The sequence below is a fragment of the Borostomias antarcticus genome, assembly GCF_949987555.1.
Source record: "Borostomias antarcticus genome assembly, chromosome: 23".
Taxonomy (NCBI): Eukaryota; Metazoa; Chordata; class Actinopteri; order Stomiiformes; family Stomiidae; genus Borostomias; species Borostomias antarcticus.
In genome coordinates, this window is record NC_140256.1 from 4135958 (window position 1) to 4256759 (window position 120802).

The following is a 120802-nucleotide window of genomic DNA, read 5'->3' on the forward strand; positions in this document are numbered from 1 at the left end:
TAGTAAGTATTCTAGTAGGTATTCCACTGATTGCCACAAGATGGCATCGTGTCACAAATCCACATGGAGGCTACAGTAGACTTAGCTATTATTACAACTCTGGAGTGAATAACAGCTGTGTTCAATCAGCCCTGTTCCCTTGAGCAATGGAGCCCACAAGATAAAGGTGGATCCAAAGGGATTGTTATAAATCACTTGAACTAAGTTTACACAAATCCTTTGGACCTATGGATCACATCACACAGAACACTTATACTGAAATACCAGGCTAAAGATGCCCTGTTAAGCTCAGTGCTATTTACAGTACACAGTACATCCAGAAAGTACTCACACCCCTTCTCTTTTCCCACATTTTATGTTACAGCTGTATTCCAAAATTGATTACATTTATTTTCCTCATCACTCTACACACAATACCCCATAATGACAATGTGGGAAAAAATTGAAATATTTGCAAATGTATTAAAAAAAATTATACAAATAAAACGGAAATATCACATGTAAATAAGTATTCAGACCCTTTACTCAGTACTTTGTTGAGACACCTTTGGCAGTGATTAGATGAGTGATTAGTTGATTCAGTACACCTGTGGTAAATGCAAATGATTGGATGATTTGGAAAGGCACACACCTGTCTATTTTACTGTATGTAAAGTAGTAATAACCCACAGTTGCATGTCAGAGCCAAAACCAAGCCATGAAGTCGAGGAAAATTGACCTCCGAGACATTTGGGAGAGGGTACAAAAAAGTGCAGCACAGTGGCCATCATTCTTAAACAGAAGAAGTTTGGAACTACCTTTCCTAGAGCTGGCCGCCTGGCCAAACTGAGTTAATCGGGGGAGAAGGGCCTTGATCAGGGAGATCATCAGCGCTCATCACCTGGTTAATACTGTACCATCCCTACGGTGAAGCATGGTGGTGGCAGCATCATGCTCTGGGAATGTTTTTCCATTTCAAACCTTTATTTATACTTGAGAAGCACTGAGGTTTCCCTCATTTACAATGATGACGAGTTCACACAGAGACACAAATCAACAAAACAAATGCAATATACAATAAATAATAATAATAATAATTAAAAACAGTTACAGGTTGAAATACATAGGTCTATGGACATAAACTCTGTGACTGAAGGAAGGACCTCAAGCTTTCAGCGGCAGGAAAAGGGAGACTAGTCAGGATCGAGTGAAAGATGAACGGAGCAAAGTACAAAGACATCCTTGATGAAAACCTGCTCCAGAGCTGCTCTCAGGACCTCAGACTGGGGTGAAGGTTTACAGGACAACGACCCTCAGCACACAGCCAAGACAACAAAGGAGTGGCTTCCGGACAAGTCTGTGAATGTTCTTGAGTGGCCCAGACAGAGCCCAGACTTGAACCTGATTGAACATCTCTGGAAAGACCTGAAAATAGCTGTGCAGCGACGCTCCCCATCTAACCTGACAGAGCTTGAGAGGATCTGCAGAGAAGAATGGGAGAAATACCCCAAATATAGGTGTGCCAAGCTTGTAGCATCATACCCAAGAAGACTTGAGGCTGTAATGGCTGCCAAAGGTGCCTCAACAAAGTACTGAGTAAAGGATGTGAATACCTACAGTATGTACATGTGATATTTCAGTTTTTTATTTTTAATAAATTTGCAAACATTTCTCAGAAACCTTTTTCACTTTGTCATTATGGGGTATTGTGTGTAGATTGATGAGAAAAAATGAATTGAATCAATTTTGGAATAAGGCTGTAACATAAAATGTGGAAAAAGTGAAGGGGTGTCCGTACTTTCTGGATGCACTCTATGTCCTAATGCATATTTTCAGATGACAGATTGTAATAATGCCCTTACCTTTCCTCACAGAGGGCTTTCTCTCCAGGCTCTTGTCTGGGGATTTTTGTGGGGAATCAAAAGCTGCCTTTATTTGTGCCACCTTCACATGCTCTGCGGCCCCATCAGGCTTGGCATCCAATGGCTTGGTCCGATCCGGCTGCTTCAGCTTTTGGTGCAATTCAATGGTCTCCTTTATGAGCTCAGAGACATGCCTGGGTTTGGGAGAGGTTTGGTGTTTGTCCCCCTCAGGGACAGTGTCATCTCTCTCCCCACCGGACTTTTGTTCAGGTTGGCCTGCCGAGGTGTTTTCTGTGCTCACAGTCTTGTGTTGAGACTGATGCTCCTCATCTTTGCTTGGACTCTCCATACGTGTCAGGCTCTCCTCTGATTGAGACGTCCAAGCAACTACTGAAACTGGGCCATCCTTCATTTGAACAGGTGGAATGTCAGATACCTTAGGAGGGTCTTTCATTCTCATAGCCTCATGCCCAGACTCGGTGTGCAAAGTCTCTGAAACGTGTGGGCGAGGCACCGCCCGCTTCTCAGTGGCATTGTCTGGTTTTGGAAGAGGAATTTCAGATATGGTGACATCACTCAAGTCCTCATCAATATGCAGAGGGGCGGCGTTTGTGATTTGATCATCGGCCTCTTTGTCGCACGATGGAGACACTGGGGAAGATGCAGGTTTTGCTGTGATGACATCACCCTGCTTTGTTCCGTCTTCGCGAGGCTTTAACTCCGGGCTCCCCGCTGGGAGGTTTTCAGAGCGGGGTGCATTTTCTATGGCCTTCCCTTCCTGTTGGGATGAGCCACCTGCTGTAGTGGAATCCTTCACCGAATTCTCACGGTCAACCTCGTCCTCCTCCTTCACGTGTGATTCCCCTGACTCCTGCAGTGATATTTCAGTGGCAGCTACTGTCTCCTCAGGATGACGTATAGCATCTGCAGAACCCTTGTCTGTTTCGTCTGTCCGCTCAATCATCGGCTGGCTTTGAGGAGGATCATGGTTCTCCTGGCGGGGCTGTGTTGTGTTGGGGCTTGCCTCAGTGGATATCTGTAATGCACCTACAGAGGATGACAACATACCCCCTTCGGTGTCACAGCGTACCTCAGGTGTTTTTCTATCTGATTGAGGTGTCCTTGCAGCGTCAGTGAGGGGTGACCCTATTGTCACGGCCCCTGAATCCATGTCCTCTGGAGGAGAGTTTGTCTCAGGCTTTGACGCGTCACTGGCATCGTACGCAGCCTTCTCCTTGGAAGTAATCACTTTCAATGTTGAAATTACAGGAGTTGCTTCAATTCTATTTCTTTTCAATAGCTTCTCCAAAATAGAGCTAGGCTCAACAGGCAGAGATGCGTGTCTTATGTCCCTTGAAGGTGCAGGGGGAGTCGGATAGACAGAGTGTGGGTCCCCTTTAATGGCAGACTTTGAGGGGCCATCATAGACTTTCTGGTCCTGGTCACTCTGGGTTCTTCCAGACGTTCGTAATAAGGGCCTTTCTCCTTCACCATCTTTGTTTGCAGTTTTCTTTTCTTTCATTGAGGCATCCGTGTCCTTTCTGAAATGTGACTCACGTTCAGTCTTGTGCTGGTCCTTAATCTCATTCAAACATTTGACATTTCCGTCACAGTGCTTGGAGTGATCATCTCCATCTGTCTCGGTTTGAGAGGTTTCCTGGTCCTTCCCAGCAGACTGCAACAGCTTGCTTCTTCTCATCTGAGTGAGGTCATGATCTGTTCCCGAATGAGCCCCACCCTCGCCGATCTCCATCACAGAAGACTCCTCCTTGTTTTCCAGGGTTCTCTCGTCCACTCCAATTTCGAAAGTTTCCTCAACAGCTGAGTGTGACTCACCAGGAGTATTCAACACAGCAAAAGGGAGACTTTCTTCCTGCTTTTTCAGGTGTTGAGCGGTCGTCTTGTCTTGACGGTCCATCTTGTTGATACCCTCCTCCCTCTTGGATTTGGTGAATTGTCTTTGTGTTCTGGCCTCCTCCTCACTCTGTGCACTACTCTCTTGGCTCTCTTGGTTGTTGTCCGGGTCCTGTGGAGCCAGTGAAGCTGTCCTGCCTCCCTCCTCTCCTCCCTCCTCTCTACCAGCCCCTCCTTCTCTCACCTCCCCTTCGTTGGAAGGACTCTGAGCGCTTAACTTTTTCCCTACTGAAGGTGTTGCTGGCTCAACCCTCGGGCCCTCGTCCAAGCTCTCTACGACCGTTTCCCCTGAATCCTCCCCGGTGTCTGCGGCCTTCTCACGGGGGCTTCCTCCCTCCGCGGTATCACCCGTGTCCCCGCCTGCGTCCCCAGGGTCGGGGCAGGGCCCTCTCTCCTTCGCTCCTTCACCGTCGGCCTGCTGGCCTCCCTTGTCTTGATTCTGTCCCATACTATGTCTGTGGAGAGAGACACGCTGTTAACCTCACAATAAAAGACCAGTCTTCCCAGATGATGCCATGGCTTTGGCATGCCAGTCCGGCAGTGTTTATTCAACCGCAGAACTTGTAATCTCCGCTCCCACACACCACCCCTCCTGCTCTATCTCTCCTCTCCCTCAAGAATCTACATATGATTAAATGTGCAAATATCAACTGGAAACCCGAGATGTAAGGGCAGGAAAAGGACCAGGGTGTAATCAGAGATATCAGGTTTACCACAGAGTTGGGCCTGATAAAGTTACTATGAAGCGGCATAAAGCGGATAGGCTGTAGATACTATTGGCTGCGTAATGCAACGCGAGGAGGCCGTCGCATGAATTGAGAGACAGCAGACAGGCGAGTCACACTGAACAGGAGCCATGTTCATGGACAGCATAGTGCTCAGAGTCTTATGACCTCAACACTCATGACGTCAACACTTATGGGCTAGCTTTAAGAAACAAATTGGAGTCAGAAGACTGAGCAGAAACTTGTAAATTCCTCTTTAATTTGAGGCTGATGTCATCTCTTAGCTACGACTTATTATGATTTATACAAATGGGAGGTGCTGTATGATAACATTTGTAAACCAGGTTCTGTTCTGGTCTGGTACTATTACAATGACAACAGGGGATAAAGTCTGACATCCATAGTGAAAGGTAGAAGTGAGCAGGACTTCTCTGATAATATTGAGCCCATGATTTGGGACTGTGTATCAAACAATCTCCCCAGTTCAATTGATGTAAAAGGGAGGCATCACCCTCCTGCTTGTCTGTCCATCAATCATGTTACTGAGCTCATTGTTTCTCCTCGAATTGCAATGGTAAGCAAAGAGAACAGTGAAGCACAACGAACAAATCTGTTTTCTGTCGGTGCCCTCTCTCTCCCTCCCTCTCTCTCTCTCTCTCTCCACCCTCTCTCTACGCCTCTGGCTGCATCCTTATCATATGACAGCACTGAACATTCACCAGACATGACTTGGCCAGAACATGTTATCTAACAGACATGTTCCCAGAGCTGTGTAGAGGTACAGTATGCAGTACAATTAGACTTTTGACAAATGGACCATTGACCATTGGATCCATGGGTTGTTGTTGTTTTTTTTAAATTAAATGTAAGAGCTGATATGGATATAATGTATGAATGAATGATTTTATTTCACAGATGTTAAAAACACACATTAAAAAAGCCTATTTGGCCACAACCATCACATATTACATTGTAGAGGAATTGAAATAAAGTCTGGGACTTATTTCTATTGTGGCCCTCCTCGTCTGTTAAAGCAATGGTCTGCACAGGCAGCCCTCAAAGAACAAAAACATTAAAACATAGAACTCATACAAATAAATGGCTAATATATAAAATGGCTAATATAAAATATGTATCATCACAGTTCCAAAGTCCAGTGTTGGATTGTTGTAATTTAAATGAAGATGGAGTGTCAGTTTGAAGGTGTTTAGCTGAATGTTTTCTACTGCATCCTTAAAGGTGCAGTAACATTTTTATGTAGACAAATCATTTGAAAGATAACAGCTTTAAGGAGGCTTATAAGCCAATAGTATTACGACTCCTGATCGCGTGATCGTGTGGGACACGGTATCAAACCTCAGACCTCTCAGACAGAGATTAACACAACATTCATTTTGGACCCGTCAACATTTTTTTAAATGATAAATTCATAATCAATACTTTTTTGAGGGGGGAAAGGGCACTACTTTTATTCTGCACCATTCTAAAAGCTCTGTTGATGAATTCTTGTTTTTTCATCTACGTATCTATATCGCCATCTATATCACCTTTCAAACCATCTTCATGCAGTCAAAGCCATGTTTTTCCATATGAATCCTCCTGTTGTTCTCCTACATTGGTCATGTGACAACTTTTTTGTGACAACAAAAATCAAATCCCTGCTCGTCCTAACCACCCTCACCCCAGCCTCCAGTCCAGCAGGCCTCATCAGCCCCCTGGTCACCGTGAGAGATGACCTTCTGGCCTCCAGACATCCCATCCCCGGCCACAACCGTCCCATTATCCACCCTTTTCCTAGAGCGCCTAAGGCAGATCACTTGATCGCCTTGTGCTCTGCCGCTGCCATGCACTCCAATCAACAAGCAAGGAAGCCCTATCAAAAAAAAGTAATCCATGTCTCAGCTTGCTGAAAGACAGCATATCAATCCTCTTATTCATGTTCGTGTGGTTAATATAAGAGGCCGAGGATGGTCAGGCCTACCCTCGAAAAGTTACTGCACAAGTGGTGTGATGGATAGGGTATGGATCTGTCCGAGAGCAGACACTTACCGGTTAGCCGTTGCGGTGCCGATTGCTTTCCCAGGACTGACACTGTGCTCTTGTTGGCTGGTTACGTATGTTGAGTCCTCCCTCAAGTGGACTAGCAATGGGAGCCTTATATTCCAACCATGTGATGCTACTCCCCATTTGACTAATACAATAAGTGACTCCTCTTACTGGTAGGCTTATATCAATTAAAGCAGAGCTCACCGCTTCTCATTTTCATACTGTGCTGAGATACAGTACTCCCTACAGGCCACACCATGATCCGTGACTAGATTTTTTTTAATACAGTTGACAAGAAGGCTACTTTGAATCACTGAATCTTGAATCACTTTGAATCAGTTATTGATTGCTGGTATGGTTTGATACCACCCAATTAAGGCCATGTACAGTACAAGAGTAGACAAGAACCCTTAGGTGGACAACTATTCAGATCATGGATCTTACACGTCTTGACTTGATGTAAAATAAGGGCACAGGCAGAGTTAGTTTGGGTATGATCCCCTACCGCCAGTCACTCAGCAGAGCTGGTGAGATATTTGGCTCCTCAGACGAGGAGGAGGAACATCCAGGTCTTGACACCATGAGCTCCACAACTCATTAACCTCCTCAACGTCCTCTTCCTCGCTCAGCTGTTTACAAACCCCCACCCGTGGTCTGTACACCTGAATAAATGCCAGAAAACGGTTTCTACGAAGAGGGAGGGAGTGAAGGAATGCGAGCGCTTGACTCGAGGGCGAGCTCGCCGCTATGGCTGCCGCAGTAATGGCAGAGCAGCGGGGCCCCCGATTAACCAGGAGAAGCCAACGAGCAGAACAATAGCCGAGACATGTCTCTGTTTTTCCTCTCCGTCTCTATAGTAACATCCAAAACAGGATACTTACTCAGATGATAAAACAAAGGGGGAGGTAATATGGCGGCCAAGAATTTACCGGCAGCATAGGCTGAGGGGTGGGGTTCGTTCTGATGACCGCTGAGTCTTGAGCGCTGCCGTGCAGGCGGCCGGTGGTCCCCCAAAACACACCGCTGGCCAGCTCCGCCTGTTTGTGTTTGAAGAGTGTGATATGACCCTCCAGAGAGGTTGCGTCATGGTGGTACAATGCCAACTCTTCATCCACACAACAGCCTCCCTCCCCATTCTAAAAGAAGTGCACAGTAAACATGTCGTCCCCCACCAATGATGCATCACTCCTTTGTGTCAAGGAAGCAGTGGGACTAAGTGTGAACATTAGGAGTCGTTTGCAGGTTTATTCTGATGGTACATCACCACATAGTACAACTCATGTAAAAATACACAATGTTTTCTCTCAACATCTACAGCTGGAATCTACAGTAGAGGCTCTGATACAGTGTGTCTTTTAACTCCTTTATTACATGTATTCATGCAGGAGTAGCAAGTCGTACCTAAATAACCTCCACAGTGCTTCAAGAATGAAAGAATGGCCCTACAACATTCCTAAATCATAGTGTCTCTGTCAATCATCTCCCTTGTTCTCTGTAAAGCGCATTGAGTTGCTCTGGGTATGAAATGCGCTTTACAAATAAAGCTTTGATTGATTGATTGATTGAGTGTGTTTTTCATCCGATTGCCTCAATACCTTGTTATCCTCCACACTAGGCATTTGAACATAAGAGTTCATCAACAAAAATAAAATGTATTATCACCACTTTAATTGAATTTTGAGTGGTTTCAACTTTGTCACACCTGTGGTGTTCTGGGTCTAAAATAACCACCATAGGAAATGGGTAAGATGGGTAATCCAGCAGATGGAACACACACACACACACACACACACACACACACACACACACACACACACACACACACACACACACACACACACACACACACACTTTCTTGTGGGGGGATGGGCACATAAGCACTACACAATTCAGTGTAACTTATGGGAACCTAACGCTCTCTCATGCTTATGTCCCTTCCCCCCAGGCAAATGTCTGTCAGTCAGACTCAGTGGACTATTTGGGACCAAATGATAATGGAGAGGAGATTGAAATGGTATGAGAGAAAGAGAAGGATGTCTCAGAAATGGAAGACAACATCCAGATGCCCTCCAAAGGCTAACTGCAGTAACTACATTTTTGGTCAAAGGTCAAATCAGCCATCAGGGTTTTTGAGCATATCAATTACCTCATGAACACATGTACAATTAGGGCAGTATCCTTATACTGTACCTATAGCCCATTTGTCTGGCCAGTTTTAAAAATGTCTGCTATTTGTCTGCTATTTTATCAAAGGCCTTTGATACGGAACCCATCAAAGCGATAGGTCAGCAGCAGTGTTTGATTACCTGTCACCTCCACTCGCCTGACCCTACAAGCCCTCCCCCCCACCGCCGCCCCGCCCCCAACAAACCAACACCAACAAAACAGATGCTACAGCCGCGAGGTGACCAGTAGTAGCCTACGCTGCTAGCAGACAGCGCCGAGCGCAGACAGAGAGACAGACGGGCAGCCGGTTGCGGTTAGTCTGAGGATGCGTCACACGTGGGTGAACATGCCTGATGTGGCCTGCAGAGGTGTTCTGGTCCACCTCACCCGATTCTGGTTCTGATCCTCGTGGACGTGCTGCTGCAGCTCATAAAAGCCTGCGAGCTGAGAATCGGTACAACCGGCTCGTTCGCGCCGAGACGGGAGAGCTTGCTGTGTGGCATCACCAGTGGCGGGGATCTGTATCCAACTTTGAGGGGGGGGGGATATTTTGTATTTTTTTGTGGGGGGGGGGGGGATCTTCCTACGTGGCTGTATGGTCATTTGAATGCCACTACCCCAATCTAAATATTGCGGGGGGGACAATTTTAATGATCTCAAATATTGGGGGGGGGGGACGTGTCCCCCGACCCCCCCAGGATCCCCGCCCCTGGGCATCACATACAGGTACATGTGTTTTCATGGGCCTGCTGTGCTCCCCTGCTGCTCCTCCCATATCTCACTCCTCCATATCATCATAATTATTCCTATTGCCACTATTGCTTTCATTTCCCCCAAAGATGTAACGTAGAGAGACAAGCATGCTTTACTTCCTTGTTCCCTCAGCCTCGCTCCACTGACTCAATCTGTCACGTTACTGTACTCAACTCACAGCACAATCTGCACCTCATACCCCCATGCCGGTACACACGTCTGTGATGCACGGACCTGCCTTGCCCGTCCCCTCTCTATGGATGCAGAGGCATTCATCGCATCACTGTCACACAGAGATAAGCACCCTGGTAACATGTGAGTGTATCAGGTTTACATCATAGGACAGGTGAGTGACATAGCCTTCTCAAAGTTGCTACATTACACACATTCACATAAGCAAACTGAGAAACATTGAAGAGGACATCAAAGACAAAATTGAAGAACCTGAATTATCTTCTAATGAGATTCTGCTCCATAGTTTATTTTATTCAAGAGAATACACCTTATTTGGAGCAACTAATGGTAAAGACGACTCAGATCCTCAACTAATTAATTACCCTTTTCCCAGCAGCCATTTTGACATACTGTATAGGCATGTCATCACAAGTGTAAATGTTTAATTAAATGATTAAATTAATGAAGGTCTCATTCCATTTAGTGAGTCACAGCCATTCCAGTGAGCTAGCATGCATATCCAGGGCCCTGGCCCACCTAAATCCTAAATGTAACAAGGCCATAATTAATGTTATTACAGTAATTACACCTGTTTACCTTGCACGACATGTCGAAATAGCTGCTGGGAAAAGGGTCTATTAGCTTTATAGGCAGCTTTCCACAGCAGACATGTCAAAGCACTGTAAACACAGGTGCAATTTGTTAGGGTTTAGTGATAGAAGTATGACTCAAATGCAGGACAGCGGTAGGCAGTGCAGTTTAAGTGGTTTTAATCCAGGATACTCGCAAATAGTAGAAACAGAAGGAGCACGGGTAGCAAACACCAAGAGAGACAACGGACCGACAAAGGATGAGGGCAGACATGAGGGCCTCCTGTCCTCTCCTCCCTTCACTGGCTCCCTGTGAAGCGCAGAGTGAAATTCAAGATCCTCACGTATGTCTTCAAAGCCCTCAATGGTCTCGCCCCAGCTTACATCAAAGATCTCCTGGACCAACCTACCAGCTTCAGGCCTGGTCGCCGGCTCAGATCTGACAACCAGATGACCCTGAAGGTCCCACGGTCAAAACTTGTCACAAAGGGAGACCGTGCATTCTCAGTGACGGCACCTGGGCTATGGAACAAGCTTCCTCTGAACATCAAGTCCGCCACCACCCTGGACTCTTTTAGAGCACAGCTTAAAACTCACCTCTTTGTTACAGATGATCTATAATTTATGTCCTTGTCTTGTGTCTTAAATGTAGTTTCATTTTGTGTCTCTGCAGTCCCTTGTTTTTGTTTGTCTCTTTTTGTACCCGGGCTGCGCCCCGGGCTGATGTAACAGTTGGTTGGGGGGCGCATTATAAATAAAAATAACATAACATAACATAACAGGGCAAATATACATGGGACAACAATCAAGGAATGAGGAGCAGGTGAGCGATAAGACAAAACGAGACAAATGTGCATGTAATCACCAGACAAGGATATGTAGGGATTCCAAACAAGACAACACACGGTAAAGGAGACGAGGACACTAAGGAACAGGGAGAAGGGGTTGAGACTGGGAAATGGAACTGGGTCAGAACTAAAGTGGGAGCTATGGAAACTGAGGCTAAAACTAAGGGCTGGGAACATGGGAAAACTAGAAGTGGGACTAGAACTGGGGAGCTTGAGGGAAGGAGAGGCAGGGGCAAGAGAGGGGGAAAAGGGGCTGGGTTTGAGGGTCCGGGAGCAGGGGCAAGAGAGGGGGAAAAGGGGCTCGGTTTGAGGGGCCGGGCCGGGAGCAGGGGCAAGAGAGGGGGAAAAGGGGCTTGGTTTGAGGGTCCAGGCCGGAAGTAGGGGCAAGCAGGACGGACAGACCAGGACCATAACTAATTGATCATATTAATTATGGCCCGTTTCTATTTAGTGTGTCACAGCCATTCAGATGAGCCAGCATGCACAATATCACGGTCCTGGCACCTAATTCCTAAATGGAACAGAACAAGGCCATAATTAATCTTATTAATTAGGAGAGGATGTTATGTTTTCGGTGCTGTGTGGTAGTGAGCAGGATTATGCAAAAACTACCAGACCAATTTGTATGAAATTCGGTGGAGAGTGTAGCATGGGCCAAAGAAGAACATTACATTTTGGACCGGATCCAAATCACGGGGAGAGATGGGGAGAGATGGGGCGTTTTATGCCTTAAGTGCCATCTGGTGTCTATTTTTGATATTACGAGATGCCATTTGGTGGACCCACAAATGATTTTTCACTTTTGTTAACATCGAGAACAGATCAATAGACCTTCTCTAAACTAGAATAGCCCACTCACACGTTCAACAACATGCTGACGGCATGCATCACGGGTGGAGATCTGTGCTCTCCGAGTCCCATTTTAGTTACACCTGTGTTTACATGCTCTGACATGTCTAAATGGCTGCTGTAAAAAGGTCATATTGATGAATAGCTGGCTGTTGGAGTGCTATTCTATACAGTACAGATCCTATACTATACAGATGGGGTGTATGATGTCTTCCCATGTCAGGTTGCAGGTCATAAAAGTCTATAGCAGAGTCTTGACCCATGCACTCAGAAATATTAGTAAGAGCTTCATCTTTCACTGTCTGTAACAATCAGAGCTCTGTCTTCTCCGTTTCACCGGGGGAGGATTTATTACACGCCGGTGTGTCTCCTTGTGTGACGTTTATGTGCTGTCAAGAGAAATGAAATGTTTGCTGAGACTCTGATTGTGAAACCACATGCATTGTCTGCACAGTAACTGTGTCCATCAACTAGAGGATCCGAGCAAGGATGCATTCGTCTCTGAAAGTCGTCATATACAACCGGAGAAACGGCAAGGAAAACTGTGACTGCATGAAAAACGTTTATTTCCATAATAAACACATACAGTACGTTACTTGAACAAATGTAAAAAAGTGCAATATGCATTCAAACTACAGCAAAAATGTACAGTACAAAAAAAGTTACTGCATACTTAAATATAAAAAAATAAAATGGTAACAAAAGCAGTGGAGCAACCGATACTGCAGGCTAATCATAAAGATCTTTGTCACATCCATTTGACCTTTGACCTTATGCTTAAGCGATCCATTGATGATCTGCGCTCCCGTCTATCGGGTACGAGCCTAGCTGATGGCGACTCCTCCACTTGTCACTTTTGTCCCTCACAAAGGTGCGTTACGATGACAACGGCTCGCGGACATACAAAGCTAAATGATTTGACGTTATGATTCACACGTTGTTTTTAAAACAGCATTAATGGTGACTATCTCTAATTCGTCGGAACACCCACATAACTTTGGTCTTCTCCCACGTTTCAAAAGAGCACAAATGAGTTTGGAATCTTGGCAACCCTGGTGGAATGTGATAAGGGACAGGAGAGAAGATTCAGTTTGATTTCTCTCTCCACATCAAAGAATGTTTCGACAGAACTACCGGGCTTCATTATTACTGTTTCTCTCCTATCAAAAAAGAAAGAATCAATAAACAAGTATATGATGTGTGTGTATGTATGTATGTATGTATATATATATATGAAAGGGAGTGGTGTCCCTTGGATCTATTCAACCCTCCCATCTGAAGCCTCAGCTGCACACACACAGACACACACACGCACGCACACACACACACAGATCTATGCCCCTGGTCTCGTAGGTAAGGCACTTTAGTGTCCGTGAATCCCACCTCAGTAGAGGTGGACTCACACACAGACACACACAGCACTAACACCCTCTGGCCTAGGAGCAGCAGCACCTGGTGGGGGAGAGACCACACTGAAACAGAGGTTGGTATTCACTTTGACAGGCTCCGATCAGACACACTCTGGCACACACTCCTTCTTAACGTGCGCGAGTGCACGCATGCGCACGTGACACCGAGCAGCCCTGCCGGCCGAGTCGTGGCGGTCTGGGGAATCAGCTCCTTCTCTGTTCTCTAGACTTACAGTAGACCTACAGTAGAGTCAGAGTGACGAACAGCAGAGAAACAGAGGTCCTAGAATGGAAGCAATGGGGGCGTAAACCCATGATGAGCGTTGAAGAGACGAGTCTTCATAGACACAGAATGTACATCAACGTTTGTGCATGACCTACACTTCTGTACTATAGGCTATCTGGACTCCTTGATACTGTATATAACAGCTAAAATATGATCATAATACTTTGGGGTGAGGTTTGAGTGCCTGTTTTGAATGGCCAATCGAACCAAAATAAGATTGAAAAAAAAAAAGAAGCATAACAAGCATCTCTGACACGTCGTCTCAATAAAATAGCATATGTACAGTAGCATAGTACATACATACAAACACAATATAACTGATTAAAATTGGTAGGGCACTGCTTGCAATAACAGTGTGTGTTTGCACAGGAACTGGAGTCGACGGGAAGAACTAAGTCTGTGCTCTGCGTTTCCAGCCACACATACATACAGTGATAAACATCAGTATCATCTTCAAATATACAGACAATATTTACATACAGTACAAACTTCATGTGCTCGCATACATGTGGAAGAAATGCATGTGCAATATGAACCTACTCGTGTGTTTAAGTTTCTCTCATAAATAGTTCACAGTAACCGTGTAACCACTTTCATGCACAACAAAAAAAACATACAAATACGGGACTTCAAAATAAAAATTAAAAAAGCTACAAAATGATCGGACTGAAAAAGGATGACGAATCAATGGCAATTAAGCAAAAATGTTGCATAATAAACTTTTCTTTTTCAACTTTATGAAGTGGGTGAAGTGACTGTAGTTTCCTCTAAATTAACTTGAAATAGGGGGACACTATCAGGGTAGCAGAAGTGAGAGGGAGGGAGCGAGAAAAAGAGAGAGAGAGAGAGAGAGAGAGAGAGAGAGAGAGAGAGAGAGAGAGAGAGGTAATGGCATGTCTCCTCTTGTCTTCCCAGACGAGGGAATGGTGTGTCTCTCCATGGAGGAGCTGGAGAGGGAAGATCAGAGGGAGACCAGAACCACAGGGAGTCCCACCATTCCCTACGCATCACAAACCGAATTGAGCAGCGAGACTCAGTTCAAAGACCCGGTCTGAGATGAGATAAAGAGGGATGACGCGGGTGAGTCCGGATCAAACAGCAGTTGGAGGAAGAGGCCTCCAGCCCTGGGAGCCCCAGGCCTCTGCCCGACCCACTCCAGGGACCTAGAACAGCATAAACAAGGTTAGCAGTCTAGCCAGGGGGAGGAGGACAGTGTCGAGACAGAGAGAGATAGAGACAGAGAGAGAGAGAGAGAGAGAGAGACGAGAGACAGAGAGAGACAGAGAGACACCAAGAGAGATAGATAGAGAGAGATAGACAGAGAGAGAGAGATAGAGACACAGAGAGAGAGACAGAGACACCGAGAGAGAGAGAGAGAGAGAGAGACAGAGAGAGATAGACACAGATTGAGAGAGACAGAGAGACACCGAGAGAGATAGACAGAGAGAGATAGACAGAGAGAGAGATAGACAGAGAGAGAGAGATAGAGACAGAGAGATAGACAGAGAGAGAGAGATAGAGACAGAGAGAGAGAGACAGAGAGACACCGAGAGAGAGAGATAGAGACAGGGAGAGATGGAGAGAGACAGAGCGAGAGAGAAGGAGAGAGAGAGAGCACTATACCACCCTAACATCTGAATTGCGTAACCTGTACTGTAGGTCTGCAGTGTGAGCTAGTTCATACTGGGCCTGTTGACAGGCCGTGATCCTGACCAGCATGTAAAACTACCTCACCTCAAACCAAGCGAAACCACACTAAATCACTGTGGTGTCCCAGAGGTAGAATGGCACACGGCAAACTTCTAGGAATGACATCTGAAAGTGTGTCCACAGGGAAGGGGGGAAGGTTGGAGGGCAGGGAGTCATGAGGCATCTAAAATAGAGACTGGGAAGTAGGGATATAGAGGAAGAATTATACTGCAATACCTGGCTGAAATTACGTAGCTGGAAACCACTGAAAACTCATAGTTGATACACAAAGCTCTACATATAAACGGTAGTGTTTGATGGGTTTTCCGAGAGATAAATGCATCAAAAATCAATTAAATCGACAAGGCCGGGTTTCCCGAAACCTTCTTAGCGCTAAGAAGGTTTCGAAACAAGCAAACGGGAGCCTTAAGAAGACTCAAAGAGCTTCTTAGCGCTAAGAAGGTTTCGGGAAACGCGGTCAATAATGTACCTTAAGTGAGGGTGCCGTGCCGTGATCATGAATGGTCGGTTTGTCTCAAACAAAACCACATCTCCAGTCAATGACAGACACAGAAAGAACATAATTATTGCTACTGTAAGTGGGTTTACCCAGCTAAATCTCAGTAGTGTTTATCCTCTAATGTGTATGTTTTGTAGCCCCTCTCCCACACAAATATAATGTATCTAACAGCAAGAGAAAAGAGCGTCTTCACTAGACTAATATACAGTAAATGTCTAAATCTCCAGACAGAGTGAAAGTGAACAAGGCAGTCAGAACTAGGGCTGGGTATCGATTTGAATTTCAAGAATCGATTCGATTCCGATTCACAAGGTTCAGAATCGATTATCACGATTCGATTCGATATCGATTCAGTTAGTGTTACTAAAACCAGGTATTTTTTTTTTTTTTTTAGCTGTAACCTTAATTACATGACTGCCAAGTTATGCAACACATCAACAGGCCTACTATGGCTGGGTATCGATACTGATTTCCAAAAATGAATGAATGAATGAATGAATGAATGAATGAATGAATGAATCATTGAATGAATGAATGAACTATTCATTCCTTCATTTATTCATTCATTAAATAAAAGATCGATTTTGGGACTCATGAATCGACTCTAAATCATTTGATTCAGAATCGATTAATCACATTTTTTTTTTAACCCAGCCCTAGGCAGAACATCTGTCTGCAGTCTGATGGATGAGGTGTTGAAACTACGCCTGGTTGGATTTCAGCACATGGGATGAGGATTCTCCCAACAACAGAGTGGAATCCGTGTCATCGGACCACACGTTCGCCCAAAGACAGCTAGGCCTCGTAAAAACAACGACGACAACAAACATCACAATTCGTACCATAAAGAAACGGTATAGGCCGCGTAGGCAAAGTCTTTGTGATTTAAAACAGTCCAGGTATTTTCATCCAGATCAAGGTGCTCCCGGGGACGAGGTATGCTGCGGACGATGATAACGAAGCAGTTACTCTTGAGCTGGTCTCCAGCGGTAACGAACAGAGGAACAACAACGGGTTTCAGTCGGTTTGACCCCCCAACTGACCGGTCCACTTCGCAAACACATTCATTGAGCTCCATGCAAGAACAGCCTTTCACACCATCAGTAGATCACGATGCCGTCAGAACGTAATATTTGGATCTTCTCTTAAATATAATGTGGATTTATATTAATATATATTCATTTTTTCCCCCAATGTTTATCTCTCTTGTATATTATTTCTCTATATACACCTTTGTTTCCTAAGACCGTCCCCTCTCAGCGATGCATCGCTCCCTCCCCAGCTCGGAGAGAGGGATGGAGGGATGAGAGGAAGAGCGCACCTCCATCCTTCCTGTCAGCTCCTGGGCCCCCCGGGGAGAGCTCTCTCTGGGGTGGCCTGGTCCCTGTGGGCCCGGGGCTGGCAGTAGGAGAAGGAGGAGTTGGAGGCGGGGCTATGCCACTCCAGGCCGCCGTCCGGCTCCGGGGACAGGGACAGGAGGAGCAGGGTGCCCGCGTCCGAGGAGCAGACGGAGCACAGGTCTTCGGAGGAGAGGTCCAGGCTCCCCAGCTTGGCCAGCGAGTTGGAGCGCTTGAGGCGCGACGGCACCGTGAGCCCCGCCAGGCGCATGCGCACCTCGATCTCCTGGGCCCTCTGGCGCACCAGACCCGGGTTCCCCCGCACGCTGCGCAGGCTGTCGCTGCTGGAGCTGCGGGTCAGGGCGGGCCCGTATGGGGAGGAGATGGGCGTCAGCCCGCCGGACCCCGCCGCCGCCCCCGCTAGGGCGTCGTTGGTCAGGGGCGCCGCCGGGGGCTCTAGGCGCGCGGAGCACGGCGTGAAGTGTCCTAGGCAGGCGGGGAGCTCCACGTCCTCCTCCCCTCCTCCTCCTCCGTGACCGGGACCGTCCCTGGCTCCGGGCCGCGGGTCCCCGGGCGGGAGGCCGTCCTGGGACAAGCCCGACAGCCTCTCCAGCCTCTCGGCCCGGCGGCGGACCAGGCCGGACCTCTGCAGCTGCAGCAGGGTCCCCTGAGGGGCCGAGTGGAAGAGAGAGAGAGGCTCGGGGGGCCCCGGAGGCCTCTCCTCCTCCTCCTCGGCCTCGGACCCGGGCGCCTCCTCCCCGTCCTCTGCGGCGGGGGCCGGGTCCCCGGGCTGGCCCCCCCACTGGGCGTCGGGCGCTTCGGGGGACAGGGCACAGTTGGCACAGTCGCACAGGGGGCCGCAGGGGGGCGGGGGGGTGGGAGAGCAGGGACTGTCTGAGGGGGTGGGGGAGAAGGGGAGCGTGACGGAGGAAGAGGAGGAGAGAGGGAGTTGTGCGGGGGAGGTGGAGGAGAGAGGGGGCGTGGCATCGGGGGCCTCCACGCCGACACCGGGGCCGGAGCTGGGCACGTCGGAGAGAGGAACCGGGTTAAGGCAGGGGTCTGTGTCCGGGACCGGGGCGTCGCCTCTCTGCTTGGGCTTGCAGTCCGATCGGGAGAGGGCAGGAGGCTTGACCGCCTGGGGCGGCTTTGGAGGAGCAATAGCCTGGACAGAGGGGAGAGAAGCAGTCAGCACAGAGAACAGTGGACACTCTATAAATAAGAACGTACCTTATGTACCATGTGGTCTAGAATACTACCATTTCTATTACTTCACTGTGACCTTTATTAACTACATTTACATTACATTACATTACATTACAATGTAATGTAATGTAATGTAATGTAATGTAATGTAAATGTAATGTAAATGTAATGTAATGTAATGTAATGTAATGTAAATGTCTTTATTAACTATTATTACATATAACTATAATTACCTCCACACTTACATTGAGGCTGTAAAGGACATGCAGGTGGTTGTTATTGTTGGAGTTCTCATTGCTGAGACGGTTTAATGTCGCCATGTCCATCTCGTTGCCCTCCTTCTCCCCCTCCTCTTCCAGGTCCTGAACCATCTCCTCCTCTCCGTCCCCCTCTCCTCCCCCGCCTCCGCCTCCTCCTCCTCCACCTCCTCCTCCGCCAGGCTGCATCAGGGCCTCCATCTCCGCCTCCTCCTTCTGCACCTCCTCCTCGTCCTCCTCCTCCACCGTGCTGAACTCCAGTCTCAGGCGCAGCTCCTCCAGGGGCTCCGCGCCACGGCAGCAGGTCTGGGCGGCCGTGCCCTCCCCCGGCGGCCCGAAGTGGGGCGGCGGCCCCGAGGCCTCGTCGTCCAGCAGGGCGTCCCGCTCCACGTCCTCGATCTCGATGAAGACGCGCTCCACGTCCAGCAGGGGGGGCCCGCGCACCGGCGTCGACGGCTCGCTGTCCAGCGCCGAGTCCGACAGGCGGCGGAAGTAGTAGTTGTTGTAGGCGGGGTCCACCGCCAGGCTGACGGCCCGGCATGGGGCGAGGCACGCCGCCCCCTGGTCACTCAGCGTCTCGTCGCAGCAGGGAGACATCGCCGGCTCGGGGCTCCGGACGCCCGCCTCCTCCTCGCCCCCGCAGCACTGGGCGCCCTCCTCCTCCCCCTCGGGCAGATCGCAGTCCGGGTCCGGGCGCCACAGCTTGTTGTGGCGCTGCTTACTGCCCCGGGGTAAAAGACAAGACACGTTCAGCAGGATTGAGACAGTGAAGATCGGGGCTACCAGGTGTCTTAATTATGGTTTTGGCGGTGTAGGATTGATAGAGGGCTGTGTGCCCAAGAAAGTGTGAACATTAAGAGTTGCGGCGCTCGTGTAAGAATGTGAGGAGGTTGACGCAGGTGCACGGACACGCCGGAATAACGAGCAGAGAGGCAACGATGGCAGTGCGCCCAGAAACACGCATGGTAAGAGTTTCCAGTATTAAGGGATGTTGTTCTAAATGTTGTTTGTATTTTGACCCTCCGGTTCTCTGGGGATTAGACTATAGGGCTGTGAAAAGTGCCATAAAATTGAATTCGAATATATTCAAATTAATTTAGTAGAGTTCGAACGATATTCAAATTTATACATATTTTTATTTAAAAAAATATATATTTTTCATGAATATAATAGCCTAATAAAATAACCCTCGACTGTAATATTGTACTGTGAACACTGTTACCCCTTGCTGGGGTTCGATAAGGTGCTGGGTCTGGATTATTGGATTATTGCCCGTAAATAAATTGTAGCCTATAAATGTTCTGTTATTAATGTAAATCGCTGCATATTTTTTTAAATAAATAATATTATTTATGAATATTACAATATTGGAACTCTCAAATTTATGTTCGAACTTCTTATTCTTTAAAAAAAAAATATTAGATTTTTTTTTTTTTTTTACTAACAGCACCTGCAAGCGCCTGCACTAGACTGTCGCCCACCGAACCTAGACGGACATCCTGAGGCCCGGAATGATCTTCTTCAACGGCGCTCGCAGTGTCCCCCGAGCTAGAGATCGTAGCGTAGCGTACCTGGCGTCCAGGATGCCCTCGTACTCCCCCAGCTGTCTCATGAAGCTGGAGTTGGGCCGCGTGATGCTCCTCCTCTGCTTCACGAAGCCGTAGGCCTTCTCCAGCGTCCAGCCGTACTCCTTCATGGCGTAGGCGATCACCGTGGAGGCTGACCGGCTGACACCCATCTTACAGTGGACCAGACACTTGGAGTGGTTCTTCCTGTCGGGGGGGGGTGACGCCACACGAGAGCGCGGCGGTGAGGAACGACCCGAAAAACCAGAACGACCCCCCCAAAAAAAAGCTAACGGCAAACTTCGGCTCCGACATGAACCCCCCTCTTCTGTTCTGAACGGCGAGACTTACTTGGCTTTGAGGATGAAGTTGTACGTCTCGTTCCAGTGGGCTAGGAGGTCGGTGGCCTCCTCGTCGTAGACCCGTATGTTGTGATAGGAGAATGTGCCTGGGAAGAAGTTGTCGATCTCCCGGGTGACGTTGAGGATGTAGCCCACCCTGGAATGGGGAACGATTGTTATTGGAGGAAGAAAGAGTGAAATCATACACACACTTCAAATAAGGCTGTCTACGCAAGTACCCCATGACAACGTTTATTCTCCAGCTGTAAAACAACTCACCCCGAGTCCTGAAGCTCCTCCAAATTCGACGCGTTCCACTCAGATCCCTGCGACAAGGGATGGAGAAATGTGAACCTGACCACTCTTAACACAGGGCGATGTTGAAAATGGGTTCGGTAGCAGGTGACCGCTGACTAACCAGGTAGAGGTGGTCAAAGATGAGCGTGGCCTTGTCCATCTGACCCAGGATCAGCAGCATCTCGTTGTCGATGAACTCTTTGTACTCCTTCAGGTTACAGTTCATGTGCTGCTCCAGCTCAGTACGGATCTGACGGGTAAGATTGGATTATTAGACATTAATTCTCCTGCAGTATCATAATAGCAGTGGCATGATCACACATAGCAACCTCATGTAGGTTGTTACCAAACCTTGTTTTTCCATAATAAAGTGGTTTGGTTTGAATCAGAAAGGTGAAATACGTTTTTTTATTTGGGGGGTTTCTGTGCATCTGCTCACCTCTTTGGAGGTGACGTTCTCCAGATCCTGGCACATCATGATGCTTCTGAGTTTGGATTTGATAAGGCACTCTATCCGCTCCCTCTCCGAAGGCCTGCCGAAGACAACCATCCGTCATCGTCCCCGCTCTCAAACCCCAGCGCCCCCCCCCTCCCCCCTCTCACCGGGTCAGTTACTGGGTGATCTGACTCAGCGAATAACTCCCGGATCCAGAGAGATCAAACCGAACGACGCTAAAGAACAGCCTTCGCGTAGCGCTGAGCGCTGAAGCTGTTCTTACTTATTTTTTCTGCTGACTCACTTGTCGACAAACATGGTGGGGGAGTCGGGCCGCAGCGTCTCCAGGTCTCTCATGGCGTTCCACTCGTTGACGCAGCTCTGCTCCGAGGCGATGCAGCTCTCGTAGTAGCCCATCCAGATGAGGGCTATGCCCCCGGGGAAGTAGTTGTACCTCCGGGAAACCTCGCACACCTTGTGGAGGATCTGCAGGGCGGACCTGGGGGAACATCGACGGTACAGAGGCGCAGGTCAACACTGGCTAGTTTCGCTTACAGTTGCGCCCATTGACCTGAAGTCCCATTTGGTGCGCGACTGCCGGACGCAACAAGGGCTCTCCGCATTATACAGCTGACTCAGCAAATCACCTTACTGACAAACAGGTAGGGATGCCCCGATTTCCAATGTTTTTTTAGGCCAATACTGATCACCAATCGTCTGTGAGCCATATCTGCCGATACACTGCCGAGACCAATCATTTTTATTTGTTATAGCAGCTTGTATAGTCCAGTTTCCATTGAAATACATTATTTCATCCATCAAATTGAGTCCAAAGTAGGCCTATCCACATTTTGTTTTTTTCTACCTCAATATTTACTTGATCATCATGTAAACAATATTATGTAAACAATACCATTTGGGTGCGTTCTAGGTCGCACCACATGATTTAGCGAGATAACCGGAGTAGTGACCACATCCTACTACGGTATCCTGAGTCAGAGAAGTGAGTTACATCCCAGTGACTCCGCTACAGCGAACAAATATTTGTGTTGACCGCAAACTATCTTTCAATGTTTGCAAGCGTTGTATCCAGCCTCAGCTTGCATGCGAGAGAACGGAGCAAAATACACACACACACACACACACACACACACACACACACACACACACACACACACACCACACACCACACACACAGGCAGGCTGGGGACAGGATGGGAGAGAGAGAGAAGGGGTGTGTGGGAGAGACAGTGTGCGCGTTGTGTTGAAACGTCTTTACCTTGCTTCCCCCCAAGAGGTAGGCTATTTTGTCCTGGCATACTGTACATTGCAGATGGCATGTATTACATCTGTCTCACACACACCGTAGTAGTTCACACACTGACATGTTTTAGATAAACGCGGATGCGACAATGAATTGGCTCACGTTGTTTGGGTTAACGTGCATTTATTTGACAATAGCTTGGCCGGTAGTTATGATCGGCGACCAGAAAGCATTATCGAAATTCCCCCATCTCATATTTTCACTGAATACTGAATCACTGAATATCCGATTGCTGTCCGATCGATCGGGACAGATAAGATAGGCAAGCTGAGAGGAGAGATGGACTGCATATACTGTAACTGCATGCACCTGCATTTTCTCGCCAGCAGATGGCAGAGTGAGTTAGTGTTGCAAACATAAGACATCTCAGCGTCAAACCTGCCCCTGAGTTAGAAGCTTTACTAGTGTGCGTCTGATTCATGGACAGGTAAGCCGACACGGTGGCGCCTGAGATTGCTCGATACTCACCACATGGCCTGTACAGACACAGGTTTGAAGACGTGAGATCTGCCAGCAGTGTTCACACTGAAACCCCTGAGGACAGAACAGATGATTATTCACCCTGAACCGAGCATGAATCACTCCAAAAATCTACAGATTGTGGATGGAAACAGACGCGAGTAAGGGGGTCTGTCTTTCTACTGAGTGGCCAGCAGGGGGAGCTCACCCGTCTCCGTCCAGATGGATCTTGGTGTCGCTCCACAGTGGCAGCACCATGCCGATCGTACAGCATTTACTACGGGGAGAGAGAGAGAAGATGGAAACTTAACCGGCGTGTCTCAACACTAAACAGCTTTTCCCCAAGTAAGCGAAACATCAAAAAGGAGGCTTTGACGAACAAATCGGACGATGTGCACGTTACGTGTTCACACTGAATAGGCGTCGCTCTATCTGGCGTGGAGAGGCGGGGCCGGCCTCCAGCGCGGGCTGGGAGCGCACAGAGTCCGAGGCGGGACTAAGGGGCCCACCTGTCTTTGTCGGTGAAGTCCATCCCCAGCAGGATGTTCTCCTCTGTGTCCTGTCGACCGCTGGTGTAGACCACGACCATGTAGCGCACGCGGTCCGACCACGCGCTCTCCAGACGGACCGCCTGGGGGGGGGGGGGGGGGAGAGGGGAGGGGAGAACACATACACACTGGTTTCACTGGTTTCTATTTTGTGCGCTTCACTGGCTTCTACTTTCTTTTATAGATGCTCTGCGATCCAAATGAGGTTGTCCATCTTCCACATGTTAAAGTACTTCCCGCACATGGAACTACAAGAACACAACAACAACAACAACAACGACGACAACAACAACAACAGAAGGGAACAAGCTAAACACCCTCGCACCTTTTAAACGCAAGGGAGGCATCATTCCAATGGAGTGTGAGAGAACATGGTGGTCGGTAACATAAACTAGTAAACTCTCCATTTCACAGACACCATGGAAACACTTAGTAATGCTCTCCCGTGCACGTTCAAACATGCTCTCATGAGCTAATAATTACAGTGAGCAAACCAGAGACTTAAACACACAATAAAAACATTCAGGCAGGTTGCCGATGACATGGTGCCAGGTGGTTAGTCACTGGCCAGGGGTATGAGTTATATGTGTGTGTGTGCTTTTGCTTGTGTGTGTGTGTGTGTGTATGTGCGTGTGTGTGTGCTCTTACCAGTTTGATTCTGTCCTCCGAGCGAAGAATGTTTATCATCACCTGCAGGTGCTGAGGTAAGTCGCCTGTTGTGAAAGACCATAAAATAACATAAAGAGATCCATGACAACACCTGTTTGGTAGGCCAGTGTCATCATCACAGAACATAGTTGTATCTGATTATAAACACACCTTTGAATCTGCTCGTATAAAAGAAGCTAGACCTTGCCATGAAACACACGATGTTTTGGTAAATACAGGACATTATGCTCCTGTCCTGGGTTGAATGAAGAAATCCCAGTGATTCCATGTGAAGTAACAGCGCCCCCTAGTGTTGACTCTTATTATAACCTCCTTGGTTGAGGTCAAGAGGATACAATCCATCATACTCATTGTTGCTTCTGAGCAAAGTGTTGTCAGTAAAACAATGGCACCCAATGAGCCAAGAGCTATCCACCCTTCGTGTCATCCGGTAATTGAACATACACAAACACATGTCTCGAGCTCACCATCAAGCCACATCTAAACATCTCTTCTTCCTCGCTGGCATGCGTTAGCGCCGATCATGCCAGGCTTGTCATAACTTAACCCAGCGAAGTGGGATAAGAATCCAGCGATGGACAACACTACCTATTGTGACGATAACCAAAGAGGTGCTGCCAACTATGTGTCACGACTGGCAAACAAATCATATCCTGCTAAGCAACTTTTTAATTCAAGCTTCAGGAGCACGGAAAGAACAAACGGCGTCTTTCTCTCCGCGTTCCTCCTCCGTGGGTTCCGCCGCGCTAGAACCGGTTCATGTTCATACAGCGCCTCATTAGCATGTATAGATAACAGCTGCATCTGTTCTGTATTATAAATCAGCCGCGGGGTAGAGAGGAGTTCTCCCAGACAGCTGGGACGCGCTCTCTCTGTCAACGGGGAAGAGACGTACATCTGCACATGCCGAGGCCGGTCTTGGCATCTGCTCCGGTCGGGCCGAGTCACGACCGACGCGGAGCGGTAACACATTCGCTCTCTTTCTCGATTATGTTAAGGCCCGGCGATCGCTCCTCGAATCCTGGGGGACGGTCTGCTCGATTTGAGTCCTAGGCTAGAGGGCCGTCGGGACAATCCTGCTCATTTTCCATTTTCCTCTATAAGAAAGAAGTGCACGACTGTCTTCCAGGAAGTCCCTACCAATGTGCGGCTAGCAGCCGACCCTCAATGCCCTCAGCTTTAGTCGGTTTACACGCGCAAACTCCAAAGGAACTCACTGGAACAAAGAGTGAGACCAGTTTGACACAAACACACAGGATAGACCTATGGAGTCCGTGAAACCGATGTGAAACCTGCTGTGATAGTGTCCATGAATGCAAAATCATCCTCAGAAGCTGCTCTTCAAGATACCATCCTCTACCTCAGAGTCACATATGAATATGCAGAACACCGACGGCCTCCATTATCATTAATCTATATAACCTAGATGGGGCTGACGTTGTTGATGGACTCTCCTGTGCTTACTGCGTATTGATGGCAGCTGCAGCACAGATGTCATCAGCAGACGACCGAGTCCCTGGGCGTCCGGTCTTGGAACTGAGCAGCAGCCCTGAACACACACTGCTCTACCCCACACAGGACTGACAGCCTGCCAGGCTGTAGTCTAATCTGCCTCCTCTAAACGAGTCTGGAACACGCTTATCAACCTCACAGTATTCCCCTGTCCACCCACCTATATTTAGATGCATCCAGGTACTGTATCTGACGTGCCATCTGGGACAGCAGTTACATTTAGCAGACGTTGACAAAAGAAAAACAGGTCTACGCCCTGATAAGAAAACACCAAATAGAGAAGAGATAACGCTTGTGTAATAATCCTGGAACTTGGAACAGACAGAACAGCACGAGAGTTGAAAAAAGAAGAAGTAATGAACTTCAGATTCTAGTTTGGGAGCTCAGTAAGGTCTTGGAGTTTGACAAATGGGTCTCGGGTCCGGTTTGGCCGTGCCTAGCGATCCTCACCTGCGTGTTTGTGGTAGGGCTGTGCTTTCTGCCCCTGGGGACTGTTGCCCTGCTGTAGGAAGAGGGCGGCACCCTTCACCATGAAGAAGCTCTCGCTCAGGCTGCAAACACATAGAGGATGAGTTAGAAAAACAAATATGACACATCAACGTCGGTCAACAGACTGCCGGTAGACGGGAGAGACACGGGAGAACTCAAGAAGCTTTGTGTCCCGGTTGTCAAATGGAACCCGAGTTCTTTTTCTGGCCTGATGTTACATTGGGAGAGGAGATGATGAGGGGAGAGACAGAGGCGGTGTAGTCTAGCTGTCATACAGGGGGCCCGGTCAGAGGACTCAGCACTCGGATGAAGATAAATAGAAGTTGGCTGCCTTGACTCTGCCACTAAACCCAATTGGAAAACCTCCCATCAGTTAGAAAACTTGGAGAGAAAGTCTCCAGTTCTGCAGCGGTGATGAATCAAGCCCTGAACATTCATCTGGCCTGTTTCTCCCCCCCCTCTCTCTGCATGTGCTGCACTCTGATTCGATTTCTTGAGCCTACGCTCGCCCGGCCAAATGAAACAGACGGACTAATTAGCGTCGGTGTTTCGTAATGTCTACGATTGCTGGTGGCAGAATGCGCCGTCATGCTAACCGCACGCGCTCCCGTCACCCGATCCACTTTCTTCCCCTCGGTTTGAGAGGAACGTACAGGTGACATGACACCTCTGAGCAGGTGGTGAAAGGGAAACTCACGGTCCACCCCGTGTTAGCGCAAATTATTCCCTGTCAGCTCGCTGCCACAATGAGTCTCTCTCCTGTCTCGTAAATCTAACTGACAGGGGGGCGGGACGCGTTCCCAATGTGCAGCCGGTGAGGCGGACTGAGACGTCAATAGAAAGTACAGGTGCGATGAGAGACTGGGACAAAAGTAACACCCAGGAACACAGAGGAGCCAACGGACTGTGGTTATCTATTAACTGCCTGACAGCAGTCTGACGGAGAAGGGGGTTAAATATCTAGGGGTCACATTTTTTTTACCCCAGTGAGGGTCAGGACCCCCCCCCCCCCCTCCCCTCTCTCTCAATGTCCATCTCCGCCTGGACTTCCTGTGTCCAGTCCGGAGGGATAAGTCAGGCATACGACAACGTGGAAACAACAGGGGTCTGCTTTGTGTGTGCGTCACACTGGAATCCCTCCCCTCCCTCCCCCGCCACCGCACAGACAAAGTTCCACAGTGACTGAGCCATGGGGGTGGACGCTCATCACAAGAGCTTTTGTTTCGCTTCGGCGTTTTTGTATCTCGCAGTCTTTTCTCCCCGCTCGGAGATTTACGAGGCTGAGAGGAGGCTCCCGCTGTCGGGGAGGGGGGGGGGGGGGGGGATGATGGATGGAAGGTGGAGCTGCAGCAAATACAGGAGAACTCAGCACCTCCCTCACACCGGGGGCTGGACAGACCGACTCCCCACAGACAAGCCAACCTACCAACTGTCACTTTCGGGCCAGAGCATTTATCATACATAAAAACATCAAAAACATTTTTTTTGTAATGCAATAAAAGTTGGATAAGAACATTCAAACAGGGCTAGAGAGGTACAGTATTGCGGTCCGTTCGTACGTGCTGCCTTTGTGTGAAGCATTGTGGGATGTGGACCGTCTTCCTGGGGGTGTAAATCAAGAGCTGTCCTCCACCGTGGGTCGTACTCAGACAGTCTAATTAACTGGCCTCCGCTCCGGTGTCTCTCGCCCTTGCGGCACCCTGCTATCATCCCCTCCACAAGCGCACGGGCTAAAAATATATCTCTGGTATCAAGGCAAACAATGACAGCGACAGAAAGGCTTGCCAACTAACCTCAAGGATCCCTCATGATTACAAAGTAGGCTACTTATTCCGCCTCGAGACACACAATACCTCTTGTACTGTGCTATCTTCCTACAAGTGTCCAAACGTACAGGCTGTACAGTTGTGCATTGTGCCTATAGTGTATACTTATTACACTATTAACTTGTCACAAAGTTTAGTGTTATTGTTGCAGATTGTTGAGGATCAATAGCTACTATAGAATCTAGTATAATATCTGGATATTATCACAAAACCCATGCATTTGTACTTTGAGCTTTTTATATCCTAAAATAGACTACTGAACATCACCTGTAAAACATTTAGAATTATCTGCACCTTATGGGTCCCACAAAGCCAAACGCACGTTCTATTCTTGTAGCGAACGCATCTATCAGGCGGGCAGTTAAGCGCTAGTACCCGCAGCCCAACTCACATGCGGCATATCTCGCCCTGGGTCAGCACGGCGTTCTCCACAAAGTAAGGCAGCATCTTGAGCACGGCCTCCTGGGAGGACTCCACCACAAGATGCATCGTGTCGGCCAAGCGGAAAACTCGGAAAAACGAACAGGTAACAGGTCCTGGCCCACTCCTCGGATGACGGACGCCACAGTTAGTCCCGACTCATCCGTGTGCTTAAGGAGGCAGGCTGCTGCTCGAGAGTGTCACTCATTCTTCTTTCTTCCACTCATCTGTAATTCTCTCTCTCTCTCTGTCTGTCTGTCTGTCTTTGAGAGGAGTGATGAGGAAAATGTGTTCCCGCCGTGGGTGACTTGCTGCAGTGCACTGAGTCTCCACCCGCAGCTGGAGGCAGAAAGGGCTGTGCTGTCTCCCTCCCTCCCTCTCCACCTCCCTCCCTCCCTCCCTCCCTCCCTCCCTCCCTCTACCCCACCCACCCTCCCTCCCTCTACCCCACCCACCCTTCCTCCCTCCCTCTACCCCACCCTCCCTCCCTCCCTCTACCCCACCCACCCTCCCCTTTTCTCACACACACACACCAGCACACAAAACCCACAAACCCGCTCAAACACGAGCAGAGTTCAACCCTTTCTCCATACCTCACACACAGACACAGTGACACACTCACACGCTCTCTCACACACAAAACCGATAGGCTATGGCGGGGAAGTGTAATTAATCCAATGGAATTTAGATTCTTCTGACTCTTTTTCTAAGCATGCGGTTGTTTTCGGTCCGTATTCCATCGGTTGTGTCTGGCCTACTTTTCCGCTGCTAGGGAGCGAAAGGTTCCCACTTCAGCCTGGGAAAAGAATGTCCACATCCAGAATGTTCCTGGTGCCGACCGGCAGAATCCGGCTCTCCCGAGACGAGAGAATGGCTTTCCTCGCCTTCTCTCCGACACCGCCGCGATTGTTCGATTGTGAAAGAAAAGAGAAGAGAAAACGGAAGGGCTCGGGCCAAAACTTGCGAATGGACGCCTCGACCTCCTTAGCAGAGACTAGAGGCTGCGTGCCCCCCCCCTAACGAGCCAGCTGACGCCCAGGCAGCGCTGCCTGCCAGCGCCTCACATGGGCCAGGCCTGGGCGGGCAGGGAGGCCAGTGGGAGAGCCTTCAGAGGGAAGACAGTTCTCCCCTAAGCTCATTACCCTGGGGGGAGGGATTACCCTCCGTCTCTCCAGGAATGACCCCGGACGGTCTGTCGCTCACTCATCAGCCCGGTCCAGATCAATGGGAGTTACTCCGTGATTGGCTCAGCTTACAAGGCGGCGTACTGTAGTATAAAGGGGTTGGAAGAGGAAACCCAGACGGTAGATGTGGACGTCTTTACAGTGGGAAAAACCAGCAGAAACCATAGATCAATGTGATAATCATCATAGTCATTTAATCTGATTATGATGTGAAGGATACTCTCTCTCCCTCTCTCTCTCTCTCACACACACACACACGCACTGTCGAGTCCCCCCACTAATCTCAAGAGTATTTGCTGACAGACAAAAACCTACACATCACACCTACAGGAGCTTTTATGACATCCCATTCTAAATTCATAGGCCTTAATATGGAGTTGGTCCCCCCTTTGCAGCTATAACAGCTCCCACTCTTCTGGGAAGGCTTTCTACAAGATTTTGGAGTGTCTGTGGGAAATTTTGCCCATTCATACAGAAGAGCATTTGTGAGGTCAGACACTGATGTTGGACGAGAGGGCCTAGCTCGCCATCTCCGTTCTAGTTCATCACAAAGGTGTTCAGTGGGGTTGAGGTCAGGGCTCTGCGCGGGCCAGTCAAGTTCTTCCACACCAACCCCACCCAACCATTCCTTTAAGAACCTTGCTTTGTGCACTGGGGCACAGTCATGCTGGAACAGAAAAGGGCCTTCCCAAAACTGTTCCCACAAAGTTGGAAGCATAGAATAGTCCAAAACACCTGGGTAAGCCGAAGCATTAACATTTCCCTTAAAGGGGCCTAGTCCAACCCCAGAAAAACAAGCTAGGCCATTATCCCTCCTCCACAAAACTTTACAGTTGGCACATTGCAGTTAGGCAGGTAACGTTCTCCAGGCTTTCGCCAAATCCAGACTCGTCCATCAGACTGCCAGATAGAGAAGCATGATTCATCACTCCACAGAACATGTTTCCACTGCTCCAGAGTCCAGTGGTGGCGTGCTTTACACCGCTCCATCCGACGTTTGGCATTGCGCTTGGTGATGTACTGTAAGGCTTGCATACAGCTGCTCGACCATGGAAACCCATGTCATTAAGCTCGCGGCGCACAGTTTTTGTGCTGATGTTAAAGCCAGAGGAGGTTTGGAAGTGTAGTTATTGAGTCAGCAGAGCGTCGGCCATTTTTACACACTACTGTACGTGCCTCAGCACTCAGCGACCTCGCTCTGTAACTTTACGTGGTTTGCCACTTTGTGGCTGTGGTTCCTAAACGCTTCTATTTTCAAATCAAATCAAACTTTATTTGTATAGCGCATTTCATACACAGAAGCAACACAATGCGCTTTACAGAGAGCAGTGGGGGGGTGGGCATAGGTCCCACCCCTACATACTCCAGAGGGAAGCAAAAAAAACAATAGCAATATAATACCACTTACAGCTGATTGTGGAATATCTAGAAGGGAAGAAATTTCACAAACTGACTTACTGCAACAGTGGAACATGCTGGAATTCAGTGAGCTCTTTAGAACGACCCATTCCTTCACAAATGTTTGTAGAGGCAGAGTGCATGGCTAGGTGTTTGATTCTATACACCTGTGGCAATGGGACTGAACCCCCCCCCCCAAAAAAGCAAGCTAATAGCTGGGTTAGGGCTGTCAATTTAAGAAGCATTTTCGCCTCCGTCTCTCCTCCACTCCTGTAGTGCCCCATAAGCGCGCGCATGTTAAAAGTTAAAGTCCCACTGATTGTCACACACCTGAGTGCGTGAAATTTGTTCTCCGCATTTGACCCATCCCCTGGGGGAGCGGTGAGCAGCAGCGGTACCGCGCTCGAATAGTGGAATACTCGAATTACTCAGGCCAGCCCAACTAAATTCAATGATTAAGAGATATGTGTCCCAATACTTTTGTCCATATAGTGTATGTAGCCAGGACTGGTGGAAGGATTAGCTCAAGGTGGAGGCACCTGTAAAGTCTGTTTTGGGAGCAGGAGGCAGAGCTGGTGGCCATGTGACCGTGTAGTTACAGACCTGTAGCAGTCAGATGGGCATGGCCCCTAACTGAACAAAGGCTAGGCTGTCCTCTCATCCTGTTCCCTCTGTCATTATGTTTGCAAGGTTTACTAATGGCTTGCTCTCATCTGCTGAGGGACTCTGCAGCACAAAGAGGCTGCAGAGAAGCAAGAGTCACCAGGCAGGTTTTTCACAGATCGAGCGCTTTCTGTACAAAAAGAAGAAAAGCCTATTCTTGGGGCTAGCTGTTGCATAATGTTGGCACTTTCTCACTGACCAGTTAGTGAGAGATGGATGGGACACAAAACTGCTGACGTCAGCTTGGTCCCGGTGGAACAGGTACAGACCTATAATTCACCTGTACATGCCGAAATGCCGGCCAACCTGAAAACAGATGTAGCGCTGGTTGTATCCAAGCTTCCAAGTCAGCAAAATAACTACGATTTCTGCTTGACCGTTAAAGAGATTTAGGTTTTAAAAAAAAAAAAAGACGTATTATTCCAAGAAAAGTTAAAAGTAAGAATTTCTTAGTATCTGTCCCTCCAGAAAAAACAAGACCTCCCACAATCCTAAATTCCATAACACTTCGTAAATACTTTGCTGGTTAGATTCATGACTTTTATATCAATAACACACACTCTAGGGTGTTTTCATAGGGAAAAGAGTGTGTTGCATCAACGCGAGCCCAGAGAAATGTCATGCAGATGGGAGTTATCCTGATAGACAGCTTTATCTCCTGTTTGTACAAACCATCACTTGAGGACCACACCTTTAACCTTACACAACTGAGTGTACTTAGTAGAGTCCGCACACATTTTTCTGGCCCCCAAGTTGCTGTTGCCTCATTCTGCTACCATGTTGGTATGGTGAAATCATTTGTTGGTACAGTTCCATTGCCACCTGGATGGTGTGTATGTTGGCCAGCTCCAACAAGGGTTGGTCTTGTCATCGTTATCAAGTCCAGCAAGGAGCACAAACCCCATTCTGCTGCAGTCATATAAGTGTAAATCCATCCGCGGGCATGAGGTGCAGTGGAGGAAGCCCTACAGCAATCGTGCCTGAGCTGTGGTCTCTCCACCTGTTGTGTAACAAACTTTGAAACTCTGAACTTATGTAAGGCATGAATTTTATGGCTATTTAATTGTGTAATATAGTTGTGCCAGTCCCTTGGAAACCATGAGGTCTGGAGGCAGGGCAGGCCTTAACGTGCGCTGCGCATACTGTAGAATCTTTCCTGCATACGTTCATAACCGACGTGCACGGCCAAACATTGCATAACTAAAGATAAGACGATTCTCCCAGTTCTGATGCATTTCCAGGCGGTTATTCGCGTGGGATAAAATAAGCCATAATGATGAAGAATATGGACATGTGGAGCCAGCTAGCCAAGTCCCTCCTCCACATATGAGGGCTGACAGCCTCCTTCTCTACTCCGTCCCCTTTCTCCGGAGGCGCAGTAGGGCAGGTCCCAATGGCCTGCTTTCACACATCCTGTTTCCCTGGAACAAAGACTGCATGTCTGACCCCATAGGCTTATGAATGGGCGACACAAAGACGACTATGGAGAGGTGGGATCATGTGGTGAGAAGAACAATCATCATGTCTTTGGTTATGACTGACTTCATTCAGGGCAACTGACATTACACTTTTGAACCCGTAAAGAAATGAAAAACGTCTACTGTATGTTGATGATGCAATTCAGGTTACTAGTGCCTCAGTCTCCACACGCCCAATATCAACAACAAACACCCCTTGACACTACTACCTTTGAAGAGAATCTGTTCCACCTCATTTCCAGATCCTCTGACTACTGTAGGCTGATGTCTATAAATGTAGTTGGGAGTAAATATACCCTAGTGTGTTTTTAACCAGGGTTGATAAGGTGCCAGGTTGTCATGTCAACTAAGCTGAGCGGGTGGTGATTCAAACCCATCTGACAAATCTGTCTGAGCCAGAGATCAAAAGCAGAGCTAGCAGCTTTCTTACCCAGTGTCAACGTTTGGGATGTCAGCTAATAGTCAGTTCACTTCCCCATCGTAAATAGTCTAACATGACCATTGAGGAGGAGATCACAGGTGTTATGAAGACTGCTTCCCGCTGGCATGGCTGTGCTGTAGTCTGACCTTTGGCCTATGTCTTCCTTCATAATGGATAAAGTGCAAGACATCAAAAGAGCTCAGTGTTCTGAATAGTGGAGAAAGGTTTCTGTGCTAGTTGTCAGGTGACCTTATATTTCAAATGGGTACAAGACAGTAGGGCTGCACAATTAATCGTGAATTAATCGGAATCGCGATTATGACTTCCGCGATTAACTAATCGCAAAAGGCCGCAATTAATGTGATTAATAATTTTGCTTTGGATTGAGTGTGCTAGGACTACACGGACGAATCACAGGCGCTTATGCTGTCTGACCAATCACGTTCCTGGCGTTCCCGCTGAGTGCGCTGTGCGTAGCAATTTCACTGAGAAGACAGATAGCAGTAGGTCAAGACAAGTGTCACAAGAGTACCCTTAGCCGTGAGTAGTGAAAAAATGAGTGAGTTAGAAAGGGATCAACGTCCGTGATTTGGGAGCATTTTGGTTATTATATATTAATATTATATATTAAATATTAATCACAATTATTAATCGCAATTACCATTTTGAAGCAAATAATCACAATTATTATCTTTTGTCATAATCGTGCAGCCCTACAAGACAGGTAAGCATGATATTCTACTGGACACCGCTGAACCACCTTGACCGGAGCTCTTTACTGGATCCATATAAATAATGGACTCAAAGGAAGAACATTTAATGTCTTTGGTGCATAAAAATAGCCTAGGGCCTTCATTTCTGCTTTGGTGGTAAAAACCCATGTTCAAAGTTTTAAAGAAATATTTGGGACGCTTTTACGATCTCAAGGTCCCAAGCTCTTTAGTCTGAAATGTGTCTTTTAATAGAATGAAGATGGAAGAGAAATCAAAATATGGAAGTAATAGCATGCCATCCATCATCAGTTCATCGTTGAGCTCTCCTGAATGAAGTGGACTCAGGGCTAATGCCCTCTCCCAGTCCTGAAGGGATTTTTAAAAAACCTTGATACTTCTCAAGCCCCAACGTGATTCAACTAGTCGGTAAGGCTTCTTCCGAAAACGATCTGATTCGTATGACCGCGGCAGTGAGCCGACAGAAACCACAAAGACAAAGCCACCGTCTGTGTTATCACATCTTGTGGTTGAATGTGAATACAGTAAAACCGAACTAGTGACTGACCTATGACTCAGGTTATCAGGTGAACACTGTTTATAGAATGGTGCCAAAACCCAGAGCAAAAGCCCCACACCTGGGCAAATACAGTCAGACAAAGGCATCACCTTATAACTACCTGTTCCACAAGTGAGTACCCATCCAAATGAGAAAACCACCACTGTTTTTAATAACATATTATTATGGATAGGTGACACACACAGCAAGATACGTTTGTTCTTATTCCAGAAATTACATCAATACCAACTCAAACAGCAAGATAAGTTTGTTCTTAATGTATTACACTGGTAATGACCATTCAGAGAAGACAGTCTGATTGACACCACTTGAGAAATTCCAGAAATTACAACCCAAGCACTTCATCAACCTTTCAGTCTGAAGCACGTGTCAAGACAGATCTATTTCACCATAGTCGGCCATGCCCTTATCCCCATGCAATTCAGTGGATGGAAACAAGCAGCTGTGAGCAGTGGACTTACTGTATAAGACCAATCCTAAGATTGATAGGCTAATAGCTGGGGGAACTTACCTCTGATTTAGCCGGCGCTCATCGTCACTCCCGAAATCCTGCAAGAAAAGGCAAGAAAAAAATGACCAATTTGACAGGCTAATTCGGAACACAATACAATCATCTACCTACAGTATAATCAGAGATTTGGTGCATGCGTGTCTATACCCCTGTAATCTGAATATCTCCACAAGTGCCCACTGTATGAAGTTGATATGCAGCAGGTATATTGCTCAGGACCCAAGGTTGTGCATGTTTCACGTGAAGTTGAGAAAATGTACGTTTCGGCTAATTTTAACATAACTGCTCGGAATTCTGCCCCAGTAAACAGAAATACTGCTCCGAATAGTTTCATTTCCTGTATCCCTCAATTGCGCTTATGCTAAGCTAACCAGCTATACTATACAAGCACCGTTATTTGTTGCACTATAGATTCAGACCAGCAGTGGCCGATAGCGGGCACTGTGATTGCTGGGCACAGCTTGCACGGCAGAAACATATTGAGCTCTGTGGCAGAAATGCAGAAGAAAAGACATTTCGTTCAATGCAATAAAAAAAAATAAAAAAAGACTTGTTTTTTTAAGCTAAAGATTAAACATGTTTATTAGCAACGCCAAGCTTTCAAAACAACCCTTGTGCAACTGTGAGTACCTTTGAAATTTCTCTGCAACACTTTATCGTGGAGCTTTGCTTTGTACCAGGCGGACTGACAGGTATACGCAGATAAGGCACTGCTTATACCAGCCAGCTAGTACGCAGTCCCAAAAGGGGCTAGCTACACAGCCAGGGTTAAGCTCCACTATTAGCAATGCTATGGAGACAAAGCAGTATACCACCAACACAGAACCGCATGCTTTTGCTCTGTTTTTGGTGCAATTTATGAATCAATTTCGAATAACACAGGCTCATGTTCAACGGACACGGCAAGCTTGTTAGCTTACTACAGCTGATGTATCTTGTGGACAGAGTTCGAAATGGCCACACCGCCATTTAAGTTAGACAACTAGCTAGCTAGCTACTTTAATTTTAATGCACCAAGGGACGTCTGCTGTCAAGATTCTTTCAAAGTACACACAGGTCTCTTGTACACTACATCATACTATAATAGAAGAACCATTCTCTTTTATGAAGGCATTGCACTACAGTAATGAGCGAAATAGTGACAATAGTGCCGCAGCAGGCATGGCACTTGACAGCAAAGAGAAAGTGGGTCACAGATTGAAAAGTGTTCACGTTATGTCACTGTTGTACTAAACCACTAGCCAACGCCCAAACATGTTCATGACTACAGTACCATAAACTCGAAAATTACCTGTGGGCCTACAGACGTTGACAGTTGTGTAAGATTCCCACAAGGAAGTGTGCCACTGATAAATGTCATCATGAGGAATATGACACCACCTCATAAATGCTGATGGCTAACCTACATTCCTGCCAGAGATGAGAGACAATACATGGAGGGAATTGGGCCACTCTGTGATAAAGTTTCACCACAGAAATGCCCTCAAAATAGGCTAGCTCCTATTGTATAGGGAAACCATAGACTGCAAGTATAAGGTTATAGCCCACATTGGGGGGAAGTTGGAGGCAGCGTGAGGGAAGAGTGAGCCATCCCTTGAAGTTTCACCTAAAGCCCCAGGCTATGAACCTAGCACTAGTCTAGGTTCCTACTAGCAAGTCCATTCAACCATGCCATGGTGCATGGATACCAATGGCAAAGTACCACAGCATGATCAGATGTGCTGAAAATAGTGAAAATACGAATCCCACAATACAGTCATTGTCCTAATTAGGTCTGGTGAGTTGAAGAGGTTATTAGAAGTACAGAACTAAGTATTTTGTTCTCCTCACACAGTAAGTTGAGTAACATAAAGTAAATCTTTTGTCTCCGTCCAAACAAATGGAGCACGTAATCTGATACAGCAAGCCATTCAAGCAGGAGAAGGGCAACAGGGGCCAGCTGAAATTCACACCAGGGTAGTGTCAAACGGTGTGTTTCAGACAGGTTTCAGTTTGCCGGTACAGTAATCCTATAGTCGATCTTAGCCCTACAGCCAATACGGGAGAAATTCCAGCCATAATTACGTGCAGTCAGTGACAAAAGTGGCGTGTTTAGAGAATAGGAATTAAGTGGAGGACCTCACTTCCCTGTGGCACTATTGTAACAGGTCATGTCTTTAATAGCCCTGTATTTCACCAGTGTCAGAACTACTCTGTTTTGTTGTTTTGTGAGAATAACAAGCACTATAAACATCAGCATCTTACATCACATCCTTCCTTATAGCCCACCTTCCATGTTGTTATAAGCCCATGCTGTTTGTCCCCCTTTCTCTCCATGTCTCACTCCTTTCTCCCTCCCCTCGTGTGAGGATGACATCATAGCTGCAGCACCCGTGCCCCCCTACCCCCCCCCCCCCCCCCAAACACACACCATTTCTCCTCCATCAGACATGTGAGACCACACCACTGAGGTGTCTATGTGGAGAGGGACAGCCAGTGAACCCTCTCCAACCTCCTTCCTCAGTCAGTCTGATTCAACAACTGAAGCCTGGTATGTAGCACCCCCAACTGGAGGAGAGGACATATTTCTATGTCCAGGCCTTGATCTACCCAAGTCAGTGATTTTTTTTTTAAATGTATCATGAGCAAATAATACACTTAAATGCCCTGGCATTCTTGATAGTCTGAATTAATTTTAGGCTACTGATCAGTTCATTCAAGTTCTGTGAAGATGTTGAGCAAAAGTGTGCCAGGCTTTTCTTCCATTTCATGAATGGGTGCTATCTGACATCAAGTTGCCAATGATGTTTACTTTACTGACATCATGTAGAGAGCATTGAGCACCTAGCTAGAGTAGATCTTGTTCAACATCAAGGGGGTTTAACGCTGCCCACAGAAGACTCGTTTGTCTAGCTCAAGCAGCAGTCCAGTCAACTCAACATGATGTCTAGCCTGCAGTATAACAAGCTATTGACTAGGTTATTACTAGCTAGCTAGTAATAGTTTGAACTAGCTAGCAAAAATATTTGATGTCATGCTCAAGAAAGGTGCACCTGAGCTAAATGAACATAGCCTAATACCTCAGCCATATATCATTGTAGCCATAATCCATCTACCCCCCAGCAAGCTAGTTCCCCTATCTGCCTTTAGCTAGGTAGCTACAGTAGCTAGCTAGCTGAATAGCATAGTGTAGTTAACACTACCGTTAACCAGCTAACGGTTAGCTACCTACACAAACGAGTCTCTCTCGGGGAGAAGCGTATATTGTAATGCACCGACTGTGTCAGCATGTTAATCCGCAATGATGCTCTCTAGTTTGCTCGCCAATTATAATCCAACCGGGTGGCAATGCAAGCAAAAGGTGGAAATGAAGCCCACTTATCAAGCTAGCTAGCTAGCCGGCTAGCTAAAGAGCTCCATCATGGCCTGTCACTTCATCCAGGGTGTTTCTTCCAGCAAGAGAGCCTTTTTCTTCCCGTTTCCCATCTTACCTCCCCCGCATTCGTGGTGGTTGTGCTGGCCGTGGACGCAGCGCTGGGGGTGGGAGAGCGCTGCAGGGTAACCAACGCCATGGCTGGGAGGACAGGCTGCTCAGGCCAGTGTGGCCTGACTGGCGAGGATAAGGTGCCTGGGGAAGAACCGTGTGGAGGAAGTTCAATTTTCTGGATGTCAGCGTGGAGAGATAGCTGGTGGACGAGACACGGATGATCATCGTCGTGTTGTGTCCATCGCTCTAGATTCTTTCTGGCTGCTTTAGTTCCACTCTTCCGTTAGAGTTGGTCAGTAGGCTACTCAGCCACGACACGATGAGCCTACGGGTAGGGTAGAGCGGACTTCCCCATCATTCCACAATGGTAGAATATAGTTGAAAATATAGTTTATGAATATATGCAAACATAATAAATAAATAATAATTAATAATAAAAATTGGCACCTTAAAATACATGTAAAATAAATGTAGATATGTGTATTTATAAATGTATGTTGTGGTAATATATGCAAATATGAAAAATTGGCACCTTAAAATATACATGTGGCCTATGTATGTATAAGAAATATATTTAAATATGTTTTATATCAATATATAGTAATTGCATTAGCTGCGAAGTTAATAATACAAAGACATATTCAATTGAATTCAGCTGACATTTAATACACACCAACATATTTTTAGCCATAGACCACACAAAAATCAAAATTTGTCAGTCTAACTTGCCTCTAAATTACCATACCTTCTCTTCTCTGTGTGTGCAGTAGGAAGCATTTGAGACCCGATAGAATTTAACTCAATGGAACAATTGCAATGTATATTAAACAAAGCAGTTATTAACAGTTAGTAAGTAACACACACCTTTGCACTGAAATAATGGCTGTGTGTGTGTGTGTGTGTGTGTGTGTGTGTGTGTGTGCATCCGTCAATCCAAAAGGGAGGGGGGTGGAGTATCTCTGGGATGCAGGTATTCCAGGGGGCAGTTCATAGTGTTGGCGGTATTCCAGGGGGGTGGGGTGTGGTGTTCGGGGTATTACAGGGGGCAGGAGGTGTTGGGGGGGGGGGGGGGGGGGGGCGAAGGGAGCCCTTGGCCTGAGAGCATGGTGGCGGTTGTGTATCATTCGTTCAGTATATCATTTGTTCAGTGTATTATTCATTCAGTAAGTCATACTAAAGCACTGCAGTTTTCTATTACCAAGTGTCCTTGAGCAAGACACCTAACCCCAAATTGCTCCCAATGAGCAGGTTAGCACCTTGCATGGCAGCTACCGCCATTGGTGTGTGAATGTGTGTGTGAATGGGTGAATGAGAGGCCATTGTAAAGCGCTTTGAGTGCTGCTAAGGTGGAAAAGCACTTTATAAGTGCAGTCCATTTACCATTTACCATTACCAGTTGCTAGCTGGTCCGGTCCTCAGGGGCCTTCTTTATACCCTTGTTGTTTGAGCCGGTCTCTCAGGCTGTATGGGAGACAAAACATGAAGGTGATCATTACTAATGTTGTGGTTTTTTTCTCTATATGATATGGTCTACTGTATGGGTTTGACCAATAATTCATAGCTACATATTAAAGTATCCATTTAGGCCCATATTGGATATTGCCAGAATTTTATAACTGAATGCTGAATAGACAGCCTTTTGTGTGTGTTTGGTTGTACTTTGGCTGTAACTTGTCATGACAGTTTACTGTGGGCTGCATCTTTGTAACTATTGTGAATACAATACAAGCATGACTCACCTCTGTCAGATGGTATGCTTATGTCACTTATTTTTTTCCCCAAATTCTTCTTCAAAACAGGCCCAGCTGGTCCTCTGTGGCCTACTTTTGATAACCATGTTGTTTGAGCCAGTCTCTCAGGCTCTATGGAAGACAAAAACATGACAGTGAACGTTACTAATTTACATTGTTAACCTCAGCTCAATGTCAACTTGTCACAGGCATCACACCCCTTGCCATAGCATAGGTAGCCTCTCGTCGCCAGCTTCCATTGAAAATGATGACTGCCAGCTCATGACCCTTTTGGTGTGACCACACAGTAATTATGGGTGTTATATCATGGCCAGGAAGTTACATTACCTAAGGAACTACCAACATTCAACAGCACTTTAAGTCTGAATCAAGGCCAGTATTCACTTGATTAATCAAATGCAACAGCAATAGTTGAGCAGGGAAGCAACTCATCTCATCAATCCATCTAGCTCCATTCTTCCACTTGATTTTAAAATTCCATGTTGCAGGCTCGAATGAAAATTGTGCATCATCAATTGCAACATGAACTAAAAATGTATTCATATAAAGGCATCTCAATATTAATAGTAAAGCAAGTTTTTCCTAGTCTGTACAGGTCTGCATAGCACACCAAAACGAATCAATCATAGTTAGCTTAAAATAAGCTATATTGACAGAGAGACTACTGTAAATTCATGAAGTATTTACAGTATGTAGTCTATTATCTAGTAGCTTGCTGACATGCCAATTTTAGTCATCTGTGTATGACAGTGTCAAATTAACATTCATATAATTTAATATTTAATTACAGCCAGTTTGGACATATTACCCCCACAAGTAACACCCTGACATTATACTTACTTGGTTGAGGTTCCACTCAAGATTCAAGATTCCTTTCATTCATCACATGTAATGTACCGTGTACAGTCACAGTGAAATGTCACTGCCCATTCCAACAAGATTATGTTACAGATAAACTGTGATGCTCAATTCCAAATTCCAATGCCCAATTCCAAAAGTTAAAATTAACAAAATTACAATTTTACAAATGAACACAAATTACACAATAAGTACCCATTCTATAAGTAGGAAATTAGCTGGGATAGATAAGGCTCTGGATGGATTATGTACATGCTATATGGATTTGGGTAGAAGAAAATCAATTTAGGACCCAGATGGCTTGTGGGAAGAAGCTCTTCCTGAGCCTCTCTGTGCTCGCCATGTGAGTGTGGTATCTCTTCCTTGACCTTAGCAGAGAGAACAGTTCATTTCCTGGGTGGCTGGGTTCTTTCAGGATCCTGTTGGCCTTGTTCTTGCATCTTCTGGTGTAGATGTCCCATATACTTTTATTGCCTGGAACACCTGTTACATCCTCATTATGAGTTGTTCAAAAGAAGAAAAAGAAAATACACACACACAAACTTTAGATATTCCTGTCAATTCAGCATACCATACATGATACTAATTGGCTAATGCGTTTTGTAATGTTACTTCACAAACAGAGGCATATGAAAAATAGTGATAAGAGAACGTTGCAGCTGCTCTCCCAGGTCTCTATGGGTTTGATGGCCAAAGCCTGTATCCCAGTTCCCACTCTGCCATACCTTGCCTTTTGCTGAAATGACGCCACTGCCTGTCCTCCTCAGCCAATCCGTTGTCATCAACACACTAAACTAATATCGGTAGATGTAATCAATTAGTGTGAGAAATTGAGGTGTGTGCTACGTGCTTGCTAATGAAGGTACAGTATTTAGGTTTTCCGCTACGCTTATCTCTTTATTGATTTATCATCCAGTCCGCGCAGAGTCAAAGTCTGGATCACGTGATCACGTGACTGAGCTGGGAGGTGGTCGATTGTTCGACAATTGAAGACGCAAGAGAAATTTGAAGGTATTCATGTGATTCGTACGGTTTTTATGTTTGATTAACTTGAATCACATTTATGAAATTGCAAAATTATGGCGTGCAATTATCAGTGTTGTTGTTACACTAACAACCGCAACACTAATCATTTTTAAGGTCGCTCGAGACCACTTAGTAAAGTGTTGAATCTAGGGACAACTTTGAATCGAATTGGTAACGGATTGTCTACATGTTGCGGTCAAAGAAGACCAACTGTAATTTGTCAATAAATTATTTGAATGCGCATTGAACTTATGTAACAAACCCGAACCGCATAGTCTACCTTTTGAACTTTGAAACCTAATATCAAACTAGCCAACAACTTTTTTTTTTTTTTTTTTACTTTTTTTTTTTTTTACAATTAACACTAGTACTATGTCTGAGTTTATTATGTCAGAGTTGTTTGACTCTTTTTATTTTCCCCATATACAGTATGCGAGTAGCAGTGATTGGAGCTGGAGTCATTGGCCTGTCCACGGCCCAGAGCATTTATGAGCAGTACCACTCCATTGTCAGTCCTCTGACTATTGAGGTATATGCAGACCGCTTCACCCCACTGACCACCAGCGATGGGGCTGCAGGCTTCTGGCAGCCATACCTCTATGACAAGGGCAATATCCAGGAGACGTAAGGACCCCATCTTTGACTCAGTGACCAAGGCAGATCTTTTCCCCACTGGATATCAACAAATCTGTATCTCTCTTGTTTTCACCTATAGTAAATGGAATAAGGAGACGTTTGACTACTTGCTGAGCTTCCTCAGCTCCCCAGACTCTGTCAAAATGGGTGTTTTCCTCCAGTCTGGTTACAACCTCTGCAGGGAGCCTGCACCAGTTAGTAATTTCTTGTTCATCTACTATAAATAGCTTTAGTGTAACTGCATAGGTCCTGGATTTTTCTGAGGTAGATTTGTGAACATGATCCTAATGCCCGCTCTGCAATCTATAGCCACACTGTATTGCGGTCCTCTGAAGCATTCTCTTTACCCATAGGATATGTTTGTATGATCTGAATGAAGCCTAACGGTTCAACCCGCCTGAATAGAATCTTCTGTTCAGCCGGACAAAGAAAAGATTCACGGCGTAATTAAAAACAACATTTCCACTGATGCTGGGGCCTCAGTCAGAAGGCCCAGTGATTAATGAGGACTCTGCTTCCAACTGTAAACCAGCACACACAAGAGGGGATATAAAAATAACGGGCACCTTTTTATTGCAGGAGCCCTCATTTAAAGACAGTGTGCTGGGATTCCGACAGCTCACGCAGAGAGAGCTGGACATGTTTCCTGGATACAGGTACTGCTTTGGGACATATTGCAATATTCTTATTGTTGCCTTATTCATGTTGTTTTTAACCAAGGCAATAATACAATTTACCGTATACCAGTAGCGATTGAGTGGGGCTATGTACAGTATCATGCAGCCCTATCTGTTGTTGTTGTTGTTGTTGTTGTTGTTGTTTTGACACCCGTTCTCTGTTTTAGCCATGGATGGTTCAATACTGCTCTCATGGTTGAGGGAAAGAGCTACTTACCTTGGCTGATGGACTGGTGAGGAAATGACTTTTCTTATCAGTGACAACTTACAGTACTCAAGGTTATGTCAGGTCTGGACTGTAGCACCAGTAATACTTGAGTAGATTATTAAAGAATACACTGACAGGTTCTTTACAGTAATTTTCTTTTCACAAAACCAAAATGTGTCTTGTGCTGATACAAGTCTTGTGTGGGTTCAACAGGGCTTATCTCTCAATAAAGGAAAGGAAAAACGAATATAACATGCTATTTGTATGGTGCGTAGGCTATATACAGTAACATATAACACAACTTCACTACCTCTGATCATTTCTTACTTCTAGGTTGCAGAAAAGAGGTGTGAAATTTTACCACAGGAAGATAGAATCTTTCAAAGAGGTTTGATTCTTCTATCTAAAGATCTGAATGAGTAGGCTGCCAACCATGACCTTCAGCAGTGCTTGACTTTGAAAAATACTCAGAACCCATCTATAGTGGCGTAAGCACTTATTGTATTTTATTGTATTATATTATATTGCACTGTACTTTAGATTGCTATTCTTGCACTTTGCCTTCAGCACTAGATTATGCTCTTAGTCACTTGTTTTAGAGGGAAGATGCACTTGTGAGTTCTGGCAAGTAGTAGTACATTGGCTCTTCCTACGTTAAATGCAATTATTGTTAGTCGCTTTGGATAAAAGCGTCTGCTAAATGACTGTAATGTAATGTAATGTAAATACACAGAGAAACCTGTGTTCTCTTCTCTGTGGTTTCTGTTTCGGTTCAGCTTTCACAGAGCGGAGCCGACGTCATCATCAACTGCTCGGGGGTGCGGTCAGGGGATCTCCAGCCTGATCCAGACCTTACACCAGGGCGTGGGCAGATTCTGAAGGTCAGATGATCCAAGTGGCAAGGTTCAAAGTCAGTTCAGCAGTTACAATACATGACGTGGCATATATCTGTCTGAGTCTGTCTGCATGCGTTTCAGGTGGATGCCCCTTGGTTGAAGCACTGGATTCTCACCCACAATTTTACAGAAGGAACCTACAATTCTCCATACATCATACCAGGGTAAAGTCAAAGTCGACTTTATTTATATAGCACCGTTCATACAAGCAAATGTAGCACACAGTGTTTTACAGAATAAAACATACTGTAGTTAAAATCACAGGGTAGAGTAAAGCTGTGATAAATCATAAACCATTGGGTCATAAATCATGGGGTAGGGCAGAGTATAACTGTGATACTGTAAAGCTAAGTCAGTCCCACGACAAAGCAACCCGTCAATAACAGTATGACACCACCTTCTGTGACTGTAGGAGCCGTTTAGTGACTGTCGGTGGGGTAAACCAGCTGGGGAACTGGAGTGAGCAGAACAGCTCCATCGACCACAAGCATATCTGGGAGGAGGCATGCAAGCTGGAGCCCAGCCTTAAGGTGAGACCTACTGAATCATGACAGGCCTCGAGAATATCATTTCCCCTTGGGGATCAATAAAGTCCTACCTATCTACAGTACCTACAGTATTGTTTATTGTTTATTATGGATCCCCATTAGTCGACACACAAGGGACAGACTAGTCTTCCTGGGGTCCAAATTAAAATCAGTACAAATATGGTAAAAACATTAACAACAGGTTAATTAATGAAAACACAGTACTATACATCAGATTACAGCAATTAAGGCACAGTATTATGGGTTACATAGTACCTACCTACCTCCCTAGTCTGAGGGACCTGGAGTACAGCACATGCACACAGCACATCACATGTTATTGTCTCTCGACTATTGAGTCAACTAAAACGGCAACTAATTATGCAAGAATTCCTCAGTCATTCAGTTGGCTTTAATGAAGGTATTCTTTGCTGTTCTCTCTGTCCTCAGCATGCCAGGATAGTGGACGACTGGGCTGGTCTCAGGCCTGTTCGCACTAAAGTCCGTTTGGAGAGGGAGACCATACAGTCTGGTTCAACTACTTTTGAGGTGAGTCACAAAGACTGTTACAGTAGATCTATTGGTAATCTATTGATTTTCTTCATTTCAGCTGTTGATATGAGTGAACAAGACACTTATAGTTTTATTAGCGTTCATTAAGAAGTATACATGTATGGACATTAGTACAGTGGAAATAATAATGACATAGATGAGCTCTAATTCAGGTGATCCACAACTATGGCCATGGAGGTTTTGGGCTGACCATCCATCGAGGCTGTTCCCAGGAGGCAGCGAGGCTGTTTGGGGAAATCGTAGAACAAAAAGGCCGGGGGTCCAGGGCTCGTTTGTAAAGTGTACGTAGGAGTAGTGGCATTATCATTCTTAAATTTGAAAGTATCTTTCACTAAAATCATGACACGCCTGTAACAGAAATGTAATGTTTGTATTGTAATTTATAGAATTATAAAATTATATATGATTTTACTAACATAATCCTTTTCTAAAAATGTGGTAGGCAAATCCCACAAATGTGCCAGTTATAGTACAGAATACAAGAGTACATATCCAATGTTGTTTGGTATGAATTACAGTACCTATTATCACCAGTTCTGTGCCCTTATCTTGGGGTTAAGAAATAAATAACAACCACAAGCAACACACTTTCTTCTTTTCTGAAACATAATTTATCATTGTATCGTACACATTTACACCCAGTGCAGTGACAAGTAAGTGCACAGACACTTAATACACGGCACTAAATTGCAGGCATGTAAGAGACAGCTTGCTGGGCGTGTTCATTACTGTATACCACAATACCTTGTTACTTGTAAAAGGGTACAGGACAAACACCAACCCCGCGCCATCTTGCCTAACAACATAAACAAGGACAACAGCCAAACCAGGTATCAACACAGTACAGTATATACAACTATTACTCTCACTCAGTAAAGCTCAGTAAGCTGTCCCATTCCAATATATGGTTCTGTGTGATGGTGTGTATGTATGTGTGCAAGCTTATGTGTGCACTTTTACATTGTACAAGTGTTTTATCAGCATATTAGTGTTGGTGTTAGAATGTGAGAATGCAAAACAGCCCAATGTGTAGTAAATAGCCTAGAGATGATGTTTAATAAAAAATGATTTCAGCCATGTAACATCAGAGAAATAATCACAGTACAGGACTGACAGCACTGTGGGGTGAAATATTCAAGTATATATTACAATTCTGTCGTAGCATCTCTCTTACCATTACTCACGTGTTCTCTGTGCTCTGAATCTACCTTCAAACAGTTCAGTAGCATTTCATGATTATGGTATGCATATCAAGCCTTGCAGCAGCTGGCACATACCTTTATTAATATCTATGTTCAAATTGCACAATTTACATAAACAATACTGTCACCGTGACATGGAAAATAACATCACAACCCTCTTAATCAGCAGACAAAGAATTAATTCATGATTATGCCAGCTGCACAGTGACTAGCCTCACCAATAAGTGCTTTAAACTGAAGTGTATACCAAGCCTTATCACTCCAAACTTTTCTAGGGCTAGGCTAATGATTATCGTGTAGACGGAAAACTGAACTGCGACTACTGTTACTATTGTTGAGATTGGAATTACTGTAGTGCATTGTAGCTCTGCCCAAGATATTGTGCGTCAGTGGTGTCCTCGTCCCCCACATCCGTCTCAAGCTAGAAGGATATTCAAAGCAGCTGTCCTGTTAGAGAAGAAGGTCCTACATGGGTATCCATAAACTGAATAACAGGACCATTAAGGCTCTTTGAAAAGAAAGAGGTTGATAGAAAAAAAAAAGTTCCCCTCTAACACTCTTTCATTCGTCACACTCTCCCGTTGTGAACTTGTGTTTCAAATTATGAATGATTAATTGAAATGGCAAGCTTGGAGAGTGACTATAATTTGGAATGCATCTCTTGGCTGCCACCATCCAGTGGATCCATCATCCAGGACTCCATAGAACTCACGTTGCCTTAGTGATTATTGTACATTAGCATAAATCATTACAGTGATGGTGGGTGAAGAATACAACCAAAAAGACATAGTTGAGTACCGGTGTGCTGTCAAGTTCTCTCAAGCCATGATGGTGCCTGTACAAACCAGCGATGACACATGAGACGGACCAGTTTAGTTCCCCTCGGTCTCCAGCGACCCCCTCCACCATCCCGTAGTCGCGGGCCTCAGTCCGGGGACCCAGAGTTGGACTGCGGGTCGCCTCCCGGGCTGTGGGCCGAGGCCCGGCCCATCATCTCCTGGCCCCACTCGCGGTGGCTGGACTCCTGGAGGCCCCGGCCCGTGGTCTCGATGGGAAGAGCGCAGGAGGCGATGGCCGCCAGCAGGCAGCAGCAGCAGTACACCGACAGAGTCAGGTACACGGAGGACTCCAACATCACCTGCAGGAGGGGGAGGAGGGAGAGAAGGAGGGAAGGAAACACGGATCATCCCACCGCCTCCGCAGTACGGAGAGTCACAGAACTCTGGCTCGAGGCGTTCTGAGTTGAAGGTGAGGTAGAGGAAATGGCAGGTTTGCTCCTCTTACCTGTGCGACGAAGGGGGTGATGAGGGCGCCTACTCGGGCCATCCCACTGCTCGTGCCCAAGCCCAACGCTCTCGTCGCTGTCGGATACACCTGGAGAGTACGGAAAGCAGATACGGAACACAATTAGCCAATTGCACAACTCCAGTACTTCCTGAAATTAGGCATGCTTCTCTATTTCCTGTCCTACACTATTGGATGAAGTGATTAATCAGGTGTGCCTGACTGCAGCACAATGATCAGGCAGACCTGAATAATCATTTCATCCAATAGTGTGAGACAGGAAATAGAGAAGCATGTCTAATTTCAGGAAGTACTGAAGTTGTCTCTATATCTATCGTACTGCAAGGCAATCAAATTGCTAAGCTAAAATCTGCTCAACAACCCAGTATAATCGTTTAACCATCTAAAATAGTTGCTTTATATGACCTGGGACGTAGTTGAACAATACCAGAGTGATGAGCAGAATAGTAGGCAGAGACTCAAGAGTTTAATCCGATAAAATATCAGGTTACTCGAGTGCTAAGAATTCAAGGGGGAGGGTTTCGTCAGATAAATGTATTTCTCTAACCATAATACCACAGTTACATGACCCTGCTGTGACCTCACCTCAGGGGTGTAGACATAGGCGGCCTGGAACCCTCCTGCGATAAATGCTCTGGCGATGAATATGAGCACTGTCAGGGAGGTCCTATGTTAGAGAGATAAAAATACTCTTTACAACAACAAAGTCTTTTAGGCCCAATGGTCAATTGTGCTTCCTAGACACCAAGCACTCTTTCTGCCTTACCTTCCTACACAAGCGTAGAGGGGCACCAGGCAGAGAGTGAAGACGAAGAAGCACAGGGCCATGGTCTTACGCCTTCCCAGACGGTCAATCGCCCACAGGGTGACCAGCAGACCTGCACACCATTAATATCTTAGATCATGGGTTCCCAAACTCCATCAATGTGGGCCTCCCCTCTGAAAACAGTGACACACCCGCGCTCCCCCAACCCCCCAAATTTGTCCATTTAAAAAAAAAAAAAGACCTTTAAAATCACATTTCATTCATAAAAACGATAGAAAATTCTAAAATAAAAAAGTCCTTTTTTTTCTAACCATCCCTCCACGCCTCCCCTGAATTTCTTTGGGGCCCCCCAGGGGAGGCCCGCCTCACAGTTTGGGAATGCCTGTCTTAGATCAACTCATTTACATAGTCAGTGATGTAAATCGATTCAGTTCCAGACAGATGGTTTTCCAGAAGCCGAGTGCAGTTTACGTTAGCAATAGTGAATTATATCTGAGACAGCAAATGGTGTTTTTGCCCACTTCATCAGCAGACCAATATTTTTTTTTATTCAGAATCAGAACGATGTCTCTCCCGATAGTGTTTGAGGTGTACCTGGGAACTCTGACAACGTGGTCCACAGCAAATCCTTGTAGTCGTCCGAGTTGAGGTATCTACACTCTAGACTACACTTGGGCTCCCGTTTGTTGCCTTTGGACACTAGAGGGAGTGACAACACAAGACACGGGTCACTGCATCTGGCTGCAAATTAGCCAATTGCACAACGCCAGTACTTCCTGAAATTAGACATGCTTCTCTATTTCCTGTCCTACACTATTGGATAAAGTGATTAATCAGGTGTGCATGAATGCAGCACAATGATCAGGCACACCTGAATAATAATTTCATCCAATAGTGTGAGACAGGAAATAGAGAAGCATGTCTAATTTCAGGAAGTACTGGAGTTGTGCATATAGTGAATAGCATAGGACATAACAACAGTCGTGAATAGACTTCTTTTAATTTATATATTTTTATATTAAGACTATCTTTTCCCTCTTTCCTTTGTTCTTCCATCACAAATGTAACTCAACACACTGCTGTTTGGTTTGAATTCATTTGAACGCGGAATGTGTCATGGCGTTAGCCCAGCAGGTCACTGTTGTCCTTGATGGTTCTGTGGAATTGTCACTGCTGATTAGCTCAGAGGAGTGGTGACTCACCCCCACAGGCCCCGCCCTCCTGGAACAGCTCCGTGGTGAGCAGCACCAGGCCGTAGTAAGAGAACGCGTTGGAGAACCTGCGACAGATGGAACACAGCTCTCATTCCCTGGACTCCCACAAGAGGTAATTGGGTTAATTAAAGATTAGACTTTATGTGAAAGTTTAATCAAAGTGCGTGTACCAGAACATGACGTTGTCAAAACTCATTTGTGAAGAATTGTTTTTAATCATTTACCAAATAAACCACAGCAGAATTGTGGTCCAGCGAAAATGTGGAGAGAAAAGATCTTGAATCTTCCCACGATCCTCCTGATTCAGAAAAGGGCAACATGAAAGAGAACATGACAAGTGAGTAACTTAGTAATAGGACTACAATGTAGGTATAGTTCTGTATGATGCCTTTTCAAGTACTGTATAGTGTACTGTATTGTGTTACTGTATGTATGAATATTTGCAGTACCTGTCTGGCAGCGACGAGTTTTCCCAGGGGCATGGGAGCTCCATTCTCCGTGGCGATGCGCTTCAAGGTCGCCAGAGCTTTCTCCTGGTTCCCTGTCAGTACGTCATACCGGGCACTCTCTGGCAGCCACTGTTTACAAGACTCAAGAGTCAGCATTCACTGGCGGGAGTACTGAATTCAAGTCGTACGTGGTGTTCAAATAAATAGCTGTTGGCGTTCATACTCAGACTCACAAAACAGAGGAAGGCAAAGATGAAGAGGGGGATGGTGGAGAGGCCGAGCAGCCAGCGCCAGCCCAGAGTGGGCATCACAAGGATGGCCAGCAGCACCTCGAACACTGTGCCCAGTGCCCAGAATATCTGCACAGCAATAAACATAGGAGGGGGGTGGGCATGGCGAGTTCTCTGCCACATTCTAGCAGCTTCATTGATTGAGTGTGGAGGTCAGATCTGTTTCAGAGGTACCCACACAAACCTGGCATCCCGAAGGTCTCAGACAAGTAGACGTACTATATGTGCTGCATACAGACTTGCTAGTGTCTCAAATCATTAAAGATAGAGTTAAATTAAGTCATGCCTCTAACAGGACTAGGCAGAGTTTGTAGACCGAGTGCAAGACAGACAGGAGAATACTTAGGTTGGAGTGTGGAGGAGAGATGATGAGAGTGTGAAGGGTTAAACCATACCTCTATCAGTAAGATACAGGTGGCTCTGGACCTCATTGGCAGAAACTCAGCATACAGTGTCACCCTAAAAGGAAACAGACATTTCACCGTTAACCACGCAAAATCAAATCACTGAAGTAGATCGTATCCCTTAAGTGCGGTGTGCCAGCAACAGCTGAGAGAACTGCGGTCCGGCGCTGAGAACGGCGGCCTCACGTACGACTGCGGCGCTCCTCCGATGCCGAAGCCCACCAAGGCGCGGAGGAAGAGGATCCAGCCGTAGACGGGGGCGAAGGCGCTGAGCAGGCCGTAGAACATGGTCCACAGCACGCTCATCTTCAGACCCTGTGTGCCCCCACACCAGCAACACACACTCATTCTCTGGGACGAGACTACGGCCTTCGCCGTGAACAGAATTCAGCCGGAGATGGAACTCACCGTTTTTCTGCCATATTTGTCGGATATGTTTCCCCAAAGGGAGGAGCTGATCATCATTCCAATGAATACGACCTGGATGACAGGAGGCGGTAGAGTGGATGTGAAATCCGTGGAAACATCATCAGGGCTCGTGAGGGTATCCTAATTACACCATCCCCTTCTCAATAGTTACACTGCTGCTGCGTGGTAGTTTAGAAAGGAAGCAGGCCTTACCGAGGTGAGCAGGGCAACCTCCAAGCCTGGTAACCGCCATTCACAGTGAAGCTGTGGGGCCAGGATGCTGAGGATCATCATCTCCATAGCATCAGCCATCTGAACCAGCCAGGGACCGAGGGAGGAGGAAACCAATCATTGCACTGAATTGATGCATGGTGACGCAGACACAGTTCACAATGGATCTATATATAGGCCAACACATGAACATGCGCGCGTACACACACACACAAACAACATGTGATTTAAATGTCTGTTGCTTCTCTCAACAGTTCTGTCCAGCTGTGGATGCTCACCCAGGACAAACCGGTGAGGATGGAGAGTTTCAACTGGAACTTCCCAAAGCCAATGGCCTCCACAGCATCCTCCACCATGAAAGTGTCTAGGGGAATGAGACGTGTCAATATTCCACAATGAATCATAATCATGCAATTAATGACTTACTGTTTAAATGATTACAATGTTACATAAAAGTGTCGAGTACGCGTTACTCTAGTCCCCGTTGTTTCAGAATCTCAGTAGTTCACAGTGACAGGATGATATAAGAGCTGTTCTGGAAAGCGGAGAAGAGACGGGTGGAACTTAGTCATACCATCAGTTGGATTGGCAAACTCTCGGGGTACGGGCGCTCCATCTGCAAGAGCCACAGACTCCAGGTCAGTTTGCCTGCCGTGGATCTGGACCTCCAGCTCCATCCCTCCACCCTCATCCTCAGAGCGTGTGCTCTCACCCGTGCGACGGAACTTGACAACGCTGCGAGAGAAAGAGACAGGAGGGTGAAGCAGCCGGCCTGACCACCGAGCTGCAGGTGGGTTCATGCCAGCGAAGCCGAGTGAGGCTAAGAGCGAGAGGCTGTTGCCTAGGTGATTCCAGCTTCTCCCGTCTGTGCTGTTGGAGGTTTTGTGAATGGGTGGTGAAATACTTGTGTGTGTGTGTGTGTGGGAGGGGGGACACTGTATAACCAAGACCACAGATTTGTGTATCTGGACTGGAATAGCCTTGGGATACTCCAGATACACAAATACTCTGGATATGTACCAGGTTTGGGGGTGTAACCCAGGTTTTCACATATATATCCAATTATCTGATACATATCTGGGAGTATATAGGATTATTCCAAGCCAGATACCCCTCTTTTCACTCAGATGACATAGATTTTCCATACATGGAGCTCACAATATTCTCCTTAGAGATCTTAAATAACAGACTGCTCCTCGGACACAAAACAAAACATAGTGGAGCAAACACACAGAGGCTGCCAGTGATGTCTTAATCACTGTGATTATAGCAGTCTTGCCAAGGGCTCAAGAATATAGCTGATCATCTAGTGAAAAGCCTAGTTACAATCCGCCAGTTTATTTCAGTACTGTAGAGTTTTGTAATGTGATTACAGTGCATTCTATACATGTAGTACAATTGCCCTGCCTGTTGATAGGTGGTTACTCCAGGGGTCCTATAGGCAGCAAGGTTACACACCCAAGCAAGGGGGGAGTTCTGGTCTTGAAAAACCTGTAGTGCTGCAAACTATATAAAACACTTCTTTATTAGCACTGTGTTGTCCCTTTACTACAGTACATTGGCAACAAGCCCTTGTTCAAGTACAGGAGGTACTCTCTTGGCATACTCACATCCTCTGATAGATGGATGGAAGAATAATTGTGCAGAACTTTCTAGTTGTCTGAGAGCTACTGAAACTAAAAAGCAGTATGTGATGTTGTATGTACATGTAGCCTACAGTACAACATATTAGGTCTACACCTAATCATATTTCTTGCAACCCCAGTGAAATTGTAGTACAGGCCCCTATATCATGTAGACCTTATGAATGGGCGAGCCTGTATTGACACATGGATCTAACCAATATAAGTAGCAGCAGGGGGAGGGATACTAGATAATCCAAAATAGAATTTTGACCCAAGATGTTAACAGCAAAAATGTTCACTGGCGCTTTGTCATAGAAAATAGCCTACAGCAGTCGGTATCACAAATAATCCCTAGGCTATATGTAAACTATGCACCGTCAGTTCTGGACATGACAACACTGTTTTTTAAATGTGCACCACCGCCATGTAAATATTGCGTTATAATAATCACTCATATGTCATGTTATAACCCTAAATATGAGCAATAAGAATCAAACGACCGACAAAGTGCGAGAGGGCGAATGGTCGGTTTAACAAAATGGCCCGGTTAAGAGCAAATAAAACGTAAGAGGCTATAATTGCTTTAGTTTAGCATACTCACGGGAGTTGTCTTAACTGGAACAAATCATCGTCCATTTTGGTGGTGTTTGTCGATTCCCACTGTGTTTTGTCTCATTGCCGTTACATTGTTATCATAATGAGCAGAGATTTCAGCACCACGGGTTCGCGGACAGCGACACGTTCTGGTTCTCAGCGGAGAGCCAATCACGACTGCTTCCCGTCGCGTGTCATAGGCTGGAGTGAGACAGCATCCAGATCGGCAACTATCATCACTGTCTAATTATTCGATTAACTTGTCCAAAGTGTGAACAGACAGCGTTAGAACGCTAGATTCGCATCCTTTACAACTAAGAACAAGATTGTGGTCTGCCAATGTAAGCCTAGCACATGTTTGATCTGTTTTATTTCTTTCTACTAGCCATGTAGGCTATAAATGGAGCATGCAGGCCTGCCCTATTTCTAATGATTCGCGTGAATTAATGCGAACTATATAAAACACTTCTTTATTAGCACAGTGTTGTCCCTTTACTACAGTACATTGGCAACAAGCCCTTGTGCAAGTACAGGAGGTACTCTCTTGGCATACTCGCATCCTCTGATAGATGGATGGAAGAATCATTTTGCAGAACTTGAATTCGTGTGAATTAATTAATTTACAAGATCAAAGAACACGTCTTCCAGACCTTCATTCCTTTCACCAAGGTGATGGACAGTATGAGCCTAATAACACGACAACAGACATAAAGGCTGTCACTCAAGGTGACAGATTTCTCACAAGCTTCTCTCTTTCTCTCTCTCTCTCTCTCTCTCACACACACACACACACATACTCACACCCACACACACCAAGGAGGCTAGGCTAGAGTACCAACATGACAACTTGAGGAATCTGCGCAAACTCATTTGTGGTGGTGATGATGCCTGCGAACACAACTTTTTTTTTTTGGTACGGCTTTGTAAATAATCCGTCACAAACCAACAGACTCCTACTTTACGTTCCACATGGCGACTTGTGGAAATGCTATAGCACATAATGCCGTGGTGCAGACAAGAGACATCTGAAAAGCTTGTTCGAGAGTTCCTGAGGTCTGGATCCACAGTCAGGTTAGACCCGAATGCAATTGAGCGATTAAATCATCAAGAGCAGTGTTGTGTCAAACCGGGTGCAACAAGGTGTTCCGCTAGCTAGCTGACTAGTTAGATTAGACCAGAGTTGCGCTCAACCAGTCGGGGGTTTAGCAAAGAACTCCATAAAAACAGGCCATCTGGTCTACCTAGTAGTACATACTATCTAGTAAGTGTGTGGGAACTATTTAGTGGGTTACGTGTGTAACATTACAATAGCTGTTAGCTAGCTAGGTATATAAGAAATAATCAGGAATAACATTAGCCAGTATAAGCTAGCCAGATGACTGTACAGCTACTCCGTGATAGCTAGGTTAGATATAGTGTTTAGTTTAGTTGACCCAAGTAAGTCACCCATGTTGGCTAAGAAAGCACCACCAGGGTTTTGGGTCGTAGCTTGCCCCGTGTGGCTAGCTGGCCTGTCGACTGCTTAGCTACAGTTATGGTGCGTTCGTTTCTAACTGGGAGGTGGCAAATTGCGACTTGCTACTAGGAATGATTAAATAAAACACCGCATGAACTCGCACTTCCTCGTCGCAAATTCGGATATGTTTCTCAGCCCCCAGTTGCTCGAATGCACTAGATATAACTAGGTAACTGTGATATAATGGTATATAGATATAACTAGGTAACTGATATAATGGTATATAGATATAACTAGGTAACTGTGATATAATGGTATATAGATATAACTAGGTAACTGTGATATAATGGTATATAGATATAACTAGGTAACTGTGATATAATGGTATATAGCTGAATGCACACAGGTCGGAGGTAGGTATTTTGCCACTTGCGACTTGCCACCTCCGACCACAAACGAACGCACCATTAGTTACGTTAGCTAAGCCTTGCGCAACCAGGTTTTAGATTTGGGCGATAGTGAACTATTATCTAAACCTCAAAGCAACTGGTCAGAGATCCATTTAGCTCTATTCTAGCTGTGGTTTGAATGTGCTGCTTGCACATATTAAGCACGGTTCACTAGATAACGATATCACAGGGGACTTTTAGAAAAACGAAAAGCATTATAGCTGACGTTATCATGACAGAGGAGAACGTGTTTACAGTTAACAATGCCCATGTTGGGGCCTGCCGTTTGACTACTAACTGCTATAAGGTCAGGGTCATGTGTGACTCATCACACTTTGTATTATCAGGAACAAGATGATGAAAAACTGGGGAGTGATTGGTGGGATTGCAGCAGCCATGGCAGCAGGAGTATATGTTCTATGGGGCCCAATAACAGACCGTAAGAGGAAGAAGAGAGGTGAGACCACAAGTGATTTTTGTGATGAACCTGACATGAGTTTACTTCAAGTGGATGTTATAAGGGTCCCTTTTCTACAAACGATCCTCTCTCTTCTAGGTATGGTTCCAGGCCTGTTGAACCTGGGCAACACCTGCTTCATGAACTCCCTGCTGCAGGGCCTGGCAGCCTGCCCCTCCTTCATCGGGTGGCTGGAGGAGTGTACAGGCTGCAGAGGTGTGTCAGAGGGGGCACCAGAGAAGGAGAACCAGCTGTCTAGGACCCTCATGAAACTTCTCAAAGGTAAGTGTCTGTGATGGGCGCTGCAAGAATCTGTCCCACCTCCCTGTTCGTGCCATGAGTTTGACTACGAAGTTCTCTGTTGATTGCTTTTCCAGCTCTGTCAAGCGATGACCCCGGGGAGGACGATGTACTGGACGCTGGCTGCCTCTTGGACGTTCTCAGACTCTATAGGTGGCACATCAGTTCCTTTGAGGAGCAGGTGGGTCATGTCTGAGGCATGAGGTACTCGTTTATGCGCTCTGCAAATCTGTGAGTCATACCATTGTCTGAACTCTGGTCATCTGTGTTCCTTTACATGTTTGGTGCTTGATATTGTCATTGGTTGCACCTAAGAGCTGATATTAATTTCTCTCCGGTTTCTTCTTTAGGATGCCCATGAACTATTCCATGTGCTCACGTCTTCCCTGGAGGAGGAGCGAGACCAGCCCAAAGTCGCCCACCTCTTTGACATGCAGTCCCTAGAGGCAAGTCGAGAGTCCTTTCCTCCAACATTCAGTTCATACATGGCTACCTACTCTAGGTTAGCTGTGCTTTTAGAATATACATTTGATGCAAGTTCATTATATACTTTTGATTTGTTCTTTCCTCCTGGCATCAGAGTCTTCCAGAGTTAGATGAGAAGACCCTGCACTGCAGAAGTCGAGGTAAGAGCCTGGTAGTTAAACGCTGAACTGCTATAGCCAACAGAGCAACAGTGGCATTGCTGTATAGCCACACAATCTATGGCTAGTCAACAATAGCATCAAGTACTGTAGCTAGTTGGCTAAAGCACTACTGCTTTGGAACCTCGCTAGAAAATGTGTGGAATGTTAACCTGAGAGCATTGATGGATTTTGGAGAGATTTGCATATAATATGTATGTGCGTCCTGTAGTTTCTAAAGGGTAGTCAACACGCACTGGTAAATAGACAATAGCTGTTCTGCCAACCGGGCCTAGCAGAAGGGTCATGCTAAGGGGACAACTTTGGGAATGCAGACTAGGAGAGAGGCCTAATCCCACCGTCTAAGGTAATATCTTATTTAGAAAGAAGGCCCTCCTGAAAGTCATACATTTATTAATGGTTGTCTAGGGGGTAGCGTCATAGATATTAGGCGCCACAGCTGACATACAGTCTAGCACAAGTACACTGTGAATAGCAAGTAAGGGTCATCTAGCGCCATTTAATCAGACCCTTAGCTGATACTGACATGCAGGCAGGAAAACAGTATTTAAGGGGCATTTTGGCCTTGGAACACTGATTTTGGCTCTGAACATGGCAGGCAGACACTTTGTACACAGAGAGGGTAGACAGACTTAGGCCAAGTGTCTATTCCATTAGACTGTATACTGAAACCCGTACAATAAACCTGTGTTTTTGCCGCTCCAAATCCCGTGTTGGACGTTCTTCATTTGCAAGAAGACCAGACTAAATGTGGTTACTAGCTGAGTGATGCTGCAACTTTATTGAACTTTAAAAAAAAAAAATGCAACGCAGAACAACAAAACAAAAAACATCAAAGAAAAACGCCAAAAGCCAGCAGCATGTTTTTAAGACAGAAATGCTGAATCTGTTCTTGCAGGTCCTCTTCACCCTATACCAAGCCCTTGGAAGTTTCACCATCCTTTTCATGGGCGTCTTACAAGCAACATGGCATGCAAGCGCTGTGAACAACAGGTGAGTATTTACTCTCTCAAAAGAAAATTGTAGTGTCTACTTTAATTTGTTGATATAGACACATTTTTTGTACATCCTGCTTGTTTGCAGAGTCCGCTGCGTTATGACTCGTTTGACAGCCTTTCTCTGTCCATCCCCTCGCCTCAGTGGGTAAGCAAAATATTTGAAAGGGAGTAGAAACACCACACGCAAGTCCTATAAGTGAAGGGTTGTACACTTGCCCTCCTCACACCTCTCCATGAATCTAATGTCATGCACGTTTGTAAGCTGTGTGGAACGTGTTGAAGAGAAGACTGATGAAGACTATTTCCTCTACAGGGCCGGCCTATCTCTCTGGATCAGTGTCTCCAGCACTTCATCTCCTCAGAGACCATCAAAGAGGTGGAGTGTGAAAACTGCACCAAGGTACTTTTCACTCATATAATGTGTTGACTGGATTAGAAAAGGTTTTGGTTGAAGTCATTCCCATTAGAGTGTTTTCAAATAAAATCCTTTATTTAACCAGATAGGCATCAGGTCAAGAAGGCAGCAGAAACAAAGTTACAGCAATAAAAGAAACATAAGAACAGACAATACAGAGACATACTTTCACAGCAAGAATCAGTTGTAGGGCAAGTTATCAAACACAGTTACGCTGACAAAGAGAACTGGTTTCAGTCTTTTAAAATGGTTTTAAATTCACCCAGTGTTATCAATCCTGGCAATTTCAGGTCATTTTGCAACTCATTCCATGTCGATGGAGCAGCATATTTAAAAGCATTTTTCCTAGTTTAGTTCTCACTCTGGGAACAACAATCTGAAGAGCATCTTGGGAGCGAAGGGCATGCTGTTTTTGCTTTATGCACAACGGTCCTAGATAAGGAGGTACCAGCCCAATCAGGGCTTTATTCAGGGAAGGTAATATGTGAGAGACCAGGAACATCGTGTGATTGGTTGAGACTACTTTCCTGTTGATCGTGTTTCATGTCCTCCAGCTTCATCGTGGAGCCGTAGTGAATGGCCAGATCCTGGAGAGTCAGAGGACAACATTCATCAAACAGCTCAAACTTGGAAAAGTAATAATTCATTCTTTAATCATTTTATTCTTTATTCATGATACTATTCATGTTTGGACCACTCTGCTGGTGTCTCACGTGTTAGTATCAGTGTCGGAGGCCGCGTTTGTTTTGGTTTTTTATCACTCCCTAGTCCAGGTCCGTTTCTGGCCTTGTTGTGTGATTCTAGTCCTACAGTATTTGTCTGTCTCCTCTCTCCAGCTCCCCCAGTGCCTCTGTATCCACCTGCAGAGACTGACGTGGTCCAACGAGGGAACGCCCATGAAGAGACAGGAGCACGTCCAGTTCAACGAGTACCTGTCCATGGACCGCTATAAACACCGCGCTACCATACAGAGGCTCCAGCGCATCAACTGTGCTCCGAAGACCGTCAAAGCAGAGGACTCAGAAGAGGCTCTGGACAAGACCACCACCAGCGCCACTGCTGGTAGATGAGAACTTCTACTGCTTCTGTTTCTCTTCAGCTTGGGCTCTCTGGCCTTGATCTGCAGTAACATCATTGATGGAACCAATTGGAAACGATTGCAGGAACAAACAGTTTTCGTAGACTGCACACTTCTATTTTTCACAAATTAATGGTGCAAACAGCGCATTTCACATCTTCTGCTCCTTCAGGTTTGCTCTCTTGTATGTTTTTATTTTATTTATAAATCTGCATTTTTTCACAGATGTAGAGCACCATAACAACAACAAGCCCCTGTCCAATGGATCTTACCCATCTGTCTTTCTCCACTCTCCTGGTCTGAGCCCACAGCTCAGCTTCACATATGACTACAGGTAAACAACCCTGATTGCTTCTCACGCCAGGCTCATATCAATAAAAGGATGTTAATGTAGATAATAATTAATATTCTCTATTTTCAAAACAGATTTATTATATAGATTCAGATTGTGGTCATGTGATAAGTGTTGCATACCCCTCATCTCCCCAGCTCATCAGAGTACCTCTTCCAGCTGATGGCCGTGGTGGTTCACCATGGTGACATGCACTCAGGACACTTTGTCACGTACCGGCGCTGTCCCTCATCCTATCGCAGCCCCTCGTCCTTCAGCTCCCAGTGGCTCTGGGTTTCAGATGACTCAGTGCGCAAGGCAAGCTTGCAGGAAGCCCTGTCGTCCAACGCGTACCTGCTCTTCTATGAGAGGGTGCGACAACTAAGCCCTGCCTGACGTTCGCAGGAAGAGGTCCCACAGCCCCGAGCCTGACTGGTCCCCATGCTACCTACTATACCACAGCCAAATGTGCCACCGAAGACCCAAGTGCAGTCCTCTTCAACCCCACATCAATCTACTTTAAGATTGGCGTTGCCCACCATCATACAAGGGGGGAGTTTTCACCTTAGAGAGTGTTGCGTCATGATTCCCTATAAGACGTTAAAGATTATTATGGTTCACTTTTTTGGATCTCTCTTGCATATAAAGCTCATGAATGTCCACCCTGTTTGATGTTACTCAGATTTAGGTGGCACTTGTACCCAAAGATTGCATACGCAGGTTTGAAGCGTCTTCAGAAACATTTCCGAATATGTAAATAATAATCGGTGGCTCATCTAGACCCAATTTTGAAATAACATTATTTTACCTTTGGTTTTACCTTTGAAAGACTGAGGTATTTAATATACTGTAGGGCATTTCAGGCTAATGGACGAAGTTGATCATGAACTAATCAGTTGCTAACCCTTGATTTGCACATCAGCATTCTCTATTTTCATCTGAAAACTGTCATTCTCAGTATAGGCTACGTGCAAATGTGTATTTTGAAATAATTGCAGTGTTTTTGACATTGTTAACGTGCTGCTGAATGTTTTTCTATTTGTATAATTTAATTCTAATACTGTCATGCCTAGCCACAGGCCAAGGTGCCATCTTGCAGTGTTGTGTGAGATCTCTAAAACCTAAATATGTTCCAAGTGTACTCTTGGTTCTTGTCCCAGAATGACTTTTTTATGCAAAATATTTATTATAGAGTAAGACCAACAAGATCAGGAATATAAAGTAAGGTCAAGATCAGGATACATGTTTTTAGTATTCGTCTTCCTCCTCCCCAGGATTAAGGTATCTGTCTGTAGGGCAGCAAACAATCTGTCCCCAAGTGGTCCAAATTGCCCATTTACAGTATGAGTATTTGATGTCATGGATGCACAATATGACTACAAATGTCCTGGGATCATGTTTAGCTCAATACTAACCACTAATGTAATTTTTTTTGTCAAACTGCCATTATACAATGATGTGCTTCTGAATAGCCTATCCCATAAATGTTTTGTGGATCAACTTGCACTAATGTATATGATTTGTAATTGTGTGTAAGATCTGTTTGTGTGACTGTTTTTGTAGATTTCCTTTAAAAAATGAAGCTGCACATGCCAAGCAAGTGTTTCTGCAGATGTATTTGACCGATGGAATGTTTGTCATGAATTCCTTGAGATATGAAAACCCATTAAGAAACAATTTGACTCAACATTCCAATGGCCCCATCCCATGAAGTGCATACAGTGAGCAACAAAATATTAGCTTAGTTTGAATTTCACAACATATCACATACCACATCACCACCATAAAGTACATGCTCATTTGCTTATTGTGATAAACTCGGCTAGCCTGAGCCTCGGAGCAGACAGGAACACTCAAAGTTACATGTAGAAAATTTAAATGCAACACAAGCAAATGCACCTCATCTCTCAAGGAGAAAGTTCATATCTGCAGGACTGCTAGCAAATGGGTGTCTCTACCGTCAGCCACCCCAGTGACACCGCTCACCCTGTGGCAGAGCCTCCGTTCTTGTGGTCCTGGACGATGCGCCTGAATGTCAGGTTGATGCGGGGTGTGACCACCCTCTTGCGGGCCGGCAGGCTGTGGTACCAGTGTGTATTAGTGGGGGGGTTCATGAGGAGCAGGCTTCCGTGACAAAGTTCCAGCTTCACCGGGTCGACATGCCGCTGGCAGTGTTTCCCCCGAGCCTCCCTGTGTCTGAAGACAAAGTCCCGCGCCGCCCCCAGAGACACGGAGGCAATGGGGCAGAGTGGGTCCAGTTCCCTCTCATCGTCCCGGTGCTCGCCCATGTGGTCATGCCCATCTTTATACCTGACAAATACAACAGCAGCACACCAGTCAGTCTGTCATTTCAGGGTAAAACAGCAGCTGTGTGCATTAATACTCTACTTTTTGCCTTAGTTCTGCTTTAATGGTCACCTGTTAATCAGGACAAAGTTGAAGGTGTGCCCTGTTGCCCTTGTAACCGTCTCTCGGATGTATTCCAAGGTTGGAGTCCATGGGCTGGCTGCATGTCTCGCTCCGGAATAGGTATAGGTCAGTCCCGCATCCCCATACGTCGCCTGCTTTCTTGGAACACTGTACACCTTTCCAAATACCTTGACCTTTGCTTTCTCTCCTGAAAAAAAAAAGCAGCAAATCAGCTAAAATGCCACAACAACCCATAAAACACTGGAAGGACGATGCTGCATACCTGTGAGGTACACTACCTCTTCTTCTAGTTGTTTGAAGAGGCGGTCTGATTCCTCTCTGGTGAAGAGTAAAGCATAGTCACAGTCTAGTCCTTCTGCTTCTATCTTTTGCCAGGGAACAGGCTGAGAGAACTCTGGGAGAGCTCCATCCTCCTCTTCATCATTCATGTCCTCCTTTATCCCATCTTCTCCGTCCTCCTGCTTCTTCCTCTTAGTCACACCGTCATCATCACAAGAACGCTTCCTTGTCCGGGTCATAAACTTATCCATCAGTCACATCACACCTCACTAAATTAATCTGGGGAGAAAAGGGGACAAGAGAGAGAGGCGCAGATACTATGGGGAAAAACTTTTCCGTCACGTGTTCCCTGTTGTAGAGTAGTCTGAATGGGTCTGGATGTAGGTAATCATTCTAGTTTCAAGCATGCTTATTACCATTACCTTATGATTGTTTACCCATATGGCCCACATAGGGATAGTGGAAGGATATTAGAAGCATTGTAAACACAAGCAAGCAAACGTATGGCACTGTTGCAACTCAACCAAACTGATCAAACGCCTACGTCACCCAGAGAGTGCGGGAAACAGCTCATCGTGGGAGGGAGTTGCGTTACCGTGCTTGTATTCGCTTCGGACCGGCTGCTGCAGTTTCAGAGTCCAATTAGTCCAATTTAGTGGGAGAATGATAGGTCAAAAAACCATCAATTCATTTTTTTCGCCCGTTTCTAAAAAGAGAAATTCGGAGGAGCGAACTGGAGATGACATTACCCAAGATGAGCAGGTAAATTAGACTGGTGGTCACATTTCTCTAGCTAGTTATGTTCACTAACGTTAGCTGGTTTGGTTGGTACATGTTTGCAGAATTGACCTGGTTGTCGTCGTGATGAAATTGGATAATATAGCTAAAGTGGAATTTTCAGGCTATACTTTGCACACCAGCTATCTAGCTCATTGATGTATAGCTAGCTAGTTGACTCCCTTGTTGAATTTCAGTTCGCGCGAGATCTCAGGATATGTTCACTCGCGTCAGTGTTTTGCGAGAGTTTGAAGATGTTTGCTCAGCATGCGAGTCATTCACCAAGGGGGATTTTAAATGCGACAACAGCTATAATTTCACCCAAAAAACGCTTTGCCCAAATTATTAAGGTTGGACGAACTAAGAAGTCGAAGCCATGCGAAGACAAGGCAGCACCGTCATCCCATCCTCTGAGCCCAGAACAGCTTGGGCGAATAGCTAAAAACAAAAGTGCAGCTTTGGATAGGCTCGCCTGCAGTCAATCTCCAGATGGGTTTGGGGAGAGCTGGAGAAAAGGATTACGCTCCGAGTTCGGAAAGCCCTATTTCAAAAACGTAAGATATTAGCAGACTGTGATGGCACACGTTTTTACTTGCAGCGTGGGTTGCCACATCATTTACAGTTGTAGGCAGACTGGGCAGCATATGCTAATTTTCCCCTTCCTTCAATCCCACAGTTGGTGTCCTTTGTTTCAGAGGAGAGGAAACGCCACACTGTCTACCCACCCCCTGAACAAGTTTTCACCTGGACACAGATGTGTGACATCCAAGATGTAAGTAATGGCAGTGCATTTCAGGTATGACTGGGGACAGAAATCACATGGTAAAGCTTTGTCCCACAAGTACACAGCCATTAGGAGACGGTTAATGGACTACACTTATATATTCTTATCCAAAGCGCTTTACAATGAAGTCCTCTCATTCATACACGCATACACACACGAAGGTCGGCAGCTGCCATGCAAGGTGCTAGCCTGCTCATTGGAAGCAATTTGGGGTTCAGTGTCTTGCCTTGCCCAACTTCGACATCAAGAGGAGCCGGGAATCGAACAGCCGACGCTACGATCATTGGACGACCCGCTCTACCTCCAGAGCTACAGCCGCTCCACAATGGTCCTCTTTCTCTAGGGAACTGACAATTCTGCTCCTGTCTGCAGGTCAAGGTGGTTGTTCTTGGCCAGGACCCATACCATGGTCCAAATCAGGCCCATGGGTTGTGCTTCAGTGTGCAGAGACCTGTTCCACCTCCACCAAGGTACGCACACACACACACACCACACAGAGGAATGCTCCCTTAAAGCTGACAATTGTCACAAAATGTGAGTTAACCACGCCTTTAAATGCAAAACATGTTTTTCAGCTTAATGAACATGTACAAAGAACTGGCCTCTGACATAGAAGGCTTCAAGCACCCTGGACATGGAGATCTGACGGGCTGGGCAAAACAAGGTACTGTTAAAGATGGACGTTGATTTGTTGAATCTCTTGATGTCTCTCATCTTATGTAACTCAATGAAACGGAGTCCTTGAGTAGGTAGTGAACTGTTGGTTAAACTCACTCCTTCAGCATAAATACCATCCACCCGCACTGATGAGCTAGATTTTCATCGGCGTAGCTGGTTAAAACAGTGTTTGTCCCGCGGGAGACCTGTGACCTGCGATGTCCTCTTGAAATGGCGAAGATCTTCACATACCAGTAGGTTGCTCCGACAGTAAACCCAGGGGACAGTCCAAACGAATGTCTCTTTGTTGGTTTACTGACTGCGGGTGCATGTCGAAATTAAGTGCTATGAATTTGCACACAGTATGTGGGAGCCTCAGTACAACTACGCCACATGATGCAAACGTGCGCTGGCTATTAACTATTTGCAAATAACTACAAACTCCCCACTAATGCTAATAACCAAGTGACTATTACTGTGAGCAACTAACGACTAACTGTCTGAACTATCTATTAATCAAACTGGCAGCAAAACAATTATCGTACTGATCGGATTACGTTATACTAAATGTAATGACTAAGCCTAGTAATTATATTTACTTCTGAGCCTTCATAACTAAATGTGCTCCTTTGCTTCTTCAGGAGTGCTGCTGCTCAACGCTGTCCTGACCGTTCGAGCGCACCAGGCCAACTCCCATAAAGACAAGGGCTGGGAGACCTTCACTGACGCGGTCGTGCAGTGGCTCAGCACCAACTCAGAAGGCCTCGTCTTCATGCTGTGGGGAGCCTACGCACAGAAGAAAGGAGCAGCTATTGATCGGGTTGGTTGAATGCATTGAATAGGTTATACATTTATTTATTTTATTACATGTTGTGTACTGACCAGTAACGGTTCTGTTTTGTAGAAACGCCACCATGTCCTGCACACGGTGCACCCCTCCCCGTTGTCGGCACATCGCGGGTTCTTCGGATGCAAGCACTTCTCCAAGACCAACGAGCTGCTGGAGAAATCGGGGAAGCAGCCCATTGACTGGACGGCACTTTGAGATCACGTCTCATCTTTCAGGATGTGGATTTATAAACTTAATACTATTAAGACTGGTTGAAACCTACCAAGACCGAACCATAAGCTTACATTTTTGTTACGTCTTCAATAGTCTGTCTCAGTATGGGGGAATTGAGTGGGCTTGGTATGTCTTAATGTTCACCGCATTCTAGTTCCCAGTTTGCACAGTTGAAACGTTATATAATGCAGTAGAAAATTGTGAAAGTCGGTGGGTTGTGAAACATCTCTAATGCATGGTGGGTAGTGTATATCTGACTGTTACTTGTTTGTTGTTTTTTGTACTTATTTTCCACATTATGCTTTTTTTTCTATTTCTTTTTTCTTTTTTTTAAACTTTTATGCTAAAATAAAATCGATTTACTCTGACTGATTATACATAACTTACCTCGAGGAAAGACTGGCAGCTTTGTGGGCGTGCTCGACAGCAGCTGACGAATCAAAGACAAAAGGGGCGCGCGTCGGATGGATCGCGTAGTGTTACGTTACGTGAGGCCAAAGGGCGGCAGTAGACTCGTAGGTCTTGTCTCCTTTGGCTTTGGTATCTACAGTAGCTTAGAGGGATAGTAGAAGACATCCTCCATAGTCAATCTGTGAATAAGTTGTAGCCTATAGCTAGATCTGTTTTTTTTATGTAAAGCCTCTACTTTGAAAATGCCTATTGAAAGCCTGCCAATTCGAGACGCGCCTCTTCATTTTCGTGTACTGCAGCAATATTTGGGTTTGCTCAAGAAGTACCCCATCCTCACCAAATCCGTGACGAGGTTAGTTATAGGCTATGGTCCGATAGCTTAGATCTGGTACTGCAAAAGATTTCTATTTTTCAGTGTTAGCTGGGATGTGGTTAGTTGTCAAACGGGTTTGAGGTTATAAATTCTGCCTCGAGTCGAGGGCTTGTCCTTGCCTACTAAACCACATTCATGTTCTACATGTTAGTTTTCACCATAGTATTTATTTGATTTTATCCATTTGATGCAATGCATGTCTGCCAAGCTCTTTGCAGATTACACTAAACTAAAGTAAACATTTGCTTGACCTGTTCACTTTGCTCTGTCATTTTCCAGCCAATCAGCCATCTGCCCAGAGAACCTCCCTGTTTCAAAATATGGAGAACACTGACTGAAATTATATGATTCTGTTTTGGCAGTGGTATTCTATCAGCCTTGGGAAATATTTTATCTCAAACATTGGAGGCAAGAAAAAAGGCCAAAGATGGGGGCCATATGAAGGAGCTTGACATTAAAGGACCTACCCGCTATGCCTTATACGGGTAAGGAAGAAATAAAAGACACCTCCGGGTCCCAATAACTGAAGGTTGGTTTAAAATTGGCATGTGATGTCTTAGGCTACTGAGGTTAACACTACCTACTCTGGGGTCCAATACTGTGAGGATGTAGGCTACTTGTAAGTAGAAGTCTGTTCGCATAAGGAATGAGGTATCACAGGTATTCCTGTTGTTTTTGCTTCAGGCTGTTTGTCACAGGGCCGGTGAGCCATTACTTCTACCAGCTCATGGAGGTGTTGATGCCTGCCTCTGAGCCATACAGTGTGGTCAAACGTCTTCTGTTAGATCGCCTCGTCTTCTCCCCCGCCTTCCTGCTACTCTTCTTCTTTGTCATGAACATCCTGGAGGTGGGTCGATGTCACCCCACTCTCCCTCTTGCCTAATCAACCTGCCTGATGCCCCCATTGGACCATGGGTCCAATTTAAATGTGTACTAAGTCAAGCCTATGTGATATACTACCAGAATCGTGTAGTCAATCAGTTTGGGTTGACCTCAGTGAAAAGTGCCTAAAACATTGATGTTGAAATAGGCATAATAAGTATACCTGTATACCTACAGTGAGTGTCAAACAATCCACTTAACAATCTGTCATTTGGATATGGGCATCTCACATAAAAAATGTGTATAATCAGGGTTGTTCGTTTGTTACAACATACTTAAGTTGATTGATACAGCACATCACTTGATAGGTTTGCATGTCTTACGTTGTTTTGTTTTTTTACTTCTTCCACGCTTTCGCAGGGAAAGAAGTGGCCAGACTTTGAGAGCAAAGTGAAAAGTAGTTATTGGACGGCCTTAAAGATGAACTGGAGAGTGTGGACACCCTTCCAGTTCATCAACGTTAACTATGTGCCCGTTGAGGTGAGTCGATCCCCTGGTTCCTCACGGTCCTCACATTCATGGTTCTGTTGAGGTCCTCATATTCATGGTTCTGTTGAGGTCCTCATATTCATGGTTCTGTTGATCAGCGCGTTTGACATGGGTCTCTCTACACCTCCCTCCCTCTCTCTCTGTTTTTTTTTTTTCCAGTTTCGAGTGTTGTTTGCCAACATGGTGGCCTTATTTTGGTATGCTTACCTTGCGTCTGTGAGGAAGTGAAGCCTCCAGAGATGTTCCTCCTGACTGCTGGGAGGACCCCGGTTCCACCACAGGGCTGGGGCCGTGCTACTGAAGGTCACAGCAGCATGCTGGTGCAACCAAGCCTATCTGTTGTAGTGTGGGACTAAAGATGACCTACACTACAATAATGAAATCGCAACACATATAACCTAAATTAGGCCTATTTCAAGACCGGTACTGTTGATATTTTTTGTATTTGATTTTATGATTAACAAATTAGTCATGAAAAAAAAACATAAATGTGCTAAGTTCAACCCAGATGCCAGTGAACACAACTTACAATTACATAATATCAATATTCACGATGTAAGATTTTCAAGGTTTCCATCAGATGGACATCCTGTAGCCAAGGTTTCAGTGGTGCTTTGCACTTAAGGTATTGGCACCCAAAAGGCAGGCTGATAATGCCTAATCTCAGGTCAAGAGAAAAGATTACACACATTAAAAATTATGTTACTGACATTGCCTTGAAACAAACTGGACACTGTGATTGTTACTGATTTATTATTAATTTGTCACATTTACATACAGTGCTGTGACTTAATTAAACGTTGTATTACATAACATTAAATATTGTGGGTGGAAAAATGGTCCCATGATGTGGCTTGGATCAAAGAAAGAAATGTATTTTATTAGCACATAACAGCAGAACGCGCCAATTCTAACCATCGTCCCATAACTTGCTTGGAAATGCAGTCCAGTAATAACAGTCCTGTAGCATCCTGTAGTTAAGATAGGGGGTGTCAACCCCCCCTTAAACGGAGCATTAGGAAGATGGTGCTTCCAGATTTTATTGCATAGTTTTCCAGAGTTTGGCCATCTTCGAGTTGTTTGCCCTCGTGGATCAGCCTCTGTTGATCTGCAGGCACGCCCTCCTTATTCCGGACCTTGGCTTTGAATTGGGTTACAGTCTCACCCGGTGCGACGTCGTATGTGTGCATCTGGCCCTTTTCATTCTTCAGGAACACCTGGAATTGAGCGGGCTCGGTTATGAGCACCCCCACCGCAGATCCCGAACTCAAGCCATAGAAGCTTAACGATTTCGAATCATCGCTGAGACTGATCTTCTGCCCGTTTTCACTTGACAGTCTCTGCTTTGCCACGGCCACATTAAAGACTTGGCAGACGAGCTTCTTCAGATCCATCACTGTCATGTCCGGCGTCACACTCAGGGAACGCGCATCCCCATTCATCAAATGGATTTTTAGTTCCATGGTGAGAAACTGTTGATGAACTTCAAACCTACAATAACGCATTTGTGTTAGAACAAAATTAGCCTATAGCCTAATTGATGATTTATTTATACTAGCGAATAAGCGTACAATCATAGGCTGATATAATATTAAGAAAAACAAGTTTGCGAACGTAGTCTTACCTTTTTGTTATTCCAACGATTGTTTTGCTGAACAGATGATCACCACATCCACTTGCCGCTTCCTGTGAGTTAACAGCTGAGCAGGGTAGCTTATATAGGGGTTGTATCCCGCCCATCAAATTAAGATTCGTTTTCCTTCCACAGCTTTCAGTTTCCATTCTCGGACTGTTGCTGACTTGGCGAGGAGACAAACCTAAATATTCATGTGAATAGGCTACAATAGGCTACATTATTGCCTCAGGATGTTATCATAAACAGCAGGGGGCAGCCTCATCACTTTCCAATACAGTATATTGGTACAAGAAAGGAAATAGAAACCATAGCAAATCAGCGGGGAATACCAACTGATAGGAATACAAGGCAGCCTACAGTCATGAGTACAGGGGATTCATAGGCTTGTTATGATCAAATGACTGATGAATCATCTTAGGAAGCAACACTGCCATAGTTGGTTCATTCGGACTGGAAGATGCAGTTTTGACTGAAGTTTTGGAAAAGTGTATCAGCCATGTCATTGTGACCAATGAAACCTTAATGGTATGGTACAGTTACAGTAGGTTATGCAGTATGTCAGAAATTCACTTCAATCTGAATCTCACTGGTTTTTAATATATTTTATTTGACTTGTATTTCACCAGGGGAGACCATTGAGACCAGGGTCTCATTTTCATTGGTGCCCTGGTTAGCAAATATAAACACATTATAACTAAATCAAATACAAATAGAGAATACAAAGACATTATACAAATTGATCAAATAAAAACAAAACACACATTAAATACAATAAACATTCAAATTGAGAAAACTCTTGAAACAGCAATCCTGAAGCTCATTAAAAACTCTGGGGGCACAGGGACTAAAAGCAGTTTTTCCCAGCTCTGTCCTGACTCGAGGGCTGTCAGGAACTAACCAATCCTGAGATCTTGTTTGGTGTGGACTAGAGCACCTTGTTTGGTTTGAGAGCTTCAATAGGTATTTCAGCTTGTCTTACTGAAGTTGAAGACTTGTCACTACTGTCTGATTAGTTTCATTTATTTCCTGTTCCAACCCCTGAAACTTACAGATTTTGGTCTAGTATGCCTACTTTTCAATTTATTCTAGTTTTTTTGCCTCATTATAAAACCAAAAACTGATAAACCCACATGACACGATTAAAATAAATAAAATATTTACAACACATTTGTTTGTATCATTGTAGTGCCATCTAGTGGATAGAGGAGAGAGGGAGATGGAGGAGAGGGAGGGAGATAGAGGAGAGGAAGGGAGATAGAGGAGAGGTGGAGGGAGGGACATGGAGGAGAGGTGGAGGGAGAGAGATAGAGAGGTGGAGAGAGGGAGATGGAGGAGAGGGAGGGAGATAGAGGAGAGGGAGGGAGATAGAGGAGAGGTGGAGGGAGGGACATGGAGGGAGGGAGATAGAGGAGAGGGAGGGAGATAGAGGAGAGGTGGAGGGAGGGACATGGAGGGAGGGAGATAGAGGAGAGGTGGAGGGAGGGACATGGAGGGAAGGAGATAGAGGAGAGGTGGAGGGAGGGACATGGTGGAGGGGAGGGAGGGAGATAGAGGAGAGGTGGAGGGAGTAGGAGGAGAGGGGGAGGGAGTAGGAGGAGAGGTGTGAAGGATGGGTGGAGGGAGTATTGTGATGGTGAGAGGGTGGGAATACGAGGTGGGCCCGCCCATCTGTCCTGTCAGTCTCCCCGTCTGTCACTCTTAAGGGGGCATCATCGTAGGACCGTGTCTCATTGCTGCTTGCGGCTTTCTTTTTAAAACATTTTTTAATTAATGTTTGTAACACTTAAGAGTAAGTGCACATTCATTATTATGTAATGGCATCGAAATAGGCTACCTCTGGTAACAACACTGACCCTGTTTAGACTTAAAATGCGTTTTGGACGATCAGATCACAAGTGGACAGTGCTAAATACAAGTGCAAACTGCCAAAACACATTGTGAAACGTTTCCTCAAACCACTTGCCGAGGTGGTCTGGGTGCATTTGACCACATATCTTTAGTAGTCTAAACGCTATTGCATCCTGATGTGTCCTTGACAAAGACGTAACAGGAAAACACATCATCAATGGAGGATAATTTTTCTCCTTTTCGCCTTTTGCAAGTTGCAAATGACTTGTCCTATCAATCGAAACAGTTGGAATAGTCCTACTATGTACATTAGTTCTTCAAACATCTTCGGTTGCTTTCATGCACAAAGTCAAACTGATTGATTATTGATTTATTTACATGGAACAGCTGTGTGACACGCACACAGGCAGGAGTGAGTTACTATGGTTACTATATCAACACAAGTGGTCAGCTGGACACATTTAGAGAGGCATGATAGACACAGGTGTAATTGACGATGCGCTTCGCTGTCCACTTGTGATCTGATCGTCCAAAACGCATTCTTAAACAAAGTATAAACAGGGTCACAGTAGTTGCATAAACCCCTTTCTACAGTATATAGTATTAAGGTTTCACGGTAGCCTATAAGTTATTACAAAAGTGGAACAAGATGTGGCTCTTTCCCTTCCAGTACCTCATTCCATGATTTGACCTTGGATATTAGGACAACTCAACCAATAGTGGGCCTGATAACAATTTTATTTAACATTTTAAGCAGCTGATGTGCTGATGCTGTAAAACTGTGAAAAAAAAACTTTCAGTTTGTGAATGACAGATTGACTTGGAACTAAACCAAAAATGAATTAATACTGAATAGCGAATCAGTATCATAAAGCCGAGTGGTTCAACATGGCAACTCTCTCCTCCCTCTTCGGAAGGGGAATGTTACCTGCAATTACAGTAGAAGAGGGAAATTTAGACCACCTCATGACAAACATAGTTTGCCTCAGATCAGAATAGTGTGGCTGTGGAGAACTGCTAATAAATTGGGATCCTCATTACTCACCTGGTGGTGCCACAAAGTACTCCTCCACTGTGTTTCTGGAGAGCCTGAGAAGCGCCTCTGCACAGTCCCCTTCTGCCACTGTGGCCTCACGCAAATACAGTGCCCTGAAAGACAGATTGTGCAATCTGCAGTAACATAATGTAAAGGTAGGTAGTACTTTATTGATCCTGGAGGGGATTACAGCAGCAGTGTACAGCAGCACTATACAAGACATGCAATAAAGACTAAGTACAAATATATATTTGCCAACATGGTGGCCTTATTTTGGTATGCTTACCTTGCGTCTGTGAGGAAGTGAAGCCTCCAGAGATGTTCCTCCTGAGTGCTGGGAGGACCCAGTTCCACCACAGGGCTGGGGCCGTGCTATTGAAGGTCACAGCAGCATGCTGGTGCAACCAAGCCTATCTGTTGTAGTGTGGGACTAAAGATGACCTACACTACAATAATGAAATCGCAACACATATAACCTAAATTAGGCCTATTTCAAGACCAGTACTGTTGATATTTTTTGTATTTGATTTTATGATTAACAAATTAGTCATGAAAAAAAAACATAAATGTGCTAAGTTCAACCCAGATGCCAGTGAACACAACTTACAATTACATAATATCAATATTTGGTTTCCATCAGATGGACATACTGTAGCCAAGGTTTCAGTGGTGCTTTGCACTTAAGGTATTGGCACCCAAAAGGCAGGCTGATAATGCCTCTATCTCAGGTCAAGAGAAAAGATTGCACACATTAAAAATTATGTTACTGACATTGCCTTGAAACAAACTGGACACTGTGATTGTTACTGATTTATTATTAATTTGTCACATTTACATACAGTGCTGTGACTTAATTCAACGTTGTATTACATAACATTAAATATTGTGGGTGGAAAAATGGTCCCATGATGTGGCTTGGATCAAAGAAATAAATGTATTTTATTAGCACACAACAGCAGAACGCGCCAATTCTAACCATCTTCCAATAACTTGCTTGGAAATGCAGTCCAGTAATAACAGTCCTGTAGCATCCTGTAGTTAAGATAGGGGATGTCAACCCCCCCTTAAACGGAGCGTTTGGAAGATGGTGCTTCCAGCTTTTATTGCATAGTTTTCCAGAGTTTGGCCATCTTCGAGTTGTTTGCCCTCGTGGATCAGAATCTGTTGATCTGCAGGCACGCCCTCCTTATTCCGGACCTTGGCTTTGAATTGGGTTACAGTCTCACCCGGTTTGACGTCGTAGGTGTGCGTCTGGCCCTTTTCATTCTTCAGGAACACCTGGAATTGAGCGGGCTCGGTTATGAGCACCCCCACCGCAGATCCCGAACTCAAGCCATAGAAGCTTAACGATTTCGAATCATCGCTGATGATCTTCTGCCCGTTTTCACTTGACAGTCTCTGCTTTGCCACGGCCACATTAAAGACTTGGCAGACGAGCTTCTTCAGATCCATCACTGTCATGTCCGGCTGCACACTCAGGGAACGCGCATCCCCATTCATCAAATGGATTTTTAGTTCCATGGTGAGAAACTGTTGATGAACTTCAAACCTACAATAACGCATTTGTGTTAGAACAAAATTAGCCTATAGCCTAATTGATGATTTATTTATACTAGCGAATAAGCGTACAATCATAGGCTGATATAATATTAAGAAAAACAAGTTTGCGAACGTAGTCTTACCTTTTTGTTATTCCAACGATTGTTTTGCTGAACAGATGATCACCACATCCACTTGCCGTTTCCTGTGAGTTAACAGCTGAGCAGGGTAGCTTATATAGGGGTTGTATCCCGCCCATCAAATTAAGATTCGTTTTCCTTTTTAAAAGGGCACAGCTTTCAGTTTCCATTCTCGGACTGTTGCTGACTTGGCGAGGAGACAAACCTAACTATTCATGTGAATAGGCTACAATAGGCTACATTATTGCCTCAGGATGTTATCATAAACAGCAGGGGGCAGGCTCATCACTTTCCAATACAGTATATTGGTACAAGAAAGGAAATAGAAACCATAACAAATCAGCGGGGAATACCAACTGATAGGAATACAAGGCAGCCTACAGTCATGAGTACAGGGGATTCACGGGCTTGTTATGATCAAATGACTGATGAATCATCTTAGGAAGCAACACTGCCATAGTTGGTTCACCCGGACTGGAAGATGCAGTTTTGACTGAACAGTTTTGGAAAAGTGTATCAGCCATGTCATTGTGACCAATGAAACCTTAATGGTATGGTACAGTTACAGTAGGTTATGCAGTAGCCTATGTCAGAAATTCACTTCAATCTGAATCTCACTGGTTTTTAATATATTTTATTTGACTTGTATTTCACCAGGGGAGACCATTGAGACCGGGGTCTCATTTTCATTGGTGCCCTGGTTAGCAAATATAAACACATTATAACTAAATCAAATACAAATAGAGAATACAAAGACATTATACAAATTGATAAAATAAAAACAAAACACACATTAAATACAATAAACATTCAAATTGAGAAAAATCTTGAAACAGCAATCCTGAAGCTCATTAAAAACTCTGGGGACACAGGGACTAAAAGCACTTTTTCCCAGCTCTGTCCGGACTCGAGGGCCGTCAAGAACTAACCAATCCTGAGATCTTGTTTGGTGTGGACTAGAGCACCTTGTTTGGTTTGAGAGCTTCAATAGGTATTTCAGCTTGTCTTACTGAAGTTGAAGACTTTGTCCAGGAATTTACATCCAAACACCTTGGGCCTTTGTCTTTGTAATTTGTCACCTCCCCCCAAGTCCCCTGCAAAACCCAGTTTTCAGTCATGTAAAACACCTCAGCTCTCCCTCTTTTGTAATTGTGAGCACACTCTGCATAGCTCTTCCTCATCTCTTTGTTTAGGTCGGAGGGGCCCCACCTTGGTCTTCCTCGTCCTGATTCAGACTTTTGTTTTCTTTGTTTTCTCATGTCACATGTCTTTACTCTTGGCCACGCCTGCCATTCATGTACAATGCAGTAGCCAATCACATCCTGGAAACACTGTACCTTTGTTTGGACTGTACATAAGCCACAGCCAGAAGTGACTGACTTCACTTCTCTGACTGAACCACCTTTGCTGCGTTTGTCAGGAAGTCCTTGCGCAAGTATTTGATTTCATTCAATAAACCAGACTCAACCTTTTGAACGTATCTTGGTAAATCTTTGGACTACACCAGTCTAAAATAACTATCACAGTTTGGCGAACGGGAATGGGAGCACTGCCTGCGTTTGGCTTCGGGATTCCAGTGGATAGGACTGATCGGCAGACGTGTCGGTCCATAGTGGGCGTTGGAAAATCAATTTTCTCTCTTGCGCCAGAGCGCACGGTGAGATTATTTCCTCAGTTCTTCCACTGGATTCTTGAAGCGCACAGGTACGTTTAAACGAACCCTCTTGTGGTTCTGAGTTGTATTTGCCTTGATTTGGTTCAGTTGTGTTGGTCTGGATTGGTTGAAAACAGGAAACCCCAGCGTGGGTATTAAGTAAGTAACTATCCAAGGAGATGTGGACAGCAATATACATATTTATATCGTATTGTCGTTTTGACTTCGTCCTTGTTTAGGCTACCGGGGGTTCTCTTCAGAAGAGGTGTGTTTTGGGGTTGGGACTCGCTCCCTTACAGTTGATGTAGACTACAGTTTAGATTGTTTGTCGGCTCGGCTGTAGTTAAGAAGTGAAAGTGCACTTCTAGGATAACGTTTTGGGTTGCTTTAGCTCGATGTTCCAGAATTAGCACAGAAGGGAACCTATTGAAGTTCGCAGATAGTGCGATTTCCACAGGGTTGAAGTTCGCAGTGAGTGCGATTTCCACAGGGTTGAAGTTCGCAGATAGTGCGATTTCCACAGGGTTGAAGTTCGCAGTGAGTGCGATTTCCACAGGGTTGAAGTTCGCAGATAGTGCGATTCCCACAGGGTTGAAGTTCGCAGTGAGTGCGATTTCCAAATGGGTTGAAGTTCGCAGTGAGTGCGATTTCCAAATGGGTTGAAGTTCGCAGTGAGTGCGATTACCAGCTAATCTCCGGAGTGTCTGTTTTTTGTCCCCGAACGGGGTTGTGTTGTCTTTATGTTTGTCTAAGCGCTATTTTTCGCCGGCTCAGTGGGATTTTTTGATTGCATTTTTGAGCCTCGGCTCTTGATTGTATGTTTGTTACGCGCGCCATGGATCCAGGTAAAGTATTGTTTTGTACCCTTTTTAGACTGTTAAAATTCTGCTAGATTCCCAGTAGGCTAGCTAACTGGTTGCCTAGGAGACGCCGGAAAACAACTCCCGGTGATCCGCCTTGAGCCAGAGGGAGAACAAAGAGATTCCTGACTGAGTGAGTACTAAGCGAATTTAATGTCTTAATGTGTGTTTCTTTCGAAATTGTATTCTTTCCCGCCGTGAGTTAACCATAAGGTTTCCTTTCATTGCTGTTTTGGGGTTTTTTTAGGCTGCGTCGTGATTATTTGGGATTTGTTTCTTTAAATTTCCCCGCGCTGCCAAAGACAATTTCCGGGTCATACATGCAACATTTTGGGATCACCACTAGGTGTCAATGTAACCCCGGCTAATAACATAGGGCTAGAGGAGGTCACAGGATTCTACTGCTAAACGTGTCTAGCCTGAGGAGATTGTTGCGCTGAAGCATTACTCTGCGAGCGTTTGTTGGCAGAATTTCGTTATGTGCTAAAGCATTTTCGATTTCTTACATCCACATCTGACATTTAGTGTTACATTTTTAGCTAAGATTCGGGCTCAGCTAGAGGGTTAAGGGAAAAGCCTGTTGATTCTCTAGACTGGTCTGTTTTTAAGATTTGGGAGAGTAGAACGAGAGAGTTTTTTTTAGGTCAGGAAGGAAAGATAAGGAGATTCAGCAAACAGTCTCTCCACCATTTTCCCCAGCAGAATAACTCTGATTTAAAATTAGATTCCCCCCCTCGACTTGTTGCGCCATTAGCCACGCCCCTTCTTTCTACGAGGTATTTGTCCGAACAGGGCCGGAAGGAAGAGCCTCCGATTTTGAAGTCGAGCGCCACCTGCTGGACTTCCCTTGAACAACCCATAAGGGTGATTTTAAACTAGCCAAGATAGAGAGTTTTAATTTTTAAGGGTAAATAAACAGGATAAAATAGATGTAGAGCGAACTCAAAAGTCTGACAGGGTTGAATAGGTGTTTGATTCAGGAGTTTTGTTTCAATAGTCAATGAATGGCCATAAGCTGTTCGTTTTATGCATTTCTACTGTATGAATTTTCATTCATATAATGATAATGTGTTTTTTGAGGAGCTGGCATTAGGCCTCCTCCTCTGCTATTGAACCCAGTCTGTGTTTTGAGTCTTAATTTTCAGGTGCTATGGACCCTGGGCGGCAGGTCTTTGAGGAGCCTGGATCATGCCTTCCTGGGGACATTGGAACCTGCTATTGGTCTGTTTAACTGTTGTTTGTTTTGTCTCTCTTTCTGATATGTAGCTTAAAACATAAGGTTTGTGCATAATAGTGTGGGGAATAGATAAGGGTTGCCAGTGTCTTAATCTGAATGCAGCATCTCATAACCCAATTTATATATATTTTAAATGAGTATGTTAAATATCTCATGTTTATAGTTTGAGGCACATTCATCGGGCCTGAGTGTTTTTTCTGAGTGGTATTTTACAGACAACTGTCGTTCCGGGAGTGATGGGTGAATGCCGAACCAGGAGACGGGCACAGGACACCGGAGGTTACTGGCCTGTTTCCCTACAGAGGGGCGATCTGGGTTTCGTGAGATGCAGACCAACGCCATGTCACCAACTCACTGTGAGCGACAGATAAGTATGAAACAGGAGCAGTGCCCAAATACTCTGTCCTCAAATGCAGAAGAGGGAGGGTTTAGATATACAAATTTTAGCTATACAAATGAAGCTTTGATGGAGTTTTTTGATTAGTTAATTGTAAATGAAGCCAGTTCATTTTAGTGTCATTTTCTTTGCCCCATCTCTATTTTTATCCTGACTTCAGGAAATTTTTGCTTTCACCTTTAGGGGGTGTTGTTTTGTTGAGACGAGAATATAGCGTATTTTATTTTCATAAAATTGCAAGAGAACTGCTAGAGCCAAATCCAATTGCCTTGATCATGACTGGGGACTGGGCGTGTTGAAGTCATTCTAACACTGCCCCTGATGTCACTGTAGGGTACTGCAGACTGGCTCTAAATGACACTTGAACAGTCACCCTGTTTAAGTTTTCCTGACAGAATAACAACATTTTTTCCCCAAAGCAGGAGCTTGCGCTTAACCATATTTCTGAGAATCTCCAACAGATTTTGAATAACCGTTCCTGACCAAAGAGGGGAACAGGGAGACCAGACCAGAGGACTCTCTTTTTGCTCTTCTGTTTTGTCTCTGTTTGTCTCTCTCATCTGTGAATCCACAGACGGAGCACTTCATCAGCCTGTACTGGGGGAGCGCCGAGGTGAGCCCTCCAGCAGCACGACCCGGGCCGGCCCTACGTGGAGCAGTACAGGGATGGACCGGGTTCAGTTCAAGAGCCTACATTTCTGACCTACAAACATCTGCTCCACCTGCGGAGAAAAAGAAATGAAGGACTAAGTGCACATTTCCACCACCAAACTAACCTGTATCTAGGGCCTAATGACAAACCTGTACTACCTCGTTCATGTTTTCATTATGCTTTCAAACTAGCCCACGGGCCAGATCATGTTTCAAAAACAGGGGTGGCGGAGGATGTTAACAGATGTCTCCAACAGAGTGAGGACCGCCATTTCCTGAGGCTAAGGAGGGGTTCCTGCATCACATCTCTCCTGGGGATTGGGTCCTGGTCCACGACCACAGACGAAGGAGCTGGAACTCGCCGAGGTGGCTCGGGCCGTACCAGTTCCTACTCATCACGCAGACAGCGATCGGAGAGGACTTCGTGGACCCATGCAAGCCATTGCCGACGGGTCCAAGCAGCAGAGGACGGTCCACCAGGGGATCGCAAACACCAGGAGATCAGAATGCAGCTGAACCAGAGGGCTCAGAGGCCAAAACCATGGGCCATCACACTGTCCTCTCCTCTGACGAGAAATCGGAGGAAAAAATGACCTTGCTGGTCACCTCCTTCTACTGGTCGTTATGATGGCAACATGGAGAAACACCACAGCCTTGACCTCACAAGATGCACCACACACGCACACACACCTGCACACACTAACATTGAACATAACTGATTTCAAGCAACGCGACATTGAAGTTGCGATCTAGAAGAGAAGACGCCTTGCATTCCCCAGATGACATTCTCCTCTGATGAGAAATCGGACTGCACCTCTGATCGCACACACTGGAACCTACATTAAACATTCAGAGACGCACACATGGAATCTATGTTCCATAGGACATCACATGCAATTATTCACAAGAGTGAATGAACTTTGAAATAATCTGGAAAATATCATATTTGTTTACAAGAGTTGCAATGGTTGAAACATGAGTTGATAAATAAGTTTGGGTTTTTCCTCTAAATTGACCAAGAGGTTTTTTGCCCCTCTTACACTGGTAACCATTTTATCTTTTTTTTGCCTTGTTAAATCAAGTTTGTTTTTTGGTGAATGGTTGTCCACTCTTAGACTATAAATAGTATATAATCATGTCATTTTTTTTTTTATCTTGTTTCCTGTCAAATTTCTGAAGCAAGGGGTTTTGGTGTGTGATTTTGCACGTTGAGAGAAAATAATTAAAAAAAAAAAAAAAAAAAAGAGATTTTTTTTTTTTTTCTCCACCTAGTGGAGAGATTATTTCCTTTCCACATGTATAGCATAGCTGACTGTTTACACTGTGTTTGGATTTTATTTTTGTGTGCCTGTTCAGGCACAAATGAGGGATTGTCCAGGAATTTACATCCAAACACCTTGGGCCTTTGTCTTTGTAATTTGTCACCTCCCCCCAAGTCCCCTGCAAAACCCAGTTTTCAGTCATGTAAAACACCTCAGCTCTCCCTCTTTTGTAATTGTGAGCACACTCTGCATAGCTCTTCCTCATCTCTTTGTTTAGGTCGGAGGGGCCCCACCTTGGTCTTCCTCGTCCTGATTCAGACTTTTGTTTTCTTTGTTTTCTCATGTCACATGTCTTTACTCTTGGCCACGCCTGCCATTCATGTACAATGCAGTAGCCAATCACATCCTGGAAACACTGTACCTTTGTTTGGACTGTACATAAGCCACAGCCAGAAGTGACTGACTTCACTTCTCTGACTGAACCACCTTTGCTGCGTTTGTCAGGAAGTCCTTGCGCAAGTATTTGATTTCATTCAATAAACCAGACTCAACCTTTTGAACGTATCTTGGTAAATCTTTGGACTACACCAGTCTAAAATAACTATCACAGTCACTACTGTCTGATCAGTTTCATTTATTTCCTGTTCCAACCCCTGAAACTTCCAGATTTTGGTCTAGTATGCCTACTTTTACATTTATTCTAGTTTTTTTTGCCTCATTATGCAACCAAAAACTTAGATAAACCCACATGACACGATTAAAATAAATAAAATAATTAAAACACATTTGTTTGTATCATTGTAGTGCCATCTAGTGGATAGAGGAGAGAGGGAGATGGAGGAGAGGGAGGGAGATAGAGGAGAGGGAGAGAGATAGAGGAGAGGTGGAGGGAGGGACATAGAGGAGAAGTGGAGGGCGGGACATGGAGGAGAGGTGGAGGGAGAGAGATAGAGAGGTGGAGAGAGGGAGATGGAGGAGAGGGAGGGGGATAGAGGAGAGGTGGAGGGGAGGGAGAGATAGAGGAGAGGTGGAGGGGAGGGAGAGAGATAGAGGAGAGGTGGAGGGAGGGACATGGAGGGGAGGGAGATAGAGGAGAGGTGGTGGGAGGGACATGGAGGGGCGGGAGGGAGATAGAGGAGAGGTGGAGGGAGGGACATGGAGGGGAGGGAGATAGAGGAGAGGTGGAGGGAGGGACATGGAGGGGCGGGAGGGAGATAGAGGAGAGGTGGAGGGAGGGACATGGTGGAGGGGAGGGAGGGAGATAGAGGAGAGGTGGAGGGAGATAGAGGAGAGGTGGAGGGAATAGGAGGAGAGGGGGAGGAAGGGAGATGGAGGAGAGGAACAGGTTGAGATGGAGGGGAGACACTAAAAAGGTAGGGAGTGTCAGAGGTGTGAAGGATGGGTGGAGGGAGTATTGTGATGGTGAGAGGGTGGGAATACGAGGTGGGCTGTCCCATCAGTCTCCCTGTCTGTCAGTCTTAAGGGGGCATCATCGTAGGACCCTGTCTCATTGCTGCTTGCGGCTTTCTTTTAAAACATTTTTTAATTAATGTTTGTAACACTTAAGAGTAAGTGCACATTCATTACTATGTAATGGCATCGAAATAGGTTACTTCTGGTAACAAAACTGACCCTGTTTAGACTTAAAATGCGTTTTGGACGATCAGATCACAAGTGGACAGTGCTAAATACAAGTGTAAACGACCATCAAAACAAACTTGAAACGTTTCCTCAAACCATTTGCCGAGGTGGTCTGGGCGCATTTGACCCCATATCTTTAGTAGTCTGAACGCTATTGCGTCCTGATGTGTCCTTGACAAAGACGTAACAGGAAAACACATCATCAATGGAGGATAATTTTTCTCCTTTTCGCCTTTTGCAAGTTGCAAATGACTTGTCCCATCAATCGAAACAGTTGGAATAGTCCTACTATGTACATTAGTTCTTCAAACATCTTCGGTTGCTTTCATGCACAAAGTCAAATCGATTGATTATTGATTTATTTACATGGAACAGCTGTGTGAACACAAGTGGTCAGCTAGACACATTTAGAGAGGCATGATAGACACAGGTGTAATCGACGATGCGCTTCGCTGTCCACTTGTGATCTGATCGTCCAAAACGCATTCTTAAACAAAGTATAAACAGGGTCACAGTAGTTGCATAAACCCCTATCTACAGTATATAGTATTAAGGTTTCACGGTAGCCTATAAGTTATTACAAAAGTGGAACAAGATGTGGCTCTTTCCCTCCCAGTACCTCATTCCATGATTTGACCTTGGATATTAGGACAACTCAACCAATAGTGGGCCTGATAACAATTTTATTTAACATTTTAAGCAGCTGATGTGCTGATGCTGTAAAACTGTGAAAAAAAACCTTTCAGTTTGTGAATGACAGATTGACTTGGAACTAAACCAAAAATGAATTAATACTGAATAGCGAATCAGTATCATAAAGCCGAGTGGTTCAACATGGCAACTCTCTCCTCCCTCTTCGGAAGGGGAATGTTACCTGCAATTACAGTAGAAGAGGGAGATTTAGACCACCTCATGACAAACATAGTTTGCCTCAGATCAGAATAGTGTGGCTGTGGAGAACTGCTAATAAATTGGGATCCTCATTACTCACCTGGTGGTGCCACAAAGTACTCCTCCACTGTGTTTCTGGAGAGCCTGAGAAGTGCCTCTGCACAGTCCCCTTCTGCCACTGTGTCCTCACGCAAATACAGTGCCCTGAAAGACAGATTGTGCAATCTGCAGTAACATAATGTAAAGGTAGGTAGTACTTTATTGATCCTGGAGGGGATTACAGCAGCAGTATACAGCAGCAGTATACAAGACATGCAATAAAGACTAAGTACAAATATAAAAACACAAATGTACAGTACATATACAATAATACAAAGATACAAGTGTAACAAAAAAGGAAACAAGTTTTACAAATATCAGCCAAATATCCAAATGTTGAAATGATAATGGTTTGAGATCCCCTTTTTTTTGTTCGAAGTACTGACAGACCAAACTACAGATATGGAACCTGGTCACAGAATGGACACTGAGACAGTGGAGTGTACTAATCAGAAAACTGACTTCTTTACCTGTCTTCTAGAACCGAATCCATTGGTTCCACCCCATCTGTGTCGACGACATGGAGCTGGTCAGCAAATCGAATGGCCTTCTCTAAACAGGCCAGTCCCTCCTGATTACGGAAATTCACCAGGGCCAGTCTTTCTAATTTGTCAACCAGGTCTGCAGGCACTCGAGTTGGCTGAAAAATGTAACACAAGATGCATTATAAACTGAGTGCTCACTACGGACTGATGTCATATTGATGACCTATTATCAATAAGATCATGAAACCAACCGGAGGCAACTGGTCGTCCAGCACAGGTTCCCATGTTGGAGCATGTGGCACCTACAAATGAACATCAGATAAAGCATGATCACGTTCAGCTAGCTAACTTTAGATCCAGCTTGCTTCTCTAAAATGAACATCAGATGAAGCATGATCACGTTCAGCTAGCTAACTTTAGATCCAGCTTGCTTCTCTAAAATGAACATCAGATGAAGCATGATCACGTTCAGCTAGCTAACTAGATCCAGCTTGCTTCTCTAAAATAAGACAATGCTACAGACAGTATACATGGAGTTACGGTTATCCTTGATCCAGGTCGGTATACTATTCGGGTAGACCCGACCTAGCTGGACCAGGGTTAGAGTTAACTAGCTACAGCTAGCTAGCTAGACAGTTCGCTGGGACTAAAAAGCAGCAACTACACAGGTAGCTAGCAGCTAGAAATAGCAAACGTTAGGCTTAGCATAACTACTTACCAGATATACACTTACCGTTGTATTATAAATTTGAGAACTGTATTGTTTACGGTGTCGAATTTCCACAGGGGTGCACAGGCAGCATCTGTCACTGAAAGTTAATGAAACTCCCGAGGCCCTGCATCGATAAAATGAAGGCCTAGTTTTCAGTGCTAGGTTTTGGAGCCTGCGAGTCGAATGAAATGATAACATGTTCGCGCTAGCTAGCTAACTGAGGCTGATTTAAATAACGTATGTAAGCAATAAGACAGGTAATTTATCTAGCTGAAAACATGTCACATCTGTAGTTCTCGGTCTGCTGCCGAAACACGACAAACGTCTAACAAAGCTGATTACAGAGAATGCTAGTTCGAAAAGCATATTATGTGCTTTTCGGGACTACTAGTTCAACGAGCCCGGATAGCTCAGTCGGTAGAGCATCAGACTTTTAATCTGAGGGCCCAGGGTTCAAGTCCCTGTTCGGGCGTTAGATTTTCTATATGCCAATTTCCATTTTTCTCGCCTGAGTAATTCTAGATTTTAGATTGATAAATACATAACAATCAACGATGGAAAAAAGCGTCAAATGATGAAAGCGGTAGGCCTATGTCATGTGTCTGAAAATAAACTGGAAAGACAATTGGAAAAACAAGAATTACTAAATTTTTTAAACTTTTTTTAATAAATACATATACCATTTAATATAGGCCTACTGGTTCTTATACATTTTGATTTGTTGTCAATACACTTTACAACCGACCACATATTAGCGTAACATACAAAAGCAGAAGATAAATGAGTAAATGAATTAATTAAATATGGCAACAAATAAATAGATGTTACAATATAATTGAATTGTTTGGTACTGTAACAGCAGTTTGCGTTCACTGAGAACCACCAATACTTATGCAGTTAATCTCAACACATTCATGAAACAACACCGGTAGAACTTAGAAGTTCTATGCAATGGTACACAGAGATGGTCCAATAGATATATTAATTGTAATACATACTGTAGTAAATAGGAGGTGAAAGCACAGATAGAATCCCCAAAAATATATTCAAGCTACTTCAAGCTACTACCAGCTAATACTCCAAAGTCGTTCAGTTCTTCATACCACTCACCACTACCAAACAGCGATGGAAGCATATCTTTGCATGTCTGTGAGGGATAGCCTTATCATTGCTTCTTATCTGTACCTCTGCTTTCATCATTAAATTCAAACCATTGCAAATTAGTTAATTACTCTACTTCTCATTCCACTTTTATCCACATAATACATTGTAGTACCAGTACCTAAAATAACATTTTGATTGCTTTAAATAATAGAAATGGAGTCAATTTCAAAAGACAATACAAGGTACCGAGTAAAGCAACACAATTTACATAATATACAACGGTTCACTGCATAATGAAAAAATAAATAAAAGTACCATTCATTTTGTTGCTTTTTGAGTCCATATCTTCCCAGAGAACTATAAGTCACATATACATAATATATTTCTCTCTATGTATCAGAAATATAGTATACATCTTGATTATGACTATAATAACTTAGATATTATTTTATTCATTTCCCTTACCAATACACCTCACACACACAGCAGTATACAAATACACATTATAGAATAGACAAGGGAGGTGATGGGAACTAATCAAAACACTACCATTGCTGACATGGTTTCAAGAAATGATACCTGTGTGCAGTGCGTAAAATCTAGCCTAGTGTTCACTAGGTTTACAAATCAGTAGCAAGTAAAATGGCTGTTGTGGGAAATATGCCTTGCTAATGCAACCATTTTAAATTTGCCTCTTTTACCCTCCCCATATAAGAGAGAGATGCTCTTCTCCTCCACCCATCTTACAGGAGCATTAGAGCTGAAGTCATAGAAACCTCACACAAAGTGTTTGTGATGAAGGTTCAGCTGCAGTTTCAGTACTGTGCATGAAGACATACAGTAACAGGTTACCTTAAATTCCTTGCTGGGCTGCACCTGCTAATGTTTTAACTTGGCCAATGTTACATGTCTACTACCATATATTGCACTATAGGGCCACATTATGATGATTTGGTTTCATGAATATATATGGATTAAATTTCTCTAAATACTTACATTAATGAATATAAGGTTGATTTATTCAATAAGTACACAGCTTTGTCTGTTGTCTTCTAGGAAATAAAGTTAGCTAGACTTCCATTTTATCATCATAAATTGAGCCACTAAATGGTGAGCCTGAATTTGCAGAACAAGACCGTCTTCGATTAAGATATACAAAATTAAGATTAACACAATTTCAGTAACACAATAACTGGAGGTAAAAGCCTAAGGCAACATTTCCTTGATATTTCTTTCATTATCTGAAATTACAGTCAAGCCAGAAAGTCTGCGCACCCTTTTCACCTTCTCCACGTTTTATTGTTACAGATTTCTTCTACAATAGATGGAGTTCATTTTTTGCCTCAAAATTCTACACAAAATAGCCCATAATGACAAAGCAAAAACAGATTTTTAGACATTTGTGCTAATTTATTATTTAACAAGTGTGCACACCCTTTGATATGACACCCAAAAGTGATCTGAGATACATTTTGTTTCCACTGATACTGCTTGAGATGTTTCTACGACTTAATTGGAGTCCACCTGTGGTAAATTAAATTGATTGGACATGACTGGGGATTGCCAACAACTGTCTACTGTATATAAGGTCCCACAGTTGACAGTGCATGTCAGAGCAAACTCCAAGCCATGGGGTCAAAGGAATTATCTGCAGACCTCAGAAACACGATTGTGTCAAGGCATAGATCTGGAGAAGGGTATGGAAGATTTTCTGCACCTTTAGAAAGGGCACAGTGGCCACAATCATTCATAAATGGAAGTTTGGAACCACCAAGACTCTTCCTAAACCTGGCCGCCTGGCGAAACAGATCAATTGAGGAAGACACTCCTTAGCCTGATCTGATGAAACCAAAACTGAACTTTTTGGCATGAATAGCAAGCATGACTGTCAGCGGTGGGAACGGGGCGACTTGTCCTGATAGAGGGAAAGCTGAATGCAGCGAAGTACACCGAGATCCTTGAAGAAAACCTGCTCCAGAGCACTCTGGCCCTCAGACTGGGGTGAAGGTTCACCTTCCAAAATTAAGATTACCCTAAGAACACAGCCAAGATAACAAAGGAGAGGCTTCAGGACAAGTCTGTTAATGTCCTTGAGTGGCCCAGCCAGAGCCCAGACTTAAACCCAATTGAACATATCTGGAAAGACCTGAAAATGGCTGTGCACCGACGCTCCCTATTCAACTTCATGCAGCTTGCGAGGATCTGCAGAAAAGAATGGGAGAAACTGCCCAAAAATAGGTGTGCCAGGCTTGTAGTGTCATACCCAAGAAGACTTGTGGCTGTAATGGCTGCCAAAGGTGCTTCAACAAAGTACTGAGTAAATGGTGTAAATACATATGTACAGCATTTTATTTTTTAATACATTTGCAAACATTTCTAAAAACCTTTTCACTTTGTCATTATGGGGTATTGTGTGTAGATTACTGAGAAAAAAATAATGTAATCAATTTTGGAATACGGCTGTAACTTATCGAAATGTGGAAAAAGTTAAAGGGTGTGCAGACTTTCTGGCATAAATGTATACAGTATAACACTGGTATAGCTTATTGTGCTAGTCACACCGGCTGATACCATGTAGGCAAGGGGGTCAGGCTGATAAGGTAGCCACAGCTGCAAACAGAGATTGCCTTTGAGGGTTATGTGGGGTGAAAGTGTGTGAAAATGTTTTTCTGCTGCAGCTCGTCACAAATGGATGCCAGAGGAGGGCGGGAGAGAGAGATAGACTTAAGCTTTGGATCACTTGTTCTCAATGAGAGTTTGCACCTTGCACACCAGGTCCCTGGCCAGAGTCAGGATCTGCTTAATGTTGTGATGCTCCGCCATTTCTGAAAGGAGATGAGAGAACATTAATATTCTGTACCTGTTGGATGAGTTTCGGTTTTGAAATCTAATTGCATCAACTGTATTATTCACTGGACCATCGATGTACCCAGCAGGCATCCATCTTAGAAGCCTTTCAGTATGACACAGTTAGTTGTTAACCATGTCAATTAGATCTTTCTCAATTCAAGACATTTTTTCTAACAGAAAATGAAGCCCACATCTACAGTTGGCAAATTTTGTTGCAAGGTGGTAGTTTACCATTGAAAAACTTAATGATGTCTGTGAAGTCCATGTTGTTCTCCAAAATGATGTCTCTGTAGCTCTCTACCAAGGCCAGGGCGATGAAGAGGACAAAGTGACCAGAGGAGGCATACTTGGCTGCCCAGATGGTCTCCCAGACAGAAAACACGTCATCATATACCAGCTCTGGGAAAGACAAAGCACAACAGGGGGAAGTCAGTCCACAGGACAGCGGCTGAGAGGCTGCAGGGAGATCTGGGGTGGATGTGACCAGATGAGTCATCAGTCAGGAAGTGGGGAACGAGGCAGGAGTGACTCAACAGCCAGGTAGGTCAGAAGGAGGGGCTTAACAGCCAGGTTTACAAGAAAGGATAAATAACAAGAAACACGTTGTCTGGTCATACATTTTCGGCACAGCATCAGTCAATTATCCTAACATTTCATGCAATACAGACCCATGCCCTTCTCTTTCATTAACATCTCCCCATCCAGTGGGATGTCACTGTCTGACATATCCTTGATCTGTAAAGGCTTATTAAAAAATGTCTTGCTAGCTAGCCCACCATCTAGTAGTTGACATGTTGACAGGAAGTGCTTAGAGAAAATCTCCCCTTCCAAATAATTGCCATTTTCTATATTTACAGTAATCCCCTCAGCACGGGGTCATTACTGTTACCTCGCTTGAAGTCCAACAGGAACCAGCGGTAGCAGAAGTAGAAGTGGGTGTAGTCTCCGTTCTGGTGCATGAGCTCAAAGAGCTCGGAGTCCAAGATCTGCGGAGGAGAGAGAGTGAGGAGAGAGAGAGAGAGAAGAGAGACCGTCAGATGAGAGGTGGGTGGGGAAAAGGAAAGGGAGTCGGTTTGGTTTCGCAGTTGGTTTTCATTTCATAGTTTAGTAGCTTGCCACGATATACAAATGATACCACAGTTGAGAAAACGCTTCCGTTACCTGGATGAGTGAGCGCATGTTTGCAAAGTGGGTATCCATGGCTCCTCCGTGGGGGAAGTTCTGGTTCATCCTCTTCATGAGCTCGGTGAAACAGCTGAAGGCCATGGCCTCTGATAGAGAGAGAGAGAGAGAGAGAGAGAGAAAGAGAGAGGGAGAGAGGAAGAGGACTCAATAATAGAAAAGAGTGATGGAGCTCACAGTCACAGTAGCTCTGGCTGTGGTCACAGCGTTGACTCACCGTCATCCAGAATGACCAGAAGAGGGGCCAGCAGGTCACACATGCCTTGCACATAGCCGATATCCAGGTGCTGCCAGATATAGCTGCAAAAGGATCATCATCACTTAAATATAGCGTTCATACTCAGATTACACATACCCCTAACAGATAGTTTTGAAATTGTTTTGCTTCTCAAGGTGTGACCTTAAGGACGGTCATTCCCAGAATAGTAAGATCTTGATGATTTTGAGGTCCGCCGGGGAACGGTAGAGAAATGGTGACAGAGGTACTGTACCTGCACATGATATTGCGAAGTTTCTCCAGGTTGGCGGGGGTGAAGTACCAGTAGTTCCTGTCACAGCGCTGGACGTCCTTCTCTATGCGATGCAGGTTCAGTGTGTACATGTCCAAAAGCTCTTGCTACAAAAGGTGATTTGAAAAAATAATCAGCTAGGACGTAACACTTCAGGATGCGCAGTATGAATAATTCTGAAGAGAAAAGTGTGTGCTTACAGAGTAGGTGGTTCCGATGGAGGATGCTGGAGAGGTGTCTTCATTCTTCAGAGCTCCACCCACAGCCAGACAGTCAAACTGGGGGAACAGGCTCTCCATCTCAGGCTCCTCGGACAAAATGGAGTCAGTGCCCTCTGGGCTGGCCTTCACCTGCTCCTCCGTCAGCCTCAGCTCCAGGTGAGGAACGAAGGCCTCCGAGGCAACCACCCCAGGCCCAGAGCTCCCCCCATGGGACTTCCTGTCCCAGAGGGCCATTGAGACTTTGGCTGTGGGTATCTCCTCCATCTCTATGGCTGAGGGAGACTCGTCTGAGTCAGTGGTGGCCAGTGTCTCCTCACTCCACGCGACCCCGAAGGTCTCCAGAGCTCTTGGTGCCCTGGACTCTGCTATAGAAATGAGATTCTTCTCGATTTCTAAGGACTTGTACTCTGTTGATGTGGCCTCTCTGTCCTTTTCCTTTACCCTCTCCTCTGGTTTCTCAACCTTAACCACCTTTTCAACCACAGCCTCTTCTGGAGTCTTACTCATCTGGGATTCTACCACCTCTTCGGATTTCGTAGTTGATTCCTGATTGGTCTCTTCTTCCTTAGTGGTTAATGACTCACCCAGAGCCATCTCTACACCCTCCTTAGATGTTAGTGTTTCATCACTCGTCACTTCCCCAGTTCTCTCTCCTGTTTGTGGAGTTTGATCTAGTTCCAATGTCTTAACCCACCTTGCTTCTTCAACCACTTTTGATAACAATTGCTCATCATATTCTGGCACACTTGACTCTGTTTCTGATGTCACATCCTCAGTTTCTCCTGACTCTATTTTTGATGTCCTATCCTCTTCTGCTTCTCCTGACTCTTCCGGCTCTCTGGGTTCTGCATTTGATGTCATATCCTCTTTTTCTTCTCCTGACTCTGTTTTTGATGTCATATCCTCTTTGGCTTCTCCTGACTCTGTTTTTGATGTCACATCCTCCTCAGTGTCCCCTGACTCTGTTTTTGATGTCACATCCTCCTCAGTATCTCCTGACTCCGTTTTTGATGTCACATCCTCCTCAGTATCTCCTGACTCTGTTTTTGATTTCTCACATCCATCTGGCTCTGGAGCTTTCATCACCTCTGTGTCTGCTAGCATGACCGGCTCTCCATCCACAGTTGTGGTCACTGCTGTGTTTGGCTCTCTAGTCTCGAAAGCATCCACAAATTTTGGCTCATCTATTTGTAATGGCTCATCCCCTGCTGCTTCCTCTGTTTTAGGTGACCCACCATCCTTTTCACAGGGCTTCGCTTCAACTGTCTCTGCTACTTGGATTGTCTTAGAAATCTTCTCTTTATCATTGTCTACCATTAGTGTCTCTCTTTTACCTGAGTCTGCCGCCTCCTCCTCTACTAACTCTGTCTTTTTGTCCATTTCTAACTCTGTTCTAACTCTGTTTCGCACTTCTGTCTTGGTATCATCCTTGATATCTTTGGTCACTTCGGATGTCCCCTCCTGCCCTCCCTCCTCCTCCTTCTCCAGGGTGGAGCTGGTCTGGGCTTCCTCCTGGGGGACGGGGGCTTTAGGCTGTGGGTTCTCTCTCTCTGCCCCTGCGTTGGGTTTGACAGGGCTTTGTGTCTGTGGTGCTGGGGGCTGTGGAGGCGCGGCGGTCGGTTTAGGGGTCGCGTCGGGCGCACTGCCGTCCTCTGTGCTCAGCGAGCCATCCGATAGGCCCGAGGTGACGGAGAAGTTCCGGGAGGAGGGGTGGCCTGAGTCTGGAGAGCTGGTGCCGTTCTGGAGTGCTCCGTTGGGGATCTTTGGCACCTGCTTGGCCTCGTCAGTCTTGGGCTCGGTCTCGATCTGGTCCACCTCTTCCACAGACTCAAAGACCTGAAAGAACAAGCCATAGGGAAGCAGGCTACTCCAGGGGAAGGGATGGGAGGACGTGAAGAACTAACAGGAGAGTGTGAGGGTGAGGAACATAAAGCAGAGATGGTCACTTAGACATGTACAGTACTGAGACGTACATCACATAAAAGGCAATTGTAGTTTCATAACTACAGCTTATTTTTAGGCGATTTTATTTACATACATCATATGGAAATGTGCTCTTATAAATGCTTTAAATTATTACAACAGCTTAGAAACTAATGAAAGATGCGGATGTCAAAAAGGCTGAACGTTCAGCCCGTGTGTTGACGCTTCAAAGGCGCTTGAACGCTTGAAACGCCTGGGCCAAATATGACGATGACGAAATGGCGCTTCTCGCATCTGACGCTCAAAAGTTGAAAATAGTTCAACTTTTTTTTTGATTCAGCGTCTACAAACGTGCGTCAAAACTGACGCGCCTGCAAGAAAAGACGCTTGAAAGACGCCCGTCGAAAAAGACGCCGGAACGCCAGTCAGATGCGCCGTATCATAGGAAATCAATGGTTTTACTAGCGTCTCGTTTCTAGCGTCTTTCCCAGGTGTGATCGCCCCTTTACAGTACCTGGGTACTGCTGCTGGAGTCGCTCTGTAGGCGCGCCAGACTCTGTCTGTCAGAGCTGCAGCTCTGGGAGGACTGCAGGGGATGAGAGCGAAAACAGAGAAATCAGGCGAAGAGATTCCATATAAAGAGACGTTTTCTACGATGTGTGTGTGTTTGTGTTTGTGTTGTTTGTTTGCGTGTCACCTCGTTGCTGACAGTAGAGTCTCTGTGCATCATCCTGGTGACGGTGCTGTCCACGCTGGCGCCGGAGAAGCACTTGGCCAGCGCCGCCGCGTGCTGCTCCTTCTCCCGCTGGCGCACGATGGCCTCGCAGCCCAGCCACTCGCTCATGGTCTGCTCGTAGCACGCCCGCATCTGCTCATCCACCTGCGCCGCCGAGAACACAGCAGAGGGCTCGGGGGGTCAAGGACTACTTCTCGGGTCACCTCTCTCAGTAAAAGAACGAGGATGACCTCTGACCTCTTTCCTCTCAACCTCGGACATTCCGAACTGGTAGTGGCCCAGGAGGAAGGGCCACACCTCCTTCCTCAGCGAAGGCTCCACTCCGCCGAAGTAGACGAGCCGCAGGAGTTCCTGCTCCTCGTACGCCTGCGGAGAGAAAAATGACGGCTCAGGGGGTCACGCTTTAAAGGAAGAACAAACACAAAGCAGCAGATCTAGCTAAATCTCTAAATCCCGCTGAAGGAGGAAGCGGATAATAATACACCTAACAGGAGGGTTGTTTTTTGCCCTTCAGGTGAACCAGTATTCCCTACTGTATTCATTAAGCACGGCAGTTCCCCCTCCGGAGGTCAGTGGAAGCTCTGCTAGCTGAGAGGCTGAGGCTAATTGTACACAACACATCATCATCTACCTTCTACATCCTAGACGACGCGCCACAATCTGAACTCAAGAGGACAGATTCCCATCCAATAGAAATGTCTGTTTCTGTCAGGCTTGCAGGGTCAGTTGTGTGACTAAGAGTGTGTGAGATGTGGTTAGTAGTGGATGAATATGGATATGAATATGTTTGTGTGCGTGTGTCGTGTATTATCAAGGGTCTGGAATGCTGCAGCAGTGTATCGGTGACGTTATCCAGCTCCACCCTTAGGGGGCGATCACACCTGGGAAAGACGCTCGAAACGAGTCAAGCGTCTTTTTTGACGCACGTTCTTGCAGGCGCGTCAGTTTTGACGCGCGTTTTAGCTTAGCTAAAACTAGCTTTTGAGCGTCAGACGCGAGTAGCGCCATTCAGCGTTTCAAGCGTTCAAGCGTCTTTGAAGCGTCCGCGTTTCTAGCGTCTTTTCCAGGTGTGATCGCCCCCTTAGTGACGCTACTGTTACGGTGCTTACGGTGCAGTCCTGGAGGAACCTCTGCCACACCTCGGCGCTGAGCCCCCCGGAGGCGTCGCCCGGCACGTCGGGCGCCACAATGGCGTGGTTGACCAAGGCAGAGAGGTGGGTACGCACGGTCGACAGATGACGACAGTATGCCAACCCTGGAAGAACAAACGCCAAGTCGCCCAATTTCCCCATGGGATACGGTTATTAATATAATCAATCAACAATCTAACATCTTATTCATTTAGTGTTTGTTACTCAAAAGTTCTGACATGGAAACTTGCTGTATCTATGAATTATGTCTGATAATTTGTGTCCCCAGTAAGCAAGGTTGGAGAGAGTGTTCACGTACAGCCGTAGAAGGCCCGGGAGATGATCTGATACTTCATGTTGTCACACAGCAGTTTCAAAGGGGCCCTGCAGGGGAACACAGCACAGTTCAAAGTCTTCTACACTTAAAAGTTAGCATACAGTAATTGGCAAAAAAAAAAAAAAATCACATTTATATCTGTGTTTTCTGTTTAGTTTTTTTTTTTGAAAGGGCAAGAGGTGGTGTTATACGGTATCACCTCTCGTGGTTGCAGCCGTTGGGCGGAGCTCCGTCAGAGAAGCTTCCCTGAGAACAGGAGGAGCAGGATGACTTCCTGGGGGTGGGCTGCCACATGTTAGCCCCCTGGTCCATTAGGTCTGGAGGAGTCACTACAGCATGAATTCACACGTGCGCGCACACACACACACGCACACACACACACACACACACACACACACACACACACACACACACACACACACAATCATCAGCACATCGCATGAGGTTTCGAAGAGTTGAGTGCATTTGTATGCTGAAGCTACACAGGCTCAAGCGGTCAAGCAGAATCACATTGCCTTCTCATGATTCAGGTGTTTTCCAAGAGAACTGAATTATCCAGCTCAGTCACGGTGTGTGGCTGGGATTGGAGGAAGGGATCGTAAATCACAGGGACTTCGTAATGAAGATAATCACAGGGCAATCTGGGAACTGAGGTCAGCGAAAGGTGAACAACTGTCTGCATGGGAATCGGGACTCTTTTTACAGCTCTTTTATTTTATTATCTCATCATCTCATTTCTTTTATTGCTTTTATTGCTTACCTCTTCCTTTCCAAGACTATGTTAATGTCAACATTTGCTTTATCCCCTTTCAGGAGTGCGTTCCTATCTGGCTGGTGTACACAGTCCCTCCTCTGCCCATAGTGTAGCAGAGAAATTTGAAAGCCCCTTGCTGCTAATAAACATGTTTAATCTTTAGCTAAAACACGGGTCATATTTTTTTGTTTGTTGCACTATAGCTTCTGACCAGCAGTGGCCAGTAGCGAGCGCTGTGATTGCAGGGCTCGTGTTATAGACAAAGATTAAACATGTTTAATAGCCGTGACTGACTTTCAAATCCGAGCGGGTTCAAAGACACAACCCTCCTGCGTCTGTGAGCACTGTAGTGGATTCTTTAAAAGGGTAAGAACTTCAAAAACACACCGTATTTCACATGACGTTTGAAAATCAAACATGCAGGTGTCTTTGCTCAGATGAGAAATGCCCATCCACAACAACAGGAAAATGGTACCATATATGGGCATTTCCGCTTTAAGAAATGAAACTCATCCCGTTAAAATCAAACGTTTGTGCGTCTGTGTCTCTCACTCCCCGATACCCAATGAATGTTATCTGCCCTGCACCCAGCTGTGTCCTTGAAGAGAGAAACTGCCTAACACACAATACTCTTTCATCAGGCCAGGAGCAGGGAGCAACTAAACAGTTCCCTTAGTATGTAGTTAGAACACTGTTAATAGGAATTGAGAATAAAGTATACATTATGTCATGAAAACAATTTCCCTCACAGCACCTTTGAAATTTCTTTGCTACACTTTATCAAGGCGTTTTGAATTTCTGAACAGGCGGACTGAAATTAGTCTGACAACTTCGCTACGGATAGACAAGAGACTACCAGCCAGACGTAACACTGTCTCAAAAAGGGCTAGATTTACTTATTATGCCACTGTAAACCACTATACACCTAGATATAAAGCCTCTGTAAATAAAAGCCAGTGTCTATCATCCCTCAGCCAGTTGTCCACCTATTGATTGCAAGTGTTTAATTGCGAGATTAAGCCGTGGGAGACTTTTTATTGAGGGATTGGTCCACAAGCCTTGTCCTGGGCCGAGAGGGGGCAGGGCAGGTCAATTCGCCTAATTCACCTCAGCTGCCATATTGGTCAGTCTGACGTAATACTGTATTGTTTTTCACTGCCATTGTTTTCGCATTTGGAAAAACATGGGAGTGAATGCAGCTGACAGCTAACTATGGCTCATTCACCTCCATGTATTTCCAAACGCGAAAACAACGAAAAACAATCAGAGTCTGGTAATGATGAGTTTGTAACCCCGATAGTGTATTCAGCCTGTTATTTTGACTATTTCGGTTCTTGAAGTGATGTTTTTACAGTGAACTTTTAACATTGAAGTCAACGGGCACTTCCGCATCCGCACCCCAGACTGACCAATATGGCTGCCAGGTGAATAAGGCGAATTAAAGCCAAGACGAGCTGGCGGATCACAGAAGGGCGAGCTGAGGCGTGTGACAGTGTTACAGCTGCTCTCTCTGAGGGTGGGGGTCTCTCCAGGACAGCTGCTGGAGCGCCTGGGGATCACTAGGGTCTGGGCCTTGGCGGGGGCGTGTCCTCTCTGACGGAGGGAGAAGGAGCGGCTCAGGAGCGCAACCCCCGGAGGGAGCGGGGGAGGGGGGGTTATGGTCACTGGAATGGACAATGAGAAACACTGGAGAAACATTCAGCGACTGACCCTCACTCTACATGGAGGAATGAGGATTTATCACCCTTTTCTCTGGAGGGCGGTGCCGCTTACCGAACTCTGATTGGCTGTTGGGGAACAGGATGCGGAAGACGTAGTCTGTGGCCTCGTCCTCCTCCTTATCAGAGACAGAATCACCTGAGCCTTGAGGACACCTCTTACGCAGTTTGGGGAAAACTTTTCCCTGTAAGGAGAGATGAGAGAGTCAACAGGACTATTTCTAAAAGGTAACTCGATGAAATGTAGGCGTTAAAATGGTTAGCTAATGGTTAAGAAGAACCCGCTCTTTAACTAAGCCAGGCGACTGCCAAGCCCTCAGTGTGTTTTTATGAGGTTGCAGTAGAACTCTACAGCGTGCTGAGACTCCTTAATAACGTCTATCTAAGCAGACGGGAGTGGGTGGTTTTCATTACTTATGAAGTTCAGCAGACACCATGTACTCTTTTCACAGCTTCACAAATACATCCATTCATATTGGATGCAGTGTGGTGCTAAAGTAATCAGAATAAGCCAACGGAAAGTGCATAATCAGAACCAGAAAAAAAACTACAACATTGAGGCAATGAGGCTATTTTCCCATTCGTCCATCGACAGCAGTATTGATCTGCTGGATGGGTACCTCCCTGACCCCTCCCCCCATGCTGACCTTTCCTCTCTGGGACCACAGCGGGGGGTCCAGCTGTCCATGGGGCAGGAGGCCGTTCTCCAGGCAGGAGAGGAACTGAAGCAGGTGACCGCCCCTGGGGAAGCGCAGCGGAGGTCTCTGAATCCCATCCTGGCTGACCAGCACCACCGTCCCCCCACTGTCCACTGCAGGTCAAATCAAATCAAACTTTATTTGTATGGTGCATTTCATACACAGAGGCAACACGATGCGAGGTCAACGCACACAGCTCAGGATCACAGTATTTGATGCGCGTATGAGTCATGATATCGTCCAAATAGAGCCATTGATACCCACAACTATCTCAGCATTATAGGAATAACTTAATAATACAAACAAATGAACATTGATTTTTATTCGGTTCCAGAGCAGCAGGTGAGAGAAGTGTTGAAGGACCTACCCAGCTGATGACAGTGCAAATAAACAATCTCTTCCAGACGGATGGTCATGGCGTAGTCCCAGTAAACACTGAAAGAGATTCAATCAAAGACAGAGTCCCTGAGACACGTCGATCAATATCAATACCCGCCTTGTCCACACTGAGGAGAATATTAACAATGATAGGCAGACTGTAATTTGAGTGGATGCCTCCGGGTTATCTGCAGGAATCTGAATAGACTCAGACTGTGTCTATGTTTGTTTTTCCACTGTCCATCTTTCGTCGCAGGCTCAAAACTCATCTCCTCAAGAAGTACTGCCATGATCCTCCCTCTTAAGCACCTATTGTATTTTAGATTGCTATTCTTGCACTTGACTTCAGCACTAGATTATGCTCTTAGTCATTTGTTTTAGAAAGGAGATGCACTTGTGAGTTCTGGCAAGTAGTAGTAATTTGGCTTTTCCTTCGTTAAATGCAATTATTATTAGTCCCTTTGGATAAAAGCGTCAGCTAAATGACTAATGTAATATAAATGTAATGTGTGTCAAGGTAACTGTAGGAACCTGTCAGCTTAGGTTGTTTTGTGTTTTTTTATGGGAGTAATGAGGCACTAATTGGGCATTGAAAATAAGGTCATCGTCTTCACTGGTTTGAAGTCTACCCCAGGACACACGGCCCTCAGCTGAATTATTCAGTGGCACTGAACCACTGCACAAACTGAACATGTGATGTCAAAGAAACAGTGACTTGTGTTCCTATAGTGGCAGAACTCTCTTCTCAATAGATTTATTCTGTGAGATTCTCACACGATCTCTGTGAGATTTATTCTGTTGATTCCTCACCTGCGCTCGTAATCCAGGTCTCCCACAGAGCCGTTCATCAGTTGATTGGGCGTCCACTTCAGCGTCATGATCTCAGCCGTCTGATGAAGAGAGAGGTACCCTGGGATAGCCTCCATGTCGTCCCTCTTTAAAGAAGAAACAAGGACCACATTGCAGAGAGTAGTAGCTACTGTACCGTACTTTCTGCAATGAAAACTTAAAAGAAATCAACGAAGAACAATCATCCATCGCCGTCGCTACGGTCTCTGTCTTACTTAATACGATCCAAACAGACTGTGTTTATAAGCGAGGGATAGCCGACGATTTTATTCATCAGTGTGAGCGGGCAGGAGGTGGTGAATCGTTACCGGTTGCACGAGAACGTTGTTCTTGCCAAACAGCAGCGTGGCCCTGGAGTTCTGGTGCAGCGACTCTACGTAGTCCCGAGCCGAGGGGGAAGGGGACGACCGCTCGTCCATGCTGCTGCTGGAGTGTCTCTTCTGGATCTGGAGACCCAAGGTAGTGAGCTTCACCGGTCGTTGCATTAGCCTTCATACTAGCATGCTAGCCGTCATAGTTCAACAATTTTCACACTGGTTAATTTAACACCACTCTGGCATATTCTGTATTCTGCGATATTGTTCATCCTCCATTGGTTATAAGCAGCTCCTTTGTAACATTTAAATTCAATGACTTCCGATTCAGTATGAATTAGAATGGCTCGTCGACCGATAGCCTGTCATCCCACTTTCATTGCCATCGAGGTGTCTTTATCTACCATCCTTGGGCTCAAATGGCTTCAGATTAAAAAAAGGGATTTCATTGCCTCAAGAAGATTTAAACGGGCCCATCTCAGCTCTATCCCTCATGACAGGGGCCATTACGCCTGCCCCTAGGCCTTCAAAGATGCAGCGCTTCAATAAGCAGCACTCTACTGTAACCATAGACAAGAGCCGTTATACGATGCATAATGTCTCTAGCTGCAGGGGTCACTGACAATCTGAAGAGTAGTTCAATAATATAAGGCTCAGCCCTCCCAAGACAGCCTGTGGTTTAATGCACTGACCGCTGTAGCTCCTCCCTACACAGAGAGACAGACTGGAAGAGTCCACAGTGACAACACCAGCCATTCTGACCACTCTGACGCTTTTGACACACAAACTGAAGCGAACGCAGCAGTATCTGACTGACCTTTGATACAATGCATAAAAAGGTTATCTCCCAGACAGTGGGGATGTCCGAGCGCTTGTTTGTAATAGTTCCCACGCCTCGTCCTTGTCAGTCTACTCACACACAGGGCCGGCCTCTTGGTGGGGGAGTCTTGTCTGCAGTGGCCGCTGTGGATGCGATGTCTCTGCACCAGCTCGTCCGCCGAGGGATCCGTCCAAAAGTGGTCCGCCGTCTTCATCTTAGTGTACTCCAGTGCACAGGGTCCAACTGCCGGAACCGAGACCGCCACAGAGGGACAGAGATGTCTCAGATAAAGAATGACATTCCCAAAAGAACTTGTACTGTACTGTACTGTAGCTAGCCCTGGACAAACCTTAGTCTGACACAAGCATGTTGTTTTCAGACTAAGCTTCGTGTTCTGAGGGATTTTTGGCGCCGGTCTGAAAGGTTGACCCCCCGACCCGGTTCCGGAGCGGGGCCGGCTGGCCCTGGGCTTACGTTAGCGCTAGCCCGCTTTGGAATGTGCTACTGTAGTATGACCCGGCGCTTATCCCTGCGCTAAAAGCTCACTGGGGTGAAGGAGGAACATAGTGTGAAAAGGCCTAAAATCATCTTTGTTTCAGGTACACTAAACGACATTCAGATACACCAAACAAGCAACACAAAAAGAGTTACCTAACAAAGAGGCAAGGATGGGTCCATCCACAGGGTCCATTAGAACGGCCTCCTTCTCGTAGAACTTACTGGAACATAAAGATGTAATGGGAATTACATACAACATATCTGTATTTCCTTTTCCCAGGAGACCTCATTTTTAACACCCTAACTCAGGCATTCCCAAACTGTGAGGCGGGCCTCCCCTGGGGGGCCCCAAAGAAATTCAGGGGAGGTGCGGAGGGATGGGTAGAAAAAAAAAGAAGGAAAAACATGTTTTTAAAATGTCTATGGTTTTTATGAATAAAAGGTGATTTTAAAAGCCAGAAGATGGAAATAAATAATGGGAGAGATGTATACTAAATTTGTGGATAGTGCAGAGAGAGCCTCCCCCCGCAGGCATGAATGTATTGTGCGAAAACGTCATAACGTTAACTAGCAGCAGGTGCCACCGAGCTAACTTAGCTGTGTAACGTTATGGGCTAGCTAACGCTGCCTTACAAAATGGACATATTTGGGGGGTTGGGGGGGCGTGGGTGTGTCACTGTTTTCAGAGGGGAGGCCCACATTGATGGAGTTTGGGAACCCATGCCCTAACTCACCTGCTGTTCTCCACCAGGTAGAGCACGATCTTGTCCAGAACCTTCTCAAAGAGGGCCGTGCGGATCCACAGGTGCTTAACGAGGTGTGGGGTGAGGATGGGCAGCTTGGGAAGCCTCCGCAAACTGTCCTGGCTCGGGAGGGTTTGGCTCCGTCTGAAACACACACACACACACACACACACACACACACACACACAAATACATATTTACACACACGTACGCACACACACTCACACACACAAGCATGAACGGAGGCAGGCATGCGCGCGCACACACACACATACACACACACACACACACAAACACATATTTACACACACGCACGCACACGCACACACACACAAGCATGAACGGAGGCAGGCATGCGCGCGCACACACACACACACACACAACACACACACACAAACACACACACACACACACACACACACAAAGATGATTAGATCTGTTAATCGTGACACAGAGCATCTGTGTGCCCCACCAGGAGAACATGACTGTGTGGAGACCGTGTGGCACTAGAGGGAGTTACAGCACAGCACAGGCTGAGGCACTAGAGGGAGTTACAGCACAGCACAGGCTGACAGAGGAACCGGTGGAATTATCAGTACTGGCTACAAATAATAGAGCACCTGTTCGCTCTGAGAGAGAGTTGTGATCTGTTTTGTGGTCTTGGCTTTGATGTGGGCTTTGAAGTGTGCTGCGGTCTGGGGTGTGGAGTGTGTGCGTGTGTGTGTGTATGTGTGTGTGTGTGTGTGTGTGTGTGTGTGTGTGTGTGTGTGTGTGTGTGTGTGTGTGTGTGTGGAGGGCAGCTCTTACTTCCTCTCGAGTACCTGCTCCAGCTCCTGGGCCTTCTTGCACAGCTCCTCCGCAGGGGCGAAGTTCTTCCCCACCTTGGTGAAGAGAGCCGCCATCTTGTTGCTGCGCAGGAACCCGGCCGCCCTGCGTTTCAGACCGTGCAGAACGCACGCCTCCACCGCAGCTGTGTGGACGGACACACACACACACACACACACGCATACGCACACACACACACACACGCACACACACACACACACACACACACGCACACGCACACACACACACACACATACGCACACACACACAGGAATAAATGAATGCATCAATAAGTGTATACATCAATACACATACAATATAGGCACACTATGGATTTATCTGTGAAGCATTTCCATACAGACTCAGATTTGGAAAACAATCAAGGGAAACCGTAGCCAAGCTTTTGTAGCCCCCATTCCATTTTAAACTGACACACGAGGAATCACATATAAAATATCCTGAGAAGATCATCCACTATTCAAGAACAAATTGTGTTAAAAAAAATAACCACCATAAGTTGGTTATAAAATTACCATAAGGAGAATCTCCATGGTATCATATTATGTGTCGGTGTAAATATCAGATTAAATCATCCCTAAGAGAGAGTCTGTGATGTGAGGCTGTTGGGAAAATTGTCTGAATTTAGCCAATTAATTTTATCAGGTTATCTTTAAACATAATCATCATCATCTTCATAAACCGAAAGCTTATCTGGTCAATAAAAGTGCTTTCATTCACACTTGCATGCGTACACTCACACACACACACACACACACGTGCACATGGCACATACACACAAGCAGTAAAGAACCTACACACACACATATACAGTGGAGACAGGGAGATCTAGCTGTGCGGCCTCGCTACGTGGCGGCGCCTTGAGCTGTGTTGACATTTGAGCTCTCTCTCAGGACCAATCCTGTGGCTCCGCTCGCATGGGGTTAGGGGGAAGGCCATGGTTGGCATGGAAACCCATGCTGATGGAGCACTCCAGCTCCGAGAGGGAGCAGGGAGGGGAGGGGCTGTGATTCATCATCTCTCTCTCTCTCTCTCCTCTCTATCTCTCCATTCTCTCTCTCCTCTCTTTATCTCTCTATTCTCTCTCTCCTCTCTCTATCTCTCCATTCTCTCTATCCTCTCTTTATCTCTCCATTATCTCTCTCCTCTCTCTATCTCTCCATTCTCTCTCTCCTCTCTTTATCTTTCCATTCTCTCTCTCTCCTCTCTTTATCTCTCTATTCCCTCTCTTCTCTCTCTATCCTTCCATTCTCTATCTCCTCTCTCTATCTCTCCATTATCTCTCTCCTCTCTTTATCTTTCCATTCTCTCTCTCTCCTCTCTTTATCTCTCTATTCTCTCTCTCCTCTCTCTATCCTTCCATTCTCTCTCCATTCTCTCTCCATCCTCTCTCTCCTCTCTCTATCCTTCCATTCTCTCTCCTCTATCTCTCCATTCTCTCTCCATCCTCTCTCTCCTCTCTCTAGCCTTCCATTCTCTCTCTCTCTCTCTCCATTATCTCTCTCCCTCTAACACGATCTCTTGGTTCCCTCATTCTGTCTCCTTATCTGTGTCTGTCTGTCTCCATCTCCCCATTCACTCTATCTCTCAGTCTCTTGTGTTTCCACGTCTCTCTGTGACTCTGCTGGTCTCCCTCGTGGTCTCTCTATTGGGAGAGCGTTCTCTTACAGTTACCATGTTTTCCTTGCAACTTTACGACTATAAAGTAATGTAATAATCACATTAGCTCTCTTTCTTAAACCTGATTTGTTGTCTTGTTTGTGACTCGTTAGTGTTGGAAACATTAGCAGTGGACCTGCCAATCACGTACACAGTATCATTACAGTATCTCACAAGTGTGCCCTTCCTCCCGATCTCTCTTTCTTCCTGCTCTCTCTATCTCTGGGTTCCACCCGCTGTCTTTTCCTGGTCATTAAGGGAACAAGAGGGGAAGTATCATGGCAGGACTTGATAACAACAGCTTCAACATGTTCTCTCAGTCCTCCTCCCTCCTCCCTCTTCCGGTCTTGCCAGTGATTAGACTACAATCAGATATAAAAACAGCTCAGTCTGCACACTGAACAGTGTCAAATCAACATTTTCAGGGGATGTGACAGTTTTGGAGGCAATGTACGCAGATTCAGAACAATATCCAACGCATCAAAGAGTACCAGTGTGGTCTGCCATGTAGGAAATGAGGGCCTGGCTCTGTCCTCTCTCCAAACAGGCACTCTTATTAAAAAGGTTATCATAGCTTCTGGACTAATAGTCTCTAATTATCAGGATGTATCTCTGGCAACTGGGCACACTGAGCAACTGTGTGTGTATGTGTGTGTGTGTGTGTGTGTGTGTGTGTGTGTGTGTGTGTGTGTGTGTGTGTGTGTGTGTTGCTACTGACCTGGACATGCTCAGTGCTTCATTCACTGGAGATTTAATGACATCAACCAGCACTAAATATGTCCGGTGGCCGACACACAGCGGCCTTCAGATCCTTGAATGAGCCTCAATCAATCGAGGAGAAGAAACACCCTTAAGTCAATGTGCCACCAACAAATACGTAGGTAACTCCCTCACAGCAACGGAGAGGGAGCAGCTTCTTCCCTTGGTATTTTACTGCAGTCCTGCCTTGGTCACTCGTAAATGGAACCATCATGATAAGGGCTAATTATTGCTGGTGACCTCGCTGGGCTACTCCCCTCAGCTCTCCTTTTATCCTCTCCTCTCCTCTCCCCTCTCCTTTTCTCCCCCCTCCTCTCCTCTCCTCTCCTCTCCTCTCCTCTCCTCTCCTCTCCTCTCCTCTCCTCTCCTCTCCTCTCTCCTCTCCCCTCTCCTTTTCTCTCCCCTCCACTTCTCTCACCTTTTCTTCCTTTCCCTCCTCTTCCCGCATCTCGCATCATCTCCTCCCACCCCCTCCCCCTTTCCCTCCCCTCCCCTCTCCTCTCCCCTCTTCTCCCCTCCCCTCACCACCTCTCCCCTTCCCCCCTCTCCTCTCCTCTTCCCTGCCCTTCCCTTCCCCCCTCTCCTCTCCTCTCCTCTCCTCTCCTCTCCTCTCCTCTCCTCTCCTCTCCTCTCCTCTCCTCTCCTCTCCTCTCCTCTCCTCTCCTCTCCTCTCCTCTCCTCTCCTCTCCCCTCCTCTCTGGTGGTCTCTCTACAGAATCAGGGCTATCTATCTATCTATCAATCTATGGGAGACCAGAGGAGACAGATCTGTGTCCAGCCTGTCAGAGCTGGGCAGGTAGGAGCCGCTGCAGCAATGAGCCTGGGGGGACAGCAAACAACAACAACCACCACCACCACAGTCACAACAACATGTGTGAGAGGGGGGAGGCTTCCAGGGATATTCCAACGCTGCTCTCCTGTTTTAGTGAGAGAAGGCCCAAGTGATGACTATACCAGCAATAAGAAGAATTATGTAGAAAAACCTCTCGTTGAATAAAACGGCTTACATACATGGGCCATGAATCAATACTACTGTCACCGGAAACCGCATGTGAAAACCCAGACTCCCATTGAGAAAAGAAATGCTCTTGAAGAAATGCTTTTCATAACCCTGGAGCATGTGCTGTAACAGTATATTGCCTTATCTGATCATATGCCTCTGAACTGTAACAGAGGGTCTTGAGTGGGAGTGGTCCTTGTATTCTGTAGTCCCAGTCACCTTCCTAGTGACTGAGGGGTTCTGGCCTAAACAGGGTAATGGGCTGTGAAATGCCTGGTCAGTGTATGACTAATATGTCAGTTCATTGGAGATGATTTGGAATTTACTGTGTCATGGCTGTTTTTCACTGTGTAGACTGTGTGTGTGTGTATGTGTGTGTGTGCATGCTTGTGTGTGTGTGCGTGTGTCATTTTGTCCACTTTCCGGGCAGGCGGAGAAGAGAGTACTACTATGCTATAGATAGATACTGTACATTACCAGGTATTGACTCACACACTCTAAAAAACACGATGTGTTGTGTAAGTATTGGCTAACCATCCCCTTTATTAGAGGAAAATAGAGAGCTGTTGATGTAGCATTCGACATTTGGCAAACATCCTCTCGTCCTACACTGGAAGCTTTCAACATGTGACATATGCAGATTTTGACTTTCATGTCGTCCACACTTATCAGTTGATAGAATATGGTCACGTTAGTGAGATAGCAGACGGGCCCGATGACTAACGCCTCCCCACCCCCGTGTCTGAGTCTGTAGCCTAGCTACAGTATGTCGGTGAGAGTGTGAAATCAAGCTCACACCCATTATCGCTCAGTGCTTTTTCCCTTACCTACCTAATGTTTTCTGTTGATATACGGTGGTAATATCTCCTCTATACAGAGCCCGGGGCGATGGCTCTTTGAACAGGAGCGTTCCCCTCTTTCTAAAGAAGCTTTCTTTTTGAGAGGCTACACCCTGTTTTTTTTTGTGTTTTTTTTAATGCCAATAGGTTCCAGAAAATATTAGATTATCACGTTTGATGTACTGAGCTCATATCCTGGGTGAGACGTTGGACCGACGAAGCCCACACAATTACTAACAGCAGAGCCTCCTCTTCCTCCTCAAACAGCGCTGTGACGTGGCACAGCTAGACCATCATGTCCACAGCAGGATAAAATGAAATATTACCAGAGCCTGGTATGAGAAAATATGGGACTTAATACATTGAAATCAGTTTATTATAGATGTAGTCTCAGAGAAGAACTATTAGTGAGTTTTACATTTGAAAATGTGCGTGCCTGCAGTTATGTGGGCAGGCTGTTCACAGGGCTTCTACTGTTATAATAGCACCAGTCGGAGCCAAGCAGAGAAACGCAGGAAGCAGGCAGGCCAGCACGCATCACCACAGCCTTTGGTCACACAGTTGGACTTTCACTTGACTAAATTTAAGGGTTAGTGACATTTTCTTGTTCATTGTGATTCTTTCATTATATATGAAACTTAATGTACCACAAATGTTTGTTTTTTTTGCATTTACTGTGAACTACTCTATACCATTGGTTACAACCAAGTGACAGACATTCAAATGGTTTGAGGTTTTCCTATTCGTGCTGTAAGATCTTCAATTAGCAAATACCGTCTGTGATACTCACCACAGAATGAGACGATGTGGCTGCTGTCTTCATGAACAAACTTCCTGGTGACAGCCTCCTCCATGATCTGCTTCACCTGGAATCACAAAGGGAAACTCTCAGACCTCCACATGTGACATCCCTGAACAGAACCCTGGAGAAAAGGACTTTATATATAGACCTGAGTCTTTGTAAACTAGAAATGGTGCTTGGAGAGCACGGACCTCCACCCATGAATGCATTTCGTGGCTCTGTGCACACGCACGTGTGTGTGAGCAGGACATGGTTGGTATTGCTCCATTCGTTAGGTCGAGAGCTTTATGCCCCCAATGATAAAATTGCTCCCAATGAGCAGGTTAGCACCTTGCATGGCAGCTACCGCCATTGGTGTGTGAATGTGTGTGTGAATGTGTGAATGAGAGGCCATTGTAAAGTGCTTTGAGTGCCTCTAAGGTGGAAAAGCACTATATAAGTGCAGTCCATTTACCATTTACCATTTATGCCAGTCTAAACCCTGTGTCTCTGTGACCTTCCCAAGTTAAGATATGTCCAAAAAATGAATGGAGGTGAATGGCCGGCCGCGTTTGGGTGGCTCGTGAATCCGCCCCGTGATTCGGTTCTGCCCCAAAAATGGGTTCTAAGTTGGCCCATGCTTCACCCCTCCACCGAGTTTCATGAAAATCAGTCTTTTAGTTTCTGCGTAATCCTGCTCACAAATAAACCAACCAACCCGCCTTCTCGCCCTGCGCTGAGGCAAATATTTGATATGCTTTGTCAATTCACAAATGCAGGAATACACTTTCATTAATACTCAATGGGCTCCAAATCAATCATGCCCCAGACAGCAAAATGAAACTGGGCCGGATCTGGGCCGGATTTGTCACAATCGCAAAACAGATTCGCCCCAGCGTTGATTTTCATAACAGGCCAATACCGGCGCAAATCTGATTTACGGGTCCGTACCGGATTTGGCCCGTAGCTGGCCCAGAATTGGTGCAGAGGCACGGGGCGGACCAGATTCCTATGCGGATCTGCTGGACTGTGGGCGGATTCGGCCCAGTGTCAGCTGCTGTCTGGGGCATTGATCATGTATTGATTTGTATCAATAAAAATGAATCTTGAGTGTTGAGGGAATATAAAGCATCGTTAGGCACTTCTGCTGAAGGGACAGAGAGAGAGGGAAACAGAGAGACAGAGAGAGAGAGAGAGACAGAGAGAGAAAGAGAGAGAGAGAGAGAGAGAGAGAGAGAGAGGGCGCACTAGATAGGTAGAAGGGGTTTTAAGGGAGAGAGATGGGACTGAGTGGGAAAAAATGCCTGCTAAGTTTGACAGATGAGTCACCAGCTAATCTAGTGGATCTCAACTAGAAAGGAGCGGGATATTGGGGCTGGTAGGGCAGCTCTGCCCACACCTCTGGGTTTAGAGAACCAGGGAAGGGGGTATGACTGGAGAGACGGCACAGTGTCACCAGCTTCTTTGCGTCTCAACAAGTCTGGCACCTTGACAACAGCGTTTGACTCAGTGACGTCAAAAACCTGAAAAAGAACTTTCTCATGCGCACACCATCTCTGAAAAACAAGTGGGAGGTGGTCAGGCAACCCACATGCGATCTGTATCTAGGAAACATCCTCTACGATCTGTATCTAGGAAACATCCTCTACGATCTGTATCTAGGAAACATCCTCTACGATCTGTATCTAGGAAACATCCTCTACGATCTGTATCTAGGAAACATCCTCTACGATCTGTATCTAGGAAACATCCTCTACGATCTGTATCTAGGAAACATCCTCTACGATCTGTATCTAGGAAACATCCTCTACGATCTGTTTCTAGGAAACATCCTCTGGGTAGAGAGCGGCACAGATAGCTGTAATTTCCTGTTGTAATGAGTCCGTCCTCAGAGATGTTACACTGACCTCGAAGAGGTGCGGCCATGTACAGTACTCACCCGCACACAGGAAAACAACCACACACACGCAAACACACACACACACACACACACACACCTGCAGGCAGCACACATATACCCCCCAGTAGAACTGGATGTTGGTTGTGATGTGTTCCATTTCGCTGAGGCACACCGTATCAAATGACTAGATTGTGTAATTAAACTAAAAGAGAAGTGATTATCCCCATATGCAACAGAATAACAGGGAGAAGTACAGCAGCTGTTAGGAAGACTTTTCCCACTCATTTGATAATGAGGTAAATTCACCAGATTCAGTCATGAAGAAGAAAATAATAACAGAAGAAGAACACACCGTTCCTGTGCAATTACACTCCGTCCTGGGCAAGTATGACTTACAGATAGAAATATGTAAGGCAGCATGAGAGATTGACTAACATGTCAATTATTAAGGAAATGTTTTGAAAACAAATGTGCAGCCCTCCCAAATAATAGTCATGCTTGTTTATAGTTATTTAGATAACTGAGAAAGAAAAACTGTACAAAAGTGATGATATACATTTTGCCCTCTAAAAGCTTTAGGACTTCAAAATGAAAAGATTAAAGATTCCCTTTATTTGTCACATGTAATGAAGCTCAAAGATTATGCTCGATACAGATAAAACCTAATACTCTTGTGGAAAGAACCTCTTCCTGAGTCTCTCCGTGCTTGCATCTTCTCCCTTCTTCTTCTTCGTCGTCGTATGGGTAGGTTGGTTTCGTCCTCTCCCCCCAGGCTCGGGGCCGAGGGGTTATCCTTTTACCACCCCGAGCCTGGGTGAGGGGGTCACCCAGGCTATATATCCGGGCACACCTCCAGGAGCCATGTCACCGTTTCATCATCCACGGCCGTCAGGCCACGCATTCCGTTGGGTGTCCGATATATCAGACAGTCCTGGATGACGTGGTCTGCGGTTTGTTCCTTGGCGCCACACTCACATGCCGCTCAGGATGCCAAGCCCCATCTGTGTATCGATGAGCGTAAGCGTCCGATGCCAGTCCAGAGATGATTAAGCCTCATCCACGCCAATCTGAGTAAAGGTGAGGCCGTGGTGCCAAACAGTGTTATAGGCAGCCGTCAGGTCTTGTCTTGTCTTGCTGACATGCAGATGGAGGTTATTTTCCTGACATCACTGGGTCAGGAGCCTCACCTCCTCCAGGTAGGTCCTCTCATCATTGTCGGTGATCAGGCCTATCATTGCTGTGTCGTCAGCAAACTTGATGACGGCATTGGAGTCGAAGATGGCTGCACAGTCGTACGTGTACAGGGAGTACAGTAGTGGGGGCAGGACACATCCCTGGGGGGCTCCTGTGTTGAGGGTGAGGGAGGATGAGGTATGGTTGCCTACCTTCACTCCCTGGGGTCTGTCTGACAGGAAATCCAGGATCCACTGAGCTTGGTGTTGAGTCTGGGTGGGGTTATAGTGTTGAAAGTTGGACTGTAGTCAATGAACAGCAGTCTCACATAACCCAACATATTCCCCTGGCTCTTGCCTAGGTGGGCTAGGGTAGTGTGGAGGATGTGGGGTATTGTATTGTCAGTGGATCTGCTGGGTCTGTATGCGAACTGCAGGCGGTCTAGTGTCCTGGAACAAATGTGTTCCTTGACCAGCTTCTCAAAGCACTTCATCACCACAGAGGTGAGAGCTAACGGGCGGTAGTCATTGAGGCAGGCTGGTCTTGGCTTCTTCGGTACAGGGGTGATGGAGGACCTCTTGAAGCATGTGGGGACGATGGACAGGGCCTGGGACAGGTTGAATATCACTGTGAACATGTTCAGACATGAGTGAGTGCTCTTCCTTCCATTTTCTCACCGTATTTCCTCTTGGCTTCCTTACATTGTGCTGCTTCCTTGTAATCTTCCATGTTGCCAGTCTCGAGTCCTAGTTTGTAGGCAGCAGTGTCCTTTTTTTAGGGCAGTGTTTTAATGTTAATTCAGGGTTTCTGGTTCGGGTGGGATTTGATGGACTGTCTGGCTACATTCTCCTCTGTAGCCAATCAAACCAATTAGTCAACCAAGAGTCATGACGTAGATTTAGTTACCGTCAACTGCAATGTTAAGAATGAGCACAAAAGAAGTGACTCATCCTGCCGTACTGATAGAAATATCAACCCCAGCCCCCCCATACACATACACACACACACACACACACACACACACACACACAAGCACACCACCACCTTCATTAACATATGTGTTATCCTCTTCCAGTATTACACTGTGTTTTCTCCATCCCCGGGTGTCTACATCCAGCCATCATGGAATCTAACCGGCTGACATGTCTCACCAGACAACCTGTAGGTTTCTATGGAGACAGCACGTGTGGGTCTGAGCGTCGCCTCTGCTGTAAGAAAGTACATCAACAACATCCATTCAGCAGGGAGAAAAACAGAAACGAGGATCACACACAGCGGTACGCGTCACTGTAATCCACCAGCGCCACAGGTGGGCAGATACAGACAGCCCTGTGCTCACCGGGATGATAAGAAAACACCGTGAATATGAATGTGTGTCAGGAAAAATATTCCCCTCTCCTGTTTGATACACACAATGTACAAACCCATGCACTCGTGAGGAGTCTGAATATAAATGATGCTCCTTGACTGCTATGCATTGTGCCTAATTTCCCCCTGGGGGGGATAATAATAATAATAATAATAATCTTCTATCTATCTATCTATCTATCTATCTATCTATCTATCTATCTATCTATCTATCTATCTATCTATCTATCTATCTAAGATATAGATATAGATATCTATCTGTCTGTCTGTCTGTCGTAGCCTTAAGCATAGTAATACTGTATATGTATCTCCCCCAAGTTTCCCTCTAGAGCTCTTCAGTCACAGTGAAGCCTGCTGAATCACAGCAGACCCCTCAACCCACCACTGCAGGCGGAGGCGGGCGGCCCAGAGCGATTACACCATATTCCAATTAACTTCTGCTTACAGCTCCATCAGAGCCCAAGATAAGCCAGACAAAAGCCTGTACCTTTCACAGCCGTCCACATCCCACTGGCTGTGCTCCACGGTCAATGTTGAAGGGGAGCGTGTTCAGTGACGAATCACAATCACGCTTTGCCATGGATATTTGCGCCAGTATCAATGGTGCCATCTATCTCCTTACTGATTTAGTCAGGCCAATCGCTCCTTTGCATCTGGCCATTTATCTCATCTACAGGTTATAATGTTTATGCCTACGGGAGCACCTTCAGCTACTGTATTACTTTGGTGCGCCATCACCTGTGGTCACCGTTGGCTTCAACAAAGTGCGGATCTAAGATTTTACATTATTGACATGGTTGTAGGTGGTTGACATAAATGGATGAAATCTGGTATCCATATATTGACAGAGGTGGTGTGTGTATGTTACCCCAGCGAGGAGGACTCTGGAGAACAGACATCAGGCGCTGTGAAGTGACAGATGCGACACACAAAGCTGTGATTACTTTTCTCTCCGGTGCTCCGGGCAGCAATAGGATGAGCTACCGGGCGGCAATAACAGATGGTTCACTTAAACACATATTGTAGTGTCGTTTTGAATGACCAGTTGCTTGAATAATACAAAATATGTGCAATCTAAAGCCAGTCGGTGCTGTATTTATTGGATACCATATTTCAAAGAAGGATTCATTCCAAGCTTTCCTGCGACAGCACCTTAAGCGTTTTATGGTGTATTTCTGAAATGCATTCAATAAAAAAGGTCAAACATAAAAAGCCACAGACACCCAAGTGATCACTTTGATCACCCTCAATGGCGACGAAAGCTGTCCCCTTCAGCCCACTCGTACACAGCAGCCTACGGTGCGTCTGTGCTCATCACTTGCTCTGTAATCTCTATGCAGGTCCTCTATTCATTGGCAAGTTGAGATCAGAGGGAAATCTCTATCAAGCTGGAGATACAGAGAGAGTTTTCCTAGAGACAGACAGGCTTATTATCACATGTTGCCTTCTTGTGTAAGCAGACAGGATGAAACAGGCGAGTGGCACAGGTAAATGAAAGGTGAGCTGTTGGCCTCGCCAGCCTGCCTTGCACCTTTATGAGTGTGTCTCTCTTCCTGAGTAAACACAGGTGTGTATTTGTGTGTGTGTGTGTGTGTGTGTGTGCGTGTGTGTGTGTGTGTGTGTGTGTGCGTGTGTGTGTGTGTGTGTGTGTGGGCGCAGAGAAGGCACAGAGAACACAGAGTAGGAGGGGGCAGAGTAAACAAATAGAGAAGCGGTGAAAGAGAGGGGGGTATATTTTACAGCAATACTATAATGTACTACTTCACTGATCCCAGCGAGCTTTGTGTTCTGGACTTGACCCAGTGGGCCTTGGGCAGCAGGAGTGGTGGCACAGGACCAGATGGAGAGAGAGTATACCAGCCTCCACAGACAAGAATCATCAAAAACTATAATCCATGACAAATCATTATAAACAAAGATGAACGCATACACAATCCCCTTAGTGACTTCCCCTGTGTCATCTGCTGACCGTGGAGAATAAACCCTTTAGTGCTGCGTCTTAACTTTGTCAAATAATTATGCTCATGACAGGAAGAGATAAACGAGGCTGGCTATAACAAACAGACTGCAAGCTCATGTCAGACAGAGGGACTAGACACAGAGGGCTCTGTCAATAGCGCTCATGTTCAAATGGGCAGTAGGAAATATACCATTCACATAAATGAATAACAACAATTTGTCCAGACAGTATCATAGATGTATACACGTTATGTAGGCCTAGTCATGCTGTGTTATCTATTATATAACATGTTATAAGACATGTAGGATTTTATGAAGCTTTATAGCTTTACTGTTTCCCACTGAAATTCCAAACAGAGAGATGACATCAGATTGCTTCTGTTGATCCAACCTAGATGGTTCTCCGTGTGATCTATAGAGCCTGACCCTGTCTACCATAGACCTCACCCTGGAATGATCATGACATTTCAGAGAGATGTGTGCTTTTAAACCACTAGTCTAGATCATTCTACATCAATTTCACTCCCCAGTGGCTGCTGGGTTGTAAAATAACTGACGTCGGGGTGCTCTGTGTGCCAGTGGAGTGGCTTTGAACAGGACAGAGTAATCTGGTGACCCCCGATCTACTACACCCCACTGACCACTGGGGAGCATGTAGCCGAGCAGCAGAGTAAAGACAGGCTAAATCACATGGGTCTGGGCTTGCCTGATAAGGATGCTCAAAGACCTCTAAAGATATGTGTAAGTAAGGATAACACACCTGCAATCCCTCTTCCTCTAGGACCCAGATTTTACAATTAGATTTTTTGGTTTGTGCGACATGATAGCCTAAGATCGTGCTTTTTAAGAGACCATAAGAATCCATGTCCACTGACAACAATTATTTTGAAGAAACCTATTACAGTTTTATCAAAGAAAGATATCTTTATGTATTAGGGTGGATAAGGGTAGCTAGGCTACTCTGATACGGGACACATTTATTTACATTTAGCTCTAAGATTATCAATCTGCTATATAGTAGCCTACAATATAATACATTCCGCAAAATTGGCTTTTATAGTCCACTATCAAGAGAATGAGTGTGACAACCAGTCACTTAATAGGTGGTTGGGGCAAACGCTTTTAGTGTAGGCTATAGCTTTACGGTGATGAATCTGAAATGGTCATAGTAAAAATGATCACAACCACAATAAATAACAGAAAATAATCCCCAATCCAACTTTGAGGGCGGATTACCATTAGGCCTAAGCATAAACAAAGTGTTTTTTCCGATTCGATAATAATTATTCCGCTGAAAATACCCACCTCCTTCTTGACGGTGCGCAGCAGTCTCTGACGTGTCTCTGCTTCTAAAACAACGAAACATAGTGAGAAGTTATTTATTTTGCACTGATAATTCATGTACATGTGCAAAGTGTATATTTTATATAGCGGAGGGAAAATGGTGTCTTGCTCTCTCTCACCTGCCATTGCTGTTGCCATGGAATGAATTGCCTGTGTGCGGCTCCTAACTACGGGTCCCATCAGATGAGTGTTGCTGTACGGAGCGAGGAGTCCACCTCTTCTATGCACGCCTCTTAAAGCCATAGCGAGCTCTGAGTGACTGGGAGAAAAGCAAAATCAGGCTACTATATTGTGCGTTTGCGCGGGGTCAGGTGCACGTATGTTAGCCAAGACATAGGCCATTAAGGGTTCCTTTATACAGAGGGTATGACCATGGCGATTTCAGTCTTCATGATTGGAGTGTAGGCCTATTACAAATTTACAATAATATCCCATTTCTAATCCAATACCCCACTGAGCAAAGACACGTCTAAAATACGTCTTTTAGATGTCTTTTTCGTATTTTTCAGACGTCCAAAGACATCCAATTAGGAGCCAGAATGAAAGGTTTTTTTAGAGGTTCAGATATTTAACCTGTTCTGCATGTCCACATACGTTTTAGAGGGGTCCAAGCCAGACGTTTGAATATTGAGGGGTCCAGCAGAAGTACAAATGGAGTTCTGGACCGACGGACGTTATAAGACATGATCTGTGTGTTTGCTGGATAATGCAAACTAACCAAATGAAAAACTAATTTACCCACTGAAGAATACAAACAGTGACACTGTCTATAGGTCTTAGGCTATGTCTGTTATGGTTATGTCGTATGTCTTCTTCCCGGATGATGCTTCCAGGCATCCCCTGCAGCATAGCTCACAACCTATTCTAGCCTGGGGTAACTTTGGTTACAAATACACAAAACATTTCTCTCACCACTGAGGATGGGTTGCCAAGCAACCTCCAGAGGACATATTAGACGATGAGCAGATTCAGTAGGCTAAGCCAGGTCTGGTGTCCTGCTCCTCGGAGCCTATTATAGGAGGAAATGGCATCATAGACCCTTCCCAAACCTTCACTGTTTGTATCCTATGCATTTTAAAGACTAGTAACCACAGCTTTAGGCGAATGTGAACATTCTGGACAATATGGCTGTTTTCTCCATATTATTCCATTCTCTTCGTCCCATTCCCATTGTCTTTGTCCACATGCGTCATTGATGAAATTATATACATTAATCTACAATTTTGTCCATTTGTCAAAGGTTGTCTCTCGCTTCATTCGCACCAATCGCATCACTCCAAGCATAGGCCTATCAGTGCAATTAAAGGCCATATGATTAGGCTATCCTAAGGACACATAAGCAGGATTGTAGTGGTGCAGTGGATATACTCTGACTGGGTAGGTTATAGGCTACTGTAGCAGAAATGTTACAGTTTTTACATTAGTGATGTTTAAAGAAGTGGGTGTGGGTCCATGGATAAGGAAGTGGGTCTAGTCCGTATGCCTCCGTGTACCCACCACTGGATACAGCCTTTTATAATACGAGAGGCCGATCCACTTGTAGCCTCGGGTGCCTCCTTTCATTACTCATCATTATAATTCTGCCATCTTGTGGACAAAATATAAAACTCAGCGAGGAGGAGAGTTTTGAATGAGCCCATCTAAGATTCATATCATACAGCATCTCCCGAATCATTCTAATTGCATAACTTTAGTCTCATCTTGATAGAATGGAGGCCTCCAGCAGAACACGAAATGAAGGGGGTATTTAGTTTGGTGTATTCAATATCAGTCCAGGATTATGTCAGTTGATAATGGATTTTGGACCCGGTTATGCCACAACATGGGCTTTCTAACATCAGCGTAACATCAGCTATACAAATAAAGCTTTGATTGATTGATATTTTGTCTGTGTGACTGAGATAAAGGCCATGTCTGTTCTGGTACACATACAGTATACGGTATATGTTTCTAGGATCGTTGCACGGTTGAAATTGACCAGCAGATGGTGTCAGTGTCATTGGTTGATTTCAACAGGAGCTAAAGTGAGATTTTCCCTGTACCAGAAACAGATACTGTACTCAAGTCAAGGTATGAAATCATTCAAAAACAATTTGGTTTTATTCCAAATCATCAACTTGATATGGTTGTAAAGGCCATAATTTCACTACAATTTGTTAACTTTCACTTGACAGGACCGTTGCTAAAGCAACACTTGGGATGAGATGATGAAAGGGAAAGGGGATAATTTTAAGTTTGGATTTGATTGATGCAGCTCACTGAAGTGTGAGCAGTTAGAGGTTGAAGTTGTGCCTGGGGGGGCGGGCGGGGGGGCCTGGGGAGACACCTGTCAGGAACATCCAGTGGTGAAAGAGAAGTCAGGTAATGCAGAGTGACAGGGAGTGGAAGAGGGGAGAACAATCATCCAAGCCAGACAAATCCCCTCTCTTTCTACTGCTGACCTCTCTCTCTGAGCCCTTTCAGGAGGTTCAGCTCCCCTTACTGAAATCACTTCCATTCTCTGATACCTGGGAAATTACAAGAGAAACTTTGCAAAATGTTCAAAAATGAAGATCAAAATTATGTTTTCTTAATGTACCCTGTCATGGGACCAAAGACATGCTTCCAACCTACAGTACAATAAGTTGTACCTTATCTAAAAATGGATTATAAAGACCTCATTATCATCTTGATAATACTATCTCTGCTTCCCCTTGCTCAAAATGAGCATCTTTACCTCAGGAACTATCTTGGCTGGGATGACTCTGGTATTATCATGGGTGTTACCATGGATTTAGATAGTAGTAGTAGTCCTGCTTAATGCCAGGCCAAGACTCCTGTCTGAGCACACATCCCACCAGCTCAAGATTCAAGAGATTCAAGATTCTTTTATTCGTCACATGTAATGTACAGTGTACAGTCACAGTGAAATGTTGTTGCCGGCTCCAAAATTATGCTACAGATAAACTCTATACCAATACCAATACGAATTAGCTGGGCTGGGATAGATAAGAGTCTGGAGGGATTATGTACATGCTCTATGGATTTGAATAAATAAATAAATAAACCCTGGGAGGTGATGGGGAGGGGGTTGGGGGGTTGGGGGGGTGTTAGATAGAGTCATTTAGGACCCAGATGGCTTGTGGGAAGAAGCTCTTCCTGAGCTTCTCTGTGTTCGCCATGTGAGTGACGTATCTCTTCCTTGACCTTAGCAGAGAGAACAGCCCACTTCCTGGGTAGCTGGGGTCTTTCAGGATCCTGTTGGCCTTGGTCTTGCATCTTCTGGTGTAGATGTCCTCGAGGACAGGTACGTTCAGCGTGCCTTGCGGTCCTGAGAGCTGCTGTTCCCGTACCAGGTGGTGATATTCCCAGTCAGGATGCTCTCAATCATGAATGAGTAGAAGCTCCATCAGATCTGGTCAGACACTCAATTTCCTCAGTTGTCTGAGGTGGTTCAGTCTCTGACCAGCTTTCCTCACCACAGTGTCTATGCGTGTTGACCATGTCAGGTCCTTGGTGATCTGGATGCTGTCCCCTCTCTCTACAGGGGTCCCGTTGATGATTAGAGGGGTGTAGTTCCTCTCCTGCTTCCTCCCAAAGTCCACCACCATCTCCTTTGTCTTGCTGACGTTCAGATGGAGCTTGTTTTCATGACACCGCTGGGTCAGGAGCCTCACCACCTCCAAGTAGACCCTCTCATCATTGTTGATCAGGCCTATCACTGCTGTTCCGTCAGCAGACTTGACGATGGCATTGGAGTCAAAGACGGCTGTACAGTCGTGCATGTACAGGGAGTACAGTAGTTCTCTCCACTTGCTCACTGATGGCAGGCACGTGCATTATCACGCCAGCTTGGAGCTCACGCCAACACAGAACTCACGCCAACATGGAGCACAAAGCACGGAGACCACTTGTCGGCCAAAGGGTCAAATCACCAGCCTGGCCCTCAGAATACCTAGGCATGGCCTCATCAAGTGACGCCACCACCTTCTCCTAATGCTAAAGCGCAGGCTGACCACACAGCCAGGAGCTGGAAATCTCCACTCAGGTTGAGAATAATAAGACGCCGGCCGTCCCTCTGAATCAGAATGCAGCGCCGATGAGAATGTCATGATGTCAGAGGCACTAACGCATAAGAGGCGGATGATGGAGACACCCAAGGAGAGGAGGAGCGAGAGGGGAGATGAGGGTGAAGACAATCAAGAGGACGTTAAACAGGGAGCAAGAACACAAAATGGCGCCAGTAGTAACAGTGACGGCAGCAGCGGCAGATCAAAAATGAAAGGAGCGACAACCTATTGCCATTTCCCCCTGGACTCTGCAGAGATTTCAACGACAGCTCTCCCAGATCTGGGCTGGGTCTTCATGCCACATGAATGTGTGATCAGAGTCGACAGTCTCTAATGGGCACCAGGGCATGTGGAGGCAGGTCCTGTCAGTCCAATGTTCTTTTACCCCTGTGTGCCAATGCAGATTGACAGGGCTGTATGTTGGAGATGGCCAGTGCCATATAGAGAGGGATCTGTTGTTCTGGTTTGGCCCTCAGGGGCCCCTGGGCCTCGGCTGAGCAGATGGATTTTCCCCCTGACTGGTCGTTTAGCCTCCCCTGTCACAGCTCTGGCACTGGGCTGAAGTCTGAGATTTGAGTGTTTGGAAATGTCTTCATCGTGGAAAGTGAATATTTACACACAAGGTGTCTACGCAAGGCAATGAGATCAGTTTCTTGATTTAGGCATGGCACACATGTGAGAGGAGATCATGTGTATTTGTACAGATTAACGTTCTGTGATTCAGACCTATACTTGATTTACAGTCATAAAAGCAGGTTAGTCTAAGAATCTGCCATTTTTCAGTAGCAATATTCCTTTGTCGATTCAATTCTTAAAACAGGATGATATATTTGACAGCCAGTCATGGGTCTGACTAACAAGGTATGATACTCAAGATGATCAGACAGCAGCCACTGCCATTTGGCTTTTAAGTGACAAGTTCATGAAGGCTGGATGCCTCTCCTATCTCACTGTGATATCCATTACCCAAATAACCTTATTTGGTGCACTCTCCACTCATTGACCTGCGAGATTACTGCAGTCTGTATATCTGCGTAGACTTTTTCAATCGGCCAGTGCTAAAAGCGGTGGATTCAATTACAAAGTCATTTTATTAGGTTTTCCTAACGAGTCCAGTTATGCCACAGAGCATTAATTCTGCGTTGTCTCTGCCAACCAGCATTATCCCAGACTCAGGAAGTCAAGACGACTCAAGATGTCGCTTATGTTAAACTAGCTAATTGGCAAAGTTTCACACAAGTTGTTTTGCGGATTGAGATGCCCTAAAATAACTTTTTGCATTGGAGATGATCAAGTGATTAGAGAGATTATACGGTATTACTGTTGAATTTATCATGAACAATATCAAAAGTAGCCTATACTTGTTTCACACATTGCATAATTTTCTACTATATAAGGTTTAAACGGTTAAAAGTGTTGTGTTGTTTTTTGTGTTTTTAATACACCAGCATGGTGTGCC

General features: G+C 45.5%; 11 protein-coding genes and 1 long non-coding RNA gene across 13 annotated transcripts; 4 read left to right on the plus strand and 8 right to left on the minus strand.

Moving 5' to 3' along the window:
• Positions 1-17137: 17137 nt before the first annotated feature.
• Positions 17138-39095, minus strand: ssh1a (slingshot protein phosphatase 1a). Its single transcript, XM_084456752.1, has 15 exons — positions 38909-39095; positions 35439-35476; positions 26209-26309; positions 24226-24290; positions 23539-23660; positions 23238-23306; positions 23039-23104; positions 21551-21745; positions 21250-21343; positions 20932-21060; positions 20793-20839; positions 20524-20670; positions 20179-20379; positions 18596-19328; positions 17138-18309 (listed from the first exon to the last, which is right to left on the minus strand). Exons 1-15 carry the CDS (start codon positions 38987-38989, stop codon positions 17146-17148), a joined length of 3252 nt encoding a protein of 1083 aa, XP_084312878.1. The 5' UTR covers positions 38990-39095; the 3' UTR covers positions 17138-17145.
• On the minus strand, positions 39094-40838 carry LOC311324311. The gene is made up of 3 exons (XR_014630985.1): positions 40644-40838; positions 40285-40365; positions 39094-39229 (listed from the first exon to the last, which is right to left on the minus strand). It is a non-coding gene; the product is annotated as an uncharacterized lncRNA (long non-coding RNA).
• A 1645-nt stretch (positions 40839-42483) lies between these two features.
• On the plus strand, positions 42484-47125 carry LOC311324303 (D-amino-acid oxidase-like). Its single transcript, XM_084456744.1, has 11 exons — positions 42484-42524; positions 42969-43163; positions 43255-43369; positions 43755-43831; positions 44020-44085; positions 44394-44448; positions 44837-44941; positions 45038-45120; positions 45369-45486; positions 45934-46032; positions 46209-47125. Exons 2-11 carry the CDS (start codon positions 42970-42972, stop codon positions 46332-46334), a joined length of 1038 nt encoding a protein of 345 aa, XP_084312870.1. The 5' UTR covers positions 42484-42524; position 42969; the 3' UTR covers positions 46335-47125.
• A 1058-nt stretch (positions 47126-48183) lies between these two features.
• Positions 48184-54586, minus strand: svopa (SV2 related protein a; the record flags this gene model as incomplete). The annotated part of the gene is made up of 16 exons (XM_084456743.1): positions 48184-48396; positions 48543-48632; positions 49149-49230; positions 49330-49441; positions 49924-50028; positions 50532-50608; positions 50768-50841; positions 50993-51121; positions 51226-51351; positions 51678-51741; positions 51877-52001; positions 52095-52166; positions 52308-52406; positions 52604-52689; positions 52900-53060; positions 54552-54586. The coding sequence occupies 16 exons, from the start codon at positions 54584-54586 to the stop codon at positions 48184-48186; spliced, it is 1650 nt and encodes a 549-aa protein (XP_084312869.1).
• Positions 54587-56803: 2217 nt separating this feature from the next.
• On the plus strand, positions 56804-62216 carry usp30 (ubiquitin specific peptidase 30; the record flags this gene model as incomplete). Its single annotated transcript, XM_084456741.1, has 12 exons — positions 56804-56906; positions 57006-57188; positions 57284-57387; positions 57557-57652; positions 57787-57832; positions 58749-58843; positions 58934-58993; positions 59162-59248; positions 59818-59898; positions 60100-60325; positions 60567-60675; positions 60831-62216. 12 exons carry the CDS (start codon positions 56804-56806, stop codon positions 61066-61068), a joined length of 1428 nt encoding a protein of 475 aa, XP_084312867.1. The 3' UTR covers positions 61069-62216.
• A 293-nt stretch (positions 62217-62509) lies between these two features.
• Positions 62510-63530, minus strand: alkbh2 (alkB homolog 2, alpha-ketoglutarate dependent dioxygenase; the record flags this gene model as incomplete). The annotated part of the gene is made up of 3 exons (XM_084456746.1): positions 62510-62982; positions 63091-63289; positions 63365-63530. The coding sequence occupies 3 exons, from the start codon at positions 63528-63530 to the stop codon at positions 62655-62657; spliced, it is 693 nt and encodes a 230-aa protein (XP_084312872.1). The 3' UTR covers positions 62510-62654.
• Positions 63531-64399: 869 nt separating this feature from the next.
• Positions 64400-66898, plus strand: unga (uracil DNA glycosylase a). The gene is made up of 6 exons (XM_084456745.1): positions 64400-64712; positions 64835-64930; positions 65315-65412; positions 65518-65606; positions 66241-66419; positions 66504-66898. Exons 1-6 carry the CDS (start codon positions 64413-64415, stop codon positions 66642-66644), a joined length of 903 nt encoding a protein of 300 aa, XP_084312871.1. The 5' UTR covers positions 64400-64412; the 3' UTR covers positions 66645-66898.
• A 268-nt stretch (positions 66899-67166) lies between these two features.
• Positions 67167-69369, plus strand: pxmp2 (peroxisomal membrane protein 2). Its single transcript, XM_084456747.1, has 5 exons — positions 67167-67425; positions 67809-67931; positions 68131-68293; positions 68689-68808; positions 68977-69369. Exons 1-5 carry the CDS (start codon positions 67316-67318, stop codon positions 69043-69045), a joined length of 585 nt encoding a protein of 194 aa, XP_084312873.1. The 5' UTR covers positions 67167-67315; the 3' UTR covers positions 69046-69369.
• Positions 69370-69809: 440 nt separating this feature from the next.
• On the minus strand, positions 69810-70220 carry LOC311324833 (ubiquitin-like; the record flags this gene model as incomplete). Its single annotated transcript, XM_084457428.1, has 1 exon — positions 69810-70220. The coding sequence occupies one exon, from the start codon at positions 70218-70220 to the stop codon at positions 69810-69812; it is 411 nt and encodes a 136-aa protein (XP_084313554.1).
• A 4170-nt stretch (positions 70221-74390) lies between these two features.
• LOC311324834 (ubiquitin-like) lies at positions 74391-74798 on the minus strand (the record flags this gene model as incomplete). The annotated part of the gene is made up of 1 exon (XM_084457429.1): positions 74391-74798. The coding sequence occupies one exon, from the start codon at positions 74796-74798 to the stop codon at positions 74391-74393; it is 408 nt and encodes a 135-aa protein (XP_084313555.1).
• Positions 74799-83233: 8435 nt separating this feature from the next.
• On the minus strand, positions 83234-85304 carry gatc (glutamyl-tRNA amidotransferase subunit C). 2 transcript variants are annotated; one of them, XM_084456749.1, is made up of 5 exons: positions 84927-85304; positions 84445-84495; positions 84179-84348; positions 83710-83813; positions 83234-83592 (listed from the first exon to the last, which is right to left on the minus strand). In XM_084456749.1, exons 1-5 carry the CDS (start codon positions 85101-85103, stop codon positions 83531-83533), a joined length of 564 nt encoding a protein of 187 aa, XP_084312875.1. In that variant the 5' UTR covers positions 85104-85304; the 3' UTR covers positions 83234-83530. The 2 variants fall into 2 exon arrangements, with proteins under 2 accessions (XP_084312875.1, XP_084312874.1); XM_084456748.1 differs by having other exon boundaries at positions 84912-85304.
• A 3441-nt stretch (positions 85305-88745) lies between these two features.
• On the minus strand, positions 88746-115420 carry sgsm1a (small G protein signaling modulator 1a; the record flags this gene model as incomplete). Its single annotated transcript, XM_084457430.1, has 27 exons — positions 88746-88834; positions 89091-89258; positions 89749-89845; positions 90021-90130; positions 90259-90341; positions 90533-90657; positions 90751-91335; positions 92182-92607; positions 93209-93280; positions 93392-93574; positions 93668-93796; positions 94540-94685; positions 94880-94944; positions 95097-95226; positions 97151-97315; positions 97425-97554; positions 98017-98180; positions 98435-98502; positions 99256-99380; positions 99603-99740; positions 100526-100671; positions 101080-101147; positions 101661-101813; positions 102477-102639; positions 107560-107635; positions 115256-115299; positions 115414-115420. The coding sequence occupies 27 exons, from the start codon at positions 115418-115420 to the stop codon at positions 88746-88748; spliced, it is 3855 nt and encodes a 1284-aa protein (XP_084313556.1).
• Positions 115421-120802: the final 5382 nt, after the last annotated feature.

Excerpts from the sequence above, each read along its gene's own strand:
- gatc (XM_084456748.1), bottom strand. The coding sequence starts at position 85,103 with ATGTTATCATTTCATTCGACTCGCAGGCTCCAAAACCTAGCACTGAAA. Across the intron at positions 84,496-84,911 it reads CAACGGTAAGTGTATATCTG|GTGCCACATGCTCCAACATG; the intron begins GTAAGTAGTTAT and ends GTTCATTTGTAG. Across the intron at positions 83,593-83,709 it reads GTACTTTGTGGCACCACCAG|GTAACATTCCCCTTCCGAAG; the intron begins GTGAGTAATGAG and ends CTGTAATTGCAG.
- LOC311324303 (XM_084456744.1), top strand. The coding sequence starts at position 42,970 with ATGCGAGTAGCAGTGATTGGAGCTGGAGTCATTGGCCTGTCCACGGCC. Across the intron at positions 44,449-44,836 it reads AGATAGAATCTTTCAAAGAG|CTTTCACAGAGCGGAGCCGA; the intron begins GTTTGATTCTTC and ends GTTTCGGTTCAG. Across the intron at positions 44,942-45,037 it reads GGCGTGGGCAGATTCTGAAG|GTGGATGCCCCTTGGTTGAA; the intron begins GTCAGATGATCC and ends CATGCGTTTCAG.
- unga (XM_084456745.1), top strand. The coding sequence starts at position 64,413 with ATGTTTGCTCAGCATGCGAGTCATTCACCAAGGGGGATTTTAAATGCG. Across the intron at positions 64,713-64,834 it reads GAAAGCCCTATTTCAAAAAC|TTGGTGTCCTTTGTTTCAGA; the intron begins GTAAGATATTAG and ends TCAATCCCACAG. Across the intron at positions 64,931-65,314 it reads AGATGTGTGACATCCAAGAT|GTCAAGGTGGTTGTTCTTGG; the intron begins GTAAGTAATGGC and ends TCCTGTCTGCAG.
- pxmp2 (XM_084456747.1), top strand. The coding sequence starts at position 67,316 with ATGCCTATTGAAAGCCTGCCAATTCGAGACGCGCCTCTTCATTTTCGT. Across the intron at positions 67,426-67,808 it reads CTCACCAAATCCGTGACGAG|TGGTATTCTATCAGCCTTGG; the intron begins GTTAGTTATAGG and ends CTGTTTTGGCAG. Across the intron at positions 68,294-68,688 it reads TTGTCATGAACATCCTGGAG|GGAAAGAAGTGGCCAGACTT; the intron begins GTGGGTCGATGT and ends ACGCTTTCGCAG.
- ssh1a (XM_084456752.1), bottom strand. The coding sequence starts at position 38,989 with ATGGCGTTGGTTACCCTGCAGCGCTCTCCCACCCCCAGCGCTGCGTCC. Across the intron at positions 23,105-23,237 it reads ATCCATCTGGACGGAGACGG|GGGTTTCAGTGTGAACACTG; the intron begins GTGAGCTCCCCC and ends TTCTGTCCTCAG. Across the intron at positions 19,329-20,178 it reads GAGGGCATCCTGGACGCCAG|TAAGCAGCGCCACAACAAGC; the intron begins GTACGCTACGCT and ends ACCCCGGGGCAG.